The sequence below is a fragment of the Amaranthus tricolor genome, chromosome 11 (assembly GCF_026212465.1).
Source record: "Amaranthus tricolor cultivar Red isolate AtriRed21 chromosome 11, ASM2621246v1, whole genome shotgun sequence".
NCBI lineage: Eukaryota > Viridiplantae > Streptophyta > Magnoliopsida > Caryophyllales > Amaranthaceae > Amaranthus > Amaranthus tricolor.
In genome coordinates, this window is record NC_080057.1 from 25,710,636 (window position 1) to 25,851,646 (window position 141,011).

Consider the following 141,011-nt stretch of genomic DNA (forward strand, 5'->3'; position numbering starts at 1 on the left):
TCCTAAAGGTTAAAGGGTCTAATGACTATGTTCAGCCACACCTAGGGAAGAAAGTTCAAGAAGACAATGGAAGGTTACGAATACAAGTGCGAGTACCATCACAATTGGTTAGGGAATGTGTACGTTTCCTCAACCCAAGCACAAATCAGCAAGGCACACAAACAGTAAATGAAGATGCTGCACAACATAATCAACAAATACTTGAAGCATATGATGAAGCAGTGGAAGAATCTCAAAGATGATTATAAATTACATCCCCTCAGTTTATTTTTTATCATCATCAAAATTGTTTCTATAAAACTTAGGAGCAACTAATTATGAAATCAACATCAAAATGGAAATTTAAGGTCATGCATATGTATTTACGTCATTATATAATGATCAGTTCAGTTTTTTTGCCCCCTGATTCATCATTGAGGTGTTTGAACCTCTCAGCTTTTTAAAATTTCAACAAGAAATGACGCAAATTACTGTACATGAAAAAAAATATCATATGATGTGTCGACTGTACACAATTGCTACTCAACCAAGTAATTATAGATAATTTTTCAGATTTTAAGTCAAGTAATTGCATAAACACATCACAGGGGTTTAAAAAAAATTTCAAGAACAGACTTCCAGAAAAAATAAGACGAAATCAAAAAGGTTCAGAACAAATCCAACATCAAACATCACAAAATCAAACAAATCCAACAGCAAACATCACCAGCACTTATCATGAGTGTAGAATTAAAAGGAAATTCAAGAAAAAATTACATAATTCAGGTGCGTTTTTTAGGGTTTTTTTTACCCCTTGAAGCAATAACTTCCTCAGGAGTGTCAGGGACAACCAAATTAACTTCGTCTTCATGAATCTTAGATGGAGTTGAAGGATTAACATGAGATGGAGACTGCAAATAATACTCAAGAGCACTTTGTGGTAATTCTTCTTCAACATTAGGAGAAGGGGTAGAATCACGAAACATAGATGTAGCATCATCCTCCATCGCCTTTTGATATGCCTCAAGATCTTTTTTAGTCCATTTAAAAATTTCATTTGAATAAGAGTGTGACCTCCCATTAATGGAACAAGAACAAAATTCTCCACGGTCACACAAACCGTCATAAAGGTATGATGGTATGGTGGAATCACTCTTAGATTCGACAGTTGTCATGGACAAACAAAAGCTTCAAACAGTAACAATGGAAGTCGAAGAAGAAAGCAAAACAGAGGGCTTGAAAAAATCAAACTCAACCAAAATTCACAAAACGAACATCAAAATGAAGACCAAATTCCGATCTACATTTTAATGCAGTAAAAATGGAGTAAAAATGAGGAATGAACAGGGGATAAAAGCTAAGAAAGCCATGGAAGAAACTCAAGGAAGAGAGAGAAAGCAACGAATTCTTTTGGGGAGAGGAAGCAGAATAGATTGATGAGATTAAATGAATCACGCAGCTCCCAAGGGGAGTAATAGAATCCAATAATTAAAATAAAATTATTTAGGGTAAAAGAGGGTATTTGAGGGGTATAAATGGAAAAAAAACTTTCCAAAAATGGAAAGTATTCTAAAGTGGAAAAACTTATGGAACTACCCGTTTTAGTAATGTGGAAAAACAAAAAGGAACGGAGGGAGTACTTTATTCGTTTCAGTTTGTTGGTTACACTTTAACTGAAAAGCTTTTAAATTTGATCAAATTGTAACCAACAAACTGGAACAGATTGATATATATTAAATGTATCGAGATTGAAATTAAAAAAGCCAATTTTTTTGCTATGCGTTGACCCATAACATTTATCAAGCCAAATTGAAGGGGTTAGGTTTGGTAACATATATTTTTAAATAGCAATGTCTTTAAATATTATAAAAAGATATGGCTATGAAGATTTGGGTTGGCCCTTCTATGTAAGCAATGAGTTCAAATTTTTATTAATTAATAAAATGATTATATCAATGAGTGATTTGTCTTAAACATTTTTTGTTTGATATATGTGTTAGTTCATACATTTTTTTTTGTCAACGCAAAGCAATTTTAAAAGGTCAAATATTTTTGATTTATTTTTTATAAATCATACTATTTTTCATAATCAATTTGATGGTCCAAACATACATTGTCCACTAATACATTAGTCAACATTTTTTTCGTTAAAATTCCTTTAGTTTTTATTTCCATCTTTTAAAATTTATGATTATAAAATTGTCCATTTTATTATTACTAAAATACATTCATTTGTCAAAAAATACTTACTAAAATTATTTGCTTTGTTTGACAAACAAATTACATTTTTGTAAATAATTTTTGACAATTTTTTCATAAAAATATCCGTTATATTCCCCTATGATTTTGAGCTCATTTGATCTTATACAAATTCACAATAATACTTTTATATAATAGACTCCGTTCCTTGAAGGTATACTATGACTTAATTATGAGAGACAATTTTCATTATTTTCTGTGGTGATACCTTAGTTACAACCCGCTGCGTGGGACACCCTAATGATTTTTAATGATTTAATTTTATACTTGGTCCTTCTAAATTTTTTAATCATTTTATTTTTTTTAAATGTCAACAAAGCAACTCCACCAAAAATTTAAGTTAATAGTTAAAGTCTTTCAATATGTTATATTTTCTATTACACCCTGTTTACACATGTCATTTTCATACGTAATACTAAATATTCCACTTGAAATGATTAGAATTGATGAGATTTGAGCCACGAACTTTCATCACGTTAATTTTTAAGAAAATTTGATGAAAATAAGCATATTTGGGAAAAAAATTTCCCAAAATAAGAATTGGAAAAATTTATTTCTCAAAATAAGTACCTTCTAGTCCAATGCTAAGGTTTTGATGTGTTCGCTGTTGCTAACAACAACGGGCGATAATTAACTGAGTCAAAAAAAATCAGTCAAGTAATCGTCCGCTCTTACTAATAGGGGAGATGGTCGACTTTTATTGACTTTTTTGATTGTCGTTTACTTTAAATGTTAATGACCAGTTGTTAGTAACAACGGACAATTGTTTTCCTATATACCTTAATCTAAGCTTTTGTTCGTATATGACCCATTATAACTAACAGCAGACGACTCCTTGGTTGACTTTTGTTAACTACTTAAGTAATGACAGCTGTTAAAAGCAGCGAACACAATCAAACATTAGCATTGGACTAGAAGATGCTTATTTTAGGAAATATAACAATTAATATATATATATATATATATATATATATATATATATATATAATTTTTAGATTGACGTAAACTAAAATAATATAGATAAGTTCAATACAAAATTTGTACCGGCTTTAGTTATGTTGATGTAGTGGTATGTAATATGTATAGTTAGTGGTTGCGTGGGAGGTTCCATGAATCTCACTGGACAGTCACCACAGAGCTGCATGGACAGACTGTACGGATGCAACACCCCGAAATTTTGGGTGTTGCTATTTTTCGCCACCCCTTTTCATTTTTTCGCCACTTTCCTAAAATTACTTAATTGCCCCTGAATTTAAAAGAATTACAAAAATGCCATTGGAGTTAAAACATAATTAATAAATGTAAATCACGCTTAATAACACTATTAAGAATTTAATGCGGATGATTTGTCTATATATATCGAATTCTGAGATGCGTTTTAAGTACGAATTCAAACACGGTACTATCTCTCTAAAAACTGGTACTATCTCTCTAAAAAGTGTTAAAGAAGTTGTAAGGCGTAGTTGGTTGAATATGGCTAACGAAAGCGACTATGAGTCGGATGCGGTACGTAAAATTGCCGTTCGAAAAAAAAAAAAAAAAAAACAAGTCGCACAAATCTAGGCAACTGAACCATGGTTCAGTCGCACAAATCTGGGCGACTAACCCATGGTCCAGTCGCACAAATCTGGGCGACTGAACCATGGTCTAGTCGCCCAGTTTTATGCGACTGGACCATGGTTAAGTCGCCCAGATTTGTGCGACTGGTTTTTTTTTATTTTTATTTTTTTTAATTTTTTTTTTAATTTTTTTTATTTACGTATTAATGTTTTTTTAAATTATTATTATAATTATTGTTAGTATTATTATTGTTGTTGTCATTATTATAATTTTTATTGTTGATATTTTTATTTTTTAAATTTTTTAATATTTTAATTTACGTAATTTATTTATTTATTTAATTATTTATTTATTTATTATTGTTATAATTATTATTATTATTGTTGTATTTGTTGTCATTATTATTACTATTATTATTATTGTTATTATTTGTCTTGTCATTATTTATTTATTTTAAATGTTTTTAAATTTTTTTATTAACGTAATGTTTTTATTATTATTAAAATTATTATTGTTATTGTCATTATTAATTTGATTTATCGTTATCTATTTATTTATTAATATTATTATTATTATAATTATTATTATTATTATTATTATTATTGTTGTTGTTGTTGTTGTTGTTGTTATTATTAATCCAAATATTATTATTGTAGTCATTAATGTACTTAATTTATATCATTTCAAATGTGCAGGAGTTTGAAAATTTTGGAGACAACGTAGACTACTCCGGTCGCTTTGTTACGGATAGGGAATTTATCTCCATAGATGAGTTACATAGTTGGGCCGATGCGATAGCAATAACAATCGGTTTTCAATTTACACTTGCTTCTTATAAAAAGAAAGAAGGACGTTCCAGAGTTAGTTGTTATTTAAGATGTCACCGCTATGGTAAACTTAGGGGTGATGTAGATAATGTAGATAATGCTGCCCGACCTGGTTCTAAAAGTAGGAGTTGCGGGTGTAAATTTATGATTGTAGGAAGTAGTCGTAAACCAGGAGAAAGACCTTGGACGGTAAGGGTGTGTCCTGGTGAAAAGGGAAAACATAACCACCCGTTTTTGGTGTACAGAGATGGTCATGTAAGGGCGAGGATTAATGTAGATATTCGGGAGCACATACGACAGCTTAGTGCAACCGGAATGCAACCGGCCTTTATTATGAATTCTATTAGAGATAATTTTCCTGGTTTTTATGCTAGTATGAATCAGATATATAATATTAGGCAATCAATAAGGAGAGATGAAATGGAGGGCAGGACTCCCCTTCAACACTGTCTTCATATGGCCACAGAACATAATTATGTGGTCTGGACAGAGTTGGATAATGACGGGCACTTGAGCAGACTTTTAATTGCAAATCCTACTTCAATCCAAATGATACGTACGTGGCCGTATGTTGTGCTGATAGATACAACGTACAAAACGAACAAACCAAAGTGGCCACTATGTGAAGTGATCGGAATGACGCCAACAAATCACAACTTCTTGGTTGCGTTTTGTTTGATGCGAGATGAGGCGGCTGTGTCGTACTCGTGGGTGCTGCAGGGATTGAGAGATATTTTCGGCACTGCTCAGACTCCTAGCGTCATTGTAACCGATCGTGACGAAGGTTTATCTGCAGCTATTCGTGACGTCTTCCCAGGTAAAAACGCTTTGTGAGTTCATTATTGTGGTTATATCTATTGATAATGTCTTAATTACGTTCACTGTTTTGTTTAATGTAGATGTACGTCATTTGTTATGCACCTGGCATATTGGCAACGATGTTGAGAACATGGTGGACAAGTTGTGCGGCGGCAAGAAAAATCAACAAGGGCAGTTATTCAGGAAAAGTAGATGGAACCCCTTGGTTGAAAGTGCTACAATCCGGGAATATGAAAAGAGATGGGAAGGGATCGTCAGTACGTGGTCGGTTAGGAACCGAAGGGTCGTTCGGTATTTGACTGGAACATGGATTCCACTTAGAGAGAAATTTGTGCGTGCGTGGACGAATGATTGTTTACACTTGGGTAACCATACTACCAGCAGAGTGGAAAGCCAACACTCGTCTTTTAAGTATTACCTTGGTAGCGGTAATAGCTCATTCGATACCCTTTTCAAAAGGGTGCACGCACAGATTACAAATCAACAAGCTAAAATCCGACAATCGCTACAGGAATCCATGACTTCTGTACCAAGAACGCTACGACAGTATTTCTTTAGACCTCTATATCGCCACGTGTCTCTCTATGCCTTGGAGCAGATCCAGAATGAGTTTAACCGCATGTTAGAACTGGGTGATTTTGTATTGAACAAATGCGGTTGTGTACTTCAAAAAAACCCATGGATTGCCGTGTGCATGTTATTTACAAATGACCATTGGATCACATGGTGCTTTGTACTTGGATGACATTCATGAATTCTGGAGTACTTTGAGGTACACAGAGGTAGGAGACGAACCCAATGAAGAAGTACGAAACGCGAACGCCAATGACAAAGAGTACTTTGAATCTCTGGTCGATGAAGTCCTTAAATCTGATCCCGCTTTTGTTCACCGAATGGCTGAGGTACTTGAATATGAATTACACCCAGATGGTGCGGATATACCTGAGCCTTACGCTAGTCCACCGAGAAAGGGAAGACCAAGCACTAGTAAAAACATGAGAAGGAGAAAAAGTTCATTTGAATATAGCCGATCATCTTCTCGTGGTCGAGGGTCTAGATCTTCTTCCCGCGGGAGATCAAGTGGCAGATCTAGTGGCCGAGATACGCAATCTTCAGTAGGAATTAAGTTCAGTTTCAACTTATCCGGTAATTGACTTAATTTTTAGTTTTTTTCATTAATTATTTGTTATTTACGCATATTAACTTAATTTACATTTATTGTAGATGATCCAGGAGGTCGTGACTCACAGTTTCCATGGCCTGATTACATCCCATTCATGCTTCCTCCTTATTTGTTCGACTGGATTGATGTGTTAGGTGATGGTAACTGTGGATTTAGAGCAATTGCCGTCACAGAGCTGGGAGGCGAGGAAGCATGGCCTCTTTTAAGACGTGCTATGAGTATGGAAATGCAAATGAACAGAGCGCAATACCTAACTTTGTATCTATCTCAGGAGTCACTAGACGAGTCAATATTCAGAGTAGGTTCACACACCGATGGACCTGCTCCTTTCATGCACTGGTTCGATGCACCGATGGCTTTCTACTCTGCAGCAACGTTTCTTAACATTGCCATTGCTTTTTATGGTTCTGCTGACGGTGATTCGCAACACAGCTGTTTGATTCTTCCGTTAAGAAAAGCACAGGCCGCGAGAAGTGTAAATAAACTAATACATATACTTTGGGTTAATCGAAATCGTTTTGTTCAACTTTTTATGAACGACGATTCATCCCCTCTGCTGCCGATCCACCCACGTTGGAAACAAGCAGCTGACAATTTTGCGAAAGATCTTGACACAAATTTCACTACGAGGATTATGCTGTGGAATAATCTACGCGGGGCACACCCACCAACAAATAACACCGCTGACGATGCTGTAAATTTAGATACTCCATAGAATTTATACACGACATTCATTAAAAGTTGTATATAATCCATAATTATACTACAGTGTGTGGTGTTAACAATTTATTTATTTCTTTGATTAATAGGAGGAATTTATAATGCTGGTAGACAAATATACATGTATATGTGTGATGTGGGTTAGTGTGTATATTTATGTAAATTAAATGCAATCATTGACGAAAATAAATGCAATAAATAATGTAAAATAGTTTCAGTACAGACTATTCAGGGCCTTGCCCTTGATCAGTTTGCCATTCATCATATAAATCTCTACAATCATTAAGGTATATTTCTAACGCATGTCGTTGACGGGAGTTCAAATCCGCAATCCGTGTAGGTAGTCTTGCCACTGGAGAGAATCGACTGGCCCATTCTTTCGCGAACTGAAAACACAAAAGGACAATGTGCGTTATTAATTGATTAAAAAAAAAACTTGAAAAAAAATTGATAATAAAACTCACGTAATCAGATCTGCTCTGACCAGGACCAGGACCGGAAGCCAGCAATTCGTCTCGGGATATGTACGGGTGCGAGCACACTCTAAACCATTCAACGTAATTAGGTTCAGTCTCTGAAGGAACAGTAGCCCGTCGAAGTCCCTGCTCTACAAGGCGGGCACTGTAGGGGAACCTACTCCACGCCTCCACAAATGCAGCAGCAGAAGAAGGAAAGGTCACGGAGTAGGTTCCGTGTGCCGGTCGAAGAGCCTTGGCTGGTCTAATAGGAGCTGGAGGAATAGACCGCACGAACCCAATCTGTCGCAATGCCCGCTCCGGCAAATACACCTCCACAACATCAAAGCAGGTGATACCCCCGATGACTGTGGTGCGTGGGTGCTCATTCAGCAACGCAGCAGCAGAAAAATTGTAGGGAGTCCATTCAACCTGCATACAGGCCAAGTTAAAAAAAAATTTCCTACAAATAAAAAACAACATGCATGACAAAATGTAATGTAAAATACCTGAGTCTCTGTCATTGAGTCCAGAACCTTGCGGAACTCCATCAACCTGTCGAGCTCACGACCTACTTTCTTCGGCGTCCACATCTCCGCCCTAGTCATGTTTGGCACATCATTTCGGCGAGGATGAGGGCGGAAAGCAGGGAAGTACTCATAGATCCATGTCTGGAGCAATGTGAGGCATCCAGCAATGGTCTTGCAACCAGCCCTAGATGCCATTCCGAGCTGCCTGTACAAGAACGCCAAGGTCACCGCACCCCAGGCCACGTTCTGTTCATCGTCGTTGACGACAACTATCGGGTGAGGTCGCATGCCAGTCCTGGTCTTATCCGCCAACAAGGTAGAGCCAATGACAGCCATGTAGTACGCTGTGGTCTGGGTATCCAAGGCCTGCGACCTATGACACAGCCGCATCAGTTCAGCAACGCTTATGCATCCGCTGGTGAATGAACCTTTACGTCGAAGCTCAGACAGAGGCTCGCCGACCAGATTGGTGATACCAACCTCCCACTCCGCCTCCGAAGGCTCAGCCGGCAGAGAACCATCAATAGAAATGCCCAATATGCGTTGCACGTCGTGCAACATAATCGTCATCTCTCCCCAGGGCATGTGAAAGGTGTTCGTATCCGGCTGCCACCTCTCGACGAACGCCGATATCAAAGCAGAGTCGATGTGCTGGTGCATAATGACCGGTAGTCGACCGAGGGAAGTGGAAGGTAGAAAATCGACTAGCTCATCGGACATATCCCTCAGTCCGATGATGGACTCCACCGGTCTCTTCCTAATACGGCACTCCAGAATCGGAGGCGTACGCTCGGAGCCGTCATAAATAAGTTTAGCTATGTGCACGCCATAGCTAGGGATCAGTCGCGTATCTGTCGGCCCCCCGGGCTGGGGTGATGTCACTAACCAGTCCGTGTTAGTGGACTGTGAGGGCCTGCCCCGTGGCGGCTCATTATCGACAAAACTTCCTCCTGCACGCTCAGATGCGGCGAAAGAACTCGGGCCGCCACGGGCAAATCTGCCGTCGGGGCCACGAACTATAGTCCAGTCCAATGGGGCAGGCTCAGGAGCTTGGAACTGAACATCATCAGCATCATTATCATCATCACTATAAACCCCCCAACTACTTTGGAGGCTATCAGCCTGGTCATCAAAATGAGTACGCACTTGGTTCAGCGTACTCGACCTTTGGGCCATACTGTGTCTGGCCGCCTCTTCCTGCCTAGCCCTCCTAGCAGAACCTGTGACCCCCCTCTCATGCGGGTCCCCTCTGAGTAAGGTAGGCCTAGAACTATTACCTCTCAACAATTGCCTAAAAAAACCCTTTCCTTTTCCTTGATTACCAGCCATTTTCTACAATTTTTTACGGTTTCATTCAATATTATAAATAATAATATTTCTAAAAACATAATAATCATAAATAAAATATGGAAAAAAATAACATAAAAAACAAAATAATTAATTAATAATACAAACATAAACAATTATATAACAACAAAAAATCAAATTATTATTAACTATCACAATAACAGTAATAACATAAAAAAAAAATTATATTTATAATAATAATCACCTTTTTTTAAAAAAAAAAACAAAAAAATTATTAATAATAATCACCTTTTTTTTTTCCAAAATTAAGTACAATATTAACATTTTATTAAAAAAAATATATAAAATTATTAATAATAATCATGTTTTTTTTTTTATATTTCAAAATTTAAAATTATTATTCCTAAATAAACGAAAAAAAAAACAAATTTAAAATAAATAAATAAATAAATTATTTACAATATTAACATTTTATTAAAAAAAATATATAAATTTATTAATAAAAATCAGGTTTTTTTTTTTAAATTTCAAACTTTAAATATATTTTTCCTAAATATAAGGAAAATATATATATATATATATATATATATATATATATATATATATATATATATATATATATATATATATATATATATATAATAATCAGTTTTTTTTTTAAATTTCAATTTTTAAATTTATTACTCCAAAATATACAAAAAATTAAAAAAAAAAAAAAAAAAAAGAAAATGAGTCGCCCAGATCCGGGCGGCTGGACCCCGGTTCAGTTGCCTACGGATCTGGGCGACTCATTTTCTTTTTTTTTTTTTTCCGTGAAATATAAATAACATATATATACACTTACTAAAAAAAAAATAAATAAACATTACAACATACAAATTTAAACTAATAATTTATAAAACAAAACATAAACATATATTTAATAATAAATAAAAATAACAATAACAATAATAATAATAAAATTAATAATAACAACATTAACATATATTTAATAATACAAAATTAACAATCACAATAATAATAATAAAATTAATAATAATAACATTAACATATATTTAATATTAACAAAAATAACAATACAATAATAATAATAATTAAATTAATAATAATAAAATTAACAAAATACATACGGAAAAAATTAAAAAAAAAAAAAAAAAAAAAAAGGAGTCGCCCAGATCTGCGCGACTCCTATTTTTTTTTTTTTTTAAATTTAATTACAAATAACTTACCTCGATTGATAAATTCTGGATTGAACTTAATTTTTGCTCCCAAATTTTGCTTTTGTATGTTGGTTTTTTTGTTATGGTGAGAGTATTTTTAGTGTGAGTGTGGTTTATATAGAAAATTTTAGCTTTAATGGCATAATTGTAATTTTTTCAGAAACCAAGGGCAATATGGTAATTTACTAGGGGGTGGCGAAAAAATGAAAAGGGTGGCGAATTATAAGAATTGGGCGAAATTTTAGGGATCCTCCACAATATTTATCATTTGTTGACTCTTTATTATCCTACTTGAACCATTAATCATTATCATAAATTTTTTTTATATTTTATTATTTATATTTTTATATTTTATGAGGTAAAAGATATTATTAACAGGTATATAACAAGAGTAATGTTGTCGTACCTTCATTTGCAACACCTTACACATAACATTGACGACAAATAATATCGTTTTTCAAATAAATATACGAGCAAATAATTTTTTTTTTAAAAAAAACCCAGAGATTCTTAAATGAAGATCACCATCACCCATGTAGTTTTCTTCAAATAGACAAGAAAATGTTCTTTTAATTGACCAAAAATCCTTAAATGAAGATGAGCTGCTCACAGGATCGGAGCACACGACATTAACATTTGGCTTGCAAGTGAAATATTAGGGTATCAAATATACATAAAATAAGATGATTTATAAATCATTCTTGTCAAAAAGTACCAAAAAAATTGGTACAAAATGATGTCCATGGGCATTACTTGATGTGAAACTTCTAACAATAGTACTACATGCAATCGTATGTCCTTGGTCCTCATTTGTATGTATAATTATCATCATCATTGTACATCGTACCCAGTGTATCCCGCCCATAGAAAACCCTAATCAGGGTTTGGAGAGTGAAGGAAGACGACAACCTATACCCATAATATTTGTATATATGTATAGATTTGCTTATATGTAGGGACTCGGAGCGACCGACACCCACATCTTAATCCAAATACAGCTCTGAACGGCTTCGTCAGCTAACCAAATACCAAGCGAAGACTCTTATTTCCAAACTATTTGGAGATTTTGAGTTTCTATAAAATGTAGAATTACATATATTCAGCGTACATTTAAGTATAACTACGTGATTCTCTCTTTCACGACTGTCCTTTGGAGTCTCGTGCTGTTCCACTCGAGTACTAGAGTCTCGTTGTGCACTGGCCTTTTCTGAGCCTTTATGTACTGGAGGTCTAAGGTGCATTTCTGGAGCTTGCATCTTGAAATCTTCACACTGCTAAGTGAATACTTGTCCGTAAACTATATCAAACAGAAAGAGGGCGCATGAAATCCCAACTTCTCTAACATTTGATTCAAATGAAAGGAAATATAACAAAGCCAAAGCCTTAATCTGAACAATGCGGAGACGGTTTTATGAGCCAAAAAAGGAAAAAGGAGAGTCGAAACGAAGTTCAGGCATCACAATTCAGAACGAAAAAACTGCATTTTTTTGGCCAACAAAACAGTAGTTTTACTTGATCGAGTGAATTTGTACATGAGGCAGAAGTCGTGACACTAAAGAGAGCACAGAAAGGAATGTAAATTTTCGTATATAACACAGAAATAAAAGTACTACGTTACTTAGATTCTATGTATCAAGTCAGACACGAGTAGGAATCGGGGGATCTATGGGCATTAACATCCTGAAACTAAGTTTTGTAAGCTATTTCAGAGTGTCATCTTGGGTTGTATGGGAGGATTCGTAAGCTGTATTAGTGTCATGTTATGTCGTAATGGAGGATCCAAGAGTCTGACATGTGACACTTGAAGCGAGTAGGACTATCAGAGTTACACATCATACTAGACGGCTAGAACTTTTCTGGATCAAGGGAAGACAAGATCCAAAACTTTAGTGCTCATGACAATTGCCTAGAGCGGTACAACTCACAAAAAATCCTCCAAAATCAGATATCATACAAGCCTATTACTCAATCAAGACTCGAGAGGATGTTTCCGAATTAAAAGTCGAGCATTATTGAAATCCATGGAATTTCCTAAATACACAAGGGAGACCCATAGAAAGTACATACAGCAACACCATATTATAGAAGATTTAAACCAGGAACTATAGCCACGGTTAAAGAAAAATATAAAACAGCAAAATAAACTTACGCCTACATAACTATATAGAACAGTAAACAGGCCAGTCCAGTATATCAAAGAGGGGCAATTGATTCTGTTAAGTATTTAGCAGGAGGATTCTTGCTAAACTGATTGCTAACTAATTTGATCAGTCCTGCAGAGTACATATTCAGAATGGCTAACAGATACATTTTATGTTGTAATGTGGAAAACTTATGTAGTAGTTTAGTAAGTACAACTAGCCAATTAGGTAAGGGAGTCAAGTTTTCCGGTATTCAATTCATATTCCAAAACTTATCACGTCTAGCAGAACACTGTTTACACAAAAACAGAAAAACAGGGTTGGCCACTCACATTTGGTAAGTCAAAGTCACCTTCACTTGCGTCACACCAATCTAATGATATACTTCGAAGCATTGGCAGCTGTTTCAACCATAAATAATGATAATTATGACTCCCATATGAAAATAATTAATTCCTACAGGGAAATTTGAGAAACATTGCAGGGCTCAGTAAATAAATAAACTCACTCTTGAGGCAGCTTCGAGTATAAAGTTCTTCAGGATTGCAGGGCCCTGAACCAGTTCAAAGAACAAATATCTTTCAGCAGCATATATACTCCATGTAACTTCCACAAAGTCTCTCTTTTCCAAACATGTTTCTCAAATTGAGTATAGAAAATTCATCGCAACCCATGAAGAACATTCAAAACTAGATCATAACAGAATGTAAATTGAAAGAAACCTAACCTATGTAGGAAAGAAAATGTGAAGCAGACTTTCACACTAAAAAGGCAAATAAAAAATAACAGCAGTACCTATCTACAAAAACAAGGGGGGAGTTTAACTATCGTGGAATTAAGCTTATGAGCCACAAAATGGTTTTTTGCTAGGACAATCTACCATGAAAGCTATTCACCTAATGCAGCAACAAATGAACTACTGCATGGTAAAGAAAAAGAGAAAAGAAAAAGGATCAACACATAATATTTATTGATTTGGAAAGGACGTATGAGAAAGTACCAAAGGAAGTACTTTGGTGGTTTATGACAAAGAAAGGTATGTCACATAAGTATATCAGTGTAGTTCATGTATGAGGAACTACCAAGCAATGTTAGGACATAGATGAATGGCAGGAAAATTTCAAATCACAATTGGTCTATATCAAGATTGTGCTTTGAGCCCTTTTAAAAATTAAGGATAGGGCTGTAAAGTATACACTTTGTCGGCAACGATCTCTCACATTAATTTGTTTTGATTTATGTAGCCGACCTCATGTAATTAGGATTAAAAAAAAAGGTGCCTTATATCAAGGTAGTATGATAGCAAGTAGCAACTGAGTATGTCATAACCACAATATATAGGTAAAATGTGACATATTAATCATGATGGTCTAAGTCAACAGAACTCATCAAACTCAATTCTTGAACTTTTTAAATAAGCTATTTCCAAAATTACTAGAGAAATAAGTTTGTAAATTAATTTGCTTCAACGCTTATTTTTCAAATTATTTGCTCTTGAAGAAATAAGCTTTTTTTTTTTTTTCCAAAAAAGTTCTCAATTCTTCCTCCTTTATTGTAGTTAATAGATGGCATTTAGATCAAGCTTCTAATGAAACAGTCAAACAAATTCTATGTTAATTTGGGTTAGGCTCCTTACAAAAAACTCTCTTACGACACCCTAAGTATAAGTCCCGTCCCTGAACAAGTGTTTCTCAAAAAAAAATCTTATTCAGTCAATACCCCCTTATAAGTGGTAATTGGTGCTCCATAGATATTCATGGAATTTATTTAGGTAAAAGAAGAATTGGAGGTTGACATCAGACATGTATTACTATGTACATTTGCATGAGAATTTTCCTAGGAATACTATCAGCTATTTTTACCTGTTAAGACTTAAGACATGTATTACTATGTATTAGGAGATACTCATGATAGAGATTGAACGAAAATCTTACATTGTGGCGGAGCAGGAGGTCTTCCAAAGCCTTTAAGTTGAAAAGATGATTAGTCCCATCAGCTGTCACGGCTCCACAGTCCTAATTTATGTCAGACACAATGTCAGCCACTAAAATCACGAATTAAGGATAATCAGATTGACGTAGCCTCGGGCAGCAGTAATATATCAGATGGGAAGAATAAAATAATTTTTAAAAATGAAAATACGAAAGAAAAATATAAAAGAATTCCCCTGTAATTATAAGAACTGTAGCTTCAGCTCCTGACTACACAAGCAGTTAAGAGTTCATCTTTTAACTAGAACTACCACCAGATTATGGAAAAAAATAACAAAAATTTTCTTCAACAAAAAACCTCCAAGTTGGGGCACTATATCAATGGTGGTAGAGCTTCTATTCATATTCTCACTGTGACCCTCGCACAGGTAGTTAACATTAATTATAGTGAACATTAATTTGATAAAATTCCTACTCTAACAAAGGTTTTTTTCCAAAAAGTATCCTTAACAACATATAAAAATGTAATCAACGCAAATTAGTTCTCAACTCTTGATGTTTATTCAGCAGTGATCTACGCAAGATGGTGGCAAGAAGATGGAACAAGACTTGGAGAAGTTCAGTTTTAATTTGTTCACTTGGTAAGCTATATAGAATATTCCAATAGTATTCCCCACTTTTTGTAAGCAGAAAACAATTTAGAATGTTTCTAGTCTTTGTCAAGTTACTTTATATGACTTCCCTATGGTCAACTGATACAAAAGTTGAATCCATAAACCATTACATGAAATCCAGATTAGCATCACGACGTTGACAACCTAATTACAGGCACAGAATCCTTGGACGTGACTTTGGTAAGTTTGCCCGTCAAAATTGAAGTAAGTATGCATAGCAGCTATTGAGTAACAGCCTTCCTGATTCCAACCAATTGTGGCTTATCAAGATTGACGACGTCATATATATAACCACAGAGGGTGCCTTTTTTATGTCAATAACAGAATTGAAGATTCAGTGACAAATTTGGACTGGTGTATCCAAGCAAAGAGATAAAATAGTAACTCCCATGCCAATACCTCTAGATGAAGAGAAATCAAGCCCGGCCAACCAGATGAGATGATTTGTTGTGAACCTACAAGAGTGAATACAAGCCAGTTTAAAAATCAAAATTTAGGTTCCATTACTGTAGTACAAAAGGGCGATATGATGCCATGGGAAAACTAACAAAAAACAAATAAAAAGTAATAGGAGTATAATAAATTATACTTAAAACCCAAAAAATCAATTAGTTGCGGGAATTGGGCTATTCAGTAATGTAATAGTATAATCAAATATTGTTTTTATGCAGAACAAAGCAAAAATTTCAACCCCCAAGAAGCTGTAATCGTATCAATTAAAGTGCTTTTTGCTTCTTTGTCAAAAATGCATACTGACCTGCACCAAGATGCATGCAGCCAATCAATGACAGCTCAACCAAATTTGAAAAATTCTGCGTCAACAAAGCTAAGTCGTCATTGGTCATCCAAGGTGTTACCCTTTCTAGTTTTAATTTTCTTAAACTTGGAACACTGTGCTTCCAACTCAAAGGAGATACATCTCCAATACAATAGCAGAGAGACAATGCCTGTAGGTTTCTCAGTGTTCCCAAGAGATTCACGATGACAGTATCAGATATCACCTGCAAAAGGCAGACTCCCGATAGTTATATCTACAATCAAAGAAATCGATATAAGGCAAGGGAAAATACATTCATTACAAGCTTTGCCCTTCTCTCTTCAATGATAACTAAATAGAACTCATCACTTATCATTTTTGAAAGAGATGATTCACGGTAAAGAAAAACTAATACTTATCTTTATAAAAGCTCAAATCCACGGAATAGTCCTCAGCTTATTGATATAAAATAAAAGTCTAATACATAAGGATACAAACAACCTATTGATATTAGCAAAATGCCCAGAAATCAAGCTTAGCCTAGCTGAATCCACAGAATAGGCTATAGCAGGCACAGCTTTGCTCAACACTCCAAAACTTTAACAAGTCAAGCTCAACCTTCAGCCTCTTTCATTCTCTTGAACGTGTATCAGAAATTTCAGAACTTAACTTATGCTTCACTCCTCCCCCTTCAACCTCAATACCCTCTCTAGTTTTGACTTATTCATAAAAAAAAGTGATAGTAAATTGACTAAATATTAATCAATTATGTTGTAATTTACAATAGATAAAAAAAAGAGAACAAGTTCCAAATTCATTCTATGTAAGCCAAGGTTACTGAAATTGAGATTGTTAAGCAAATTTAATTATATAAATATCTGATAGATCAAAAGTTGATACATCATACCTGAAACAAAATGGTGACAGATTCCAGCAATGGACATGATGTACAAAGAAGAGTCAGCCCTTCTGGACCTAATGATCCACCTAAACCCACATTTATGGATTTTAATGACCTTAATGTAGGAACTAAATTATACAGAGAGAGAAAGGAAATTCCCCATCCAAGGGAAAGCTTTTCCAACTTGCACTCTTGTCCCAGAAAAAAATTATCACAAGGATGAAAAGATGAATCTTCTTCATGCTCCATTTGGTTTGAACAAACATTTTTGCATCCCCTTGCTTCTAAATATCTAAGGTTAGGATTTTTCAAAACTATATGCAACAAAGCATCTCTTGAGACCTACAAGAGCGCAAAAAAATCTATATAATGACTATTCACAACATAAATAATACTTTTTTCCAAAAAAATTAATACTTCTTTGTGTTGCGCAGACAAACAGACGGAAGCAAAATCAAATTTTGCACAATTGTGAACAAATTCAAATTTAGCATGTGTCAAGGCAGACCAGTGTCATACTTACACATTTGTCAATTCTTAAGATAAGCATGCGGTTATGCTTGTCTCTCAAACAAATGTACACACCTCTGTACCTAAAAAGAACTGACAAATGAGTTGGATGATATTTGCAAACTTCAAAACATTTGCTGGATAATATTTGCAAGCTTCAACTGTCAAATCACTTATAAAAGAAAGAAAAAAAATAGTCATGTATGATAATGTTACACTTATTTCAATGTAGACCTTCAAAATAACAGGTTTTCCACAGATTTTACAATCTTATTACATTTAAATTAATGTGAATGTTTAAAACATCAAATTCTCATAATATTTACAAATACTTCATTGAATGGCTTCAAAGGTTCAACTCATGGCTGTGAAGAAAAGAAGCTGCACTCTCTGGAGAACAGACGATGTGGTACCTTTTTTCACATTCCAACAAAAGAAAAACATAGTCCTCTACAGTCCTAAAAGTCTTTATTTACTCTCTTTAAGAAGGCTAAATGGTGAATGTTTTACCAGTCCTACTAGTGAAGAACAAACCATAATGGCCTTGTTTGGTTCACAATGTTTAAAGATGGTAATGGTAATGGTAATGGTAATGAAACTTCAGTGTATTTCGTTAGAAAAATTATATGTGAAGGTTTATGTTCATGATTGTCCGAATCCAAAGAATTCTTTTTCTTCACAAAATTCTCTTCCTTTTATTAACATTTGAATGAAAGGTATTTGGTAGTAGTGAAATTATGTTAAAAACAACACATGTTAGAGGATGAATTTTCATTCCCATAAGAACGACATGCTACTTTTCATGAAAATTTAAACTGCTATTTTGTATTTATGACTTGTTATCAAAGGGGCCATGCAAGTATTTATACTAGGATTCCTCTTTCAGAATTCAAGCTATTCTTCCGAAAGAATTAATTGCTAATTTTTCTGTGAAAAAATAGGTCAATAAAATGAAATTAAATTCTGCCTTCACGTCTCTGATTATAGGCCACTTTATGTCACAAGCTTTAGGTTAATATAAACCAAAAAAATTGGAACAGGCTCTCCTGTCCTGAAAAAACAATATCAACTTCAAGATTGCAGACTGACCAGAGTGTTTGAAACATCAAGAAACTCAAGCGAGGATCCAGGAAATCTGTACAGTGCTTGGTCAACAAGGGAAGTATCTCTCAAGCAAAGATTCTTGAGCATCTGTCCCCGAGACAAAATATCAGCAAGGGAATTTTCATTAAGACCTGAAATGTTGAGAATTAGGGACGTGAAGTACTTATTAAGCAATTGTCACTTTTATCTTTTTTGTAAGAGAATAGAAAAGAGCAGAAAAGCATAACATAAGCTTATGACAGTTCTTTAAAGAAGACACAGGGAAGTACTCATCAGTGGATGGCCTGCCTGATTTCGAAGCCACTTGGCAGGGTTTTCAGACTATCAACCACTTGTGAAGGTAGATCTTCCAGCGGGAGGGGGGAAGGGGCAATGTGACAAATTCAAACACTTATGAAGGCCCAGGCCAGATCCACAAGCCTTCCTTGCAATACTACCCCAGACGTGGCAAAGAAAGAGCAAAGGAAGTGTAAGACAGTTGAAGCAAGAATAGGGAATGTTTTGACGGTACAGATGGCATCTGCTGACCATGGCAGTACAAAAGGTGTGCTGGATAATCACAGGAATGGTACGGATGGTGAATGGAAATGTAAAGAAAAGGCCTAGCATTTTTGTATCTAACTATATATAAAGAAGGGATTGTATAGAGGAAAATCATTTAGACATCGAGTGTCTAATGTAATGGAGTGTTGAGCTCACTCGAATAGCTCTTGCTAATACAATCATTCTCCTTTCCTCTTCTATTGTCTTGCTTCATAATTCAGCTTCTTTTGATTTATTACTGTTACTGTGCATTTGCTATCTTCTGCTCTGATGCTTAACCATTACAACAACCACCCCACTTCCTCAATACATAGCTTCCACGACACTGCCACCCAGCCCACTTCCCACCAGCATGACAAGTTCCTCCAAAACCCTCAAGCTTGAGTCCCAAAAGGGCAGGGGGACTGTCTTCTCTTTCCTGCTCTACAACCTTAGTCCCAAAGGGGCAGGTCCACGGATAATAGACCACGAACACCACCCATGAAGTCATCATTCAAACCCCTATAACCCAGCTCCACGTTGTGTTCAACTTCATAATGCATCCCCATGAGTGTCAACCACCACATCCCGATAACTTTTATCTTCTACATTACTGAACTACCACCACCAACCAAGCAACCCAAGCCAGAATACCCACCACCGCCAAGACCAAAAACCTTTCCCAACTAACATCACCAACTTCAAATGTGAGGAAAGAAGGTGGAACTGAAAAAACTGAAAAAACCTTCAATAACTTTAAGGTAGTGACGCAATGTACACATTAAATTGTGCCCATTCTTTAGTATAGCATACTTTTTTCTCCAAGAACATCAAAATTCATTAAAATGGTTAAAACGGATTTCAACTAGATACAAACCTCTCTTGTTAATGAATTATAATAGAAAACATATTCAATTAGAATCCATTTATGTAAGAGTTCCACTCACCCTTACAGCTGCCTATATGCAGCACTTGTAAATAAATGATATCTGATAGCTTTGCATATTTATTATCTATCTCCATCTGCGGGTAGTCAATATCTACAACTCTGGAACAAAGAGCAGAAGCTGAATGTCTCCCGAATGAGGTTTCAGTAGCTATAATTGAGTGTAATTTCCTGCATCTAAGTATGAGATTTGCAATGCCATCATCTGTCACAGATATGCAACCTCTAATGTTCAAGTAGCCCAAGGAGAAGCAAAATTCTGCAATGTGATGGAGCTCCTCATCTGGTACCAATTTTAACATAAGTCAGTGTATGAAGCTAAATAACTAAAGGTCATCAATGGAAACCTCGAAAAAATAGACAAAACTCTTAAAGGTCATCTTAAATGGTGAAGCTTGCATAGAGTTGTGATGACTCTACACTAATACAGAATATAATGTATAAAATGCTATTGGACTTTGTTGCGCGAATATCAGATATTGTTTCAAATTTATAAGTTCAAAAAAAGCAGAACATAATCAGTTCTCTTCACTTGAAGCCACGGAGAGTGCAGATGTGCTTCCCTACCAGTACGCGACCTGCTTGGTGGATGACTGGATGACCATGAAGCCACTTTTATGTGAGTGATTTAATTGAAAAGCATGTTCAAATGGAGTTTGTCTTTCTTAAACATATGTGGCTAGTAACAACCCTTATAATTTGGAGATTTTTTTAACCATGGGTTTGTTTTGCTATCAAATTCTGTGTTTATTGGGTAGAATACAGATTTGTACATAGGACATTATGTGGCATTTTCCTATGGTGCTTACAATCAATGATTCTCTCTACTCCCCTCCATTTCTCTCACTCCCTTGCTCTACCATCTCCTCTAGCTTCTGCAACCCTTCTCTGATTGAGCTCCTATAAGTTTCAAAATATCTTAAAATGCAAACTGTATAATAGATAGAAGTACAACTCACCTGAAAAGTCACTACGTCCTTCCAACGTAAGTTTTGTTATATTTGATACATGTGGTCTTCTTTCACAACATGGAGACACATCAAAATAACTTTTTAGTGCAGGACTACTTACAGAATCAGAATATAAAACAGACACATTCGAAGATAGCAGTGGACTAACATCAACAGTCAAGTCAACTTCCAAGACCGAAGAGTAATTATCAATCAGCTGACATAAGCTTTTTGTTTCAAAATCTAAAAAGTACGCCATACGTAGAGTCCTTAAGAACGGAAATGACTTCTGAAAGCATTTTGTCACAGCACCAAGATGCAGCAGAGAACACTGCGAGATATCTATTTCCATCATTGCCTTGAAAGACATGGCAGGCAAGTGCAAAAGCCACTTTGGACACACACGATCAACGGATTTTTTTCCTATATCCTCCGAAAATAAGGAACCCACAGAAGTTTTAGGAAGCACGGAAACAAACAAATCTTTGGAGGTTATTTGAGGGCATCCAGAAAGATCAAGTTTCTACATAAACCAAAAAAATTATTATAGCCCGTCATTGAGAAGAACAAGAATTTCCTAGCAAAGCTTCATGCTTTTCTATAAGCAAAAAAGAAGGTACAAATCGTCCACATTTTTGAAGAACGGGTTAGCAATTCAAATCCAAAAGTAAATGAACAGATCTGAAAATAAGTGTATTCATCCAAAAGTAAATCAACAGATGTGGAAATAAGTTTGTTCATTCAAATCCAAAAGTAAATCAATAGATCTTTAAAACAAGTCCGTCAAGAAACTTGTTTGATTGTCCCGCTAAATTTTTATATTGCATGTCAGATCCTCCCATACTCAAACAGAAAGATCAATGCAAGCAGATTACCTTTGAATACTCTGTCAATCTAATCTTCCTATTTCTCTGGTCCCTGGCATCAACAATAGAATTTTGATCCTTTGACAATTTCGTCAACAGCTTCATTATTGCAGCAACACTTTGATTTGCGATTATGGAAAAATAGGAACACCTAAAATTCCCTGGAGACATTCAAATTAATTGTGCATAGTAATTTTACTAAAATACCAAGTATGATAAGCAAAGAGATAAGCAAATCATGGGCAGTTCAAACTGCCAAGAAAACCTCACATACCCATAATGAACCAAAGTGGTAAAAGGCTGACATGAACCTGTTAAAGAGAGGATATTAGATTCAAAACACAGAGACGTTACATAAATAAAGCTATTTAATAATTGAAGACTTGTAGATCCAGTGTAATGTTGGTCATGTATCAGTTAGCCAATAATAGCTGAGGAAGATCCAAGATAGTTGCCTCTAGAAAGAACAGAGAAAACATTCAAAACAATTCATCTTCTATTAATTTATATTATTCTGAGAGCGATCCAACAAAAAAGTATACATGCCCCCTAGGGGGAACAGTACGTTCGAAACAAAGGGATTGCACCTTTAGGCTTCCACAGTCTAAGCTACATTTGACTAAACAACATCGTGCCAAATATTGCCCGCATCACTGTACCATGACCATACCATATTGTAAAGGTTTTTAAAGCCACCGTGATCAAAATAAAAGCCAAAACAACCACGAAAACTATATTGCGATTTTGTGACCATCACAAACCGCATTTTTGCACTATGCTAAACAAATTCAGGCTGTGAATTTTTATTACAATGCAGTACTAGAGCTACTTGCATATAAGTAATAAAATTATAAGAAGCCGAGATCAAAAATAATTTTACCTTCAAGAACAACACATATTTTCAAATCTTTGAAATGTAATGGTTAAACTTACTCAAGAGTGAAGGTCGTCTGTTACTTTCAAATGGAGGATGTATAACACTATCACATAGTATTTCATAATGTTCAATGAACAAGAATAATGCTCGTCACTTCCTCAAAATACACGCAAAATACAAGCTAATAAAAAGATTTAGTCATACATCAAGAAAGGAACATGCACCATCAACAGTTAAAGCATCTATTATGAGCCTTGGACAACAATGAAGAGTTCTCAAAGCTATCTCTCTAGGATACTTGACAGCATGCGAGAGTTCCTACATAATGGATACTTTTGCGGCAACTTGCCAGCATCTACATAGTTCACATGCAGTTGACGTAGATGTGTGCCTTTCGCCATGCTTTTTTATGCTTATTACAGTCAGTCTCACTTCTCAATTAGACAATGACCACACCACCCTCCTGCTTCTCCTCCCTTACTTCCTCCACGTCCAAATTCTAGTCCTATCTATCTGTCTACCATAGTGCCTATCAGCACAAATTACAACAATTCTTTACATCCCTTTTGTTAGAAAGGACATAATCTATAGGAAAAAGATGTTATGTGGATATGAGAGGATGGTGAAAAAGAAACAACTTCCTGGAAAGTAAGATACCAATGAGTTGTTTGGTAGTAAAAAGGTAAAATTGCAACTTCACCCGAAATCACTTTCACTAAAAACAGGAGAAGGATGCTTTTCAAGACTCATATAACTGGAATTTCCCACCAAAAGTTCTACTTCCTAGAGTCATCAATCAATTAAACAGTTTTTTATAATCTCCATTTTCCAAGACACAGGCCCACAAAAGAAATGCAAGTTCCTGTGAAGTGCATGAAGAAATAACCTTAAAAAAAGGACTAACAAAACAAACTAAAGGAAAATGAAAAAAAAAACATTCAAAAGCAGACAAGCATATTAGTCTGGATGACTACCTCTTCAAGGATGCTCGTCCAGTCATGTGTTATGATTTTCATCTGCTCAGAGTCGTCACTCTCACCATCATAGGCCTTTCTTGTTTGTTCCAGTGATTTCATGTTTGCACGAAGCCAAGATAGTAATCCATCACAGAGATGCCTCTCACTGTCAATTATTAGGGGGGGTTTATATAAAAAAATTTAAGATATCAACATAATGGCCTCAATGACATATCTAACTAACCTGTCCACTGTCAAATGAGGATGCTTCACACATGAAACAAGGAATCTGTATGGAAGATCAACAAATGTGTGACAGGATAAAGCCCACATCTGCAATAGAAAATGTATCATATGTATTACTATACTAAATGAATGCAGAAGACTAAATGATAAGCATTAAATAATCAAGAAAAGATTATTTGAACGGTGCTTCCACAAACGTAGAAACACATAATGCTCTCTCTCAATATAAGATCTAAGAAAATTTTTTATAAGTAATGGACTGTGTGCCACATACGAGATTTTTCAAAACTAAATCAAACATGACACTCTTAGGACATCCTCACGGAGGACATATATTAGTATATTTGGAGCTTTAGTAACTGAGATAATATATCTTGACAATCTGATATCAAAAAGTACATTTAAAAGTAATAATTTAGTAAGGGACAAGAGCTACGCAAAGAAAATGTTCAAGGAATAGATGCATACAAAATTCCTGGCCACATGGTCAATACACAGCCCTGAGATCCAGTCGATTGCTGCAACATCAAATGACGTTCTCAAGATCAAAATCTAAACCCAAAGATGAAAATCAAAGCGAAGCTTTTAAAGAAAGAAAAAAGCAGCAGATCCTACCATGTTCCACACCAAATTCCCAAAAGTTAGTGAGATCATCCAATTTTAGTTGAGAGGAAAGCTCGTCGTTCATGATGTTATCAGAAAGCCAACTTTTACACTCTAAGGCAAGCCTTTCCAATCCAAAATACAGTGCAGCCTGAATATGAAAGAGAAGAAAACACATACTCATTGGAGAACCAAGACTATCCTTTACAAATTGATACCCATATTATGGTGTTTCACAGCAGAAAAAAAATCTTCAACCTTCTTTCTAGGAATAGAAGGTGGATAATGGTGAATTTCCTTTAATCATGAGTGGAATGGAGATAATTTTTAATCAAGTTGATAAAACAGAATCATGGGAAATAAGTTTTAGTGAGTAAGAAAATCATGGGTGGTGATGCTCTAACATCCTCAGAAAACAACAAACATAAAACTCAATATTTTATGACAATATAAAGGTTTTCGAACATATCACATAGAAATTAAGAGGGTAATGAATGAATGTACAAGGTTGGCTGGATTCTCTTCCAGACAACAGAAAAAAAATGTTTGCTTTACTCAATATTTGAGCTGAGCAATGTTAATCTTGGTTTACTATGTGGATCATGGATGAAAAATTTGGATTATTTACCAGGCAGTAGGAGTGGCTGCAGATATGTCTTCTCAGATTAGTGACAGATAGACAAAACATTAAGGGAGTGTTTGATAAATGGCTTTTTAGTTAATTTTTGGATCTTTTTTGGCTTTTGATTTATTGGTTGGTCAAAGAGCCAAACATAGTGTTAGGTAAATGGTTTTTAAGCCACCTGAAAAAACTAGCTTTTAAGTTAAATGAAAAAGCTAGTTTAGCTAGCTTTTATCATTGGCTTTTGGTTTGTTAATCCGCTTTTTCTCTAATAAATAACCAACAACCAATACCTAATTTCACCCAACCTCTCTTATCCAACTAGCTTTTAAGCCAATAAAAACATTCAACTAAAAAATCAACCAACGGTCATTGGCCAAACACCCCCTAAGATTTTTCCACCAAAAGAAAGAGAAGAATTGTATATGAGCAAATATAAAATATGCAATTATTTGATTTGGTTTATACTAGGGTTTGTCGAGCAAAATTTGCACACTATTTATGAACAATGAAACAGCGTTTTCCCCTCTAAAAAACAGAGAGAAAATAAACTTACTTGACAAAGAGGAATGAAACTACAAGATGTAACTTCCGTGTGGCATCCATGTATAAACCTCAAAATATGTAGAAATATCTCAAGGTCCCATTGAATGGAAACACAAAACATTGACGATTCACTACAAGACAAAGAAAATCACAAGGATAATAAACAAACTAATAAAGCAAATCAATTCATATTGAAAGTAAATTTAGAAAATGATAACTATTACACTTTCAAAAAAATCATATGTTATAGAACAGTCATCCAATGTGATTTATTCCTGTATAGTTGACCGCATATAGTCCTCGTCTTCTCAGGTTAACTAAAGAGATAACAGTCCACAAAACAATGGGGCAAATATTATATAACGAAGGGGATTAATAGTTTGGCTATAGGCTTGCAGAACATTAGACAATGTTTGTGGGTAACTTGAGGTGCCTTGAAGAGAAGATTCTAAAGAGCTTGCAAAAGACTGAGGTTTGAGCTTAACAACTGAAATGAAGGCTATGAAACTATAAGGCCTTATCTAATCTCTTAAATCAAGGACAAGAACTCAATAGCATCGAAACCTAGGTAGCCATATGCACCAGAATGGATATGACGAGTCCAGATTTTACGCGAGCAACTCAACCAACAAGATATTCAACCCAAGTTTTACTTGAAAAATTGGCAAGACATGGATTTTAGTTGTGTAAATTGTGAATCGCTCAACGATTCTCAAAGGTTAAAACAAGTCTAAGCAATGCGCTCGATCAGCTAAGCAGTGACGTTGCTATGCAAGTGAGCCAAATGCATTGCTTGGCAACTGAAACTACAAATTCGAATCTTAAGTGTTTGGCCACATGCTCAAATCAACATTGACCCATGTTTTCACACTGAGCAACTAGCTAAAACATACTTATAACTTATAAGTGAAAAATACCCAAAATAATTAACACCACTAAAAATTTCCAGCTATTGGAGGGTTTGAACTTCAGTAGAATCTGTAACTCTAATTCAGAATTTGCAATATTAACAAGCATTGTAAAAACCCAAAATCAAATAGGAGTACAATAAAGGACAAGCAAATGAACAGATTAAGCACAAATTATGTCAAAAAAAGTAGTAATTGCTTAAATTACCTAAAATTTCCACTGAGTAAGCTCCGGAAATAAGAAGACTGTTCAATTAACCTGAAATTAAAACCAACAAAAAAGATTAGACTGAATTAAAACGAATCATTCGTATTCAAAAACCCTAAAATTTTTGTAAATGGAGTAAATCACGGCTTGCCTGGTACGATTGATCTTGACTCTAACAACATGATGAGTGAGTATGGATTGTAAGTCCCAGGAAGAAATTGCGGTTGAAATCAATATGATTTGATTGGAAACATCTGGTAATTCTTCGTGGTCAAGAAGATTTGGGTCTTTGCATTCAATCACCACCCAACCATCTTCTCCTTCCATGCTCGTATTCGCATTTACGACTCATGAACATAGATAACTGACTCTGATCATCACTTTGTATTTATGCGTGGCTTTTAGGATTTTAATTTATTTTTTTCTATATTTATTGTTATTTGGTTTGTTTTTTTAATATTTTATAAATTACGGTAATTATTTAGGCATTTATATTTCTGCAATGGGTAGATAATTCTTTGATGATAACACATGTATCTACAACCAACAATGACTAATTTCCTCATCATATTTACACCAGATAACAATGACTAATTTCTTTGTCGTATCCTCCGTAAACAAAAATAACTAACTTTATCGTTATATCCAACTCTCTCGAAGGGATAGACATGATTATGAAATAGTTTTATTTTCCGTATATCCCTTTAAATTTGCTAAGCTATATCTAATAAACGTTCAATTTCAATTTACTTTATGTAATTCAGAGCAAACAAATAGCAATAACATATTTAAAATGTGAAAATTGAAATGTATTCAAACCATATAATAGTGTTGCCACTCATTTGCAAACACTATAATAAGATGGTTATAGTTCTCTAAAAAAAATGTTTTTAAAAGATTTCTCAAACTCTTGTGGAATGTTTTCTTTATCCTTGTTTGATTTTTAATTCAACTTTTTCGTTCAAACTCAAGAGACGCACATATACGTCTTGTATTGTATTGCGTATATTGTATGATCAATTTTTACGATTGTTCGAGTGCACCTGATATTTGTGTTGGAGGTTTGGGGCACAAAAGAAGTTCCAACATAGCATTGGCATATACTATTTGCAACATGGTATCCGTATTCCTTATACAACCAAATGGGTCGAAAGGGTGAGAAAGGAGCAACTATCACTTGTTTGAAGTCGTTATAACATGAGGTCTCAAATCTGAGACTTGGACGAGAATGGTTTGTAGATGGCTTCACGAACTCGCCGACTTAACAATTTTTATTCCCGACTTTTCAAGTAATTTGGGAGTTCTTAACACGGTCAAGACGATGACCCAGAACCACCACTTCCCGGTATAAATAAAGATTAACATGTGATAAAATTTACATTATGAGTAGACTTGGATACAAACATCATCGGGAAAGGATACCCGCTAAAACACCTCGAACTCTAAATGCTCGGCAGAATCAGAACCAGAACCAGAACCAGAACCAGAACTATAGTCGATATATTTGTTGTTCTTTTCAAGGGACGCTGGTTTTGGCATTTCATAGCTCCGATACTCGGGAAGCTCTGGAGGTAGAGCACATCGGATCAATGCCCAATTCAATCCCTCGAAGAACGGGTGTTGTTTTATCTCAGCAGCGCCTCGTTCAGTCCCCAAGCGATTATCCGGCTCTTTTACAAGAAGGGAGGATATCAAATCCCTCGCTTGAAGGCTAACCAGAGGACTGTCCGGGAATTTCAGGTTCTGTAATACTACATTAGCCAGGGTTTCCTCGTTCCCAGCTCCCTTAAACGGTGTTCTACCGTACAGCAGTTCATAAAGAAAAATACCGAACGTCCACCAATCAACGGCACTTCCATGACCCTCTCCTTTGATGATTTCCGGGGCTAAATATTCGTGGGTACCCACGAAAGAATTGGAACGTACTGTGGTGGGCTCGGCTACTAACTGCAGTAATGGTCTCATCTCAGCAGCAACATCAGATTTCATCTTCCTCAATTTCGAGGATTTGTTGGAAGAGGCTAAAAGTCTAGGAGTAAAGCATGTTACTTGGAAGGAAGGTTCAATGCAGAGAGGCTGTACACAACGTGTTTCTACGCATGGGCGAGAGACCTTTCGTGAGGTGGTCTCTGACATCGATGCTGAGACGAGAAGAGTCGGACTAACAGCACATCGGAGTGAGAGGTCAAAGTCAGAGAGCATGATATGCCCGTCTTCTCGTACTAGAATGTTTTCTGGCTTCAAGTCTCGATAGATAACTCCGAGCATGTGTAAGTACTCCAATACGAGGAGGACTTCAGCAACATAGAATCTGCACGACAAATGGAACGTTTAACGACATATAGTTGGTCCAAAGCTTAAATTTTTGATAAAAAAACGCCATCGTGGAATAATAAGTTGGTGCAAATGGAAAGAAACTGTTTTAAATTTTAATTATTCGGGAGAATAAATAAAGAGTAATCATACTAAGGGTGGAATTTCTATGATAATCCGATCATGGATCATTCTATAATAATCCCAACTTTGCAACTGTTTTATTGGGGTAAATTATGATGAGACAATGATTCGGACGTACGCATTGCCAATGCCAAGTGGCTCTTTCCTAGGAAAGTTTTTGGGGATCAACTGTGTGCAACCATCTTCACATATATAAGAGTTGCAAATAATTGAAGGAGTATTTTTAGTATAAACCATTATAATCTGAAAGACTGAAACTAAGAACTATAAAACTTTGGTTCCATCGAGTCGGGACAATGAGACATAATGTAAATGGCAACAAGAAAAGATACCAATGGCATTTCAAGGAATTGCCAAATCACGAATACATTCCAACCTATGTGACTTGGACTCGGGTACGGGCATCTGATATGGGTGCAGATCCTAGGATCCGGTACGACAATTTTGGAATTTTAAGATACGCAGATACGTTTTTCAGAGATGTATATGTTCAAGCATTTGCATCTTAAAAAACAAACGAGCCATACAAAAAACATGATAAGTTACCTTGCAGCTTGTTCGATAAAACACCGGCCAGGCTGTCTCTGCCGGAGAACATGTAAATCACCGCCAGGACAATACTCCATAACTAAACACGATAAGTTATCTGATGTAAACTGACAGTATAAAGTCGGGAGAAACGGATGATCGAGCATCCTCAATATCTCTTTCTCCGTTTGTGCCCTAGATATCTTATTCCTCCTAGCCAAGAATTCATTGTCCATTACTTTAATAGCAAATAGACAGTTTGTACCAATGAGCTCAGCGAGATATACGGTTCCGATGTCTCCACATCCAAGCTTCTTCAAAAGATTAAAATTTCTTAGTCCTATAGTTCCGTTCTGAAACTTCACACAACGAATCGCTTCCCATCTTACATCTTTAGACATGTGCGGCCGACCACAAAAACTGGGTCTGCTCAAATTAGTTTCTTCACTAATGCTTGTGCTACTGCTACATTCATCCGGGCTATCTTTTGAGCTCTGAGTGAAATCCCCCATGAACTTCAGCTTTAAATTGTGACTAAATTCGGGAACAACAAACTTGGATTTATTTGAGCTACCAGAACTTGGCCCGAGTGTGCTGACATCGGAAATAACATTGCAAGAACTGACTTCAGCACTGAGACTAACAAAAGGAGATACCGGTGAATCCTGAAACAACACAAGAGACTCGTGATGGGGCGGAGGAGATTCTTGATGGGAAAGTCGAGACTCTTGTTGGGATACCAGAGATTCCAAACAAGATACAGAAGATTCTTCATTGGCTTCTCTCCAGGCTTCTGTTTCAGTCACTACACACTGGCATCTCGGACACACTATTGGATTTTGTCCTGAATATAAGTCGTTATTAAATTCACATTGCACATTTTTCGAGCTATTATCGGCATTCGTCTTCTTTTTGTGTTTCCTCCTAACAAAATTCTTAGTCTTGATAAGAGGTTTCACCAAATGCTTTGCATTTCTAGAAGATTTGCTTGCTTTTTTCCCCTTTGGAGAGCCAGTTGAGGATATAATCTTCGAACTGATCTTTTTTTCGGTTCTTATGCCCAATTCTTTTGCTTCTACTTTTGCTAGCTTTTCAGCAGATTCTTTGCTTACCAACCTGTTGCTGTCACCCAAAGCTTTAACACCAACATCAGGACGACGTGGGGAACAAGTGGGTACATGCTCATCCTCACACATTGCATGTAACTTTCGATTCTCAGCTACAATCGAAACACTAGCCATTTCCTTTTCCTCCGCCATTTTCCTGGCAAATTCCCGTTCATTTTGCAACGATTCTGCCAAAGGGGTTCGACTACCAAGCTCTTTTGACGCAATGACTTTTCCATTTTCCGTCATGCTGCTTTCGGTATGCTCTTGATGTGATAAGAATTTATTCTCCACCTTATGCCCTCTATCGAACTTTTGGTTGCATACACCTTCTGAAATTGTAAATATCTCCTTAGGCGCAGAAAATTTTGGGGTATGCTCCGCAGAATTCTTCCCATAGCTAGAAGATGAACGCTTGGGTGATGACTTCTCTTTCTGCAATGATTTTTTCAAGGATTCATCACCAACTATATGATCAAAGGCCGAGAAATTTCTGGATGAAGCTAGCATAAACATCTGCTTTTGTTGTATTATATCGGTGACTGATGTTTGATCCTTCATTTCATTTGACGATGTGATAAGACCCATGTCAGGAATCCTATCATCGGCATGCGGATAAGACGGAGAGAATTTAGATGGAGGTTTGCTGGGATTTGATACTAGTTTTCCGCTGTCCTTTGACCCAAAACCCTTTTGATCAGACCTCGGAGAACAGCCAGCTACTCTTTTAGAAAAAGAACTTCGGTCTGAAAGCCATATATCTGACGACGGATACTTTTGAGATACATTACCAAAAGCGTCGAAAATCGTTTCCTCAGGAACAAGAGATATTTCAAGCATGCCTTCTCGATCATCATCTTGGGATTGATCAGATACACTCTTTTTAACGACATTTCGGTGCATTGTAATTACCCTCCCAGCTTCTGAAGAACCAGCTAGCTTTGATGAACGTTTCATCGCTGCCATTTCTGATGCCTGAGAAAGGCACAACCCCCTAAGCGCCTGCTTAAGATTAACACGCTCGGAAATTCCATGTCCAGGTGAATAGGACCCACTTGCCTTAACCGGCTTTTTCGAAGCATTCTTCCTTGATGTGCTGGCTTGGCTTCGACGAGAGTACTCGTGAGATGAAGCTCTGCGACTGAACATCTCAAAGAGCTGGTTCAGATCATCCTCTAAAGAGCTTATGTTCCCATTGTTTAAGGCAAGAGATCTCTGGTTCTTGTCCCCTCTTTTCGACTCCGATTCCATATAATTTTTACCTTTTGATTCCTCCTCTATTTCGACGATTTCACAATTACCAGGAAACATAGTCATGTGCGCCATACTGAATAAGAATTATGGTACGGGAAATGAGCACAAGACACAAGTAGGTGTCACATACCGATCTACTTTACAGGAAACATCAAAAAGCTTAAATCAGAAGCGATCTGCTCAAACCCGCTTGGGTATCCAAAATTCAAAAGAGTAGAATGGTGAAAAATCACCAACATACGTCTCACTGCAACATAATAATCCTGTTGGAAATGCACAACATCGATAAATAAGTGTCAAGTTCAACTAACTCATATCGAACTGCTGAAACATATTTATGCATTTGATGTTTTAGATGGGTGGAAAAAGTTCGAAACAATAAAATTAGGAAAATAATCCTATAAAACAATAGAAAAATCACTAAATTCATCAATTGTTCAACACTCCACTCATTGCCCAAGTTCAACTAAAGCATATCGATCTGCCGAGACATATCTATGTATTTGAAGCTTTGGATGAGAGTAAAAATTTCTAAACAATCAAGATTAGTCAAAGAGCTACTTTTATGAGAGACCGTCTCTCGGCGAGACGACCTCAAACAAGGAACCTATGTTCTCATAATGTGTATGAGATGGGTTATTTAACCCATGTATGAGGCACGTCTGTCGGTGAGACAATCTCATACAACAATTTGTGTTAGTCAAATAATACTTCAAAAATCAAAACAATAGAAAGATATCTAAATCCATCGGTTATAACCCAATCCATTCATTCTTAAGAATCGATTACACTGACCAAGAAAGATACATCAACAAAGATAAAACCATTTAAATTTCTCAAATTACTTCCCTGTCCATTACATTTCATTTGTGAATTTTGTTGGGATAATTTGTCCCACATAGATGAATTAAAGATGGTAAGCATACTTTATAAGTCATTGGAACACATCCTCCCATTGCCATATGGTTTTGGGATGGTATCTCATTTGCTTATAAAGTGAGTGCTCTGTGCAGCTTGTGTTTTTCGATTATATGCAGGCATTGACAATAAGTCCAACTAAACTTAACAAATTTTTCTATTTTCCTAGAGCCTCAAGGCAATGATAACATGTGGGGTGTTTTGAATTTCAACATTCATCCTTCCATTCAAAACACATCTTAAGATATAGTAAAAGTCCTCAATCCTCATATTTGAAGTAATTTACAAGAAAATGTCTTATCATGTAAATCAACTTTTGAGATATTTGAGTAAATTATGAGAAAATGTCAAGCTTAGGTAGGAAGCATATAGAGTCAACAGAAACTCCCCAACCACCAAGCATATCTAAATACACTGTAATGGCATTTCAATTCTCAACCAATCATAACTACAATTGCCAAACATAAAGAAACAAAGAAATCCAGCTCTAATTCCTACGCTTAAGATAATCAAACAAGCAATAAGAAAAATAAACAAAAAAATGCAAAAAAAATTACAAAATTTGTAGTCTTTTTTAAAAATAAAAAAAAATTCCATATAATGAGCTCAATTAGTAATTATACTTTGTTATAGACAAAAAGATACTAACTTTAGTGCAAAAGAATAGTATTTTACTCGATCCAAACTCAGGAAACTAGGTATAAAAATTTAAAAGCTCAAAAAAAAAGCTCCCAAAACAAAAATGCATCAAAATCACGGAAACCCATCTACAAATCTTAATACCCAATAAAATTTCCAAAAATCAATCCAATTTAATACAAATAAAACACCAAAATAGGGTAAAAAAATTAGCAACCCAGTTCAAGAAAATGCAATTGTCAGAATTTTATAACAAAAGATGAATACTATGTTGAAAAAATATACAAATAATAATATTCCATGCAGTAAAGCTGAGAACTTTCAACATTTTAAATTTAAACCCACCAAATATAAACAGAAATGGAAATTCAAAATGTAAGTACCTGAAAGAGTAAAAATCCAGCTTGATAATTAATGGGTGTATCATATATTCATATGTTGGCAGTAATGAATGAAGGATATCAACCAAAAAGAATGTAAAGTGTTTAAAACCCTAATCCCAAAAACAAAAATTAGATTTTCAGAGAGAGAGGATTTGAAGAAATGGAAAATGGTGAAATGAAGGAATGGGGGGATTTGGGATACACAAAATTTCAGTGAGTTTCCATACTAATTTGTAGAATGGGTCCCACACCACAATGATGTTTAGTGGGACTCACATAGTCACATATACTCCCTACCTCCCACAATATTATTTTTTTACAAAATAATTTTTATTTTACGTAGATGATTTTATATTTCTCTTAATATCGTTCACATTCAAATTTTAAACAAAGAGCTCTCAACAGGTCTTGAACCACCCGCGTTCTGCACTCACATGTACATTATGAAGACGCTCCAAACTCCAAATAAAATGTTCTCGTGCCTTTCATATTTAAATAAATCGAAGTTGCAATTTGGCCCATTACCTCACATTCACAAGGAGTCCAGGTTTTTTTTTCGTTAAAAAATTTTAAATAATTTTAATTTTTTATTTGTTTAAAATTATAGTTCAAATAAAATCGTCATCTCAGATGGCAGTTTGCTAAATAAAATAATACAAAATCGTCATTTGAGATAGCGATTTTATTAAAAAAATAAATAAATAAAATTTTATATACCATTCTACGCGGACGATACCATGGGAAATAAATTTTACATCAACTTAGGGTGAGAAATAAATTCCCAGATAACATTATTGAGGACAAAGATTCTCCAAAGTCCCACCCTTTTACAAATTAGTGTTATGAGAGACCGTCTCCCAATAAGACAACTTTAAAATAAAAAGCATATATTAATAATTATTTAGTTTGGTTATCCAATCCAAATATGAGAGCGTCTAATATTATTTTATTTTAATACTAACTTTAAAATATTATCGGGACAAGTTAATTTTTCTTTAAAATTATTATAAAAAATCATTTTAAAACAAAAATTTATCCTTTCTTGATGCTAATTCAAAAGATTATGACATTGGAAATTTAAATATATGATAAATATTGAAAACAACAAGTTGATGAGTTTTTCAAGTCCAACTTTTGCTTGCAAATAAAAATGTCATTTTTATTGGGGGTCTATTTTTGAGCTAGCTTACTATTGTTTTATTTTTCTTTTTTCTTAATTTATAAAATGCCCAAAAACTTATAGTGAAAAACACACTACAAACACTTTCACGATCTCTTCTTATTAGGAAGTGAAAAGGGTTGCAAGAGAAATAGGTTTCATATTTCAAGCTCGTGATTGATAGAGCATAAATATGTCATTTTTTTGTGCACTTTGTCTTTAGAATTTGTAAGAAGTTCAACTCTTAATGAGTTAATAATGCTAGGAGTGCTTAGTACCTACTTTTGATCCACTTTTTAATTGGTATATTTGGTTTTGTAATTAGTTTTTATTTTAGTAGAAAAGCAAATTTTTAAATTAAAGCAAAAAATTACAATGTTGGCCTATATTTTCTTTAATAAACAAATAAGAGCCAATATTTTTTTATCATACAAATTTATAAATAAATGACGTATAATTATATCTTAAAAGTAAATATAAAGTCAAAACTTTCAACTGATCAAACAAGTCAATTAAAATAGCTAACAATTATTTACGAAACAATTCCAATCTTTCATATGGAAATGGCTTACATAACATTTTGGATATAAGGTCTTTTAAAAGAAAAAGAAGTAGACAATTTGTATTTTATGTTTTGACTAAACAACCTAATTAGGAAATTAAACAATCTTTGTATAAAAAAAATAAAAAATGTATTGTTTTTTTTCCAACAAAATACAACCCTAATAAGGCTCTCTTAGTCTAATGTCAATGTCGCTTTGATAGATTAGCCATTGGAGGATAATTTGGCAAGATTAGGGGGAAAGAGAGAAGTACCTACCATCATCACAAATTTCATTTTTAATTTGTATATATTTTTCTCCGAGAAAATGATAATTAGTTAATCAACTCAATATATAAAAATATTCTCTAAATATAAGTAGTTGTTAGAAGATTATATACAAGTATAATCGAATTCAATATCATTTATACTTCCAATTTATATTATTTAAATATATTTTTATCTACTATTTTACCTAATTACTTTTAAAAGTCAATATTAACGAAAATGATTGCAAATTAAGACGAGCTAGAATGTTTCATATTATAAAAGTTTATGGCTTACTACTACTAATCATATGTGGGGAGCAAACTTAGTGCTATGACTTAATTATGGTTATCTCAATATTACTACATCATGAAAATTTAATAATAATAGATAGAAACAATTAAGAATCGGGTTTTTTTTTTTTGGTCGAATAAATACCATTTCTCACAAGCAAAGTCTTGGGTTGATTTTCGTCCAATTTTTTGTGTTAGAGTACATAATATATTATGGGGTTTTAACCATCTGCTTAAATTTTTAGTTGAGTTGGTTCTTTAACATGGTATTAAAAGTCAGCATGACAAGAATTCACGAGTTCGAATCTCATCCAACCACCATTCATTCAAAGTGGAATATTCAGTGTCAGATATGAAGAGAGTATGTGTTGTGCATCCACACTTCTAACCCAAATGACTCTCGTATGAGGGAGCGTATTAAATTATATAACATATCCTGATACCTCAACCATCAGATTAAGCTTTTAATTAAATTAATTTCTTGGCATTTTATTTCTATCAACCTATCCTAATACTCTCTGATAAAAAATATTAGAAATAATTGTTCTATTATTAAATACGTGCATAATGTTACGTAAAAATTGTTGGCACGACTAGCCCCAATCCCCATCATTAGAATAAGTTAATCTGTTCAATTTCCAGCAATCTTCATAATAATAATTGCATATCATTATTTCAAAAGAAAAAAATAAAGGAAACTGATAAATGCAAATGGGATCCTAGGTTCTAAAATATAATATAGAGTATTTTAATATATCTGAAATACATTAATTATTTATTAATAACCACTAAAATACAAACATTTTTTTTAATAGTTAAAAGAAGTATCCTAAAACGTATTACAATTATATGTACTAAAATAAATATTTATGTATATATTACATTTTATGTGTTTTTTAAGTTTGCTATTAAAAGTTATATTCAGTAATAACAAACTCAAAGAAAACGAAGGGTAATGTCGAGGAGATGGCAAATTCTTTACTATTGAATTCGCTTATGTACAAACATACAATCCAAGAAGCAAACATTAAATAAATACATACACGTAATAATAGTAAGTATTTTTAATTGTTGTACTTGATTGTACTTATCAAGTAAAAATATTTACTATTTTAATATTTTATAATATTAATGCACACTAAAATAATATAGATTATATTTATACAAAATTTTAAAATAATAATGATGAGATTGTTATCTAATTACCAAAATGGTGTCACAAATTCCATATTTATTGATGAGATTAGTACCAAACTATAAGTCTACAATTGCTATAAAAAGAAAACAAATGTGAGGATTGTGGATAGAAAAGGGAAAGATTACTGCCTAACATCCTAACAATAGTTTAGGCTAGCTGCTTGTACCTCCATTGCTAGCGGATCAAAAATATACTATAATGTTTAAGAAAGATCTTAGAGTGTATGAGTCATGACAGAATGTAGTGTTGGTCTATGGGGTAGGTCTATAACTTTTATGTATAGTGTTGCTGACTAAGACGAGATAATAGTGTCACAGATGGTTAGATTGCAAACGTGACTGATTTGAAAAGGATTTGTCGTTTAACTAGTGGGGGTTAAGTATTGGAGATGGATAAAGATTGATTGACTTGGGTGTAACAAGCACATTGCGATCCTAAGTGGGATTGGACGTATATTTTCGGTTGCGAAATCAAGAAAGTAAAAGATATATTTTGAAAAAAAAGGTATACTATTAATTAACGAGGTGTATCTTCTATTGAGGAAAATATGTTTACTAATAACAGTATAACACCATATTTAACTATGCTTGGTGTGGAATACTCTTATTATGAGAAGGTTCAAAAGATATTTGAACACACTTAGGAAGAAGGGGTAATTTATTACTCATAAAATGAATAATTTTGATACATAAAGTATTTATTAGTTATTGTTTGTGTCTATTTAAATTTAATATAATTTTATTTTAGACTGTTATTTTAATTTTGTAACATTTCTCTTTATAATTTGTAATTTCATTTTTTTATATCATCTAGAAACTCATTATTTCATTTCGTATAATCCATATATTTCTTTTATTTTCTTTTTTGTTTAACCCTCCAAAAAAAAGTTAATAATGTACCTCATACCACCAATGAAAGTCATAGAATAAGAGTAAAAAGAAAAGCCCTCAATATAAGAATAACTAATAATTCGTGAAAATCGATTATACTTTCTTCGTCTCTATTAATTCGCTTAATTTTATTTTGGGCTGTAATACTCACTTTAAATCATTTTTTTTTTGAAAATGTAAATTAGTCATCACTTTCTTTTAGTCTAATCTATACACAATATTTCATACAAAATTTATTAAATATTTATTTTTTCTTAAAAACACTTTTTTTCGGAAATAGTATTTAATTTGCACAAAATGGCACCCAAAAAACCTTTGAACCATCTAATTTGTTTAGTTTAAAAAAGTAAAATTATATCTTCGTCAAAGTCAGGATGGCCGAGTGGTCTAAGGCGCCAGACTCAAGTTCTGGTCCTCTAACGAGGGCGTGGGTTCAAATCCCACTTCTGACATCCTTTCCTTATCTTTTTTGCTAAAATCCTACTTATTACTCTCTCCGTTCCTTTTTGTTTGTCTACTTTACTTTTTTACATATTTCAACGTAAATTTGAGTTTCGATATCTCATACTAAGCATAATAAAAAAATTGTAAAAATTATATATTAAAATTTTTTACATCAAGACGAATCTAACAAGATCTCACATTAATATATTTTGTCTTAAATATATACTTCAAAAATCAAATTTAAATTTTTCTCATAAGTGGAAAAACTTAAAATGGATAATCGAAAAGAAAGAGAGTATCTTCAATAAAAATATTGTTTAGATTAAAAAACTGCACCCTATACTACATTACATTACATTTGTATCATTGTCTATTTGTCTAAATTAAACTTTTTCCATTATTTTCTATGATTATTGTATGATGCTCTACTTGTTAAGGAGAAAAGTTCTTAGTAAATTACTGAACTTAACAAATCACCCTTATTTGGTAGAATTTAATAGGATAAGAGTTTTGTTATTTTAATTTATCTTTTTTGGTTTTGTTTATTTTATTATTATTATTTTATCTTTTTAGGTTGATTTACAAATCACGGCTATTAATTGGGAATTTTTGGTTAAAGTATGTATAGATACAAAATAAAACGAATTTCAGTTACATTTTATAAGATCATGTTATTTATATTCAAATTATTTTCAAATTATTTTCGATTTATTGAATTTTGGAGGACTCAAAAGGAAAAAAGGTTTAATATTTTCTTTATATTACTAAATTGTTTTAAAATCATATAATCGATGTATAACTTTTATATTTTATAAACGAAATATTTTTCTTTTAATAAGGTGTTGTTTAAAGCCTAATTATCCTTAATTTATTTAAGTATTAATTATAATTTGTATATAATTTATTTAAATATACTAGATGTATATGTGGTTGGGCCACCTTTACAATGAAAATGTATTGTGATATGAAAAGAGTTGAACTAGTAGTTCATTCCATAGATCTCTTGTGAAGATGCAAAACACCCAAGCTACAAAAGACATGTTGAGTTAATAGAGTCTAGGAATTGTTATTTAAATTGAATCAATTAATCGAAACAGAATATATTTCAATCCCACATGAAATAATTTATACATAAAAATCAAAAATATATTGTCAAATTACTTATAGTATGGAATCGAATAAAACATAGTACAAATAATATATATTAAATCTGCCCGAACACCTAAATGAAAAATCTTTAAAATCTTCTACAACAATGTTAAATCTATTTTTTACGGGCCATCAAAGTCAGGAAGGAGAGTCAATTGAAGGATATGATAATCTCGAGCATTCAATCTATCCGAGCACTTATATGCAACAATGTAGGAGAAACACTTGTATATGATGACCATGATTCAATAGTTTCACCAACTTTATTAGGTTGACACAACATATACTAGCAGTGTTAGAAGTGAATATTAACAAATTTACATAACAAGGAGATTATTTTTTATTAGAACTTGATTATTACGCCATTCTATTTAGCCCACCCAACATCAAGCAAATTTATGAAGAAAAGAGGGGTCGATTTAGAACCCATCAATGATTGACAACATTCTAATAAGTAACAAAATGTATTGTAAACGAAGTAAACATTAAAAAAAAATAAATAAATAAAAACGTATTATTGGAGCTATAGGTGTTTATTTGGATCATCTAGTTAATTTCGGATAAGATATTTTGGTTCAAAATCGAGTCTTGTGCCCAATTGATTTTCATACTAATTTTTAATTTATTTTGAAGTTAGGTGAAATCAAATTAAGGTCCAAAATCGGATACATATAAATATCTAATTGGAGCTTAAAGGCATTGGTTTAATTGTCACCATACTAACATCAACTTCCTAGCTTATGAATCTCTAATGCACGTCTTAATAATATAAATATAAAACTTCAATCATTTTAGGTTAGCCGATCTAATCTTTTATGATGAAAGCTCAGACATTATTGTTGTTTTGTTGTTGAATCTTTTTAGGTCAGAAGGGATTAAAATTGCTGATATAGAAGTATGATAGGCATTCCATCACAGATGATTGACCAATTTCTTGTATCAGAAGAGTTGTAGAACGCCAGTAACATGCAGAAAGACATAAACTTACATTGCAGGATCCAAGTAGATAAATTCATCTTTCTGTAATTTAATAAGGTTAACCAAAACCTCCACTGTCTCGACTAATATCAAACTCTACCTACACCTCGGAATAAAGAGATAGAATTAACAGAAAAATTCTAAATACGTTTTAACTTATGGCACCGTAAAAGTAGCGAGCTTCCAGATCCCTTAGTCGTCAAAGAGACTGAAACCCATTTCCTGCACAAATATACAAAACTAGGTAAGCGCTAGAAAATAAGTATACAACTATAGAACGGGACACACAAACACGAAAAAATGAGACTTGATAGTTGTGCATTGTGCCGTATGAGAAGCTGTGGCCACCATGTATGGCTAAGTTGATACCCCAAGAGTTTGACATAGAAAACTAAGTATTGAACAAAGAAAGAGAACTCAATATAAATGAATTGAAAGGATAGAAATAAAACTTCATCTGATTCCTCTTGTTGTTCTACTTTCTCCTCTTTTTTAAATTCAGCTGCAGCTGGAGCAGCTCCGCCAGCACCACCAGTAGCAGCAACGGCAACAGCAACACCACCACCAGCAGGAACAGAGGCCAACTTTTCCCGTCCAGCAGCAATCAGCTCGGTAATGTCCTTGTCCTTTACTTGGGACATGAAAAGCTCAATCCTGTCATCGTCAGCTTCAATACCAACTGCACCATATTCAATAAGCCAAGTTGGCAAAGTCACACACACACAACCTCAAAGACATCAAATCAGATACATCCACATCCAACACAGTAAAAAGACATTTTATCCACAATGAACATATAAACAGACATGGGAACCAGAAACACTCAAACAGAAGCAAAGAATTATAGAAACTGGGAACCTCATTATCAATCGAACACAAACCATTAAGCTCATCCTAGCACCTCTATATCACCCATTACTTAAATTACATGATCTGATAAGAGTTTCTTTAAATTCAAATAATGCATACGCCGTAAACTAGCATGATAATCAAAATTCAAATGAACAACTTCATTCTCAGACCTCCACACAAATTGCTTCGTCATTCTTGTCAAATTTCTTTATCAAATTCTTGAAAATTCACATATACACCATTCACTAGTATGATGGATCAAAAATCAAATCAACAACTCCATCCTTGGTCCTTCACATAAATTGCTTCACCATTCTTGTACACCATATAATAAACTAATCAGTGTGCATTGGAAATAAGTGATGATTACTAAAGAGCTTGGGGAAAATTTAACATACTGAAGTTATATTTAGCCATAGATTTCAAAATAAGCTAGCTTCAACCTTTGCTGACATTGAAAATATATTGTACCACCAACACGCAGGGGAGGACCTACTAGAGGGAGAAGGCCAAATCAGTGAAGATGTAGTATGAATGGGGTTTTGGCATAACAACTATTTTAACACATACTGGTGTCGTTGTTAACATAATGGAAAAGCACAAATATCATATAATCTTGGAAATCTTCGATCAAGCTGAGTTAAATATCTTTTTTCTGATGTTAATATGAAAATTAAAAGTCCTTTCTACCTAAAGTCACAATTTTGCCTCAGTAAACCCTAGATTCAAACTTTGTCCCATCAAAAACCAATCAAGTGTATATGAATTTAATTATATCACATTGCTCATCTACGAAATCATAAAACGATAGCATCAAAAGAGATTACAACAAAATTGACAATAAAAAAATAAATTCAAGTACCAATTCCAGAAATACCCAAGAAAAACTAATTGATCGAATTTCAAACACTACGAATCATTGTCCTTAATCAAATCAACACACAATTTTCACACAATCGATCCAAATATGTATAGATTGAATACTCTACAAAACAGATAAGAGGATCATGCAAACCTGAATTGAAAATGGCTTTAACATCGCCCGAAGAGGCAATGGCATTGCCACCCAAACAAGCTAGTAAGTATGCAGCGATCACCTTCATTGGCTTCTTCAAGGAATTTGCGAAGAGAGAATAGAAAATTTGAAACTGCGAAATAGGGAGATTTATATAAACCCTAGATTGAATAGTAGGAGAGATCATTATATTGTAATTAGGGTTTTATAGTGTTGGGCTTGGGCTTCTTCAAATGCAGGCTTGCGGAGAAAATTTGAAATGAATAAGCAAGAAAAATTACGAAATAAGACGAAAATTAATTTATTCCAAAAAATAAGCGTTTAATTTTCAAACCTGAGATTTGATGTTGTTCGCAGTTAGTAACTGCGAATAAGTGCTAAAATTTTTAAAAGGTTGTTAGCAGTTAGTAACTGCGAACAAGTGCTTAATTTTTTAAAAAGTTGTTCGCAGTTAGGCCTGTTAACTACTAACACCATCGAGCATAATACCAGCTGCAGCTCTCTTCTTCCCTATTTTCCCCAAATTTAAAACCCTAAATTTGGAGAACTCGACATTCCGCTTTAAAAAACCACTCTTGGACTACCTTCAATCTATCAATTCTTACATTCTCTTTCAATTTGACACTTCAAATTTAGTCTGGGATGCTCTAGCTTGCGCAAAGGTAAACTTTTATGCGTTTTTTTTACTATATATATATCGTTTTTTAGGGTTTTAATGAAGTTTGGTTACTTACTCAAATGTAGGTCACTAGTTTTAAAATCTACACTCTTTTTATTCATCCATAATTGATCAAGGTAATGTTTAATTGTTTTAATAGCTTTATTTTGTTGTTTTTTGAAGTATTGTTGTTGATGAGCATATTGAATTAGTTGAATATTATGTACATTATATATTATTAGAAATTTTGATGTTGTTATTAGAAATATTATTTATGAACTTATTAATAGATTTATTAGTTGAATTTTACGTACATTATATATGTATAAACTTAGTTACATTATGTACTTTATTACTTTATATAGCAAAAAGATTATAATCAAATGAATATAATGTACTTGTATTGGCATAAAGTTGATGATGATGTTGATTTTGTTTGTATTCATGTAGAAATGGCATCATCTCATGTCACTATAATATGTTTTTGGAATGGTTCTATTCGAGAAAGTAGTGGCAAAGTTCATTATGTTGGGGGTAGACGTAGGTTGTTTGCATGCAACTCGAACATGGATTTGAATCACTTTAAACGTTTTATATGTTCTAAGATTGGATTGAACCCCACTAGAAGTACCGTAAATATAAGCTTTAAATATGACATGAGTGGAGAATTGCTAGCCTTTTTGGTTGAGGATGATGAGGCTATAGATGCTATGTAGGAGCATTCAAAGTCTATCCAAATACCCTCTTTGGAGTTATACGTAGAAGAAGTACCCTTAGGGAATGTAGGTGCTTCTAATCCTTCTCCTACGCCTATGCCCATATCAACTCAAGAAACTCAAAATCTCTTTGTTCCTTCCCTATCATATACTTTTTCCCGACCCCTTCTAAATCAAGTTTCAAGTGATGTAGTGGTTAACTTAGGAGAAAGTGATGAGATGGGACCTTGGGATGATGGTAATGAGAGTAATGAGCTCGTTGACGATTTTTCTGAGGATGATGTGGATGTCGATGAGGATGCCCTAGCAAATGATATGACCTTAGGCAACATTCCTACAATTCTTGCTCCTACACCCTATGCCCTATGTCCACCCCTAGACGAGTATGAGGAAGACAACTCCTGGAGGACTTGGGCTTCTGATACCACTTACACCGAAGAAGGAAAGTTGGAGAAGGGTATGATGTTTGATAGTAAGGAAGCTTTGTTGGAAGATATAAGAATGGATCATATTCGCAGAAATGTGGAGTATGGAACGGAGACTTCAAACCAAATCGTCCTTACCTTGAAGAGTAAGCGGGGTTGTTCGTGGAGACTTAGGGCTACGTTCAATTCATATTCATCTTCATCGCGTATTGTTACGTACAAGACTTAAGAGCTGTCTTGTTTGCTGATAAAACAAGCAACCAAGTTTAGCTCCTATATTTGACATTACTTAACAACCCCTGGGAGCGCATCGCCAAGTATAGCTGGGGCTCCGCAGCCCTAGGATACTTGTACAGGAGGCTCTATGGTGCTGCCAAGAAGAATGTCAAGGAGATTGCAAGACCATTATCCATATTACAGGTAATAACAATAACATTTAATTCTAATTTATACTTGGTAAATGACATGCTAATTACATTTACAATTGTCAGTTGTGGGCGTGGGAGCATATTCTAATCAGCCAACCTTACAGAAGTGTTGGTCGTGGTGAAGCTGCTCCTCCGCAACAACCTCCACCCGATGTTGGATATGGATCACGATGGAATTTTGCGCGCCGAATGCGCAAACACACAGGGACCGGTCTAGGATTCTACCGGGATCAGTTAGACCTGCTACGACCCAACCAGGTAGATATTTCAGTACTCATTAACATTACTGCAATTTAATTAACACGTCATTTACATTTTCATAACATATATTATAGTTTTCGTGGGACCTGTACCCTGCCGAAGCCTACGCAGTTGTACCCGAGCACTCGGGATTCAGTCAAGTGCGTGGAGGGCTTCTGTGCCACTCATATGCTTCGACATTGTTGAAGTACATCTATCGGAGCGCGTACTGCACCAATTTGGGTTGGTACAGGGCATTCCACCACCTTGCGATACTGAATCCGAGTTGCACCTGATTTTGCGCAAGAATTAGGGTACGGCGAATTGGACGGAGATCAACGGGCGCCACATCGCTCGTTGGGATCATAGACTGGAGTTGCTAGCCTAAGGTGCACCAATCGATGTTGTTGGCGCACGTACTACACGTGACTACATGGCGTGGTATCTCTCCATCACTCGCCGATGGATGACACCACGTGGCATTATTGCAGCGGCCCATTATGCTCCTGCAGCGCCTACGATGACCCAATTTATAAGTTTTTATTCGCATTTAAACGATTAAGTTGCCGATTACATAATATATTATTACAAAAACTAACTATTAATTGCAGGCATAAGGTGCGGCAGCCGTGATCTGGTTTAGCCACGAGGAGCCCGTGAAGAAGATTGCGCAAGGCATGCTCCTCGGCACACAGTTCCAGTACTTCGTACCGGAAGTCACTGCGGAGTCATCACCGGCTACCGCCAATGTGCACGTCTTATCTCCTCCTTATGAAGTTCATTTGGAAGAGATGGACTTGTCATACCCCGGTGACGTTGTGGGGACCTCGCAGGCTTGGCCATCCCAACCATCAAAGTACCAGTCCCCTCCCCTACCAGAGCGACACACGAACGCCTCTTATTACCGTAGGAGGCGTAGGAAACCAACTCAGTTGGATAGGGTAGATGAGGGTGATGATCGTTAGCGTTAGGTTTGTGTGTATTTTGATTGACTATGTATATATATGTTTATTTAGTTGTATATTTCAAACATTTGTATATATTTAGTTGTATATATATATATATATATATATATATATATATGTGTGTGTGTATGTGTGTGTGTGTGTGTGTTTATTTAGTTTATCATAATCTCCAAGCTTTGACTTACGAATGCTTGGACTTTTGGCGATGATTCATCCCGTCTGGAACATACATTGTTTTATAAAAACTTATGATGATGTTTTTATTGCAAATACATCAAACAAAAACGACTCAATAATTAGGGAGAATGATGCCAAAAATTTAACATAAATTCATTAACAACGATTACAAATACATAGTTGGTCCAAGCGTGGTTTTTGAAAGGGGATGTCGAGTTTTAATAAGCTAGGGTTTTAAATTTGAGGAAAATGGGGAAGAAGAGACCTGTAGCTGTTGATGGTAACTGCGAACAGCGTCAAATAATTCAACATGTCTGTTCGCTTGTTTGCGTTTTTTAAAAATTAAGCACCTGCTCGTAACAACACTAAACCTCAGCTTTGGAAATTAGACGCTTATTTTTTAAAATAAGTTGATTATTGTTTTATTTTGTGCTTTTTTTTATAAATTATCTTATCTTTTTCATTGTTTCGCTTGCGGAGGTGACTTCAACTTCACCCAGTTCTTTTTGTGTTTTCCCTCTAAATATTGCAGGCTTTCGTGTTTTCCCTCGAATTGAGGGACTCTTTGGTCGTGTTCTCCTTTTTGGGTATGAGTTATCGCCGTCTTTTCCTCCCTAGACCCTGCTTATGGTTTCTTTGGGCGGGATACATTGAATATGATGATGATGATGGGCTTGAGCTTCTTCCCTTTTTGTAAATGGGTTTATATTTTTGTTTTCATTGCTTTGTCTTGTTATGAGCAGAATGCACTGAGTAATATATATAATGACGATAATTATGAAGATGATGATGATTGGCTTTACCTGTTTCCCGCTTCTTTGTTCATTCAACAAGTCTTGTATGAAATTGTTCCACCATGAGACGGATTTATATAATTAGTTATTTTAAGACTTCATTTTAAGGTTATAATTAGTTATTTTAGGATTATATGTGGTCACTTTAAATTATAAATGATCACTTTGAGAATGTAAATGTACATTGGTTCATCCCAATAGAGATGGTCTCATCGTGTCTCAATTAAGAAATTTTCGTGTTTGTTTTCCTTTCTTAGCAGCTACTCTTATGACTTATGAAAGATCGTCTCTCAATAAGATGCCAGTAAACAAGAAATCATTCTCATAACTTGTATTAGTAGGGTTACTTAAACCATATGTGAAGCACATTTCACTTGGAGATGTTTGGTAAAATAGCTTATGGGTAATTTTAGTATATTCCGACACAAATAGATAGTAAAGTTGTCAAACCATCAGATACTAATGATTCAGTAAATTAGTTGGTTGAAAAACCTTAATGTTAATGAATTAATTAATTTACAAATTACAAATTGCTCTCACCATGGTTCAAAATCAGCTGATATAATGAAAAGTAATCAATGTACCAAATAAGAAAATACACCAAAAAATGTAATAAATATTTTAATCTTAATACTTTAGGACAATTTTTTGTAAGCAATGGAATGGGTTATTGTTTATAAATTATTATGTAAATTGTTAAACTTTAAATGTAATGAATTAGTGTCCCAAATCTAGACACATACAACACTACATATCAATAATTTGTGAAGCAATGGTTCTATCAGCAGAACAAACGTCTACCGGTTTCATTAATTAAATTTAAGACCGAATTCCGAATTAGCTTAACTAAGCATTCCAAATCTGTAAGTAGATTACAGAAACTTTTGTATTGAAACATAAAATAACAATTGGGTTCTATACTTCTATTCTATGAAGAAGCAAAAAAACGGCAGCACGCCTTTTCAAATTAGTCGCCAAAGTTACCCATTTCGTTAAAGGCTTGCAAAGTTACATTCCAATGGCAATTAACAATCGAGGACGTAACACAGCCGCAAGGTCTGGTGAGCTAATAGACCAGACGACAATGTTCAGTTAAGTTTCAATGATGCGAAGTCCATTGCCAATTTTAAGGCCTCCTCGACGTGTGATGCATCGGTACCCTAAAGGGTGCAAGACATTTCCGTAAATTTCAGTAAGAGCGAAAAATAAGCACATGGTCTTCGAGAGAATTTACGCTAACCTGGCCTTGAGCGAGACCGCCTTTTCCCTTACCGCATCTTCCCTTAAGAGGGCCCAAAGCGACTGTCAACCACTCGGACACTTCTAAGCCTTTCCATATATTTCCCTTGTCGGGTACTCCAGCATAAACAATAGCCTTATTGGCAGTTTCATCCACGCTGAAAACCATGACCGATATTTTCTGATCACGAAGAAAAGCTTAGTTTAGAGAACACTCATTTGAAGTACAAAAGTTCGAAAAAAAATAGTCATCATCATCATTATACCCAGTACATCCTGCCCACAGAAATACTATGGTTAGAGTTTGGTGAGGGAAGGAATGCGGCAACCCATACCCATAAAGGAGGATGCGGCCAAAGAGTCCCCCGGCTCGAGAATAATCCTCAGAATGATAGGTCCCTGCAACGGCAAAAAAAAACAGTCATCGACAAAAACCTTTTGCAGTATCACTTTTTGTACAGCTTCCCTGACGGCAGCAGCATCTAAACCAACATCTAAACGACAGATGCAAAATGTCTTTCCTTCGGAAACAGCAGCCTCTGCCTTCTCATTGGCGGCATTTACGGCTTTTTTCAGGTTCTCTTCGGCCAATTTTTTCTGGGCCTTCCGCACTTGATCCTGTGGATTTTATCGAACAAGTAGATACATAATGATTTCCTAGGTGGGTATTAATGAGCTATATATAAGCAAGGGAAACAGACACAATACCTGGAGCGAAGAAATCTTCAACCTAATGTCATGTTTCTTGGTTGCCGGGATTGGTGCTGCGTCAACACGGCTTCTTAGAGAAGCTACTTTCTAAACCGAAAGAACACATATTTAGGTTAGTAGTAAGTATTAACGTAGAGTCCCGTGTAGCATGAGGCTATGACATGACAGCTACATACATGTTGTATGATACAACACTTACACACCTATGTTACTTGGCCTCGGGTACTGATGTTGAATACTAGTATGTTCCCAGTGTCAGATACGTCTAAATATTCAATTCTACACCTAAAAAGAAGTGTCTAAGTACCATACCAATGTCCGAGCATCAAGAATCGGACATGGGTACGTGAAACAAAATGAAAAGTCCGAGTAACATAGATTCACACCCTAAAGGCCAGTGTTACAAACAGAACCAAGAAAGAAGGCAAGAATGAAATTCCCAAATAACCTTTTCTAGCAAGCTTGTTTTAATGTTTGATGCATCGATCACTTCTTGCTCGAGGGAGCATGCCAATTGCTCAGCCTCCAATGCGCAGTCAGATGTAACAGCCGTCACTCGCCGAATACCTTTGGCAATTCCCTCCTCAGATAGAAGAGCAAATAATTTAGCTTCTCTTGTATTAGCTATATGGGTTCCTGCAAGCTTACAAAGCAAGTCTCGGTACAAATTTACGCAACTAAACTTGAAAATAAGCACTTGGGAAAATCAAGGAGACACAAACCTCCACAAAGCTCAGCGGAGTATTGCGACCATTCTTCTTTGTCTGGATATGCCAAAAGATCTTCCACCTTTTTACCGATTGACACTATTCTTACGGGATCGGGATATATCTGAAGCAACGAAAAATTTCTCACTAGTGAACGACAATGAAAGAGCATGATGTAACGTCTACCCGAAGAACCTAGAAGCTTACCTCCCCAAACACAGCCCTCAGACCATTTACACGTTTGGCATCAGCAAGTGTTGCCTCTTTTGAATATACATTGAGTTCAGCTTTGATTTGTTCATTAACAATACTTTCGATTTTTCTCAACTCTTCGCTTTGAACAGGCTTGCCTGAGAAAAGAATTGCTTTCGGTCAAAAAAACATTCGGCGAAATGGTAAACATTTAAGAACTTTGGTTGAAATATATACCATGAGAAAAATCAAATCTTAGTTTCTCGGGAAGGACAATGGATCCCTTTTGATCAACATGAGTTCCGAGAACTTCCTGTAAACCAAAACCACACAATATTCAGCAACAATACGAAGCCACGGATATATAAAAAGAATTGACCTTTTGCCTGGGTTGGTGCCTACCCTGAGGGCGAAATTCAACATGTGTGTACAAGTGTGGTTGGGAGCAATAAGTTGACGCCGGTTGTAGTCCACCTAAAATTAAAACAAGTGAGAAAGATTAAACATGAGAAAGATTAAACAAAAGCGTCGAGAATATACTTCCTAATCAAAATTCAAACATTAAAGTGCAAAACACAACCTTACAAGTGACTTTGTCACCAACAGAAAATCTGCCGGTTCCACTCGAAAAGCGACCAATATGTAGAACAAAACCACCAAAGACTTGGACATTACAAACTTCGAAAGTTCCATTTGAGCCTTCAAGTGATCCAGTGTCAAATATCTGAAACAATAAAAGTCATTCAGAACCTGAACATTAGATTCAATGTTCAGAAGACCCAATTATTTACCCGACCTTAGAACCGAACCAACTTAACCCGACTTCAAAATGAATTTATAATAATTTAAAATCAATGTGGACACAACCCAATTTTGAACCAACCCGAAACATATCACCAAAAATTGACCCGATGACCGGAATGAATTAAAACTGAAAATAACAATCAGACCAGAAAATAGCAAGGATAATAAGAATTAAAACTGAAAAGTATACAAAAAATTCAGATAACATAGCATAAGAAGTCATTGTACCCAAACAGATTGAACTTTCTAATAGGAAAACTACTATTGTAATCAAAAGCAGTACAGGACGCATATTCATACCTTCAAGGTTCTTGATGATCTATATTAGTTCCTTGGCGAAGTACTTTCATTGTCAGAAAAGCAAAAGGTCTCTAACTATACCCAAAACAAAGTTTACAGCCACATAGTTTTTTTTTTCAAAAACGAAAGAGGGTTAACAAACAACATAATTAATCGGTGTAAGATCATGCAATGCAAGATTGAAATGATTCAGACATCAAACTGTAAAGACCAAAAACTCAATGCCCAATTCACAAGCAGAGTAACGGTAAAGATTATAGTACCTGACCACCTTGTTCAGCATAGAAACTTGTAGACTCAAGAACAACACCAATTTCCTGGCCCGCTTCCGCGGTATCCAAGAAATCAGATCCGGTATATATAGCTCTAATAATGCTATCGTGATCCTGAAATATATCAAGTAAGACAAGACATAAAAATCCAGCATTCTGGCTAAAATAAAATCTACTCGTCTACTTAAATAAATACAAGTACACATACCTGGTTCCAGATATACTTACTGGACTCGTCAGTGGTAAGAACTTTTTTATTGTGTAACAGGGCTGTAGCATTAGCATCCATTGTAATTGCACCGCCAACTTGCTACAAAATTAAGCAAAAATTTACCAATATATATCCAAAAATTAGAGATAAGAATGATAATTATTGCAGCGTAATTATCGCTCAACTGAACACACTGTTAAAAAATAACTCAATTTGATCCCACATCGAAGAAATAGAGGAAGCTTGACTAACATATAAGCTTGATGGGCTACGCCTCCTATTACCAATTGGTTTTAGGATGAACCTTATCGGGCTTATGTACAACCAATTCTCCCTTCTTATGTGGGTTTTGTTGTGTACAAGCCCAAGCCCAAGACCAAATTTAACCCACACCTTGTTCAGAGCAATTAAAAAAGGCCTCGTGGATGTTATAGCTCTAGCTAGAATTTGCAAAATACCTTGTTCTGAGCACTTCTAGATCTTTCCCTTGCCTCTTCCATAGCGTCGGCGAATCCTTTTGTATCAACCGTTAGACCTCTTTCCTCTGCCATTAACTATCCACACACAAAGATCAGAAATCAAAGAATACAAGAAGATAAGCTTACATATGTTTTTAAGTTTTAAAGTCACATCGAATACCTGAGTCAAATCTAATGGGAAGCCATATGTGTCCCACAATACAAAAGCATCCTACAATGAACAAATTAGCTGTAATTAGGAAGGTATTGATAAAGACATGAACTTTTGAGGGTGTAAGCCATGACCTCATGGCATAAAGGACACTGAAAGTGTTAAATAATAGCATGAATACAAGACACTCGCTGTATTCTCATTGATTAGAGTCTGCAAGAGTTTCAGTTTCCAACAAAACTCAGAAGTTTCAGTACCACAAACGGTACGGATCAAATTACAAAAGGAAAGCAATCTACCTGACCACTCAATGTCTTCCCTTCAACATCCTGAGCAGCCTTCTTAAATTTCTCGATTCCCTGTTTACAAATTAAACATTGAATGTGTGAGTCAAAGCACTGTCAAATTTAAGTGCACGCAACTTACAAAAGAATTCAATTAAACCTAATTGATTAGGAAATTAATATGTTCTATTTAATCTTGCAATTTCCTAATTCCTCAAAAGTCTCTTAAAAGTTCTTCAATATGCCACCACTAGGTGGTTCACTATATTATTTACTTAGTTCCCACAGCAATAAAAACCAAACAACACAGCTAGCCTGGCTTGACAAAAGTAGGCCTACTAGAATAGCAAGGAGTTGTGACCCATTCATCTTGTTGAATATATGTTCAAAGATTTTAAAACACAATTCGGATTTTTTCTCTTGGTTCCGAAAAATGATATCGGAGCTAATTTGCTACATTCTGATTTGATCTGATCATCTGAAGCTCTTTGGTCTAACCAATGTTACACAATTTGCTGGCTAATTCGCGTTTTGAATTAGCGATTCGCTCAAAATGACCAAAAAATAGCCTAAAACCGACCAAAATTCACTTTTTCTATTCGCAATTCACAATTCACAAGGAAATCAACGAATCATCTAACAACTGTTTGGTCCAATATGTTTCTAAAATGTGTCTAATATGTGTATAGTCTCACCTGATGTGTATGAATCAAATAGAAGTAATAAGTTGAACAGAAAAATCCCTTAGTCATTCAAAGAAAAAGGAAACCACAGATAAACAATCCAAAGGCAAGTATATATAGACATCACACATCACATAGCTTTGCCAATAGGCACAAACACATGAAATTGTCGAAAGCAAAATGCCTCGCCTTGAGTAGTGTTTTCCCAAAACTGATCTCCTCAGATGCAATAATATCTTTGATATGTTTCTCGTGTTGCTTTAGCTCTGGGAAAACATTACCCATCAAATTCACAAGGGTGGGTGTCAATCTACAAAAACCATGCAATTTAATATGTAATCAGCACAAGACAGATAATACATAAACAAATCATTAAATTAATGAGCAAAGAGTGATCGGGATTATAATTACTCACCCACTAAAAAACCCTTCCTTGGCATTTAGTACTTCACTTCCATAACGAACAGCTCGACGAAGAATGCGCCTCAGAACATATTCACGACCTTCGTTACCTGCGCTAAAAGAAAAGTTAAAAATTACCTATATCAATGTGAGAGGTACTCATAATAACAAAGCAATGAGCATTATTTATTCAAACTATACCGGGACAAGCACCATCAGCAATTGCAAAAGAGAGAGTTCTTATATGATCAGCAACAACTCTATAGGCCATATCAACATTGTCTACATCTTCAGCTCCAACTTTTCCAGAGTAAGGACGAGCTCCAGTTGCCTACATGAACATTTAACAACATAATTTAGAGCCTTAACTTTAATGATCTAGATTCTAGAATATAACCTCAACTTTATCCCATTATCGTTAAGTCGGGAGTTTTTCATGATATACAAAGAAAACCGGAGCAGAAGAATCATCAAAGTATTTCAACCGATAAACTTCAGGAATCAAAAAAAATTGAATCCATCTAGAGGAGTGGTACATCAAATTTAAATCTTAGAATCCTAATATAAAGAAAAAGTAAAATAGAAAAGCAATTGTGGCATCTGATTACCTTTTGAATAGCATCAAACAAGGGCAAGAAGACATCTGTATCATAATTACTCATCTTATTCTGAAGAATAGATGTCAACCTTTCAAAACCCATTCCTGTATCAACATGTTTGGCAGGAAGGGTTCTTAAAGAACCATCACTTTCCCGGTTAAACTGCAAAAGAAAAAAGATCATGTATTAGCAGCAACAAAAAACTAGAAAATTGAGCAAACCAAATATAATTTCCGGTGTGCTAAGGCATATATTCCCTCCCCTCCCCCCCCCCCCCCCCCCCCCCCCCCCCCCCCACCCCCCCTCCAAAAAAAATCATTTTCCCACTACTTAGAAGGGAAACATGCACCAGTTCAACCCAATATATTCGACAAAAGCATACCTGAATAAAGACAAGATTCCAAATCTCAATACAAGTAGGGTCATCATTATTAACAAGTGATGCGGCATCACGATTACCAATCCTATCAAAATGAATCTCAGTGCAAGGCCCACAAGGACCAGTATCACCCATCTCCCAAAAGTTATCCTATTACAAGAAAACAATGAGCTACAAATTAAATTTAAACCGCATAAGTATGCAATAATAATCAACAAAATAACCCATCTCAAATGCAAGGCATCTAGTAAGCAGTTGAACAAAAATGATGAATTTGTCATCGGACTTGTACACAACAAGATCCGCACAAAAGAGACTGTACACAAGGCCGATGAGATTTCATCGTAAAACTAAGAGTAGTCCATCAAGCTTATATGTTGGTCAACCTCTCTATAATTCTTTGATGTGGGATAACATGTGGGTTATTTTTCCAACAAAAAATGCTTTAAACTCAAAACTCCCTCCTTCCGAATTTTAGTGACAAAATTTTCATTTAGAAACATCTTCAGCTCTATGCAAAACGTAACATCACTTTAAGGTAAAAATTCTCATAACTCCGCTATTCCGAAAGCGCATTATTACAAATGAACATATACATAAACTCCCTCTAATTTGTTTTTTTCTTTGTGCGCTGACATGCACATCTTTCGAGGAAAAAAACAAAATGGGTATTGAAAAGGTATACCCTATGTGCGTAATATGTAATAATGAGGCACATACTAGGCATTATAAAAGGTATATAATGAAGAACTCCCACAAACAAAAGTTGTCAACCTTAGAGTGGCTTAGACTATATATTAATAGCATAAATCTTAATAGCACCAGGTGTATATATCCTGGTATGACACTGTGAACCAAGTCAAAGGAGTAGCTTAACTAATGAAATGTTTTATACTGCTATCATAACTCTGAAAGCTAAATATATGTTTGACACATTATAATGTCATGTTCAATAAGAAAGAAAAAAGAGGAGCGAAAAGAAACCTTGCAACCAAAAGGTAATACACGCTCAGGAGGCAAGAAGTTGAGCCAAATATCCTTGGCCTCCGTATCAGCAGCAAGTCCAACTTTCTCGTCACCACCAAAGTAGGTAGCATATATTCGATCAGCAGGTAGCTTGTAAACCTGTCAACGAGAGAATAATGCAAATCAATTCCAAAACCCATACCCAAAAGTCTACACAAACACCCACGAAATGGTGAATTTTTAATCTCGAAAAACCATTATGGACCAAAACATTTCCTCAGTAAGTTGAAAATTAGAAATTATAAAAAACATTTAGACTGACTGCAAGTCAAATGATCCACTTGCCTTAGTCAAGAGTTCCCAAGCCCATTCAATGGCCTCTTTCTTAAAATAATTTCCAAAAGACCAATTTCCAAGCATTTCAAAGAATGTATGATGGTAAGTATCTTTCCCAACATCATCAAGATCATTGTGCTTCCCACCAGCTCGAATACACTTTTGGGTGTTGCAGGCACGCTTCAATCCACTCAAAGGATTGTTAGGATCGACATTCCCAAGGAAAATTGGTTTAAACTGATTCATACCTGCTCAATCAGTCAATCATGAAGTTTCTTATAAGTAACATGCTCATTATCAGAAACATAATCTGTCCCTCGAGGATTCATCACATTCATAGCATAATCTAACCAAGAGATGTCACAACCCAAATGAAGATCAACCAATGGAAATTACAAGAGTTAAAGCTATTAACTTCAGCAACATAAAACCACATAGCAATCTTAAAATAATTTCAATATGTAAAAACAAAACCCATTTCATAAGCATATTACAAACAAAGCTTCCAAATTCAGATCAATTAAAATTCAAAAAAAAATTAAAAAATAACAAAAAATCACAAGACATATAAGCGGAACTCCATAAATATGACATAATACCAAACAAAATCAAAACCCAACTTTCGAACACTAGAATCCAATTATGACCATAGTGCAAAAACAAGGCAGCATCATATCCTATCAGATATTACCCACATAGTAAATGTGTAAAAAAGTCGATTTTGGGGTTAGGATAACCGCATCACTCCTGTAACCGTATTACATGTGTCCGTTGCACTGTATTCAATGGTTCAGGACTGTATTCATACAATTCCTTCCATTTTAATACAGGAAACCCAATTGCAATAAAATTCTTATAATAATTTATGTAAGAAAAATTTAAAAAAAACCATTATAAACTAACAAAAAAAACAAGGAAAGACCAGACCACTAAGTCACTAACCAGCATTAGCAAAAAGCAAAGTGGGATCATTAACAGGAACAACAGGGCTAGATTCCCAAAAGGTATGATCTTTTCCTTGAAAAAACTTGACAAAAGTATCTCTAACTTTTGTTGCTGACCACTCCAATCCATTATCATTTAACCCATCAATAGATTCCGATTGAGGCCCCATAACTGAATCAGATGATGAATAGATTCTGATTTTGTTTGAGACTAAGAATCTGGGATTGGGAGAAGAGAAGAGAAATGGGGATGAGAAAGAAAACAGGGAGGTGGCTGTAATTGATTGTTGGGTAAAGGAAGAGGAGAAGAACAAGCTAAACCCTCTTGCATAAGCCCTCATCCATTTGATATTTTTTTAGGTTTTTTTGTACCCAATCCTTCAAGTTCGCCACCCCTTTTCATTTTTTCGCCACCCCCTCCCCCTAAAATTACGTATTTACCCTTGTAATTTAAAAAATTACAAAAATGTCACTCCTTACAAATTTCTTATTTATAATAATAATAATAATAATAATAATAATAACAACAATAATAAAATTAAATAATAATAATAACAGTAATAATAATAATAATAATAATAATAATAATAATAATAATAAAAACAACAATAATAAAATTAAATAATAATAATTATTATTCAAAAAAAAAAAAAAAAAAAGTTGAGTCGCCCAAAATTGGGCGACTGAACCATGGTCGAGTCGCCCAGATCTGGGCGACTGGACCATGTGGAGTCGCCTAAAATTGGGCGACTGAACCATGGTCCAGTCGCCCAATTTTGTGCGACTCAATTTTTTTTTTTTTTTCTTTTTGGAAAATAATAATAATAATAATAATAATAATAATAATAATAATAATAATAATTTATAGATTAATGTGGTCTATTAGCTCAGTTGGTTAGAGCGTTGTACTAATAATGTGAAGGTCACAGGTTCGAGACCTGAACAAGCTATTATTTAATAATTATTAATTTTTTATTATAAATATGATAAAAAATTAATAATTATTAAATAATGGCTTGTGCAAGTCTCGAACCTGTGACCTTCACGTTAATAGTACAACGCTCTAACCAACTGAGCTAATAGACCACATTAATCTATAAATTATTATTATTAGTATTGATATTATTATTATTATTATTATTTTCCAAAAATAAAAAAAAAATTGAGTCGCCCAAAATTGGGCGACTGAACCATGGTCGAGTCGCCCAGATCTGGGCGACTCGACCATGGTTCAGTCGCCCAATTTTGGGCGACTCAATTTTTTTTTTTTTTATTGAATAATAATTATTATTATTTAATTTTATTATTGTTTTTATTATTATTATTATTATTATTATTATTATTATAAATAAAAAATTTGAAATGAGTGGCAAAATTGTAATTTTTAAAAAATCAGGGGCAAATTCGTAATTTCATTTGGAGGGGGTGGCGAAAAAATGAAAAGGGTGGCGAAAAAATGAAAAGGGTGGCGAAGTTTAGCAACCCCAACTATGAACAACTACTTAAAAATTGTGTGTGTTGTATTTTTTGTACTTCTATGTTCAACCTCAATGTGTTGATGAAGTGCCAATTGGTAGGAATCATCATCATTACCCTCGATTCGAGATTGTGGTTCAAATACACATTAATAATAATCAGGTATGCTCATTGATTGGATGCAGTTAAAATTTGATTAGACTTATATTCATACGTATAGGTTGTAAATATATTAGACTCAAATTCTAAAATTAGAGTAGTGTCTGAGACGAATATAAAGCAGATCTAATAAAATCATGAATTTATGACAACTTCTAATATCTATATATTTCTTTAACTGAATTAGAATTATTTTAAAGTTTATTTCAAATTAATATGATAGTATAATATTACTCAATATATTTGAAATAATTATATGAAGTTGATACACCACAAACTTATTAGATTGAAAAATATATGTTAGGAATAATATCAAACTGCTATTGAAAGCTTAGATCAATTAGGGATAAGAAGTATTAATTTAAATTGGATTAAATAGTCCAGTTAAATTATTTAAAACAACTAATTTCATATTTAAATTACTTAATTTTCAAATTTAGCCCTTTATATAAACATATCTCACCATGTTAAGAATACTACTTATATCAATGAACATGTTACATAATTTCCGTTTTTACCCTTAGTTTTTCTTGTCAAGTATTACATATATCCCCTTTCATTGTTTTTTGACACAGTTGTATGGTACTGGGTTTCTTTGATTACAATTGAAATATATAGCTCTCTTTGGTTTTCTTCCTTTCTAACATGGTATCAGACGGAACGATCTTCATTTTCGCTCTAGTTTCTTTCTTGCTTTGATGTTTCCTTCTCCCACCTCCTATTTCACCACTGCCGCTTCCATCATCTCTGTCCATTTCACCAATGTTGCTGTAATTTCTTCTTTTCGCTTTGATTCCTCTTCATCAGGAAAGTTTCTGTTTTAATCCCTTCGAAGTTCTCTCTTTCGTTTTTTATGTTCTTGGTTTTCTTTTTTATAAATCTTGTTCATTCTTCACCTTGTTTATGTTCTTCAGCTTGATTTTGATTCCAGTATCTTCTCTTTCATCTTTTTGATTGTTTGCATGTCAATTTTGTTTCCCTTCGCATTCGTTTTTTCCTTGATTTTTCATCAACCCTAATTTTTTTTTGTTTCCGCTTTTCCCCTTTCTTCCTCACTATGTCTGCTGATACTATCAACGATTTCACATCCAACAATTTTAATTCTCGAACCCTTGATCTTACCACTGATCCTAGCACCGTTTTTTACATCCATCCCTCTGACACAACTGCACAATCCTTCGTCTCTGACAAATTTGAAGGGCAAAATTTCATCACCTGGAAATCTTCTATGATTATTGGTCTTTCTACAAAAAATAAAATGTGTTTTGTTGATGGCTCCTCCCACAAACCATCACCCACTGCTCCTACATATCAAGCATGGATTCGATGTAATGATATGATCAGAGGATGGATTCTCAAATCTTTAAGTCCTATTATTGCCAAAAGTGTCTTCTTTTTCAAAACTGCTTAAGAAATGTGGCAAAATCTTGAAGAACGATATGGACATACTAGTTCAACACAACTTTTTGCCATTCAAGAAGAAATAGCCACTATACAGCAAGATAATGATGATGTAGCTGTTTTTTATGCAAAAATCAAAGTTCTTTGGGATGAATTAGATGAGGTCAGTCCTTTGCCAACTTGTGAATGCCTCCGCTGTACTTGCAACCTAACATCAAAATTTCTTAAGGTTCTCCAAGAACAACGTCTTATGCAATTCCTGATGAAATTAAAGGATGAATACAGACAAATTCGAAGTAATATAATCATGATGAATCCTTTGCCCAACATCACAGAAGCATACAAGATGGTCCTACAAGAGCAACACCATACAACTATCACCCAGAATAAACCTAATCCTGAACCCCTTGCCTTTGCTGCTGACAAACTTCTTCCACAACATATTCCCTCCTATAGATCATATCACAACAAAGGTAGAAACATCCCAAATAAAGGAGTTCTGACTCAATACAAAGGAGTAGCTACAAGGAATTCTATCCTACATTGTGATCATTGCCACTATACTGGACATACTATTGATAGATGCTATAAGCTTCATGGATATCCTAAGGACTATAGGTCTCCAACTCAGAAGAAGTTTGCACATCATTCCCAACTTAACATACAAGATGAGGTCTCTACTCCTTCAAGATCTAATGATATGGTACATACAAGTTTTACCAAAGAACAATACTCACAGCTTCTCACTCTCATTGACAAACAACATTCTGAAGCTCATTCAACACCACATAAAACTTCTGATCAAAATCAACACACTGCCTTCCTAGCAGGTACCATTTGTCTCTTATCTCATACTGATAATGCTTGGATCATTGATAGTGGAGCCACTGATCATTTTTGTTCTAACCTCCAAATGTTTCACACATACAAAAATATTGAGAATCAACAAACCTTCATTACCATTCCTAATGGAAAAAAGATACAAGTCACACACATTGGCACTATTTCTTTAAATAACAATCTGCAACTAAAAGATGTTTTATATGTTCCAGATTTTCAATTCAACCTCAATTCTGTTCACAAACTTTGCCACAATCTGAATTGTAAAATTACTTTTAATAATCAAAATTGTTTATTACAGGGTCTCAAATGATACCCATCTCAACTAAAATTTTATTAATTTTTATTTTTTATAATTTTTAATTATACACAATTAAAATTATTTAAAATATTAAATTAATGTATTGACAAATGTAAAAAAAACAAATAGGATATTTAAAATAAAATAAAAAGACTAACGGAGTACAAATCTAATCCGGAAAACCTTATATTTCTTTGAAAGCGTTGATGTTGATTCATTCCATTTTTTATACATACTTTTATTAGGAGTTGGTGATATAATTAGGTTGATGATATGTCAACATGAATTCCGTTTTAAGCAGTAATCCCCCAATATTGACCGAGTGTCTTGAATTCCAAGTCAATAATATTCCATAAAATTCCAACTACTTCATTCCTTTAAGTTAGTACCAAAAAAATGTTCATTTATAAGAAAAATGTAAATATTTGATAATAAATAAAGATTTAGAGTAAATTGTGAGAAAGAAATTAAAAAGTTAAAATGTAAAGATGAGCTAAAAGAAAAATGGTGGGTAATTATTCAAAAATTAAAATGATGAAAAATGAGAAAAAAGAATTAAAATAAATGTTAAAGTATATAATATATTATGGTGCATAAACCATCAATTTAAGCTTTTGGTGAGTTGATTTCTTGACATGTATCAAAGCCAATGTGAGAAGAGGTCACAAGTTGATATCTCAACCACCCCTCATTCAGAGTGGAATATTTAAGGTAAGTATGAGGAGGATTTGTGTTGCATCCACACATTTAACTCAAAGAATTTTCATATGAAAAAATGTATTAAAATATATAATATATCATAGGTCTTAACTATCAATTTAAGCTTTATATGACAACAACAAATAATTTAAATGGGTGGCATAAAGAAAGTAACGTAATAATTGCTTTAAAGAAAAAATATGAATAAAATAGGACCAAATAAACAATTCCACATAACAACAAAATACCAAGTCAACTTGAAAAATACAATTGAGTGATGAGTCAACCTCACCTTAACCCAACTGCTAGAAATAAATAAATATATATATATATATATATATATATATATATATATATTGTTTTTTTTTTTTTTGGTCTTTGATACCAAGTTGCAGTACCAAAGGTCCAAAGGTACAATAGGGATTTCAAAAAGATATATATATATATATATATCATTTTAATCATTATTGGCGATTCTAAGCAGATTTTGTATGTTTAATCGCTTAGGATTTCAAATATTAAATTAATCTTTTAATTAAGAAAATAGAAATAGCTTATTTAATTGATATCTTCCTTTTAAACGTGATGTCTAATTTTAAAACTTATTAGACGCTTATTAAAATAATTAAAGGGTTTAAATGAAAAGATAGTTGTGTTCTATTAATTCACCAACAAATTTGACATTATCTTCTACTTTTGATTCTCGCTGCACTCAAAGATCTTACAAGTCATATTGGTTGTCTAATTTTAGTTCATTCTTCTTTAATTTTTTTCTCATTTTCCAAAGTTTATTTATTTTTTCAATTTTGAAGCCAAAAGTGAACTTTGCCACATAGATTCAATTGGTTCAAATAAGAGTATTAAATTTTAAGATGTCTTATACCCGTATGTGTCATAAATTTACTCATTTCTTTTTAAAGGATTAAAATAATCAATTTTGATTTATTTTGTTCTTCGAGTATCGCAATATCTAAATCAAATATATAAATACCAAATATTCTTTTTGTTATAAGTAATTACTTTAAAACAATAAAACCAATTTAAATATTATTTTATTATAAGGCTGTCTCAATTGACAATTTTTTAAATTTTTTTTGTATTTAATAATATAAAAGTCAAAAAAAAAAAAACTCATAAATCATTTACAATAATATACACCAATTATTGGAATGGGGTAATACTATAAATATTTTCTCATTTCACTTCACCAAGTACCAACCATAAAATTTGTGTAAAAGTTAAAAGCCATCCATAATTCCATATCGAGATGGAACGAGCATGAGTACGGATACTTTTTTGCTAAGGTTTTGGGTACATTTTTTATCTTAGTCTCTCGCATAGTCATTTACGGCATTTTTTTTAGCAATAAACTATTATATATATATTTTTAGTCTTTATCTGTTTTATTATATTTGTTAAATTTGATTTTTAATATAAATCAATACCATATTTTGATTTTTATATATCGAATTACGCATAATTAAAAACTATAGAAATTAATATTATAAAAGTATTTGATTGGGTGATTCTAATAATAATCATTAGACTATATTTTTTTCTAACAACAATCATTAGACTATATTTTTTTCTAACAATAATCATTAGACTATATTTTTTCTTACACATAAACCATAATATATAAAATAAATTTTTAATGAACAATACCGACAATTGAAATATAATGAGTATTTCAGAACAAAATGAGTAATAATTACTTGAATTTTGCAAACAAATAAATATATATCAAAAAAATCATCTCAACCAAAAACTTTTAATAATGGTTATGGTCCCAAAATATCTTATATACAATAATAATATACAATGACCTACCCATCATTTTCTCCATAAGAAATGAAAATAAATTATTTTTTCACTAAAATAAAATATCCAGCTAACTCTTCCCGGGAAAAGTACTCACTAAATTCTCTCTCTTCCATTTCTCCATACATTCTGATCATCTTCTTCATCTCCCATCAACTGAAAACTAAAACCCTAATTTTAATGGAGATTGACACTCTTTCATCTTCAAATACACCTCCATTTTCGTTTCCAGACCTCTTACAATGCAATGGTCAAGCTTCGACCGACTCACCGACTACTCAGTGCAGTTTTAACTCAGTAATTGAAGGCTCGCTCATGAGTCCGGGTGCTGTTGCTGCGCTTAGAGTCCAGAAAGTGTACAGAAGTTACCGCACTCGGCGTAAATTAGCAGATACCGCCGTCGTTGTCGAAGAACTCTGGTATAATGGTGTTCTTTTTCATTTGTGTCATGAATTTTTTGAAATAGTTAGTGAAATATAAGTGTTAATGGCGGATGGTGTGGTCTGTGGTAGGTGGCAAGCGATCGATTATGCTAGGTTGAGTCGCAGCACTATCTCCTTTTTCAATTTACCTGAAACGGTGGCGTCTCGTTGGAATAGAGTCAGCTTAATTGCTTCGAAGGTATATACACGTATAAACGTTAATTATGTTAAATTAACATTACTTGTGAGTTTATCATAAAATTATGTGTCAATGTAGAATATATATAGTATTAGCTTCCTTATATTTTGTTCTTTAATTTGGAATATCGTGAATTTTAGATCAAAACTCGATTATGTGTTTTTTTTTAAATATTAACTTTTTATAATTTTTAGAAATTCAAAATTAAAGTTAGTTGAGTTTTAAATTTGTATTAGAATCTTTAGAAAAAAGTAAATGGTTTGTATTTCTATTTTTATCTAGGCATGAATATCATTTTCATGTTTTCCCTATGTGATAGAAGTTGTTCCAAACTGTTGGAATTTGGAAATGAATCTATGATAAATATTATTGGTACAGGTGGGTAAAGGTCTTTCTCAAGATTCGAAAGCGCAGAAGTTAGCTTTTCAGCATTGGATTGAGGCTGTACTGTTCTCTTTTTCTGGTTCCCTTTTCACTTTTGGTTGTTGGGTTTGATTTGATTGTTTTATTATGAATTTTTTAGTTTTTATAGTAGTTTTGAGCTAATTGGTGAATTTTGATACTGGTTAACAGATTGATCCTCGACATCGTTATGGTCATAACTTGCAAATTTATTATGATGAATGGTGTCAAACAAGTTCTGGCCAACCCTTTTTCTACTGGTAAGTCTTTGAGTTTGTATTTCAGTGTTACTTGTCATTGTCTGACCAATGTTTTGGGCTCTGTATTTGGGATATGATGTTTTGGTATTACCTTAATGTGCGTGGTTTTTTTTTATAGTAAGTAAATAAGTAATCAGTTCAAGTCTCAACCAAAGATTAAGCATAAGCTTATGCTTAAAATCCATGATATAATATTCTATCGCGTCCTTTAGGCTAAAAGTGTGGATGTAGCAGACACTTCGATGCTAAATATTCCATTTGAATTCATACCTTTTTGTTACCATGTCAAAGAATCATCTAAGCCAAACCCAAAGTTTCTTTTGATTAAGATAATTCCTTGACAACTAAATGGCATGGGATCTGAGGAACTCAAGTCAGAGATTGTCTTGTGAAGGGCTCATTAATTGAGGTTGGAAAATTTTTCTCAGTAGGAGCAGAGCCAACCATTGATCAATCATGAGTGACCTTAAAGTTGTGATCAATCATGAGTGACCTTATTACTACCTATAGAAAAGTTGTGATCAATCACCAGCGACCTTATTACTATCTACAGAAAGTTAGGGATACACTTTATTTCAGTGAGCTTTTGTCTTATTGAATACTTTAATAAAATGAGCCTTTATGTATGTTAACTTTCAGATGTGTGGGGCATTGTGTTTTTGTAGGCTGGATGTTGGAGATGGCAAAGATTTAGATCTCAAAGTATGCCCAAGACTGAAGTTACGCGAGCAATGCATCAAGTATCTTGGACCTGTATAAATTTCTACTTATAAAGTCTACCAGTGAAACCGTATCTATAATTTTTCTTCAGGGGCATTGTTTTATGTCAATAAAGTACCCTTGATGTTTGCAGCAAGAGAGAGAGCATTACGAGTACATTGTTTCAGAGGGAAAAATTATCCACAAGCTAACTGGGGATTTACTCAATACTAAGAAAGCATCAGGAGTGGTCAAATGGATATTTGTCATGAGCACTTGCAAGAAACTCTATGCTGGTGAGGTAAGACTTTCAGGAGAATGAGATAGCAAGGGTATTCTTATTCGATCTTATTCCTTCAATTGTTTGTGGTAGCCATTTTCATAAAACTGATCCCTTCCAATTTTAATGCAGAAAAAGAAAGGAAAATTTCATCATTCAAGCTTCTTAGCTGGAGGAGCTACCTTAGCTGCTGGAAGACTTGATGTAGACCATGGTACTTTGAAGGTAAGGTTGAGTTTTAATGCTGCCTCTAATATTTTCTTATCTTATCACTGCTTGTAGTTCATGTTGCAACAAATAGATGAAGTTTCGAGTCTTAAGTTTCTTGTTTTCTTGGATTTTATTAGTTCAAATGGATATTCAAGAAATTTTCAACATACTTCTGAGGAATAGTTACTTGTTTTGTATGCTTAAACAACACCCTGCATCCCACACCAATCTAAAGAAAGTAAAAATGTGGATAGTTACACTTGGTCATGAATAGTTTGGAGAAATTTACCATCATGTTTTTTTATATAGAAAAAAATCCAGAAATCAATCCCATAAAACTGATGAAGTTCTTAATGCTTGTTGCCTTGTGTTGGATTGTTTTTCAACTTGACCTTGTCATTGCAATCTTTTACTGGCGTTATTCATTTGTTTTTTGGTTAATATGAATATGAAAACAGTATTGATCAATAAATAGAATCTAAGAATGACGACATAATTGGTATTCCCATGTCACCCCAATAGAGTCTTCTACTTAACCCCTTGAGCTATCCACAACTGCAACACATCCAGCAAAGTTGAAATTTTCTGAGTAAATAACCTTTATCCTTGTTGAATGTTCAGTGTTGGAGAGTATAGTCGGTAATGGTTCTACGCAGAGTTGGTTATTTGGTTTTTAAAGGAAGCATCAATTGAAGAATCTGCTAGACTGCTACTAAGCTTGTACCAAATTCATGTTGGGATTAACTCTTTGGCATTGCATAAAATCAATTTACGTTACAGAAACGTTGTCTGAATTTGTGAATTCATTTTCTCATTTGCTTCAAACTTGGGACTTGTGTTGAGCACAAGGAGGAGTCCTCCGAGTTGTGAAGCCAAACGTAAGATAGTTCCCATTAGTGAGGCTGAGAAACCATATTACTGTTCAGATTCAAGCTTTACAGAATCACAATGTTCTTGTGGAGAATCTAAATCTAATTTAAGTTCAATGGTTTTCTGTATTCTTACAAAATGCTGAACTGGTAGCTTACATTCCATGTCAGCATTGTTGTATTTCTTTGCAGTGGTTTCGCAAATATTCTTTTGGCGCCTGATTTTCTGTCAATTTTATTTTGCAGTCCATCTCTGCATATAGTGGACATTATCGTCCAACGGATGACCGTCTAGATGCCTTTGTTTCCTTCCTAAAGGAGAATGGTGTAGACCTTGACCAAGTTGAGGTAAGTCGGTAGTTCTTTTGTATGGATAACTAGCTCATGTTCTGTGTAGAGAGCTAGCTTACGCCTCACATCTTGGCTTGAAGCCTTGAATTAAGTAAAATCATATGATATTCTTGAAATTCCTTACATTTGCATACTTTTACTTCCAGATCCACCGACCAAATGAAGGCTATTCTACCTGCGAGGACACCCTATCTAGTATTGTGACCATAACTGAAGCGTCCAACTGTTATAAATCCCTCGAAGCCAAAGAAGAAAGCGAGGCAGAACAACTTCTTTCTGAGCAAGCTGAATCCCGAAGTGAGTACAAGAGAACTTTGTCTGGTGGTCTACAAAGTCCAAGACCCGAGGTACCCAAAGAAGCAATCCTTCAAAGAATCAATTCGAAAAAGGCGGATTCATATGAACTGGGACATCAACTCGCAAGGACATGGTCGACTGGTGCTGGCCCTAGAATTGGATGTGTTGCTGACTACCCTTTAGAACTCAGGTTTCAAGCATTAGAGTTCACCGAACTTTCTCCCAGAAATCTAGCTTCACCATCACCATTCAAACATATTGCTGATTCTGTTTCACCATCCCCTGCTTGTCCTGCTCCTCCGTCCCCTGCTCGTCCTGTTCCTCCTATACTGTCATTAACATCTAAGAAATTCTTCAACTCATGAATATAAGTATCGCTCGAGTACATTTCTGTTACTAGTCTATCGCACCTATTTTTATGCTGTAATGTATGCTTTGAATCATTAGCAAACTTTTTACCTTCATATTTTAAAATGATCAGCGTAGGGGAATTTAGGCCCAGGCTTTCCTAGGCCACGACCCAAATCATTTAATTAAAAACAATTTGAGCTGGTTCAGCATATATGTAGAGGTAAATGTTCCATGTATCCTATATTGTTGCTCTTGAATTGGCATTACAACACTTAATGACGGGTCAATTACTAAGCTATCTCAATCTTTGAAGATGATGCATTAATGCATATGAAAGCAGAATTGCATCACGAAATTTTATGTATTTCAAATCAGTATTCCTTGGCCTGATCTTGTGTTTCAAATCAATATGCCTCTTTTTCCTCCCATCATTTTGTGTTTCAATCATAATATTCCTATTTTGAGATCCTAAAAGTTAAAAGTTGGATATCAGTCTCTTTAATTGAATCAAATTAAAATGTATGTCACTTTTTTATACCTCTACAACTCGACTTTATCAACTTAACTAGTTGAATAAATTGTTTACTAGTTCTTGAACCTTGTAATTTCGGAAAGTTTTATGTCAGCAAGACTAGGATTTAGTCGCGGACCTCTGATGGTAAGTGTTGCGACCTCTGGCGTTGCAAGTGTGAGTACCTCCGGGAGTGATGCGAATGTTGTATAGTCTCATAGTAATAGATCATATTTGTAACAAAGGAAGTATGAAACGGTTGTAATAAGAATCCACCTCCGGTGTAAGAGCACCGTGATCTCACAACACCCCAAGAATCCCAAACAAAAATACTGTACTTAAACACACTTGCTCTGCTAAGGTTTAACAACCCCAAAACAAACGTGTTTTAACATCTTTCACATGCTGTCCTTCTAATCCCAAAACCCTCTCTTTATGGGCTAAATGGATCCATAAAAGCCAACAAAACAATCCTTAAAAGAATTCATGCATACAAAAGTGAAAACGAGATTTGAGCTGACATGTTCGATCAAGCCAACTACAATTGAGCATACTTGCCTCCCTGTTGCTCTTTACTTTTGTTGGGTCGAGCCAATATTTGCTTGGTCGAGCCACATCTCTTTCAACCCATTTTTGCTCGACTCTTCCATCAAACTCTTTGCAGGAGTCCCCTTGCTTCCTCAACATTGTTCTCTTGATGTAAGAAAATCTAATTCATAACATGCATATATGTCCACAATCCACATGCATTAGTTGAATGCAAAATTACCTCACAAATTGTTATATAAGACAATTTTACTTAAAAACAATATCTTATGTATGAGTTAAATAGCTCATATAATATATATTAAATAAAAAAAAAAAAAACCCAACCTATAAATAGAAATAGTGTAAGTTAGTGAAGCAAGGAGAACCCCATACCGCCAAAAGTGACGGAACTGTCACTTTCACTACCGATTGGTATATAAATCTCACTATGATTCATCCAAAAACCCCCAAACTAATAAACCCTAAATTGAGTTCACTTGTCTTCTTCCTCTAATTTCAATGGAGAATTCTGCAATTCCACCTTCCATTACCTCATCAAAACCTTCTACTGCACCACTTTCTACTCAAAATTCACAATACCAATCACAACAACCGCAAACAATTTCACGTTCTTCCCCAATTTCAATCCCAAACCCTAATTTCAATACCACAAATTTTCCTCAACGACCAACTCAAAGTGTAAAAAACATTAGTCGGTCTCCTTTTAATACACAATGGACTCAACCCACTTCCCAATTCTCTAATTACCCTTCTCAATTTCACTCTTCTTCTTTTGCTGCTCTTTCTGCTGCTGCATCCTCTTCCTCCCGTTCTTCGGTTACTTTCTTCTAATGATTTAGGTTTTTAGTGAATATCGTATTGTTTTGTGATTTTGTGACTTGGGTCCGTTTTGAATTGACTGGTTGATGTTGATTTTTTCAATTAATTTCCATAGTGATTTCGGTTTAAACCCTCATAATTCTTGAAAAAAAATGGTTATATTTCAGTATTAGATTAGTGTATCTATTTGTTATTTGAATGATGCTGACTTTAGTTTGAAAAATAAATTGGATTACAAGAAAATTAGGGGTATTAAGTAAATCTCAATTATGCTTTCCTTAGTTTTAATCTTGCAGCCCACCAGTTATCATATAGTCGACTCCAATCATCATATAAGACATTGACATCTTTGTTGTTGTTGTTGCTTTTAGTTCTAATCATGTGTTTGTGGCATGTAGGCAGGTCCTGCAATACATGGGATGCCGAACATGCGACGTACTGGGGTTTCTTCTTCTGCTCCTCATCAGACACAACCATTTCAGGCAACATCTGGGGTTAGAGTTCTGTCTATCTGCTACAGTTTACCTTTTTCACCATGTTAATATCTAGTGTATTTGAATCTTAAATTACATTGGAAATTTAATTTGCCATTGTAGATGTAAGAGACAGTTAGATTTTCGTACGCATTTGAATTTTGAGTTTGTGGAGTGTTGTGTAATTCTTATCTTCATCAAATTAGCTAGGATAAGACATTGGAATGTAAGTTTTGAATTGAAGCTGTTTATGATATAACAAGGTGCAGTGTAGAGGGAAGAAGAAAATTATTACCTTTGAATGGTTGTACATACGTGCGGTATGACTTTATAGAAGTATTTTGAGTTATCTATTTGTTTCATTTGTGCTATACATAAGTGAAGGATTTGTGTTAAGTGTTACCTTTACAATTTAGTATCCTCTTTAAACATGGAGAGCCTTAAAACGGAAGTTTGATACAATAGTATATGTATTTCAATTATGTCCATAAAAGATGTTCTAGTAAGTAGTAGGTGTTATGATAACCATTCCTCTATGGAAATAGGTGTTGGAATGAATTATTTATGATAAATTTATCTTTTGAAAAACAATGAAATGATTTTAGGTTGTGTTTGGGAACATATATTTCATTTCAAATTCTTAATGTCAATTATGGAATCATAAATAAAAATAAGGAATTTGAGAATGACAAGGTTTAGCAAGTCATTTTCAAATTCTTAACTTTAAATACTTTGAAAACAAAGACAAAATTGACTCAATGTTAATAATCCATTGTTCAATTTTCTAGGGATAAAAACAGCAACATTAAGACAAGTAAGATTTATTTTTATCCTAATACCGCAGAATTTTCAAAGACATGACATGTTGAGAGCTTCCACTGCTACTCCCTCAAGTTTGTCAACAACCAGTACATCACAAAGCCTACTGCCTCCATCTCACCCATGGTTATCTTCTGAACAGAGGCGTCCATCTCAATCCGCCAAGCCCCTGCTAAATCCCCAATCATTGCAGCAACGATCTTATATCCCTCAGAAATCAGTCCAGCAGTTGCAAGCTGCTGCACCGCCACCACAGAAATCTTTGCCTCTTCCACAACAACAGCAACGTTTCCCAGTATCAAATCAGTCCCAAGATAAACAGCTGCGTCCATCATCTAGAGCGTCACAAACTTCAGCAAACCAACATGTCAGGGTTCAGGGATCAGCAAATCAGGGGTCTCCACGCCCTGCAATTGGGCAAGCAAGCATTGCCCGTTCGGAAGCACTTGACAGTTCAAATGCGGCTGATATATCTAAAGCTTGTAGCACAGTCCTCGGCAAGAGAAACATCAAGGAAATCTTGAACCAGGTGAATGATTTCTATCTTGTTTTTGTCCCTTGATCCCCGAATGCTCTTCTATTCTTCTTTTCAAAAACACAAATTTAGTCTTGGCTTGTCATCAGATTGATCCATCGGAGAAACTACATCCTGAAGCTGAAGATGCTTTGATCGATATTGCTGAAGATTTTATTGACTCAGTGAGTTTGAACTTCCTCTTGCATTTTTAGTAATCGCTGAAATCTGAATACACATCATCCCCCAAAATTTTCAAATTTTCCGTAGTCATCTCTTGATGCTGTAATACTACCTTGATTGCACTTAGAAGGTAAATATAATTATGGTAAAGTACAGTGTACGATGCTATAAGTCATGTCATAAGGTCTCAAGTAGTTACTAGTTAGATAAAAATGGTGACTTTCATTGATTGGATATTTGACATTGCTCTGTTTGATACATCATTGGCTTTGCTGTATATTTGACTGAAAGCCTTTATGCTATCCCAGTGTAACATAATTTGCTAGTTGATTTGCTTTTTGAATTTGCAATTTGCTCAAATTTGCCCAAGAATAGCCCAAAACCGATCATAATTTGCTTTTTACGATTCGCGAGGAGATTAGCAAATCATGCGACACTGTGCTAGCCTTGTTGCTATTGTGTCCATATCTCTCAATACGGAAATAATTGTCTTGTGTCCCAACCCCTTGTAATTGAGTATATAACACAATTTTGCATTGAGGTAACTATAGGTGTTCCTTTTTCTTCCTCCCGCCACTTCAACTAGATTTTTTAGGAAGTCTCTAAGAATAAGTTGATATTTTTCTTTATCTATTGAACTTCCTAAAATAGTATCTGTGAGTCTAACTATCGACAGATGGAGGAACGATTCTACTGACTACCTTGGATGTAGGAGTGATTATTCTTGCATTGCTTACTCTTATTAGTTTTTGGGGTGGCTAGAGTTTGTGTGGAATGTGTAACCGGTTTTTGAGCAATCAATCTTTAATAATCGTCTGTTTTTTTTCTTGGTAAACGCTGTTAGTTGTAATGATTTTGACATACGCCCTCCAAAGCATTTTTACGCTCGTTCTTTGAAGCATGGAGCCTTTTTTGCTAAAGCATATAGAAGTATGAAGCATGTTTGCTGCTGCTTTATTTGATTTTGTTGCGTCAATCTAATAAGTTTCCTGTGATCTGTCAATTTCTCGAGCAGATTACATCATTTGCTTGTTCGTTGGCGAAGCATAGGAAGTCGAATATGCTAGAAGCAAAAGACATACTGTTGCATATAGGTTAGTGATTGGCAGTGATGATTGATATTGCATGATCCAGCGTTTCAAATGGTGAACAAGATCGATATGCCCTTTTGCTGATTTCGTAATGTGTTCATGTTCATATACAGATCGAGATTGGAACATGACGCTTCCTGGATTTGGTGGAGATGAAGTCAGGACTTGTAAAAAACCAGTAAGTATCAGAGATATACTGAAGAATGAGATATATAACTTGTCGTTGTCTCATTCGATGTCGAGATCATAATGGTTATTTGCTTTGTTCAATACAGGTTGCTAATGACATTCACAGTGCTCGCCTAGCTCTGGTATTCGACTATTTTTCTTAGTGCATACGTATTTCCCGATGTTTTTCCTTTTAGACACACCTTTACGGCCTATTTAGTTGATATTAAAATGGCAAGAATGAAAGTTTTCTGTTCCGTTAATTAAAAAACTTGAAGTAAAACACACATTTGAGGTCTTGAGGATGAAACCTTTATTTCTACGGAAATGACAATGCATTTATGAAAATTAATGCCAAAACTCATTTTAATTACCACAATTTAAAACCAACAACCAAACTGGAGGTGAATTGTTTTCTAATGTTTTTGTTCCGTTACTTGACAAGGTTTATGATCATGCTTGTCTTACTGTAGTTATTTTTTCGTCATATACTTCTTTTCCGTCCTTCGTCTCTTAGAATGGTGTTCTAAGGGGTTGATTAAATAACTTGAAGTTAAACACACATTCGAGGTCTTGAGGATGAGACCTTTATTATTACGAAAATGACAACGCATTTATGAAAATCAATGCTAAAACTCATTCTAATTACCACAATTTAAAACCAACGACGAAACTGGCTGTGAATTGTTTTCTAATGTTTTAGTTCCGTAACTTTTTTGTGCCTTCTGGTAGACAAATAAATCTTTTGCCGGAGAAAAGACTGGAATCAAAATCTCTACTGGACCAACTACAGAAAATGTGAAAGGGCATTTGGTTAAAGCAACTACCGATGTTGTGGTATCTTGATGAGTTTTCAACTTCAGGTGATATACCGGAGGTGCATCAACGTATATTCTACTTTTCTAAACACGCAGTTTTTGGAGGATTCGAGTTTTATTGACAAGCACCAAAACTTCTATACGATTTTTCTCTTGTAATTACATGGTCTACATTGCTACATTTATAGATTATGGTTTCGGAACTTTCGTATTATGGCAACTTTATCTGTTAGCATGGAACGGAGGAAATGTAAAGGGAAACAAGCCTAATTAACAAAAGCAAGCAAGATTTTGGTTACATTCTAGATTAGTCAATGGTAAAGTGATGATTATTTGGTGATGTATCTTTGTCACGATACTCTGGCCTCTGTCTATAGCCTATTCTATTGGGTATGATGATGATTTTTTTTTGTAACTCGTGAGGAATTGGATTTAGCTTGGGGTGATCATAAACTTTTTTTTTAAAAATTTTTATTACTCAAATAATTTAAAGTACTTAAAGAGTAGTAAATGAATTGCTCTTTGCATGCAAGTAACTTCTCTTTTGGTATTTGGATAGAGTGCAAATGACCACTAGTGTTAAGGGGTTATGTTAGTGTTTTTTAAGTACTTTTGTGTTTGACTTTTAGTTTTTCTTCATATTAAATAATCAAAAATTTAATTTTGCAAATGGTTCTTAAGTCAAAACAAAAATATGTTTCTGAAATGACTCTTTGTTGGTTTGTTGGTTTATGTTTTTTTTCCTAAAGACAATCTTAATGTATATAATTAGTATAGTCATTATTATTTCTCTCTCTTGAAAGCCACATTACAGTTAAAATTAACTTTATCTCAAATTATACTCCTATAATATAACAAATTTAAAAAGATAAAAAATTAATTCTTTTATAGTGATTTTTATAAAGTATTTAGCTATATCTTACCAGTCACAATTTGAGGTATGCAATAGATTCAAATTGAGTACCTTAAAAATTATTTGAATAATAGAAAAAAAAAAAAAACTTAATTTGAAAGATAGTGAAATTCACATTAAACATAAAATTAACCCAATTCAAAATGAATAGTATGAGATTTAATCTCATGATCTAAACCATTAGTTTTAAAATATACATGAGCAATGGCTAAATCAAAATAAACTATGACAGCCAAATAAAACATCACGCTATAGCACAATCCACAAATACACGATCAACTTTGATACGACTCAAATAATACAAATTTTATATCTACAAAATACAATATATTACTAAAATTCAATAAATTTTACCCGCCTATCATTTCAAAATTACATACCTACAACCACACTCTTCCAAAGATACATAAAATTGTGTGCAAATAAGAGTTGCGTTTACCTCAACCAAACAAACACCCTTTTATTTAAATGAGAAAATAAAATAAATGATATTAAAAAAAACTCTTAAGCTATTTAATAGACAGCTGTGCTGAACCCTGTCCCCATATAATACCTGGTTTTGACACGTGTATTTCTATAGCCCTTCATGCAAAAAAAAAATAAAATTAAATTTTTTTTGGAGAAAAGCCTTGTAAGCTGTATTATTTCTTACACCAACTTCCTCTTCTACACTATTACAACAAAAACATCGAGTCTTCAAAAGAAAAAAAAAAAAGAGAAACTTTTTTCTTTCTTTTGGGATATTTGATTTTGATATCTTCACTCTCAGGTTAGCTTCTTTCCATTACTCATGTTGCAAATTTCGTATGTGTGCTGAATCAATTCGTTTATATTCTATATATCTTATGATTAGGGCTGAGATGAATCTAGATATTAATATATGGTGAGTCGAACACTTATTAAGTTTAGCTGGATTTATTCAATATCTAACATATAATTAAAAAGCACGAGATGCACTCACTTTAAACATAAGTCTGAGGGTTTCAATGACTTGTAAAGTGTGCATATTATTTTTAATTAATTGACGTGAGATAAATCATCTAAACAAACTTAGTTATATTATTATATTCAATATTGGATAGGTTTGAGTCTAGATTTTTGTTATGATCATACTCAAAATGATGTATTTTTTTTGTTGGAATTTGATGAACTTAAATTTGGTTGTTAATTCATAGTGATATAAATAAGGTTAATGTGTAGAATAATATAATTATCATGAAAATCCGCGTTCATTGTGATTTGTTACATGGTTTTGTATGTGTAAGTGGGAGTGAGAATATAGCTTAGTTATTATGTGGATTAGTGAAATTATGATCTGTGCCAAAATTATGCATTTATGCACTTCTATATATGGTGATCAAGTAATAATTTATGTTTTGAATATGAAAATATATAACACTAAATGATTGAAATGAAACTTTTTTCCACCAAATTTGAGGTACTTTTTCCCAAAATGGTGCGTCACATTGCACACTTACGTATCAAGGTGTTTATTCACGTCATGGGGTTGATGTTTGGGTTAAATGTTTTGGACCGGTGCAAAATCAGGTCTTGTGTTGATATTGGGTTTTACATAATTATAAATCCAGTTTTTAAGTTAGGTCAGTATTCGACTATAAGACTATAAGGTGAGGTGAATATTAGGTGATCGGGTCTGTTTTGAATACCTCTGCTAGGATGTATTCGCTCCTCATCTGTCCCCTAAGTTTGCTACAAAGGGCTTAAGATTAAGAAATAGAACGGTCAAAAGTAAAAAATGTAGCAAATTTAAAAAACGGAAGGGAGTATTCACTAAGTTAGTAATACAAATTTTAGTTGATAGCGAATTCTAACGATGTGAGATTTTTTAGTGTATGTGCAGCAATATATGTAATTAATATTGTTCTTGATAAATTTATTGAGATTAAATTAGTTTTTGTTCAGTTAGCCGGCTGTCGGATCGTAAAGTAAAGCCATTATATTGATCTGAAGAAGAGAGACGCAATACAAACGAAGATAAGTAAAAGTTTTCTCGTTTTTGAAGCTAGAATTTGCCAATACTTGGTTATAACAAGAAACAACACCTAATACTCTTTTTGCCTAAGGTAGCTTGGGTTTCTCTCTATAGCTAGACTTATTAGTTATACTATACATACATAGTTTTCATTTCGATTTGCTATAATCATTTTTAGTTTTCGTTTCGATTTGCTATAATCATTTTCTATTTTGTTAAATACCCGTAAATACCAATATAATATTGGAGTACTTTTCTAATAAACATATACTACTTGTATACTTAAGTGTAGTTTATTTTTCAAATAGACATAATATTCTTGAAAGGGATTCAAAAAATTGGTATATTCTTATGGGTGTAAAGAAATTGCTATAATCTTTATTCGTGAGAGCTTTCAAATATGACATTGAAGGATGTTATGTCATGACCCAGATTAAAAATCTATTAATGTTGACTATTATAACATATAATATAAAAGAATGTATATCAATCGAGTTGGTTCAGCATAAATACATAGATTGGACGTGTGGTTAGCCCATTTTATATTAATATTCTAGATTCGCCAATAAAATTATTTAACTTAAATAAATTGAGATATGGACAAAAGTTTGGCAAAAATATCAAAAGGGCAACTATTTGTTGTTTATCTATAATGGGTTTTTAGAGTTAGCAATATAGACAAAACGGAAAGAATTTTCTTTTTTTTTAGTCTTTTCTTTCCCTATTTTGTCCTTTTACTCAAGTTGGAACTTATGCCAACATTGCTGTGCTTTACTCTACTGCGTCATCATACCCCAAAATCTGGTTTACAATTCCAAAACCATCAAACCAAATTCAAGGGCGGACCTGGGGGTGGACCCAGGTTCCCTGCGCTCGCACTTGAGGGCACAAAATGCAAAAAATAAAATACTCAGTCCCATTTGACTTTTTACATATTTTAAGGAGAGTCAAAAGTGGGACCCTAAGGGTAGAAAAAAAAGTGGTATTATGGGTTTTTAATGTAAGAGAGGAAAATTAGTATGGTAATGGAGGATATAATTGAAAATAAGATAAAGCTACTAAGGGCATAAAAGTCAAAAACCCATACCAAAAATAAAAATGGGACAATTAAGATGACTTGACTATAAAAGAAAATAGGACATATAAGCTGAATAGGAGGGAGTATATTTTTTGTTAAATTTATATGATAATTTTGTATATGCTCTCACTAACTTTTTTCCGGGTATGCCACTTTATTCAGCTATCAGGATTGCAATTTGCAAATGGTGGCGGCCGAATCAGATATGATGGCTCAATCGGAAGTTAATTCACCCGCGATGACGAGCAACTTAGATCCTCATAACAATACCAAAACCAATCAGACTACACAAGAACATAATCAAAATCACAATGACGGAAATAGCAATTATGTGTTCCCGAATTTGGGGCGACAGTCTTCGATATATTCCCTTACGTTGGACGAGTTTCAGCACACTCTTAGCGAGAACGGAAAGAATTTCGGGTCGATGAATATGGATGAGTTTCTGAACAGTATTTGGACCGCAGAGGAAAATCAAGCACATCATCATCATCATGATAATACGAATGGAATTCATGTGCAGCCAAATCAAGCTCATAATAATGTCGGTGTGGACCGTGTGATAACCTCTTCAGTTAGTAGAGGGACAATATCTAAGCAGCCGAGTTTGCCTAGGCAAGGTTCGCTTACGTTACCGGCTCCGCTATGCAGCAAGACTGTCGATGAAGTTTGGACCGAGATTCAGAGGAGTCATCGGCCTGATGAGGATGAGCAGCAGCCGAATCAGCAGCAACCGCCGGTAGGGACTTCTACGTCGACTCAACGACAACCAACATTCGGAGAGATGACTCTAGAGGATTTTTTGATTAAGGCCGGTGTGGTACGAGAACAATGTGGGTCCGGGACAGCGATGCCATTGGCATCGATTACCCCTGCGCCATCCGCTCAGCACGCGCCTCCTCATCAGTACGGGTTTAGTACTCCACAGATTGGTCCTGCATTTGTCACCCGGCCCATGATGGGGATTGCTCCAGGAGGGCCCTACCAAACTATACCGCCGACTGCAGGAGAGGGATCCGGGTATACAACGAATGGGAAGAGAAATAATGGGTATCCAGCTCCGGTGGTGGGGCCCTCAGTGGCATGTTATGGCGGTAGGATGACTAATGGAGGGGCTTCTGGAGGAGGATTTGCCCCTGGGCCTGGGTTGTCCCCGGTTAGTCCGGTTTTGCCCGAAGGTATGTGTGGACCTGGCCAGGTGGATAATTCGGGTTGTCAGTTTGGGCTCGACATGTCGACGTTGCGTGGGCGGAAGAGGATTATTGATGGACCGGTTGAGAAGGTCGTAGAACGAAGGCAAAGGAGGATGATCAAGAATCGGGAGTCCGCCGCAAGGTCTAGAGCAAGGAAACAGGTATCATTTTATCATCCTAGTGATCATACAACTCATCGAATTAATTTATTATCGGAGTTGTCTTGCACCGATTCTAGCGATTTATAGTATTTACATATTCGTCTGTCCCAATTAGATTGCTACTAATGGAACATAATTCGCTAGTTAGTTTGCCTTTTGGATTCGTGATTCGCTCAAAATGGTTCAAAAGTAGCCTAAAATCGATCATAATTCGCTTTTTTTTTATTCGCGATTCGTAAGGCAATTAGCGAACCATGTAACACTGATTGCTACAGTCTTCTAAACAAAATCACGTTCTTGATCCACAGGCGTATACGGTAGAATTGGAAGCAGAACTAAACCAATTAAGAGAGGAAAATGCACAATTAAAGCAGGCCTTGGTAATTTTATACTATACTCGTTTGTTCTTTCGAGAACATATATACTCCCCAGGTCCTTTTTAATTTGCTACAAAACATCAAAAAGCTCTCATTTCGATTTGTTGATTTGTATAATGTAGCAAATTCAAAAGATCGAGGAGTATTGTTATGTTTTAGAAGCACCCAAGTATGAATTAGGCCTCACAATTAGCACTCATCATTGCAGGCAGAAATCGAGGCACAAAGGAAGCAGCAGGTATATATATATATATATATATATATATATATATATATATATATATATATATATATATATATATAAATCCTTTTCTCTTGACCAGAGGTGTTCAACGGGTCGGGTGGGGGCTGGTCGGGTCAAATTTAAACGGAGCGGGTTGGGGTGGGTCATGTCAAATGTAAACGGGCCAAGGCGGTTAAAATCCGTTTAAATCCGACCCACTTTGACTCAGTTTTTAAAATTCATGTAATAGTTATTTATTCTACTTTATGGCTAGTTGGGTCTACCCGCCCCATTAAACACCTCTACTCTCAACTCTAAGAAAACTCGATTACCTTAGCGAGTTATGATCAGTTCAATTGTTGTTTTCCGTCATTGTGCTTATTTGCTATTAATCTGCAGTGTAACGAGGAGCAGAACGTACAGATAGCACTTAGCAGGGCGCAACGAGCTCAAGGAAAATTGAGAGCGATGAGAAGGAGCGGGAGCTGCAATCTTTAGGTTAGTACACGAGAAACCCGAGTCCGGATAAGTGACTAGTATTTCAATGTATGCTTATCTTTGGAGATTAATAACTAGTTATCGTTTCGTTTAGATTACATTATACACAGCAAAACGACATACTTCATTCCGAGCACTGCTCTTCGGTTGTTATATTTGATCTTTGAGACGATGTAAATATTTCTTTCTGCCAATAATCGTAAAAATTTGTGTACGATGTTCGTTGCTAGTCCTTGTTATAAAGGTCTTAATGTGAACTATGCAATGTAACTATTTGACAGGAATAAGATGAAGATGCAAGTCAAGTTATAAAGTGATTGCTACTGTTTTTATCATTTTGTGTTGAATGCACAAGTTAATCTATTCAAATTAGTATTATGGCCGAGAAGTTTGAAGCAATAACAAGTTTGATAATTGGTTTCGTTTGTTAGGAAGAATCTATGTTCGGCCTTTTTAGGTCATAATTTTGGTCATTTGTTCAAATATCTTATCGATATATATTGAGTGCACTTGTGGTGGATAAGTGTTCGGTTCGAACACTCTATACTAGTATTTTCAATTTACGTTTGTTTGTCGTGATGTACAACTTTTTTGTTCAACGACGGGTGGTTGCTTCGTATAGAAGCTCGTATAGAAGCTGGGGGAATTGTTGAATATGCTTGGTCTATTATATAGAAAAACACAAGCCTAATGAGGTTATATCTTAAAATCAATTGATAATAAAAGAATCAACCCATTAAATTTATATGTCAGTTAGCTTCTACTCTAATTTTTCCACACTACATTCACATGTGAGCTTTTTTAATCGGAGGAAACGTTATTTTTTTCGAATTCACATCGATAGACCAAGATATTTTTTGAAAATTTTCGGCTCACATACCATGATAAATTTTTTCATTGGTTTAACAACAAAGACGTGCACAAGTGGAGAGTTGACAGTACACAAGATTGAGATTTTTAAGTTTTTAATGGAATCGGATTTTGTCTTAATTGAAAAATAATTACTATTTTTTAGAAATGTTAATGTATTTGATTCTTAATCTAATTATTTTCATATTCAAAGTAATAGTTAAAATGAAAGCGTAGGTATATGACGAGTATAGCAGAAAATCAATTGGTTCACGTCGCACCAAAAGGTGTTGCAAGAAGACTTCAAAATAAGATTCACGTCTCCTAATCTTGACAACTTCTACATGCAATTCGCGTGGACTTTGGTAGCCAAAACCTACTCCTGGTCCGATTTTATAGTTTCCCTCCTTTGACTCAATTTTTTTTATTTTATTAATGTAAAACCTACAATTACTAGAGTCAATTTATGATGACTTTCTTAAAATTGTTTTTTAAAATTATGTTATATACAAGAGTTTTTTGTTATATATATTCATATTCAGATTGAAATAATAGTAAATGATAACAAAAATTAAGAAAATGATTACCGAGAATATTAATGTTTTGTGGAAAAAATTAAAAAAAAGATAAAAAAAAATATGAACAGAAAAAAATGCCGCAAAAATTACTCAAAATAAAAAAATTATAAAATAAAAAAAATATCTAAATAGAAATATGGAATAATTCATAAAGACATATAATATAGTTAGTTTTAAAAAGGTATCCTTTCCAAATGTAGTGCTCTCATATAATTTTTCCAAACAATCATAATGACAAGAGTATCCACATCCAACTTATTTTTAATTTTTGACCCAAGTACTACTATTGAATTATTTTCTTAAAACCTTACTCTAGAATAGAGTTGTAGTTTGTGCTCTCCATTTTACTATAAAGTTATATTCAAAATTGTTTCTTTTGGTTTTCACATAAATACTCCAAATTTAAAATTGGACATTCAAAATTTGAAATTTCATTTGTACATAAAGAAACATATTAGAAGATTATCCAAGTATAAAATTATACATATATTAATTTGTAATTATCCAAAGTATAAAGAACAAAACAAATGATAATCACCTTGTTTTTACTTGCAATATTTTTGCTTTTTCACGCAATTTAATTCTTAATATCTTCAATTATGTTTAATAAAAAAATTATAAAAATTTGATATTAATAATCTTTGCAATAAGACGAATCAAACAAAATATCACTTGACTATATTTTAACTTATAGATTAAAAATTAATCACAAATCAAGAGTGATGAATGAATAGTATTATTTTTCCTAATATTGCAACTAATATGAAACAGAGAAAGTATTTCATTAACCCTTTTCACTGCTTATTAAAATAATTAATTTTTTTATGGATTTTATAAACAATTTATACTTAATTAACAAATTTCATGCGTTTATATGGTAAGAATTAAATCTTAATACAAGATTAAAAAGTAAAAGAAAAAGACCTCAACAACTTGAAAAAAGTGAGATAGAGATGATGGCGTATAGGACCCAACCCTAACAAAGAAAGCATAGAATGATTAAATAAAGACAAGAGGGAAGTGCGTCTACACTTGGGTCATATTAATTCATTTTTACATAAAATAATACCTTTGAATAATTTTCATTTTTTATTATTCACATTTTGATTATTTCTTCTAGCGTTTCTAAATTTTGATAAAGAAAAGCAATATATATAGAGAGTCACCTCTAAAGATTTCAAAGTATTTTACAACCAACACATCTCAAGGATCCTCCTTCTTCTAATAGATTATTCATAGCTTTACTATTTTAATGGGGCAAATTCAAAACCTCTTATTCACCTTCTTCTTTGTATGCTCCTTCATTTTTCTTCTCATAGGTATGTATTATATCAACTATTTATCTATATATTTTTTAAGTGTTATTAAGTAGGTTTAATCTGAGAATTAAGTATTGTCTTAGTTGAAGAGTAAATATCATCTTTTAAAAAAATTTCAGAGTTTGATTCTTATAAAGCCCTTTTCACAGCCTACCCGCGAATTAAAAAATAGGAGTAACCTTATTAATCTTAATTTAAAATTATTTCTAAATCATAAAGTTTAAACTGATAGTTTCCATGAGTTTATCAAATATCTTTTCCAAGAATTCTACTAATTTACAAAGAGTTGTGCCATTGAAAGTTGAAACATCTTAGATTGTAGAAAACTATCAAAAATTACGAATTAAGGGTTGGCCTGATTGATTATCATCAATCTGTTAAGTAATCAACTCAACCAAAATTTTAAGCTTATGGTTGAAGTTTCAGAATATGTTATATACTCTAACACACCCCTCACACGAGAACCTTTTCTAGAAGTGAGCATGCAATACAGGCCCTCCTCAAACCTAGCGCTGAATATTCCACTTTAATGATGAGGGGTGGTTGAGACTCGAACTCGTGACTCTTGTTTCACTGACTTCTGATTCCATGTCAAGGAATCAACTCAACTAAAAGTTTAAGCTTATGGTTGAAGTCTCAGAATATGTTATATACTCTAACACAATTCAATATCCCGCTCGAAAATAGAGTGTAGGTAAGGAAAGGTAATGAACAATTTATACCTGCACTCCTTCAAATAAAGGACTAAAGAAATGTGGTAAGGGTTGGCCTGATTGTAGTAAGTAATAAGAGTTTAATCTGTCATGCCCCTAATTCCCTTTTCTTTTGGGGATTCTCCGGGTTACTCCCAATTAAAAAATGTTAAAAAACCGACTCAAACAAATTAATCATAATTATCATATAGTTGTAACTGCAGAATATATATATATATATTATACTCCTGTACTTTATAAAAACAAATTAAATTTGTTGGTTGATCATGCAAATTAAACAAAATTCTAAAATAGCTAATTATTAATTTATTTTTTTTAAATTTCTAGGGACAAAAGTAGTAGAATGTGGAGCACATCAGCATGATGATCATGATCAAACGGTGAAAAAGCTGTTTGTATTTGGAGATTCATATGCGGACACAGGGAATACAAGAATAGCAATTGGACAAGCATGGAAAGAGCCTTATGGTATCACTTTTCCCGGGAAACCCTCTGGCCGTTTTTCTGATGGTCGTGTTTTAACTGATTTCTTAGGTATGTTTTTCCTTTTATTATTTTTCGATTCCCTCCATTTCAATTTGATGTTTTCATTTGCTTTTTGCATAGTCTTTAAATTATTACAAATTGTTGTGAGAGACGATTTCTTCGAGAGACGCATTAAATATATGGGCTAAATAGTCCAATTCATAAAAATCAAAGAGAAAATAAGAATATAGACTTCTTAATTTGAATTTGAGAGACAATTACACATTAGTTATTAGCGTTTTAAATTTTTTTTTAAAGATAGTATATAATAAGATTTTATATGTGGAGACGCCAGATGAATATCTTTTAACTTTGGAGTTATCCATAAAAAATAACATACATGTTCCTCTTTGTTTAAATAGTAGAATTTTTCTTGTATAAATATCAAATAAGTTATAGATATATATCTATGAAAATACGTTTCTGTTTCTTTAAATAGTAGGATTTTCCTTGGAAGCATATAATGAAAGGAAGGAAGTGTTTTTATACTTCCCATGCTTGTTTAATTGTACCATCTACATTTGCATACAAATTAAGATATATAAAAATTGATGAAAATTTTCAATATTGTCTTTGATTTAAAATGGAGCAAAACGGAATAATTTAAAGGTTATTACATATGTAAGTGTAAGAATTGAGATTAAATGTAAGAATTGATTGTCTTGCCGATTCTCATTAGATGAATATTGTTTAAATAAAGATAGGAAATTAAATAATTACATGATATTCTCCATAATAGTATTAATTACACAATATTCGAAATATATTTTTCTATCAAAAATATATAATTCTATCAGTAAGGTATCATTAGTTTTGTTTTATCGAGAGTGAAGAAAATATCAATATGATCCTTGTTTAATAATTTAATAGTTGATTTTTATAAAAACAAGATAGACTATGCAAGTCAATAGTAAAAGAAATTTATTGAAAAATAATGCTAAGTGAAAAAATTATAAGTTATTTTCTTCGTTCTTTTTTATTAACTATAAATAAAAAATTTATAAAAAATAATTTCTATATATCTAGACTTAATTTAGGTAGGATACTCTTTAGCATGTCCATTTTACTTCTATCAAATATGTCATATGATTTAATCTCTTTAAGGCTGCAAAATATGGCATTATTGGCGGCCTTTTAATTTGTATACTTTAGGAGTACATCTTTACAGGTGGTATACGTATACTCACTTTAGTACTTTTTCTCCACTTATAGATAATTTTTTATAATAAATATATTTATTTTATCAATAAAATTTAATATATTTATTTTTTTATTAATTTTTTTATATACGGAAAAAAGAAGAGGGCCGACCTGTACGGTCAATCACCTCCCACATCCTCAAAAGACCCAGTTCAATAAAAGTCTTGGGCTAAATTTAAAAAAAAAAAATCTTAGGTCAATTTGGAGGGCTATTGGTTATCAACTCTCACAAAATATAAATTTTTTAATCAGAATATTAATATTCAGTCATAATCAATATTGAGAGTTGGTATTAATTTCCGCCATTATTAATGCACTAGTGACCTTGTCAATTTCTTACATCCGATCGGTATAATAGTTGTAAAATGTCATTGTGTATATGCATAAGATAATAATGTTTGGTAAGTTAATAAGATATGATAATATATGTTTTTATACAGTCACTTTTACCAAAAATTTTCTTTTGAGATAAATAGGTTAATAACACATTAATAACATGATTGATTAAAATTTTTACAAATTTAACTTAATAGTAAAGGTCTAGTAAATGTCTCAATTAAAATATATATTATTTTTTTAGGAAGAATCTGATTTTAATTTTCACTACCCGTAATTTAATTAAATTAAAAAATACTTTAAAAGAAGATCCCTTTGAAAAAGAGAGTTCATATTATGATCTCTTTCACTCCATAATGGTTATTGGTCTATCTATTCCCTTATAGGTGTCCGTGTTCCTATGTAAAGTTTTTATTTCTTTTAAGTTCATCTACTTTGAGTTTTTCGCACTTTAAAAAAAAGAAAATTTTTGATTGTAGTGGGTATTATTTTAATTAAATAGTAGTGTGAAGTAATGATTGTATTAAAAGTATGAGAGATAAAATAATTATAAATAAAAGAAAAGGGGGGTTTTACGGGGTAAAAGTGGGATAAAAACTTTCCAAAAATAGAAAGTATTCTAAAGTGAAAAACTTATAAAACTACCCGTTATAGTAAGGTGGAAGAAATTAAAAGAAGCGAGCGAGTATTTTGGTGTGGTATGAATATGATATGTTTCATGATAAGCTAGCTAGGTTTCAATCTCATGCAAAAGTTAAAGCAAAAGAAATATTCGAATTCCCTATTAATTTATTCTTTCAATGCACTTTTTTATGAGGTTATTTCTATAATGAGCTCTAAAGTATTTGTCGTTTTTCTTTGTTTGCAAGAAAAGTTAGTGAGGTTTGTTAAAGTTATAGTAAATTCAACTAACTAATATCGACTAAATAAAGCCAGTTTATTAAGCTGTGTTATCAATGTCATGATTTGAATTTAGTTATTATAAGTTCAATATCTTCAACTCGATCAGGGGTGAATTTAAAAGTAGTCAAACTAACAACATTCAACTTATGTTTAAAATTATATAACTATAATACTAATATATGTGTTGGTTAAGTTGGTAAAAAATTTGCTACGTGAATGCATTGAGCTCCTTAAACATATTTATTTTAAATATTATTGACATTATATGATTTTTTTTCTATTTAGTTTAACTCTATTTAGTTTGAATAAGTTTGAAAGAATGAATATGCACTAAATTAATTTTGATTAATAATGTTTGTGATTAGATTTTTATTGTACATGGTATGCATGCAGCTAGATCTTTGGGAACAAGAACACCATTAGTATACAAATTTAGAAAATTTGCAAGACAAAATTTAAAATATGGAATGAACTTTGCATATGGAGGGACAGGAGTGTTTGATACAAAAGCACCATACCCAAACATCACTACACAAATTGATCTCTTCCAAACCCTTCTCCATCAAAATGCTTTTGATCTTCATAACTCCATTGCTCATTTCAGTCTTGTAGGCAATGACTACTCATTTTACCTTGCTAAGGGTGGTTCTGCGCAGGTACTTAACTCAAATTATCGCTAATATATTTCCCTTTTCTTATTACTTTTATATATATATATATATATATATATATATATATATATATATATATATATAACGCATATCATAGCTCCAACTATCATGTATCTTGTCGTTGAGTTGATTTAGTAATTTGGTATCAGAGCTAATGCTTTCTAATAAAAACTTTGTTAATTAAAAAGTTTTTCATTAGTCAATATTTACAATGCAGTCTCAACAAGCTTGATTGAAACTTAAGTCATATATTAACACAATATTTTACCCTAAAAGGATTAAAGAATATTTCGAATATTTTGACTTATCATTAATCATTTCGAGATAAAAACTTACTTTTCTTAATATAGATTCTCAAAATAGAAAACTTGGTCCTATTTGATTTTTAATTCGTTGTAATTTGGAATAGATTCTCAAAATAAGGTGACCAAATAAAATTTGAAAAAAGAACTTTTTTATTAAGTTTATTAAATTACTATTTAGAAAAGGAAATATTACCTAGAATAATCCAATCTTTTCATATTCTCTTATAATAATCTCACTTATTGATTAACCATGAATAACCCCAATTTTGGAGGGTAATTTCCTAAAGAAACCTGGTAACCAAATGACTTGTAATAGCAAGTTTTTTTAAAAAATAAAATAAATTAAAATAAAATGTCAAAAAATTGTGAAAAAAATGTTTAAAAAAATTTCTGACTTTTTAAATTATTTTTTATGTAAATTTTTAAAATTTTTCTCTAATTTTACATTAATTTTCATTTTATTTTTTGATGAATTACCTATTATAGTAGGCCATCGAACTACCTAAGTTTACTTTAAACAAATACCCCTAAAGTTGAAATTATACATACTTGTGACAAGAACTCAATTCACACCACTTAAAAAAAATAATTTCTCATTCCTTATACGAATTTTGCGGTCTTATCACAACCTTATTAAAAACAAAGTTTATTATATTGTGTATATGTTGAAGTAACCAATGCTCTTTAAAATTGAAATTAGGGTTTGCAAACATTTATCCCAAAAGTGGTAAATGAGCTTGTGGTGGATATCGTACGTGTATATAATTTAGGAGTGAAGAAAATATCAGTAACATCCTTACAACCATTGGGATGCGTACCAAGCATTGTACATTTTCCATTCCAACAATGCAATGACACTTACAACCAAGCTGTTGCTTTCCATAATCTCTTATTACAACAAGCAATTTCAAACTTCAACAATCAAACTGCCTCTTCAATTCTTCTTATTGATTTATATAACTCCTTTTTCTCTGTCTTTCGTGACAAAGGTTCTCAATCAGGTGAGTCAATCATGTTTTTTTTTTTTTTTTTTAAATATATTTTATATAATATAATTATGTATAATATAATGTATTTCAATTGTTAATACCGTATTTGACATATGATTTTTTTAGTTGGCATTTGTGATTTGTTGTTGTTAGTGAAACAAAAAAAAAAACATGCTTATTAGTAAGCAATTTTAAAGCTACCTGAAAAATTATTTTGTTAGTCGAAACCAAAGACTTTACCGCTAGATAATTTGTCGGTATTTCCGGCTAGTCAATCAACCAACAATGCCGGTCAACAACCATTTGTCAAATAAATTTACTATCTAAATTCATAAAATGCAGAAAATTATGTCTTATTCTAGATGGATTGGAGTATATACCGTTATTCCCAAGAGCAACGCTAACATTTTTCCTTTCTCAGCCTACATACAACCCAAACTACATTTTAATGTAGATAGAGTGTTCGGAGGTTGTAAAATTTGACATGTAAGCCTAATTCTGATAAAAAAAAACCGACCTAAATAAACCATAAAGATCTGGTATAAACAAGTGTAAAAATGGTATGTTATGTATAAAAACGAAAGAAGGTCATACATAACACGTATGATACGTATCGGTTGTTGTTGAAGTTGTTATATATATAATACGTATCGACTGTTATTAAAGTTGACATATTGATGAAGTTTTTTTATTGTTTAATTAATTTCCTTGTTTGTTATTAATGTAGGAAATATAAAATTTGAGAATCCATTGGAGCCATGTTGCACAGGTATAAACCAAACATACCATTGTGGAAGTGTAGATGAAATGGGTAACAAAATGTATAAAGTATGCCAAGATCCCAACTCTTATTTCTTTTGGGATGAAGTACACCCTACTCAAGCTGGTTGGAAAGCTGTTATCTCTAATTTAAAAAATAACCTTCAACAACTTCAATTTAATTAGTTAATATTGGTTGATTTGGAATTATAATTAAAAAGATCAATATTTTTTTAAGAATAAAATTGTTTAGTTAAGCTATTGTTTGTTCTTTGATTTTTGTATTTACATTTATTACATTGTTGTACTGGGTCAAAAACAGAATATACTACTTCAGTAGTTCAAATCTGAAATATTTGCTACAGAAGAAGTTTTGTTATTATCTATCAATCGAGCTTATTTTATGAATTATACTGTTACTTTCTTTCAATTGAACTTATTAGAGTGAGAATGGAGTTAAAAAAAAAATTTGGTCTTCATCATTTTATAATAATATATCTTAAAATTTTTATGACTAAGTAATTTAAAATAAAATTTTAGCCTCCTTAATTAAAAAGGTTTTGTATAATGGTTTCGCTATAAAGATATAATAATTTAAAATTGACGAGATTATCGTAATTTTTTGTTGGTGTACGGAAACATTACAAAATCTCAAATATTATTATTCAAGAAAATTTTAAAATATACAAATCTAAATACACAAATTGACCACAATCATATACTATGGCTAAAAAATTTGCAATTACGTAATTGAATGATAGACAAGTTTCCTAACTGAATGATCCCTAAAAATGACATTAGATTGAGAGAACTAAAACTGCACTACAGAAGAATTTCCTTCTACAAATATTTCACTTACCAGGGTTAGTCCTACGCCCCGGGCCTATCCCAAAAAACTAGAACAAGTTTAACCCAAATTCATATTTGTCTAATCTTGATACTCTTACTCTTTCACTTCTATATAATAATTAAAGGCCTGCGATTGTTATCTTGCCTTGGGCCTCTCAAAATTCAGGGCCAACCCTGACACCTACCAAGTTAAACAAAGTTTTCCTTTTTCTTCGCTTGTTGAAGTTAATCAGCACATTATATAGAAAACAAGTTATGTACACGACAACTTGAAGTCGAGACTTCTTTTCCCGTCCCAGCTTGTTGCTTCAACCTTTTCGTAGCAATCATAACTGTGGCCTAACACGCTTCATTCTCCTACGCTCATGCTATTAATGTGCCATCTCTCGGTATTGAGTTATCTTCACCTAGGGCTTTATACGGTATGCCTGCGTGCTCATCCACAACAGTTGGCACTGGTGCGGGTTTTGTCTCGCTATGAAACAAAACACAAGTAACATTGTACTTCATTAGGGTTATGTGCTTCGATGTATGTAAGGATAAATATGATCTTTTACGTGCATTGAGATCCATGGGGGTGTTTGGATCATCGGATTGCAGATTCGTAAGGACTGAAACTGAAAAAAATGATTCAAGAGAGGTCAGAGCATACTTTTTGAATATATGACAAGTCCCGCAACCACAATTGCAAAGGAAACATAGTATAACCGTCAAGCTGTACAACACAATTGCGTCCCAACCATCACCTCGACAAAGCAAATGAAAGAACAGAAGTTTTATCCATACATAAAGTGTGGAAACGATACCTTGTGATGATAGAATAGTACGCGAGCGAGAACAGCCCACATATCAAACGTGAGAAGCGATAGATTAAGCAATGCGGCTCCACTTAGCTACACCCAAAAGTGTGTCAGTTTTGGGTTATTTATGGGTCATTTTGAGCGACTCGCGAATTGTAAATTATGTTACACCAGAGTTTAAAAAACAAACACCTAGAGATAGGTTACTCCCGATACCTTTACGAGAAAAGGAACGAGGGTGTAGAGTAAACAAGCTGCCACGGCATATCCAACGAATCCTAGTATCTGAAAATAATACACAGAGTCGATCACACATGATCAAATAGAACAAACTGAAGACAGACAGACCCGAATAAATAAACCAAGCTGCATTATCAGCAGTCTCAACCTGCTTGTATAGGACATGGATTTGAGCCATTACATCGACATCTGAATAAACTTTACGAGTTGTGTAAAAAAGTTATACTCACAACATCAGAAGACCACTCAATTGCCTCCAGGTTGTGTCGTTCTAGCAGAGCACTGATATAAAGTTACGGAATAGATCAATATCAAAGACTATTGGTATGTAACTAGATGTTTGAAAGGCATCATATAGTCATCGAATGGAATAGTACTATCAACTAGTAAAAGGATACATCTCACATAGGGTCATCATTAATCCGAAAACACCTATCATCGAGATAAATTCAACGAGATCCTTTTGTTTGACACAGAACTCCTGAATGCAAACTCAACAATATTGGTATGAATCAGGAAACTCAGCTCCAACCACAGATTCACCACTTTGCACCATGCATAGCTAAATTTAGTAATCACCTATTGTTGGACTAATGGACTATGATGACTTGGGAATGACAAATGAACTCATATCTGACATGGGTCCGAATGTCCGTATAAATTATGAAAACTACAACATTTTAGTTCCAAAATAAAGTGTCCAAGTGTCATATCCATGTCTAAGTGTCGAAGATCCTGATAAATCTGTTATTGGGATTTGGGTTTATACACAGCAAGACCAGCATAGAGGAGAATTGACTGCACACATACCCGATAAGCTTCCATGCTAAAACCAAATTGGTTTTAGGATGGAACCTGATCAGGTTTATGTGCGGCCAACTCTCCTCTTATGCGGGTTTTGTTGAGATCCAAGAGCATAGTTAGTAACTTACTTCACCAACGTTTGTTACGGCATAGAACATAGTTCCAACAATTACAAGAAAATCGCCGAGAAGAGGTCTAGATCCACCTGAAATATAGTAAGTGAGACTATATTTGTATGCCTTGTACAAAAATGAGATCATATAGCTAAAAGTGAATAATGAATTCTTGTTGTTCAGCATAGAGGCCAAAGAAACTCTAACCTCCTCCACTATCAATCCCAGCATCAGAGAGGAGGACCAAGCCAAGGCCAAATATACATATGGTAGCGCCAATATACTGCCGTACGGTTTATCTTGTGCCTATGAAGAACCACGTCAAAACAATCACCCATGGTGTACTCCAGCAGTCTAATAGGGTCACACTCGTGATGGATGTAAATTGAAAAGCCTTAGTAACTGCATAGAATGATATACATTGTCAAAACTCGCAAGAATCGTGAAAAACAAAACTAGAACCTCAACGGTAATCAGTGTCTCGTCTGCACAAGCTTACGTTATACTATAGGATATAACCAAGAAAGTACATAAGAACTGTATTGAAGAAACAACTCGTCTTATATCAGACCGTTTCATTGTGGGACGAAATAATATAATTAGCCGTTTTCTTTAATTGATGACTTTAACACAATAAATGCACATGGGTCAGGTCAATAGAGATGTTGCTACCCTCTGCCAATGATATCTATAAAAACAATTGGAATATACTAGTTTACAATCCATCATGTTTTCAGATCCTTTATAACCTAACGTATGCAACATCAAGAACCCAAAACCACAAAAGACTACAATTTTAAGGAATCCAAGTTAAGACATGCCAACAAGAATCAATCAACCCAAGTATAGTAATCACTCAAAACTAAAAAAAAAAAAATAAATGTCTTTTTGAAGGTTATACTAAAATCCAAAACTATAGTACATTCATGATTTGATAATCTCCTTGCAATCGCCAAACGGAAGAGCAAAGTATTGTCATAGGGAGCAAAACGAGAATTCAAAGGGCGAATTAGAAATTCGCCCCATTGAGTAAAACTCCCCAAGGTAACTCCCTTGTAGATCAACAAAGGCTAGAACAGGATAATAATACCAAGGAACCTACAAATTATGAATATTATCCACATTAATCAATCATCCAAAAAATTGTTAATCCAATAACAAAACCCAAAAAATAAAAAACACCAGCAATTTCCTACGCCTAAACAGCATTATAGTCCCATAAATCGAAGCTAACCCAAAATAACTGAAAAAAGACTGTGCTATTGGGGCATTTACACCTGCCACAAATCAAAACCGATAAAGAAAACCCAGATTGAAGTAACTGTTGATTAATGTTTAAGATGATAATTGAAGAAAAGGGCAGAAAATTAGGGATTAGATTGATTACCACGACCGGCCAAATAAGAAGATGAAAAGCTGGTAATTGACAAGATGAATGAAACAAGTTGACCCAGAAACAACATGATGAAAACTCGATACAAAGATCTATGGCTTTTGAACCAATTACAGATACCTTTGCCTTCCATAACCATTTCAGAGGTTGGAATCTGTAAAGTTCAACTGTTAAAATTGTTTCTGTTGACTGAGTAAGGAAGGTTTTGACTTCTTCATCAGTTCAAATCATGTTCCTTCTACTGCAAGAACAACGCTATAGTGGCCGTGGGTCGACATCGGTTAGAGTAGATTTGGGTTAGGAAGGGAAGGCACTGGATCATTGGATGGGAAATGGTCAAATGGGTCGGAACTACTCGTACAAATTTCTAACCGTCCCTTTGATTTGCATCATTGTGCGTTGGAATTGCCAAATAGGCCGACAATATGGATATTCCATCCTCCATAATTAGACACTAACGCCCTATCTGATAGGGGTAATACGGTATCAATGAGAATGAAAAATTAGTATAAATTTAGTTGAAAAATATCTTGGCTACCTTAATAATCATACTCATCCAACTTCAATATTTCATTTTCAACATAAAATTTAATCCAATGCATTACCATCAGTAGAGATACACAGATAGTATTAGGTGGTAATGAAAATTTGTAAACAAAAAAACTTTTTTGTGATCAAAGGTTCATTACCATGGGAATGATATGTATCTTTTGATGAAATTTACAATATAAATCATTCTCATTACCATAATTTAATATCACTAACTAAACGGGCCGTTAAAGTCATAACACACATAAAATTGTACGGCGCGGAGCAAAGATTATAGAAATTCTTTTTTTTTTTTTTAATTTATTTCGGAATGGGCCCTTATATAATTTACGGATGATTAAAAAAATTGCATAAATTGTAAATATAATTAAACCAAAATGTATAACTACATTCTATAATGAAATAATTGATTCATATTTGCTCATAAACAACAATAACATAAACAATTCATCTCATAATCAAACAAATTTATTAAAAGCAAAAAATTAAGTATCAATTGCAAAACTTGATACAAAAAAATGCATCTTAAACCTATTTTGAGGCCTCTAATTTTTGGGGGCCCTGAGCGGTTTGACACCCTAAATATGCCTAGAACCACCCATAAAATTTAAGATCCAACTACCTTTGCCTAAATTTATCAAAGTTTTACACCAATAACTACTCACCTATGTACGTATTAAACTCATTCCCACCATTATAGTCAATTAGATATATTCATCACAATTATAAGCTTTCTGCAATGAGTTCATGTTTAGATTGGATTTGAGCTGTGTGGGCTTAATTTTGGGTGGCCAAGCATGCCATGATACGACAATACATTGTTTACAGATTATATAATGTAACATATTCATAAAATATACGAAATGTTTACTTAAAGATAATCAATTTCTTTGGGCACGTGAACTTGTTTATTTTTTTAAGTGAATGAAACTGCTCCTCTGAATTCATATTTAAGATTTGAAAAGTTTTTTAAAAGTTAAATTAAAAACTCTAAAAATAGTGAAAATATATTTATGTAAATCCAAAATTCATGTCACAATCTATTATATGGCAATTGTTTTTCTCAAATGAGTTTTTTTTAATTGTTTGATAGTTGATTGATTTTGGTACTTATGTATTGATTTTTGTTTCAAAAAAAAATATTTTTTGGGTGAATAATCACAGTTGATTATAATTTTGTTTTTATTTTGGTTCTTTTTCATATTAGTTTAAATTTTATATTGATTTATAAAAGGTGTTTATAAGTGGTGTTTATGGAATGTGTTTCTTGGTACTCGATCGTAAAATTGCTATTAAATTTGGGGTTTTTCATAGGCGTGCTTTATGATGATTGATTAAGTTCCTAAAAAAGGATTTTTTTTTTTTTTGTTTTACAAATTTAATTTTTCCCACTAATTTGCTAAATATGCTTTGTGTTATTAAAGTATAAATTTTATAAGTTTTCATTGTTGTTGTTTACATCGGGTATAATAATGATGAATTTTTGTTGTTTACAATTTACAACCAAAAGGCGATAATATAGTTTCATCATAAAGTAGTTTTTGAGTCCTTTTTTTATTTAATTTGCTTGTATGTATCATTATCTCTTATAAGTGTCACTGTCTAATTTTTATGCTTATGAGTGTAATTTTTACCCAATTAACTTTCGGATCACCATTTTAGCATCACTCAATCACTCTTGTGAGTAATTAAAAAAGGTGGCCGATGTGAATTTTAGTTTAAATGAATTCATGATGATCACTATAACATCTTACCACCTAACCCCAAAAAAGTTGATGGGCATATTTAGACCACTTGTAAGTTGTAAGTTGTAAGTAAGTTGTAGGTTTTAATTCTAATTTCTAAAGTACCCTTATATATATATATATATATATATATATATATATATATATATATATATATATATATATATATAATTTTTGTTTATTATTTCCTCTGTTCTTTTTTGATCTTCCACTTTGAGTTTTTCACACATATTAAAAAAGATAGAATTTTTGAGTTGTAGTGGGTATTATTTTAATGAAATAGTAGTGTGAAGTAATGATTGTATTGGAAGTATGAGGTTGTGGTGGGTATTAATGTATTATTTAATTAAATAGTAGTGTGAAGTAATGATTGTATTGAAAGTATGAGAGAGAAAATAATTATAAATAAAAGAAAAGGGGTACATTAAAAGAAAAGGGGGTGTTTTAAGGGGTAAAAGTGGGATAAAAACTTTCTAAAAATAGAAAGTTTTCTAAAGTGGAAGAACTTTTGAAACTACCCGTTATAGTAATGTGGAAAATCAAAAAAGAACGGAGGGAGTAGAATTTTCGGGTTGATTTCAAATTAGATATTACGATATGTATAAATTCAGTATTGAGTTTAGGTTGGATTTTACATAATTTTAAATTCATTTTAACTGTTGTGTGAATTAAATTCTATTAAAAAGTCAGATAAATATCAGATTGTTGAACTATTTTAAACACATTAGTTCCACGTCAAACCACAATAATAATACCGCGTGTCCCCAAACATAATCCTCTTCGTCGGCTATAATCACCCAATCCAATCCAAACACATTCCCCCTTTTTTAATGTTTCTTTCCATTTGCTTTCTTTTCCCATTTCCAGCCTGTTTTTTCTTTTTTACCCACAAATATTCATTAGAAATACAAATCCATAATAGTACTATTTCATTTAATCTACTAATTTTTTTCCTGCTTTTTAATTTGCATAATTTTTTTATTTTAAGTTGAATTATTTATTTTGCTTTACTTCCCTAATTGGAAATAGATTCTTTATTTTTTAAGTCATTCATATTTTTTAAGTCTTTTTTAATATCTTCTCCATAATTTAAGCTATGTCTTTATTTATCACCAAATATCTACTTTTTTCTTAAAATCAATTCATTTTCTTTCAAATAGTACAAGTATACAACAAAAAAATTAATCTTACGCCTAAAAAATTACTTTCTCCGTTGCATTATACTTGCTATTGATAATACATCTATCTAATAAAAATGTCACTATCAATTACAAGGATTTCAGAACTGATACTTCTCCTATTCTAGAAGACTTAATTATGACTTGTTTTATGGGTAAATGTCGCTATCAATAACAAATATTTTATAAGGAGTTGTATTAATATGAAGTATTTCATGAGGTGTTCAGGAATAGAGTAATAATTACAATTTAATTTACTAAATATATATTTTTACATTATTTAGCTTTTCATTTATTTTAAAATTCATTTTTCTTTTATTCATTGATTAATTCAATCCCATCATCAATTTCTCTCTCCCATTTCCTCGTTGTTTCTCCATTTTCTATCTCTTTATCTTCCCCACCACCTTCTTTCTCTATTATTTCTTCCATTTTTCTTCTCTCTCTATTAATCTCCCCTTCTCTGACACATCTCTTCTCCAGATTTATTCTTCCTCAACCCCCTTTTTACAATTCAGGTATACTTTTTTTTTTTCTATAATAATAATTTTTTCATATTGTTTTGATTAATTCTTACATAATATCAAAAACCCATTTCAATTTTATTTTCTAATCTGTTTGTAAACTTGTAGATCTGTTGAAAATTTGTAATTAAATCAAAAAAATGGCTGAAGAACATGAATTTCAAGCCCAAGATCAAGGTCACAGATTATGTGCAAATAATTGTGGATTTTTTGGAAGCCCAGCAACTTTAAATTTATGCTCAAAATGTTTCAGAGATTTACGTTTGAAAGAAGAACAAGGAGCTCTTGCGAAAGCCGCTTTAGATAACACCAAAATCCCCGTTTACCCGAGCCCGGGTTCATCTACCCAGTTAAAGATACCCGTATCGGTGGAAGTGGGTTTGATCTCAACCGTTGAGGGTTCAATCATTGAAGCCCAAGTTGCTACACCCTCAACCCGACCCAATAGGTGTTTAACATGTAACAAACGGGTCGGGTTGACGGGCTTTAAGTGTCGGTGCGGGTTGATGTTTTGTGGGTCCCATAGATACCCAGAACATCATGGGTGTACGTTTGATTACAAATCGGCTGGTAAAGAAGCAATTGCAAAGGCTAATCCAGTGATTAAGGCAGAGAAATTGGAGAAAATTTAATGGGTTTTATTTTTAGAATTGTATTATGAATTTGTACTCCTTTTATAAAAATTGTCATTTTAATGAATGTATTTTAATGAATATTTGTGGGTTATGAAAGGATTTGTGATGGTGGTTAATTATCAAATCAAAAAAAAAAAAATTGGGAACGTATTTTTTTCTTCCCTTTTTAGCATTAATTATTGTTAATAATTACATACTTCTACTTTTCATCCTTTAGAGGTTCTCTTATAAGATGAACTCAACCAAAAAGTTTTAATTTCGTATCAAATAGACTATTTAATTTATATATAAATAATGTTTTATTTATGAATTAATTTGAAGGTTTTGAGTTTGATTTTCATTTTTAATGATTGAAAAGAAAAAAAAGTTTTTATATTATAGTAAAAATATTTGAAGTTCTAATAATTTATATTCCTTTTGCTTATGTATAAAGAAAATTTTTATTTTATAATTACATGGAGATAAAGAATTGATTCTAGCTTAAGTATAAAGAAATTAGATGTTAATTTAATGGTTGATTAGAAAACACGAATGTTTATCATCTTTAGCGTGTTGACGTTAGTTAATTTTATTTAATTAAAGTGTATTTTTGTCAGGCTAAAAATCAACTGCTCATTAGTTTTAGAAAGAATTAAAAAGAAAAAAGAGTTCCGTAAGTACATGCGTATGCGAAAGTGCCAAGACAAGTTGATTTGGATTAGCTGACGGAATTGAAATACTAGATGTTGACTTTTGGGATTGCTATAATTAAGGGTGTCAAACAGGTCGGGTTGGGTCGTTTTCAGGTTCGGGTCATATATAAATGGGTCAATAGACCCTTGACCTGAACCTGACCCATTTAATTAAATGGGTCAAAAATTAAAACCCCGACCTGATCTATTGCAGGTCGGGTCAACCTGCTAATGACCCATTTAACTTGCTTTTTTTTTTTCAGGTCATTGAACCCATATATTTCAGGTCATTTGACCCATTTGACCCAAAAATTACAATATTACAAAATTACAATATAAAAACTAATTTATGGCTAACACTGTAAAACATTACAAGCTTCATCCATTAATGGAACACAGTATAACATACTTTCATCCATTAATGGAGTTGAAAATCGAACACAGTACAAGCTTGAATTGAAGATCAGGAAGATTGAACTGCAAAATCTGAAAAATCAGAAAAATCGAACACAATCCAAATCAGAAAAAATCGATCAAAAAAAAAATCAGAAAAATGGGAAACAAAGAAATAAATCAATAATTCTTACCTAGGTGCCGCCACAGAGAAGAGGAAGGAGAAGGCACACTCTGAAGTCGCACAGAGAAGCAGCAAGCAGGAGTAAAAATGAAGCAGGATTAAACACAATCTTGCAAAACATAAAGAAAAATGGAGTAAACATAACACAAACTGAAAAATCGAAAAAATCAAAAAAATCGATAAAAATGAAACAGAAAAATGAAATAAAAAACAAGATGCAAATTACCAATTTAGTAAAAATGAAACCCCAACAAATTCGAAAAAATCGAACCGTAAATAACACAAACACGAACCAAATTATTATGAAGAATTAAAGAGAGAAGGGAGAAGAGCAGCCTCCACAGCAGAAAAGGGAGAAGAGCAGGCTGGGGTCGTGGCTGCAGCAGACGCGAGCAGAGGCAGCCTAGATGTTGGTCGTTGCTGTTTGGGGAAGGTGACGCAGCCCCCTGCTGCTGCTTGTGAGGGCGGCTGCTGGTCGGGGAAAATGGGAAGGAGGCGCACGGGAAGAGAGAGGAAGAAGGAGAGAAAGAAGAGGGAGAAGACGGCTTGGTCTTTGAGCGTTTAGGGTTTCGTGGGTCTTTTATACCGTTTTTTTTTTAATTATTATTATTATTATTACTATTATTATTATGCTTATTTTATTTATTTTTAAATGGGTTAAATATGGGTCGACCTGACCTGATTGACCCATTTAATAAATGGGTTAAACAGGTTTTTTCGGGTTCAAATATTCAACCTGAACCTAACCCATTAAATAAACAGATCAGGTCGGGTTGACCCATTTAATTAATTGGGTCAAAAATCTAAACCCAAACCCGCTAATTTCGGATCGGTTTCAGATCAGGTTAGCAGGTCGGGTCAACTTTTGCCAACCCTAGCTATAATACATTTATTAAAATTTAATCTCACTCAAAAACTGATATATGATTAATTGGTTAGGAAAATTTTGACTAATAATTTGAAAATGATATGATATAAAATATATCGAAAAAATAAGGTGAAATCAGACTGAAAATTTGAATCTGACCCTTTTGAGTTTTTACTCATTTTTGGTTTTTTGTCGTCATTTTTAATCACATGTCATCATTTTCAATTTCACGTCAATATTTAGTCGCGATCCGTTATATTTCTAATAACTTTTTATATTTTAAGTTAAAATTATTTTTTTATCTTAAAAATAGGTATATTGATTATTTTTATAAAAAACATGCCGTCAAAAAAATATATTTCTTGAACAAAAATAGATAAAATATATATAATTTAAAATTCCTGACTTGTTGGGTTGACCAAAACCCGGCAAGATTTGACCTAGAAGTGCCTATATGCATCCACCTCTTATTTAGTTGAAATATTTAAAGTCAGTTATAAGAGGATCTAAGCTGCACCTACACTTCTAACATAATTGATTATCGTGTGAAGGGCCATACACCACTAGGCTTGTAGATTCAGCTTCACTCATCCTCTCTCATTGCAGGTATGTGCAACTTTCTCGAGTTGAACGTTTCTTGGCCACATTTTCTTTTATGAATATGTGTTGTCTTCCCCCTATCTATACAATTTGATTATAGTTTCTATATTGAATACCATGAAATATATGATCTTGTATAGATTTAATTCAACCATTAATTCTAGACCCTTGATTTACTTTACCTCTTGACAAAGAGTGCATTACCAATTTGGAATGTTTTTTTCATCATATATATATATATATATATATATATATATATATATATATATATATATTTAATTATTGATTCATTGCATTTCACAACTATTCGTGTTTGGCACACTAGAATAATAATCATATCTAGAGGTTTTTATATTTTTTTGTCAAGAAAACGATGGATGAACTTATTATATGTTGAAAATGATAGCTTAATTAGCTAAATAAAACGCATAAAATTAAAACTTGAAAGTATTTGGAAGTTAATTATCATATACTTTACTTAGCGTTTACTTCTCTTTTTGGTTGTTTAATTGGTTGGTATGATAAATTATTTATTTAATTAATTTAGCTATTTTAGTCATAAAAATACACCTAATTAATTATATTTGTCCATTTGATAACAATAGCCACGCCTTTTGAAATACTAACCAAAAAGTCTTTCAATACATTTTCAACCAATTATACTAATATTATGAATAAAAGATACCCAAAAAAACCACAACTTGCTGGGGTATGCCCAAAAACAATATAAATTGCTCTTCCATCCAGGGATCGCCATGAGATTTATGAGGTACAAGATAAAATATTAATTATAGATTTATAATAACTAAATTTATTATTATAGATCTTTAATTATTTTCGTTTTTTCTAATATTTTTGGATGGGGCTGACATGCTTATCCCTTTTGTCCCCTTACAGAGTCGGCCCTGTTTCCATCCCTTTTAATTTGTATCACTTTTCATTTTATTTTGTCTCACTGATTTTCTTTTTTTTTTTTGGATTGGTTTTACTCTCCTTTTAATTTCATTTACAAACATATACAATTATATCATTTCTTCATCTTAACCATTTATTTCTATCATCTAATAATTTTAAATCTCATTTATCAACTCAATTTTTATTTTCATTAAATTTCACTTATTTTTAACTTGTGCAAATTGAGAAGAATAAAGAGAATATAAAATTATAAATTTAATATAATTTGAATAATAATAAAAGTTGGAATAAGTCTCTTTCTTAAAATGAATGACATAAAATGATTATATAATCTTTTGTTCTTGTTTTATATTTTTGCTGAAATGCCATGACCTTGTTACGCATGATTTACGTTCAGCTCGGCTCTGCCGTTCGAGTTATATGATTAAATATTCTATGATTTGTATATTGTGTAACATATAATATATTCCCTCCGTTCTCTTTTATCTTTCACTTTGGGTTTTTCACACATATTAAGGAAGATAGAATCTTTGGGTTGTAGTGGGTATTATTTTAATTAAATAGTAGTGTGAAGTAATGATTGTATTGGAAGTATGAGGTTGTAGTGGGTATTATTTTAATTAAATAGTAGTGTGAAATAATGATTGTATTGAAAGTATGAGAGAGAAAATAATTATAAATAAAAGAAAATTGGTACATTAAAAGAAAATGGGGGGTTTAAGGGGTAAAAGTGGGATAAAAACTTTCTAAAAATAGAAAGTATTCTAAAGTGGAAGAACTTTTGAAACTACCCGTTATAGTGTTAAAATAATCTAGAAAAATCTAGGATTTTAATTAAATATAAAAATATCTAAACTAAAGAATTAAAAAATAATAATATCTAAGATAATATAACGGAAGATCCTAGAAAAGTAATTAAAAAAATAAAAATATCTAAGATATTTTAGTAAACTTGCACTATAAATACCCATTGATGTAATCAATTTTTTGTGCAATGAAGAACAATATTCATTCTACATATTCACTCATCTTCCTTTCCAAATAAATCCATTCACTATTTTACCATCTAAATTTTTCCTACATTTGGTATTAAGAGCTAATTAAAACCAAGACCTCCAAACAACCTAAACACATTAACCAACATACCCCACAATAAAATAAACCTCTAACCACAAAATAAAAAATGACCTCAACCACTAATTACCCCCAAGTTAATTGGGTTCCCACATTTAAGGGAGAAAAATATGAACAATGGGCTATGCAAATGAGGTCAATATTTATCTCCCAAGATTTATGGGAATTAGTACAAGAAGGTTACGAGCAACCACCCAAAGATGACACTAAAGAGTCATCTTGGGATGAAACAAAAATAAAACAATATAAACAAAATAGGATAAGGGATAACTATGCCCTATCTCTATTATATCGTGGAGTCGACGAGGCAATACTTACAACGATCATGTCTGCAAAAACAGCTACGGAGGCTTGGAGGATCCTGGAGACAAAATACAGAGGTTCCGAAGAGGTAATTCTTTTTAAACTCCAATCACTATGGAGAGAATTTGATAATCTATTAATGGCAGAAAATGAAACAATACATTCATTTTTTGACCGAGCCACTAATATAGTTTATCAAATAAGATCAAATGGTGGTAAAATAGAAGATGAAAATGTGATTCGAAAAATATTAAGGAGTCTTTCACAAAAATATAACATTATTGCCACAACAATAGAAGAAGTTAACAAGAAAAATTTATCTCAATTAAGTATGCCCGAATTAATGGGATCACTACTTGCACATGAAGATAGATTAAAAAGATTTAACGAAGAACCACTAGAACAAGCATTTCAAGCTAAATTAAAATTTTCTAATGGTGAAAATAAAAATAGTCATTGTAAAAATTATGAAAAAGGACAAACATCAACTAATTGTAGCAAGGGGAGAGGAAATTTTAAAAATCAAAGGAGTCGATTAAATAATCAAACTGACCTTTATTGTAAATTATGTAAGAAAACTAACCACAATACTAATGATTGTCGGTACAAATGTAAGAGGTGTAAAAAACACTCTCACCTCGAAAAAGATTGTTGGTATCGACAAAAAGAAGCAAACTATTCCGAAAATAATAATTCCGGAGAACAAATATTTTACACTGGATTAAATGCACAAGAAAAAGTAAGTGACATATGGTATATTGATAGTGGTTGTTCAAACCACATGACCGACAATAAAAATTATTTTGTCACTCTTGACGAAAATGTTAAAACACACATCACACTTGGCGAGGGTAAAAAAGAAGATGTCGCCAGAAAAGGAACAATTGCCGTTAAAACAAAAAATGGATCATCAAAATTAATTCATGAAGTTTTTTATGTTCCCGGACTTGCACAAAATTTATTAAGTGTAGGCCAATTAATTAAAAAAGGATATATGGTTAAATTTGAGAATAACAAATGTCAAATCTATGATAAAAATAAGGGTCAGATAATAACAACTGTTGAAATGGCTCCTAACAAAATATTCCCATTAAAATTGCCATTTGAAGAAAAATTGGCTTTAAGCTCAATAAATGATGAATCCACCTTATGGCATTTGAGATTCGGGCATCTAAATTTTAACAGTCTAAAACTATTAAAACAAAAAGAAATGGTAATTGGACTACCATCAATAAAAAATGAAAGAAAAATTTGTGAAGGCTGTATATATGGCAAGATGCACAGATTGCCATTTCCTACTGCACCTTGGAGGGCCAAGGCTCCTCTAGAGCTTGTTCATGCAGATATCTGGGGTCCTACCAAGAATCCGTCTCTTGGCGGAAAACGATATTTTCTTCTGTTCGTAGATGACTACTCCCGCATAATGTGGGTATATTTCCTGGAGAAAAAATCAGAAGCTTTTTCCCACTTCATGGAATTCAAAGCCCTCACAGAAAATCAAAGTGGGCATTCTCTTAAGATTCTTAGAACAGATCGTGGCGGAGAATTTACAAGCAACGAATTAAACAACTTCTGTAAGAAGCATGAGATTAAAAGAGAACTTACAGCAAGGCGTACACCACAACAAAATGGTGTCGCGGAAAGGAAAAACCGCACTATAGCAGAGATGGCCCGCAGCATGATGCAGGGTAAACATCTACCCAAAGGATACTGGGCCGAAGCTGTTCACACGGCAGTATATATCCTCAATAGATCTCCCACAAAAGCAGTTAGGGATTTAACGTCATATGAAGCCTAGCACAAGAGAAAGCCAAGAGTAGAATACCTCAAAGTGTTCGGATGCGTAGCTTATGCCCACATCCCAAAGGAGAATCGGGAAAAGCTCGACGAGAAGGGAGAAAAATGCATATTCATTGGATACAGTCACGAAACAAAAGGATATCGCCTTTACAAGCCTGAATCTAAACAATTAATCATCTCTAGAGACGTAATTTTCGACGAAGCAGCCGAATGGACGTGGAAAGAAAAAGAAACTGAAGCTCGCGAAGGAGATACTCTCCTAAGAGATCCAAGTGAAGAAGACGGAGCAGACCAACCAACAAACCCATCATCTCCGAGTCCAAGTACACCTGAAAGTACAAGATCATTCCCAAGCTCAAGAAGCCAAACATCACGTTCAACTCCTCAACCTCAAGAAGCCCGAAGATCAACACGAGATCGGCAACCGCCATCATGGTTACAAGATTACCATTGTGACCAAGCAATGATGGCTCTCTTCTCTAGTGAGCCACAAACATTTCAAGAAGCAGCACAAGAAGAAACCTGGATTGAGGCTATGAACAAAGAAATGAAAATGATCGAGAAGAATCACACATGGAAACTTGTAGACAAACCACAAGACAAGGAAGTCATCGGACTCAAGTGGGTCTACAAGGTGAAACATAATGATGATGGCTCCATCAACAAGTACAAAGCAAGGCTCGTAGCAAAGGGATATGCGCAACAACCAGGAATCGACTTCAACGAAACATATGCACCAGTTGTCCGCATGGAGACAATCAGAACAGTCCTGGCATTAGCAGCACAGCATCAGCTACCAGTCTTTCAACTCGATGTCAAATCAGCATTTCTAAATGGAGAACTTGAAGAAGAAGTGTACGTCGAGCAACCGCAGGGATACGTCATCAAAGGCCAAGAAGACAAAGTATACCGCCTTCGAAAAGCTCTGTACGGACTCAAACAAGCACCCCGAGCGTGGAACAGCAACATCGACAATTATCTTCTCCAGCATGGTTTCATCAAGAGTCCAAGTGAACCTTCACTATACATCAAGACACAAGGTAACAACTTTCTCATTTTATGCTTGTATGTGGATGATCTAATCTTTACAGGCACACACCCAACGATGATCGAAGAATTTAAAAAGGCTATGATGAAGGAGTACGAGATAACAGACCTTAGTACAATGAAATACTTCCTTGGCATACAAATCAAACAAAGCCCAGGAAGAATATTTCTATCACAAGAGAAATATGCAGAAGACCTTCTCAAGAAAATCAACATGGGTGAATGTAAACCGCTGGCTACACCAATGGCAATCAACGAGAAGTTATCAAAGTACGATGGCAAACCAAAAGTCGACGGAGCAATGTATCGAAGCTTGGTCGGCTCTCTTATTTATCTCACACATACAAGACCAGATATAGTCAACGCTGTCAGCATCGTATCCAGGTTCATGAGTGAACCGAGCAAGGATCATCTAACAGCAGCAAAGAGGATTCTCAGATACATTAAGGGAACAAAAAGCTATGGGATCATGTACGAAACTGAAAAAGATTTCAAGCTCACAGGATACACCGATAGCGACTGGGCTGGAAGCGTGGATGATAGAAAAAGTACAAGCGGGTACGTATTTCAGCTTGGAAACAAGGTGGTCTCATGGTCATCAAAAAAACAGGCGACAGTAGCTTTATCATCAGCAGAAGCAGAGTACATTGCAGCAATAAGTGCAGCACGTGAAGCAGTCTGGCTGAGAAGGATATTAATCGATCTACAACATAAGCAAGAGACACCAACAACAATGTTCTGCGACAACATGTCAACAATAGCAATGACGAAGAATCCAGTGTTTCATAGTAGATCAAAACACATCGAGATACGACATCACTACATTCGTGAGTTAGTAGACAAGAAAGAGATCGAACTACAATTCTGCAAGACGGGGGAGCAGCTCGCAGACATTTTCACAAAACCCATATCAACTGATAAATTTATCGAGTTCAGACCACAATTTAGAATTCAAGATTTTTCAGATTAGGGGGAGTGTTAAAATAATCTAGAAAAATCTAGGATTTTAATTAAATATAAAAATATCTAAACTAAAGAATTAAAAAATAAAAATATCTAAGATAATATAATGGAAGATCCTAGAAAAGTAATTAAAAAAATAAAAATATTTAAGATATTTTAGTAAACTTGCACTATAAATACCCACTGATGTAATCAATTTTTTGTGCAATGAAGAACAATATTCATTCTACATATTCACTCATTTTCCTCTCCAAATAAATCCATTCACTATTTTACCATCTAAATTTTTCCTACATATAGTAATGTGGAAGATCAAAAAAGAACGGAGGGAGTAAAAAAAAAATAGTTGAGTTGCATCACTTCATTTGTAGAGATGAGTGGTTATTTCATGTTATGCTAATATTCTAAATTCACTCTTAATTAATTCATTCGAGAAAATGAAATTATTTTATATGAATATGGAATTTTAGATGGAGGTTATCAGAACATGGTAATATAAGCTTGTTTTTTTAAAGCATCTTTTCATTTAGGTCAGATAGAATTTAAAATTGAGAGGTTCTCAAAATAGAAATGAAGTTTCTATTTAGAATCTTATGAAAAGCTTACATTAACTTAAAGCTCATTGATTTTTGCTATCTATACAATCTCTCAATATATCTATAAATGTCTATTTTATTTGGTAAAACACTTTATTTGATACGCAATTTCTGTTCTTAATAGCTCTAATTGATTATAAATTAAAAATTGTAAAAAGTTAATATTAATAAAAAAAATTACATGAAAACAATTTATATTTAATCGCATCCAACTATATTTCATTGATTAAGATTAAATACAGTTAAAGATCAATAAATAAATAAATAATGACAAAATTATAATGTAACAAATTGAAAATTAAGGGGAGTTTTAATTAGTGATACCATGTTAACTGTTAAGTATATTTAACTCTATATGCCAAATTTACTTAAATTTATAGGTCCAAAATTCAAGAGAACTTATAGATAAAGGTGAGATATTAACATCTTAGGGTTTGAAGCTGAAATTTGTAAAAATATTTTCCTAATTTTTTTGTTAATTATTTTTTGTTCTCAAAATGGGTGTGTTAATTCGATACTCCCTCCTTATCGACACTAAATTTCGTTTACATTCTATTCAATATAATTCAATAATTTTTTGATTGTAGGTTAGACTGATGAAAGGAAAAGACTAGATAAAAATAAAATTTATGATTTTTGCGCAGAATCTTATGTGAGAAAAGCGGTACTTACTACAATGAGACAACTCAATTTTCAATAATTTTACCTTCAATAAATATCCGTTCCCATTATGCATATTTAAAAATTATATTGATAAATTTTATATTGAGATGAATAAAACATAATTTTATTTAATTATTTTTTAGCTTATAAATTATAAATAAAAAATAATATAAGATTGATCAATAAATATTATAAAAAAATAAAAATAAATGAGCTCTTTTTTAGTGGTGAAAGGGAGGGGTACCTTTCTTTGGGCCTTACCCTCACCCCTAAGTGAACATGGTAGCAGTATTGGGATCCCGATATGCAAATATTCCTCTATTGGGCCATAAGAGGTTACTTCACCCTTATATGTAAATTTTGTACGAGATCGTGTCATTGTGTGATTAGATGTGGTAGTTGGCCACAATTGAACAATTTTTTCCCAAAATAAGCTCCGTAAAAATTTAATTTTTAAAATAAGCGTCCGTACATCCAAGCTTAGCCTGGGGATCATTCGTTGTTACTAACAACGACTTTAAAAAAAAAAAAAAATTTTTTTTTAAGTCGCTGTTAGTAACAATGACTTAATGCGTTTTAAGTTTTCAGTTCTCAGTTACTTCCTTATTCCAGCTGACGAGGTGAAGGAGTTACCAGTTAACCTTAAAGTCGCTGTTAGTTCCTCTTTCGCTGTTACTAACAGCGACTCTTGCCAAACCTAGGTTTGGATGTACGGACGCTTATTTTGGAAAATAAATTTTCACGGAGCTTATTTTGGGAAATAAGTTTTCACGGAGCTTATTTTAGAAAATAAGTTTTCACGGAGCTTATTTTGGAAAATAAGTTGTTTAATTGTCTTATTTTTTTTCAAATTTTCAAATTTTTTGCAGGTGCGGGGTGGGCCACGGGTCAAATATTTTTAAAGCGGATTGTTATGAAATTATTTATTATAATTATTATTTTACCTAGTTAATTGATGTTATAACATTATTATACTACTATTTTAATATTATTATACCTTGTTAATCGAGTCCGGAGGATAATCTTACCTTATCCATTGATGACAATATATAAAATAAAATACAAGCTTTGTGTCTATTACACAAAATCAATCATACAACATAGGCATATATAGCTCTCTCTCCATGTGTTTGATAACTTATTAAGGAACATAAGTCCTAGAATCTCCGATTCTCCATCAAAAAAGATGGTTGGAAGGGTTAAAAATTTGAGATAACTAAGACTCCCACAAAACATCTCAAAGATTCATATCTCACATTCTACAATTCACTTCAAATTAGTTAAAGTTCATTATGGTGAGCTTTTCTTGAGAATTTTTTGCAAGTGCAAAGCTCCATACATGTCTCCGATAACATTAAACTTGTAATCCAAACTTCGTCACTAGGGTTTCCATAATCAGAGTCATCTTCGGTCCTATACCATGCAAAATGAGCCTTTTTGTCGTCATATATTCTCAAACGTCCGTGTCCAAATGATAGTTCTCTATGCAATGAGGTTGAAAGAGCGTTTTGCTCAAACCTGTAAATCACAATGTTATGTGATTAATAAATGTCGGTAACAAATTCTTTGTTAGTGTTATAAACTAACAAAGATATATGAGGTTGTGCACATCAGACTTTCAAACTACATCTGGGTTATATTAATATATTTTGAAATTTTTACTTACTCGAAGGTGGGTTTGAAGCCTGCATCCCCTAGAGTTATGTAGATTGGTGCACAAGGGTCAGGGTTATTGTCATATGTCCTTGCCTGTTGCCACAAAAAACTAATAATGTCATCTCAACAATTACATTAATAAAATATGCGCTTATCCATCAAATGATGCTTTCTCAAACGAACAAAGAGAGAATAACTTACGAATCGTTCATAAGCACCAACACGAGAGGCAAAAACAACATCAACTCTAGCCATATATAGAAGCTTTTCCATGGCTTTCCTCATAGATTCACCTTCACCTTTGTAAGCAACATTAGAAGTATACCAAGGAGTATTAACCACGACGATAACCCAAGGGGTCTTAACCCTATCGATGCTAGCCAAATCGGCCTTAAGCCACTCGTATTGATCAGAGCTACAATCGAAGTCAGCATACGAGCCTAAACTTATAAAATGTGCACCCGCGACATCATACGAGTAGTAAAGGTTAGATATTGAGCCACTTTCATGATAAGGCATGAGCCATCTAGCATTAAAAGCCTTAAAAGGTTGAGGTCCTTTAGGAAGTGTACAAACACCCTCAATTTCATATTTCCCAGCAGTGACCATCCATGGTCTTTTGCTAGCATATGGCTCGATTAGTCGCCCAAATGAGTCCCACAATGATTGGTGGCCGTCTGCGTATGATAGCCCTCCAACTACTATTAGTGTGTCATAGCATTTTTCATTGATGCGAGCTAGTGTTGCTTTGGTCCATTGTGTTTGTCCAAGTCCACCTGTTTAAGATTAGATCATTAGAATTGTTACAAGGATAGATGCATAATGTAATAACGGTAGTTTAGCAAAATAGCTTATTAGAATATTCTAGCTTTATTTAGATATAGATAGAAGGTTAAGTGGTCAAACTATCTAATATTAGTGTTTGGTAAATTAGCCGGTTAAAACAATTTATTGTTATGAATTAGTTGTTTTTGAATAAGTTGCTTAAAGCAGCGGGTTTAAAATCAGCTGGTCAAACCAATCAATAAAATCAGCTAGTCAAATTAATTATTTTAATCAACTAAAAACTGTTAGCTATTTGCCAAACACAGGAGAATATTTAGTCACTCAAAATTCATCTAATGCGAGTAGTTTTGACTTTTTGCCCTTAAATAAGCCCAAAAAATAAAGAGATAAAAGGGTTGGCTAACAATAGTCATTATTCTTGGCTCATTTCACAAAATTTTTCCGTGTTTGATATGACTTTTTGGCTAATTTATTGATTTATTTTTAGCTTGTAATTTTTGGCGTATTATCAGTCAAACAAACAAATAAATGATTTTTAGCTAATAGAATTATTATTTGTATTTTAAGTCCTGAAAATAAACACAACCTTTCTTTTGAGAGACCGTCTATTTGAGAGACGTTTTGTCAAGCTTAGCCCATTAAAGCTATATTAAATTTACCAAATTAGTGATGTCTCTCAAAGAAACCGTCTCTCACAAGAATGTGTGAAATAAAAATTTATTATGGGCAACTAGTTACATTGATTTTAGGCTTGTTATTAAACAACTTTTCTCTAATAAATATTTATTACTAATGACTAATTTTTCCACACATCTCAATTATCTATTGACATATACATCTAGCATACAACATTCGCAACTTTATTAGCTGATCAAATAAGCTAACTGAACTAGCTAACAATAAACAACTAATTGTAAAAACCCACAAAAGACGGAGAATAATAATAATAAAGTATATAAATATCAGCTAGTTAAGTAGGTAAAGTCGGGATATATGTAATGTAAGTATAAAAACTTACCAACAAAGACAAATTCAGCAGAGAAGGAAGCAGGAGGAGTACGAAAAGAGAATTCTTGAGAAGCACCACCAACGCGATAGTAATAAGTAGTACTAGGTGTTAATGGACCCACCGTAACATAATGGATTTTACCAGAAATATATGAATAGTAATGGTAGCTAAAATTATCACCAAGTACATATTCATTGTAGCTTCCTGATTTTGTTCCATACTCCACTACTGATGTTGCCATTTTGTATGTTGTTATCCATGATATTCTCATGTACCCATCTCCAGCTAATGATATATGTACCTGCACACACATATTTATGGTCATATTATTGGACTTGTACATAACAATATAATACCGACACATATTATAGAAGAGTTGATTGCACACAAATCTAACAAGGTCACTTCCCGAAACCAATTGGTAATAGGAGTAAACCATCAAACTTATATATTAGTCGATCTCATACTCAATTCAAGTGAAATATTTTGTATCAGGTCGTCATCATCATCATACCCAGTGTATCCCGTTCATAGAAAACTATAGTCAGGGTCTGGGGAGGGAAGACAGACGGCAGCTCATAACCATAGAGGAGAGTGCGGTCTAAGAATCCCTCGGCTCGAGAAAGGTCTTTAAAGAGAGAGAAACCTGCAACTTACAAATAGATTAAGTAGAATACATAGAAATAACTAAAAATAAAAATAAAGTAAAGAAGGAGGTAAAGAGCGATAATTAAAGGCAATGAACAAAAACAAACGATGGGTAAAAGAGGCGGGTTTAGTAATTTAAAACATGGAAAAGGCGTCGCCAACTGCCCCTATCCCTGGTCAGGTCCTTGGAGAAGTGAAGTTCATACATGTCATTTTTAATATGTTCCTCCCACTTTTAGCATAATAAGTTTTCATGTAAATAGGGCAGGCCCGAAGATTTTAGAGGCCCGGATAATTTAGCCCTTCGAACTTATACTCGTATAAACCCTTAATTTCTAAAAGCGTTGCTTTTCTAACTTTTTGAATTGGGTCAGGGCACAGGCCCCTCTTACCTCTTATAGGGTCGGCCCTGCATGTGATAAAATGTGTTAAAAGTATTATTATATACTCCATAAGTCCATATATCTATGTATAAATAACCATCACTTTAAATTTTTATTGAGTTTCTCTCTTGATACTTAATTAACTTGGTATTCTTGACTCTTGAGCAAGGACAAATTACAATAAACCTATTCTTATTTGATTCTACTTAAGGTAATTCAAAGTCATCATCTATTACTATTTTTAACCTTAAATATATTACTATATACTCTATTTAAATATAATTATCAATTAGTAACAAAGTTTGTTTAGAAAATTTTTGTGGGTTACCAATTTAATATAAAATTAAATAATTTTAAAAATAAGAGCATGAGTAAGAATTATAAATTATAAATAATACAAAAATATCTAAATTTCTTTTAATTTGAATTCTTTGGCTTTTCTTTTTGTCTATTCTCGACATTATCCTACTTTGCCGATTTTGAGCCATCATTCATGAGTCATGTTCCGGATGGCTAAGGGCAAAAAGATACTTCTATATTAACTGCCAAGTTGAGCCTAACCAATATGCTATGAAAACTTCCTTTTATGGGAATAGTTGTACTTCTTGTAGTCCCATGTGAAGAGTTTAAAGATCATTATCATACAAATATCATACAAATATCATTAGGTGGAAGTATTAGATGATAAGTCGGCAGTCACTAAATTAATTGGTAAAAATTATTAGAAAAATTAAGCGTCAATAAGTCAAAATTCAACGAAAAAATTATCATTTGTATCCTTTTAATTTTGGCTAAAAGATTGGCTAGCTAAAACTCCAAAAGCTAAATACTAGTCAACCAAAAAGCCAAGAAAAAAATAATTTGTCAAACACTCTTAATCCTAACAATATAAATAGACTATATTACCAAAAATAACCTGTCATTTAAAATAATCGTTAATAGTGTCAAAACCTCAATCTTAACCTTTTCTCTTGATCCTTAATAACCATAAACCAAATAAGTCACTATTTTACACATGATATATTTTTCCGTCCATTTTTAACTAGGGCTATTAATAATCTATAATGAAGCTAATTGGTAGGATAAATATATTCTATATTATTAATTATGTTAGCTAATGTGAAACAAAAATTACTACTAAAAGATAAATATCAAAAAAAATATATCAAATAGATTATTAAATTAATTAGAAGAAAAAGAGAACGAAAATCAAAATTATATTCATACAAAAAAATAATATATATTTCAACGATTCACTTCAATTTAAATGCTTAGATAGTTAGATTTAGAGTTTGGTATTGGCTTGATGACAAAAAGGACAATGCATAAACCCTTTTTTATTGGCAGTGGGCCCATGGGCCTTATACAGTCTTGACCAGCTGGCAATTATTTGACCTTTTAGTGGTAGTCTTCATTACCATTAGTACTATTACAGAGATTCCATCTCCCTCATTAATTTATTTTTTAAAAAAAGGCCCTTTCACATGTTTAAGGTTTTCATAAAACAATTTTTTTTTCCTCGACCTATCCTATAATCTAAAACATTTTTTCTCGAACTCAAATAGTTTTGATTAGTATCTAATATATTTTAATTGACTTTTTATTTTGAGATACAGTAGAAATTTCTAATAGTAAAGGCAAAATAGAATTAATCTTCTATGTAGATGGTGAGAATTAAACCTTTATTATAAAGAAAAAAAAAATACTTTAACTACTAAACTAACATATAATTTGTGAATATAATTGTATGTAATTTAGCAAAAGCTTTTCTATTATAACGTGGGTCCAACACTTATTTATGTAAGTATAATAAATCAATGGTTGCTAATTTATTGTTTTATGCTATGCTACACAATTCAATGTTATTAGAATTATATCAATTGACAAATTTATACAAATAATAATCTTAAGGCTATAAAAATAATTTTTCTAAATTATAAAATTATCTTTTGATTATAAATTAAGATCTTTTTGATATTTGAGATTCTTAAATTAGCCTAATAATTAAAAGTTTTTCTTTTAATTTTATAATAAAAATTCAATTTTCATCACCTATATAAACTATAAATTTGATTTTCCTCAGCTTGGTTATAGAAATTTTCTAGCCTAATTAACGCAATTTTTTTTTTGATAATTTATATGAATAATTAGTCAATGACCAAAAGTCCATTTCAAATGGCATTAATGATTTCAAGTTCATACCTTTAAATAAAGTATATTTTATTGCACTAATGCTACTTGATGAACTAATTGTTTAATGCTTATAGTTTTAGTCCATCATACTTACAATCTAGTGGTACTTTTCATTATTGTCCACTATTTATAGTAGGCAAAAGATCGGTGCCTTTTTTAACTTTTTACAAAAATTATTATCAATACACAAATTGAAATATTTCATTACTTTTTGAAATAAAATGAAATTTTGAATATATAATTTTAAGGAGCTTATTTGGAGGCATTAGCTGTATTGCGTTATGTTTAGATTTATCCAACAAACAAACTATTACTTCCTTCCCATATTTGTCGTCACACATATTATTTACTTAGATTGATTGACATTCATTTGTTTTGCTACATCAATAATTAATGATAAACCAATTTTAATTTTTTGACATTAAAAATCTAAAATTGTTATTGTTTTTAAACTATAGATGATGAATTGACGTGTTTGCTAATATGACTGTTTAAAATACATTATTATTTACCTGTAATTAATCTATTATCAAATAATCTGTTTCTATGATATTTAAAGAGTTGAACATATGAGCCTTATCCTTGTCATAATGATCTTGTTCCCCAAGATCCACAAGAAAAAAATAAAAAATAAAAAATTTCATATTTAAAAAATAATGTAACATAAAAACAATGACAAAAGTAATGGCGACCACGATCAAACTACATTATTGCACAAAAAAATCAATAAGATCATTCAATCTTTCTAAAACAAAATAAAAAAAGACATCATGATATGTCGAAATGATATATTCATAAAATTAATTTTAGTGTATACACTATATAAGTTTTTGGAGCCTTTCTATTTTAGAGTATATCTCATTGGTCTTATAAAGTATGTGCAAATAACTTTATGTAGTGTTTGGGAATAAGTATTTCATTTTAAATTATGGATTTCAATTATGAAATCATAAATGAAGAATTTAAGAATGACAAGGTTTGGATAGTTATTTTCAAATTCTCAACTTTAACTACTTTAAAAATAATGGTAGAATTTGATTCAAATTCAAATTTGAAAATTTTTAATTTACCAAACAATAAATTTGAGACATTCCAAATTTCTAAATAAAATCATAGTTCCCAAACATGACATTAATTAATTCATTGATATGAGACAAATCATCCGATCCCAGCATAACAATTCAGAATTCAAATACTATGTATTGATTAGGAGTATATAATTGATCACCTTGAGTTGATATTAGCAGTAATAACAATAAATACCATGCATACATTTCAAATCAACAATGTTATTTCAATCTTAAAAATCTAAGATTTACATCATCATATCTCACTCACATTTTATGGGAAGTGTTTTTCTAAAAATGGTTCTTATTTAAAATAAAAAAATATTTTATTAATTAACAATGTATGATTAAACATAGAAGAATTTAGGATGTTAATATAAAGTGAATCGAATACTTATCTACATGTGTATTGAATAACTTCGACTGTCATTTTTTATATGTTGCGCAATTTAATATAGATATATTAATAGACTTGTAAATCAATTAATTGGGATTTCGGGATTATTGCCTAAGCAGACTCAAATCTAAATCCTCTGCTATGATAGAAAAAAAGAGAGGAGGAGAAAGATGAAAACCTGTTGGGGAAGAGAATCACAGGTGGACTGTTTAGGATGAGAAAGACTTCCATTAGATGCAATTACTTGCTGTAGTAATAACAGCAATTGTGGGAGAACTAACAAAACAACAAAACAACCAGATTTACTCATTTTTTTTTTATGATGGGAAGTGTTTTTTTGTTTAGCCAAGTGTTTCATCTCATGTATTATATATAGTGTATAGATCATGAGATATTATGGCTAACAAATCATGGCTGTACAGTTTTCTGTCCTACTTATTTTACATCATTTAAATAAAAAAACTTGCATATTATAATCACTCGGTTTTCTGAGAGATCGTCTTTTTTAGAAACGTCTTTCATACCCAACCCATTAAAGCTTAATTAAACTAAAAAGTGATAATGAGTTCACTATATTAAGGATGGTCTCTCAAAGAGACCGTCTCTTTACAAAAATTTGTGTATTATAATTGGTAATGATACAAACTGAGTAAGTTTGAGCGCCATATATATTATTACTATTTACATGTGTTTGTTCTTTTAATTTGATTAATTTTAATAATTTTTTTATTATAATTTATAGGTTTTTCACTATATACAAAGTTAACTTATTTTTCTCAAATTGAACTAAATTTTTATAAGTACTATAATCACATTATACAAAAGTGGATCTACTTATACTACGCATTCCTTTTTATTTAATAACTACAATTTGACCCTATATTTTCAAATTATTTTGAATTTTGTTAGTTAAATACGTAAGAAAAATATAGTCATGTAAATCTTGTTAAATTCATTATAAAATGTATTTATATTATAATTTTTACACATAAATAGTTCAAGGAAATTAATGATTTAAATTGTGCATTGGCTGGTGTAACTGTGTAAGTGTGTAAAACGGAGGATAATAGATTTATTTGGACAATGTTGAATAATAAAATTATGAATTTTGTTATTTTAAGAGATGATTATAAATTTTAAATGACGCATATATATAGTCTTATTCAACGAAATTAAGCCTTCAAGTTTCTCCATATCTTGTCACATTATTGCATGTGTGGACAAATGTCATTCATATGCACTAAATATTTTTTTTGATTGGGTGGTTAATTATTAATTAGTGGAATAATAATAGTATGTGGAGTATAGATCATGTATACCTTTTTCCAAATGAAATTTGTCCAATTTTTTGTTTTTAGCTCATCCTAATAAATTTAACACTTTTTTATTTTTTTTTTTGCCATGAACCACGGTCTTTCTTTAATGTTTATCAACATAATTAACTTATATTTTTATCATATTTACAGATTATATTCACTTTCCGTAAAAATATAAGAGTATCTTTTTAGTTTTTACACTACTTTCTTCAATTGGTTTGCTCACTAAATATACATAGAGAAAATTTGATGGAACACAAGAGTATATATACTTTTTAATTGCTAAAAATTCACTATAAACAAAAAGAAAAAGAAGATTAATTTTTTTGTAAGCGGTCAAAATCAAAATCAAAATCATGTAACAAAAGTTCTCATGATTATCCATGTATATGTATTTAATGTTTTATTAATTTGAAATGTATATGTATTTAATTGTAATATTTTATATAGTAGATTATAATATTTTTAAAAAAAGTTATAGAAATATATATTTTATTAAGTGCTAATTACCAGCTCCAAATTGTCATTTTCTGTTCAGACTTTTATTCTTATTCTCTAATTTCAGATTAGATATAATTAATGAGGTATTGAATCAGTGGTCTTATTAATTAATTTCATGTTTGTACCATACTGTCATCTAATTAACAAATACTTTTTTTATTTGATATTTTCATTTTTCATTTTAGACAATTTTATTTGTTGTCCACCAGAAAAATTGTTTGTTTTATATTATATTTTTTTAACATAATTAGCCTTAGTCACCTTAATTTTAATATTTTTAATACTTATGTTTTCCATGTATTTTCTACTAATTTTTATTTTAACATTTTTATAATTCTTATTGTCCTATGTTACTTTTAAATGTTTGTAATCCTTATATGTGTACCACTAACTTTATTTTATATATTTTTTAGTTCTTATAGTCTTCGTTTTTTCTCTGTTAAATTTATTATTCAATAAAATAATATTTTTGTCATTTAAAGAATTAAACTTTTCTTGTTTTTCATTTCTAGTGAAAACATCAAATAGAAATGAAGGAAAGTAACGAATTGTAATTGTCTTCGTCAATCAATGTTGTACTCCTACAAGTTGAAAATATATCTACATATAATAATTCATATATATTGAATGAAAACACTAAACAAAAAGAAAGTTGGTATATTTGGCTCTTCGAACATTTTTATGGGTTGTCAACGTAATATTAATTCGATTAAATATTATTGAACAAATTCAAGGTATTCCGCTTTGTAACTTAAAACATTAAATTATATTTTGATGGCCAAAAGTATATTTTAATGTTGCATCTACAAAAATATATCTCAAATTCAAATCTATATGATAATCAAACATTATTTTAAATTTAATTAATAAATATATAATTCTGCTAGCTATATCCTCTATTTTTGTGTATTGAATTATTTAATGCGTTAGTTTGATTATTTATATATTTAATTATTTTTAATTATAAATATAATAAATTTATATTTATAAAAAATATATAATTAAATGATTCAATTAAAAACCTATTTAATTATATATTTTCTTACATACTATCTATAATATATAAAATAAATTTAAATAATAAATTATATTGATAATTATAATGTAACTAGTGTTTCAAAATGAGTAAATGTCGACTAATGAATCCGAAGATTATGCAGAAATTGATGTAGGATTCCTGACCAAAGGAAATAAGAATTAATATGTCCACAGTCCACTGTCTCGTCACTATTGTCTACTAATACTAGTGGAATTTATTTACTTCTATTTATGTAATTATGCTAGACAAAGTTAGAAGTATTTATATATATATATATATATATATATATATATATATAGACAATAGTATTTTAAAAAAAAGTTATATAGACAATAGATTGAATTATTTCGCTTTTTTTAGGATAAGTATTATATTAATGAATATTTTTTTATTTAAAAATATATTTTTTTGGGCTATTTTTATATTTTAAAAGTTAAAAATAATTTAAATATGATTGGACCCAAAAATACAAATATTAACATTTTCTAAAGTTAAAATATTAAGTTTTCTATATTTTTCCGCAATTTGTAAATAGTTGATTTTGAATGGTAGTTTTTTTTAAATTAAAACAAATTCATCGATAAAAAAGTAATCCAACCTCTATATCAAAATTAACATGTAAATGCATAAAATTTTAATCAAATAACAATCTATACGAACGTTGTAGATAATATTTGACATTTTTATATCCTCTTTTACATTATTATTTGATATATTTTTAATTTACGAGGGAATCTTTCGATATATCAATTTTTAAGATTTAAATTTGATACGGCAAAAGTCTTCATCAATAAAATAACTTTGAGCATCAAATTAAAGTCATTATCATGATTCTTGACCAAAAGATTTTACATAGAGAGACTTAAATATCTAATAAATAGATCGAAATAACTTATTAAATGAGTAAATCGTTTAACTAAATGAGACATTTAATTAAATATAAATAGTGTTTTCTTCATGTCAATCTCTAATTTATTCCAACAATACGCTTGAAACATGTTGATTTTGATTGGTTGTTATAAACGTTATTAGTACTCTCTCTATCTTTAAATGTTCTTATTTATTTTTTTTCACAAATCTCAATGTAAATTTTAAAATCAAATAGATTTTATTGTAAGTTTTAAAATTTTTAAAAAGTTGATATTTAAAAAGTATATGTTGAGATGAATCAAATAAAATCCCATATGAATACGTTTTTTCTATAATTGATGAGAAATTATAGTCAAAGTTTGACACTAAAATTCGTAAATTCTATTTGAGAAGAACATATGAAAACGAATAGGAGTGTATCAGCATAATTTGATATTTCAGCATGCCCACTTGTAAATTGACAAAGTCCTGGGATGAAACTTATTAGAAATATATATTTTCTTCATCTTTTAGCTTAAAATTATATAATGTAAAAATCTCGATCAATTGATCTAAACAAAAAGACAATTTATGAGAGACGGTCTCTTTGAATGACTATTTTTAATTGGGTTAACTTATTTATATATTTTTTTAAAATTTTATAAGTAGGCATTAAGAACGATGTAAGTAGATATTTAAGATATTGAAAGTAGGCATTAAGTATACGGTAAGTAAGCATTAAGGGTAATGTAAATAGCCATTAAGAACATGGTAAATAGGTATAAATCTTTAATGGGTTGAGCATGAGTTACTTCTTTCAAAGAGACGGTCTCTCAAAAAACTAGCCGAAAAGCTTATGTATTAAAACTTAGACAAATGGTTGAGCTCTTAATATATATATATATATATATATATATATATATATATATATATATATATATATATATATATATATATATATATATATATGTTATAGATAATAACTCTTATCATTCTACATTACACGAGTGAGATAGACGAGATAGAAGTTCGTTACCATGACTTTTAGTTGAGGCCCAAATATATTTTATATATATAATTATCTCTTATTATTATATTTTTATTGAGCTGACTTATGTATATTTAGTCTATTAAAATAATTAGTTATAATTTTAAAGTAATTAATTAGAAAAATGAGTTAATTATATGAATTTGTCTTATAATACGACAGTTTCATACAAAGACGAGTTATTAATCTCTTATACAATATAATTTTTAAAAGTTCACAGCGTTTTTTTATATATCTTTTTATGTTGATACCTTCCATTGTTATTGCCTCTTGACTCTTGAGAGGGCTTTCTATCTATGCATCTTAGCTTTTCAAAACAACATGATGTTCTCCTAACTTTCTTGGATCATTCTCAATTTTGCTTGCTAGCTGTTACATATGCTCTTTTTAAAAATATTGTAATTTATGACCATTCTATATCCTGAAGTTTCTCTCAAGGAAGATGGAAATGTTGGCTAATGATGTTACCCTAGGTTCTTTTTTGTTTGTATATTTTAATTTTGTTTATTTTAAGAAAGAGAAATTTAATTTATACTTTTGAAGTATGTATTGAAAATAAAATATATTCATGTAAGATCTTGTTAGATTTGTCTTGATGTTAAATTTTTTAATATATAATTTTTATAATTTTTTGTGATGCGTACTTAAAAATATTGAGGCTTAAAATTTACTAAAAAATGTATGCAAAAGGTAAAATTGACAAAGAAAAAAGAACGGAGGGAGTAGATAATGTCGATTAAAGAATAAAGATGATGATAATTATTATTAAAACTTAATTAATTAAATTATGATAGTATATGATGGATTAGAAGGGCCCAATAAAGATAGTACTTGGGATTGACCATTTGTGAAATATCTCATGATTTGGAATAGTACACACATTTAAATTTAGTGCCAAACATGTATGAATAAATGGATGGAACACTCCTTGAGTAAGTGAAATTCGTATTTCATTATGTTGGAGCAAGTGCTAACTTGCTTGTTCGAGCATATAAAATGCTTGAACGAGCAGGCTGCACTTTTTGATATTCGTCTGTTTCTAACATTGTTGTTGTGCTTTCTGATTGTGTTCCAACTTTACCTATATATTCTATGCACTCTAACAATTGTAGAGTAAGTGAAGTTCGTTATTAAATATGTTGGAGTACGTGTTATGTTAAATTACTTATGCTCGGAGGTAATGTTGATCACCAAATGACTCAAGCCAAGACACACCATGTTGTGAGCAATGATAGGGTGGAATGTGAGAAAACAATATAGTAAGACCATTTTTATTCTATGCGACCGTATCACCAAGAAATGGGCTCATATAATTAGCTTATTTTTCTGATTGATCACTTTAAGATTGTAAGTGATCATGTTAAATTTATAAGTGATCACTCTAAGTTTATAAAAGGTTATCACTTTAAAACTATAATTATAACTGATCACTTTAAGACCATAAGTGTATATTCAAGCCAGTCTAATAAAGAATAAAAATGGTCTTACTATATTGATAGACAATACTATATTTCTTTATGAACTAGATAAACAATATTAAATATCATTTGGTATTTTCTTAGTATTTCAAATATATTTGGTTATATAGCATTTCCCGATACATATGTGTTAAAAAAATCACGGAGTATAGTTCTACGGAAATCAAAACTTCATTTCCTCAATTCCTCCTATAAATCTAAAGTATTGTTCATAAATTTTCTAAATACATGAGAAGCTAAGGGAAGAAAAAAGCTATGCGAGAATATAATTAAATTTAATATCTTATCTTGAGACAGCAGTCTTTACTCCGACCAAGAGTCCAAGACAAGACATTAATTCTAGTTATTCTTACAATTAGCTACGTACATATTTGATGTTACATACAAACAATTTTCAAAATTCATCGTGGGAAAATTTTGAGCCGTTTGATGAACATGAGGAGGTCGTACTTAAGTTTTCTAGCCATACTTCATCGGCAAATGTTGTGGCATTTGAGTCTTTGTTACGGTGCCATGACCAATGAGCTTTTTTACCATCAACCAATCTCAACCGTCCATGTCCAAAACTCGGCTCTCTATACATTGAAATCGATGGAGCTGGATCTTCGAACCTTCAATCAAATTAGTGAATATATTTTATTTAGGATAGTAGATAAAAAATAAATGAAGAAGAACGGAAAATAATTGCTCCTCACAAAATAAAGTCATTTATTTCTTCATGTATTCTACAACAAGAATGATCTCTCGTATTAATGTATTTTGATTCATATAGCTGAACCTATATTCTTCAGATTAAGAATTTGACTTTTTTATCAAGTAAGCGAGGAAGATTTTATCCACTTATATTAAAATATCTTTAGAAAATAAAAATTAAATTTGAATCAATTCGGATATATTATTTTTATTTAGCAATATTTTTAATCAATTACAATTATGAATTAAATTGAGAAAAGACATTGTTAATTAACATACATATTAGTGAACATAATTAAGAAAATAAACAAGATAAATGCATGCATAAGAATACTTACATCAAAGCAAGACCTTCTCTATTCCCTCCATCACCAATGGTAATGTAAAGAGGTCCACATGGATCAACTTGATTATTATAAACTCTTGTCTGGCATTTAAAAAAAAAAAAAAAAAGTTATAGCTAAGTTTCATGAGATTTATGGATATGTATTAAATGAAAAATTATTCAAAAATAAATCAACATTTACTTTATCCACTAAAAATAAACTTACATATATTGTTTATATTAAAAAAACTCACGTATTGTTTGTAATTATTTTCAAAGTTTCATTATTGTAAGTCTATAAATTAAGAGTAAACCAAAGTTTGGTATATATTTTCTGCAATTATACCGAATAATTGAGTTTATCTAAAAAAAATAATTTTGAGTTTATTTTCAACCAATCAAGTAAAAGTTGCTTTATATATAAGTGAACTTACAAATCGCTCATATGCATGAACATGACCAGCAAATACCACATCAACTCTAGCGTTATACAACATATCTTCCATTGCGCGTCTCATACTTTCCCCTTCGCCCTTGTGAGCAGTATTCGAGTTATACCATGGTGCATGTAACAACACTATGATCCAAGGAGTCTTTGACCTATCGATTTTTGCCAAATCATTTTGAAGCCATGTATACTGAGCTGAATCAACATCATGGTCAGTGTAGGACCCAAGCATTATGATGTGGGCCCCATACACATCAAATGAGTAATAGAGGTTTGAAGTTGACCCACTTTCCTCATAGGGCATGCCCCATCTTGCATTGTATGCCCTAAAAGAGTCACTAACAAAGGGAAGGAACTCAACCTCATGGTTACCTTGTGTAACCATCCATGGTCTTCGGCTTGCATATGGCTCAACTAAACGACCAAAACTATCCCAAAGTGGTTGTTGGGTATCCGCATAAGAAAGGTCTCCGGGTAGTAGGAATACATCATAATTTCTTTGTCCAACATGCTCTAAGGTTGATTTAGTCCATTCTGTTTGGCCTAAATCCCCTATTTACATTAAAAAAAAGTTTAAATTTCAATTAAAAATTGGTATAATTTTATAAATAGATACTTTGACAATCTAAAATCACAAAAAAGTTCATCACAATGATAATTTATCGATTTTTTATAGGCCATATCGACGAAATTTAGATTTTAGTCTTCCTTTGTAATCATTTTTACAAACAACTCATCAATCTACATCATTAGCGATAGATTGATTCAACATAAATATTTTAGAAAAAGTTTACAATTAAAAGGAAATGACTTTTGGTTAACTTTTAGCTTTTAAATTTTTAATTAGTCATTTCAGTCAAAAAAGTGAGGGTAAATGATATTTTAAGTCTAACATATGAGTAACAGTTTCATTAGTCGTTGATTTATTTTCTCTAATAAATAACACACAATGAACAACTAGTTTTTATCAAACATTTTAATAACAAACTTAAATGCTGGCAAAATAGCCAATATTACATACCAGTCAAACAAGCTAATTGAACCAATTATCAATTAATAACCAAAATCTAATTGCCAAATACTATTTCTTATTAGTCATTTTGGTTTCAAATTGTTCATATTGGGTTAGCTGTTTAGATATGTTTTAGCTAATAATCTAGTAGAAAGTTTCATATACTGTTATATGAGACAATCTTACAGCGAGACTACCATATACATGAGCTAAATAACCCAACTTATATAGATTATTAAAATATAAATTTTTTTTAGATCATCTTATTATGATACAGTGTGTGAGAAAGTTTTGGTGATAAACAAAGAAAGCCTACAATTTTCATAGTGGGCCGATACGTTCACAATTGGTCGGGCCTCAAGAGAATAGACAACAACTTTTGGGCTTTTACTACTTAACTTCATCTTAAAGACAATAATAACACGTAAAAGTATTTATTGTTGTCCCAAGCTTACCAAATACAAAAGCTAAGCTTTAACGAATTTGCTAACGTACATACGAAATACGAATCATTAACGTATGAACTTCACCAAAGACCTACGTCTATACACGCGCTGGATAATCTTCCTACGGTCGGACCACCCTAGATTTTTTGGGTTATTTTATACTTCATCCTATTCATTTTAAGTGTCTCATTTCTTATTTGGTTAACAGGTTAAATCATCTTAAATGTCTTATTTTAATTTTAATTATGTTAATTTTATTAATTTACCCTTACTAAATCTAACTTTTTCACACTTTTACACATACTACACTTTATCCTATTAAAATTTAAAAACACTATAATTTTTTCTTTCATATGTGGTTTCATTTGACCTCCTAAAAAATAGAAAAATTCAAATGCGACACATTGTGTGAATATGAGTGAGTAATATTTAAATATTTTCTAACTGCTTCAGTAAAAATATGTGATTCAGTAGTTAAGCGTAATAACAAAAGAGGTTAAAAAGTCTATATCTTAGCCCACCTAATTTTAAGAATAATTTGCGAATTTTAACCATAAAGTTTACGACTTTTACGAATTACAACCTCAATATTTATTTTTTGTGAATTACAGCAATCAAAGTATAAGAGTCTAGAACATACAGATCACATCATAGAATTACAACTACTTAATCTAAAATGCGACCGCTAAAATGGACGGAATCATAAAATTGGTTTAATCGCTGTAGACTTTAATACTTTAATAGTTGTAATTTGCAAAACATAAATATTAAATCTAATAATCGCAAAATTTCTTAACTTTTAAGACTATAATTTATTTTCTATTTGAATAAAAATTTTAACTATATCTTAAGATCCAAACTCTAATAACCTAACATTCTTCAAAAGCTTTTTTTGACATGAAAATAAACACGTAACGTGCCGTCTCCACAACTAAATTCATTTTAATTTTTATGGAGTAGACGAAATCAAAAATTTATTATGCTTTAAGCTTTAACTCCAAATTGGTGGTTCAGCTTGTATTCTAAGTAACGACCCTAATACATAAAATAACAATAACAAAAAAATTTGGATTAGATCACGTGGTTTAAAAGGTCCCTTACTTTTTAATTTTTATTTAGTATATCTTGGCCAAGATTCAAATCATATGATTAAAATCTTATATTATATAACACGTAAAAATTGTGGTTGAATCAATTTAATATACATATAGAAATAAGTATTCGACCCATCTTACTCCATTACATAAGATGCACATACATTTTTCTCTATCGATAACTCCTCTTATTCTGGTAGCACATTAAGATTGGTGCATACTATTTTATTATGCACTTAACAAGAGTTAGATCTCCTAGATGAAAACGGCAGAAGTAATGATGTTAAAGAATGTGTTGAAAAATAACCCACATGTAATCTCACATCGAAAAATTAGAGAGATGTTGACTAACATATAAACTTGACTACTACTCTTATTACTAATTGGTTTTAGGATGAAACCTCGTCAAATTTATTTGCAGCCAATTTTACATTTATGCAGATTTTATTATGTATAAGTTCAATAATAAATTTACCAGTAAAGTGTGAAATTTAAAAAGTAAAAGCAAAAAATTAATAAATGACTTACCAACAATGGCAAATTCAATTGGAAAAGAAGGAGGAGGTGTTCTCAAGGAAAATTGAGGGCCTTTGTTGCTACATCGATAATAATACGTAGTGTTTGGCTTCAAAGGTCCTATCACAACATTATGTATTCGTCCCGAACTATACATAAAATAATGGTACGTCTTGTGATCACCTTTTGCAAATGTATCATACTCTCCTGAATTTGTCCCATACTCTACTATTGAGGGTGCCATTCCTTGGGTAATCCATGTTATTCTCATTTGATCCTTTCCCACTAAGGATACATGTACCTATATTATAACCAATGTAATCATGCATCTTAAATAAGAAATGGGTAATAAATGATCATTTTAAGTTGGGTCAAGTCACATCATCATTGATTGTAGAGTATATAGTTCAATCTCGGCTCAATCAAAAGTTTAACCATAATATGTTTGAAGTGACTATAGATTATATTATATATACTGTATCATGACACCTCTTCACGCATGTGAGCTGAAATTGTAAATGTAACACATACGCTCTTTACATTTGTTACAAAATTTCACTAACTCAAAGGAGGTGGATTAGGTTTGAATCTGTGATATTATGTTACTTTGACTTCTAATTTCATGATGCCAAAAAACCAACTACTACAAATTGAAAATTTTGGGCATCAAAAAATATGAGTTTTGAGCAACACTAAAAACATACAGATTTATCATATATGTCCGTCTTTTTTCTCTTCTCTCCTCCCCTTTCCTCTCCTTCTTGCTCGTCACTAAATTTGGCGAAAATTTTAGATTTTTATTTTTGTCGTCTATACTATTAACTATATTTGTAGGGTAAATATATACCAAACTAAAATTGAAGTACGTAATTAAATATAGCCTTTAAATATTTAAATGCTCTATCAAAATTAATATATGTTTGAGGCTCTAAGCCGCTAACTATGACTCCGACTATATTAGACTTGCATTAAGTTTTATAATCGCTAAGTAATAAGTTTAAATTTTTAATTTATTTTAAAAATTTAAATTTATTATTAGAACCATACAATATATTTTATATACCAACTTATTATCTATATAGGATCAAGCTATTTATGATCAACACTCTTATTCAAACAAGAAAAGGGTGTGATACCTGTTGAGGATCAGAAGCGGAACGGTTGTGCGGCGTGACAATGACACTCCGAGCCGGTGGCCGGACAAAATCGACGGAGGATGAAGCACGTGATTGAGAAGGAAATGTAGTGAAAATCAAAGAGTTGATGAGGAATATCATGAGTAAATTTGCACAAGTCTTGGGTTTTGCCATTTTTTCTATCAAACTAAAATAACAAGAGAAATATAACATTAGATGAGCAAATATATGTATATATGTTAGTTGATTGATTCTTGTAACTTTGAAGGAATGTGTTTGTTTATATAAATATTTACTACTTTTAATATATTTGTGGTGGGATTTTATTGGCGTGAAGCAAGTCTAAGTATGTGTATATGAAAATGATGTTGTGCATGCTTTTCATCATATGAACATGTATATGAATGGCGAATTTAGAATATTGGTATAAGATAGACCAAACACCCATCTGATCGATTAGCATGATTATCGCATCAGTTTGATTGTTATTTTGATGTGTTATAATTTTTTAGTCGACTAATCCAGATTCAAGGCCATTCCTGACCATACGCAAGGTAGGCATTTGTCTAGGGCCTAGAGTTAAAAGGGCCCTAAAATTAGAAAATGCTAGTTCATGGAAATACACACTTAAAAATTTGCAATTTATGAGTAGTTTTTTTTATCATTTAAGAATTACATGATACGTCTACATTTTTAATGCTAATTATAATATATAGGATCCATTTTTATTATTTTTTCAAACACCCGTTTAAGTTCAAAATCGACTATTCATAAAAAGGGCCCACTTCTTTCAGTTTGCTTATGGCCCATACATTGTTAGAAACGACACTTTCCAGATCATGGCATAGAAAGACCCCAATTTAAATTCTTCCATGATAATAACTAGAAATTGGCTTTTTAATGTGTTTGATCATTTTGTATAAGCTTTTTAAAGATGTGTATTTCAACATCAAGCAAAAGAAGACTAAACTTAAAGATAATGATAAGCATTGTATATTGTATAGTATACATCAAATAAAGTGTTCAATACATGGAGAATATAGTACTTTTAATTTGTTGCTTGGTTTAATCTCAACAATTATATAATTTTGAATGAAGAAAACTATAAAGATTGTATATATTCCTCTACATATGAGTTTTCAAAAATAAAAATTATGTAAGAATTGTTCATGAGCTAAAATTTTACATGGACTGAAAGTTCAAACATGAGTTAACTAAAATCTCAAAGATAAGCTATTGGATGTCATATCATTATATTTTATTAACTTATTGTCATTACATATACATTTTTCATCTGGACTCCCAGCAAAACAAAATTTAATGCATATATATAACTTTATCAGTTAAAATTAAATAATTTATTTTCAATGCACTTAATCTTGCTACAAATATAAAAAAAAAGGAGATGTTAAAAATATTTAGATTTTTTATTGAAAATTCTATCATCAATTTTATATATTTAATATTATTATTAAAAAAACAATAAAAGCATATTCTCATTTAAATACTACTAAGAAAATGGAATATTCCTCATGTACTTGGGGCAAATTTTGGTTTATCCTATCAAACTTTCCATGTTACTTTTAATACTCAAAGATAGATTGCTTAACAAACCAAATTGCCTCTGAATAATTGGTTGTACTATTATGAATATTTACTCTAATTAAATTCAACTATTATCTATTTAATGTTTGTTAATTCATTTAAATTTGTTACATTCTATATTATGGACCTAAAAACCTACTCTTTCAAATCATTATCCACAAACTCATGGGCAAATCTGGCCAATTTACTAGATTTGTATATATATTGAATCATTTTTGCTGTTATTTTCTATGTTATATTTCTATGTTGTATATATATATATATAATATTTAATCAAATGACTGATAAACTCAAATCAAAATTATCTTATGCATAAAAAATGTGTTCATACGTAAAAATGTACCAAATTAAGTAAAACATACCTTTTATAGGATGGCATAAGAAATATGTTGCCAAATGTGGAAAGCCAATGGCAGCTAAAATACTGCCATCTACAATGTTGGTAACCAAAATACTGACTATATGAATGATATTCCTCAGAGACTACTCCTAGTATTTTAACCAAAGACCGATTCCGACCGATCCAAAAACCAAGCCACTTCACCTAAACACGGCTCCAAACCGGACCACTCAACAGATTTACGTATTAATTTCCAAGAACAAACTAGGCTTCCTTGTAATCTATATGAGCTGGTGGCTGTTTTGTGGCTAGATAGTGTAAATGGGCTGCCCAATTTTGGTATAGTATTGGAATTTGTAGCCTTCATTTTTGTTTATTTATTGATTTTTTGGATTATAAATATGCCGAGGGAATGAAAGAGCTAGATAAAATTAAACCTGAAATATTATCAAAATAAAATATAATTTTACTCTATTTGAGATAAGACTTGATAATCTCATTGTTGTAGTAGTCTTTGTTACCATTTTGCTCCTCTTTAAACTCTTGCTTTGCTCGTTATGTATCAATTTGTTCGTTATGAATTCAAGATACAAAATATCATACACTTTCCTTGATATTTTTGGTCTTTTAGATATTATCTTTGTTTCATTTATTTCTGTTACATTTTACTTGTAACCTCACACATAAAAGATACTAAAAATAGTGATTCAAATGATAAGAATCAACCGAAAATAGAGAGTTATAATTTAAACAAAAATATAGTATAATTCCAAAAAATATAATAAATTCTAGAAAAATGGGTTGAATCAGTAATTAGTCGGTTTTCAAGATTATAAGAGCAATTTGACAAGAAAATGTCATTAATTTTATTTTTTTTCAAGATGATAGATGTTATTATATTTAGTTTTTGAAACGATGATAAGAAAATGTTATAATCTTATTCTTAAGTTGGAAATCTTGAATATCATTAAATATATATGTAAAGTCAAACATATTGGCATTTTTAGGGTAAATATTTAAATAGTTTAAAATGATGTTAAAATTTAACGTGGTGTCAAATATCAAATCCATAAGATTTGTAAATTAAATATAATTTTCTTTTAAAAAATTGTAAGGACATTTAGTCAATTTTGCAAAATCAAATCATCTCAAAATACACATGATAGTTTAAAACCCCTTTGACATTAGGGCTACATATGAGAAAAGTTTTTTTCATATTGCATCTATATTCGAAATTTAAGAGTTTTTGTGTAAAAGAGCAATGAGTGAATGAGATAAAAGAGCAAATTCAAAATAAAATTTATATTAAATTAAATAAAAAAATCACTTAAATATGTTTTTATTTAAAATTAATTATAAATAATATTAAAAATATAAATATGTAATTAGAATAAAATAAATATTATTAATAAATTTTTTAATCAAATAACCTGAGACTTAACCTTAAATTCTAGAATTTAAGATGTGACACATGCAAACACCACCGTAGATTGCTGCGTAAAGAAGTTGCCAAACATGTAGCAAACTGAAAAACTATAATAGTCTGTCTCCGTCCATAACAAATTAACAACCATTTATTACATTTGCATCATACACATTCCATACATTGTACCCAAATTCCTTCTCTCAAAAAACATTGTTATTGTAATATTTCTATGTTTTTTTATTATTATCATTTCAAATATTTGTATTCATACGTATAATACTATATACAGTTTTATTTACTTCTATATACATATATACATATATATTATACACATTAATTTCCCATATCTTATTAATCAACCAAATAAAATCGGAGCACATTTTGTTGATATATATATTATAAATATAATGATGCATTATAGTAGAAAAATAGTATCTTTATTTATGATGGTGAATTCTAGTCTTGTGTTACTTATATTGGCTGTTATTTGGGCGGCATTTCCTGCAAAAATGGCGTTGCACCACCGTGCACCACCACTAGGATCAACCGTTCCTCAGCAGGTAACTACTAATTCTAGCTTTTCATTTTCATATTAGGAGTAGTATAAATAATTTATTTTTGTTTTAATTCTTGGAATCGAAAGAGTAGAAGAAAATTAATTAAATAATAAAAATTTTATGTAATTTTTATCAAACTATAAAATTGAGAAATAAGAAAAAGATATATAAAAAAACATTTTCTCCAAAACAAAAAATGCCAAAATGCACCCAAAAGTTGTTTAATATATATACTTCGAAATACTTGTACAATTATGGAGAATTACTAACCTCTAATGCCCTAGAAAAATTTCAAACATGATAAATCTTAAAATTAGTAATAGTACTTTAAAATAAACAAATCATAAATAATTAATTTGATAAATTTATTTTAATTAATCGCAAAAAATTATTTTTTTATAATAAATTAATTCACTCAAAATAAGTGGTTTTTTTAGTACAAGTTAGGTTGAGAGGAGAGGATGGACTGACAGCGAAAATAGAACTCAGATCGTTCATAAGAAAAGTAATAAATGTTCCAATAGAGATAAAATTCGATTCTCTAAACTTAATGATTCGAAAGTTGAAATATTTATAAATGAAGTTAATTTTAGAATGCTAAATTCTTTTTAAAATTATCATACATTCTATTAATTTTACTGTATAATAGCAAAAAAGAAGTTTGATTGTGAACATGTAATTTGTCTTTTTTTCATTGGATAGTATTAATGGAATTTGACTGATTTGTATTTTTTTACACTTGCCATATTTACAAATGTATATTTTCAGTAAAACTCACACATTAATGGATGTCATAAATCACAATTATTCCAATTACAAGTTGTATAAAAATGCACTGTTTATTATAATGGAAATATATAATATACTATGTTGAACATTATATATTGTCTGATAAAATTCTAAAAAACTACACTGTGTAGAAATTATACTATAGAATAAATTACATTTATTCCAATGTAATTGAAATTACACTATTTAGAAATTTATACTACAAAATTACACTTTGCATAAAATTATACAGCAATTTAGGAAATTACTTGAAGTACATAATAGCTCTGTTTCCATCAATTGCTATTTAAAACTAAAATGACATAAAATTCAATTAATTGATCATTAAAATCAGTCATTTACATTGTTACACTACCATAATTATAATTTTGAATTTTAAAAAAAATATAAAGTATGATTTGCAATCTAAAATTTCATTAAAATATTAATGTATTGAAAAATCCGTGCGTTGTAAGGATTTCTATCTTAGTAAAATAATATTTTTAGTTGAGCGTAGGAACATGAAATAGAAAAAATCCCTATTTTGGAATTAAGCTTATGAATAAATTAATAACAGGCTCAAAATATTAAACCTAGGAGAATATGGGAGAATCATTTCTAAGCATATGCTTTGTAGCTCACATGAGGCTTTTTGTTTAATTTAATTTAGTGCTACATTGAATTTAATTCCTTGAAGTTAATGCCAAATGCGTATTTTTCGCCATTTGCATGTTGTAATTTGTATTATTCTTTGTCACGTAATAGTTCTTCTGTCTCACAATTTTTGCTCAATTTTTTTAGTTTGTTCTATACGTTTTGCTCCATTGTCTTTTTCATTTTAATCATATATTTTTCATATATTTTTTTCAGTTAGTGTCATGAGAGACCGTCTTTTTGAAAGACGTCTCTCAGGTCTAATCTATTAAATCTTAATATCCGCATACTGTATTCTTAATGTCTACTTACATTATTCTTAATAACTACTTATATTATACTTAATGTCCTTCGAAAAAGTACTTAAAATGGCTATTTACAATATTCTTAATGCCCACTGAAAAACTTTAATGCCTACTTACAATATCCTTAATGCCAACTTATAATATCTTTAATACCTACTTACAATATTCTTAATGCTAACTTACAATTTCTTTAATGTCTACTTACAACATACTTAATGTCCACCGGTTAAATACTTAACTACTTACAATAATGTAAATGTATACTTACAATATACTTAATACATACCGAGAAACTTATTCTATAATTTTCATTTTGGACCAATCCAATTAAAAATAGTCTCTCTAAGAGATCGTTTCTTACAAAAAATTTTAATTTTTTTTAAAATTCTTTATAAATGAATCTTTTACAGGCAGTTTTATTATTTTTGATTTGCCAAATTTTATCTGTTTTTTGATTTGTGAAATTTTATCTGTATAGTAAATGCTAAAAGATAGAGGGGATTATTGGATATGCCAAGACATGTTCATATATAAGTATATGACATTAATTTGGCAAATTCTATTTGGAATCTTTATTGCTTATTTGAAATAAAAGATTAATTTATATTAAGTATATTACCATGATAAGGACTAATAAAGAACAACACCAAGTGGTTTTGATGGTGTAGTTTGTACGCAAGAATCAACCATGTCATTTGCTAAAAACTCTAACATTTATGTCATGGTGTGTGTTTGTTCAACAGATGTATTTAAGACATGGAATACATCTATAATATAATAAAAAAGAAAATCAATATTGTATTTGACTTCTAATCTTGTATAGCTAATTTAAAAGCCAATAAAAATTATTAATACTTTCACCCGAACATATAAATCAACTAAAAAAGTCAAATAGTTAATTATATAACTAGTTTAATCGGTAGTTAATGAAGTATGTTTATATATTGGTTTACTTTTCTTTATATACGGAAATATAGTTTAACTTATACTACTTACGTATAGAAATGCTAGCACTATTTTGACTTATGGTATTATTCACACACAAGTAATTTTGATCTTATATATGAATCTGTAAACCAAAATATTGACAAGTGTTCATCTTAGGCGAGTGTTCATCTTAGGGAGTACTCCGTAAATGAATTTATAGGTTGATTTTTTAGCTTTTAGCTTATTTGCTGTTCAACAATCAAAAATAATTTATTCAGTAAATAACTTTTCAGTTAGCTAAAAATGGTTTTAGAGTTTAAATGAGAAAGCTACTCAAATTAGATTTTTTTTTTATTGCCTTTTGGCTTGATGGCCCTATTTTCTATAGTAAACGACCACTAGTCAAAATTTAGTTTTACCAAACATCTCCGCAACAACTTATTTATCCAACTAACTTAAACGACAAGAAAAACAATCAACATTTTCAGACAACAACAAACATCAAAACACCTCTCCCTTAAGTTACTTTTTTCAGAAACACAACGACATATAGAGGTGTTTAAAATAAACCTTTCAATTCGACATTTATCCAATCGACTTTATTATGAACTTATAATTATGTAAAAATCAATAAGGAGACAAATCATTTTTAAACCAACCCAAAACAAATCCGAAATACCCAATGACCCAAATAAACACCTGTATCTACGTGTTAACTTTGTATTCTTTATGAAATAATAGGTGCATATTTCAATGGTGGGAAATGATCGAATGAGAATATCATGGATCACTCAAGATCCAGCTCCTTCTATAATAGAGTATGGTTTGTCATCAACAACATATGATACTACAAATAATGGAAGTTCTACAACTTATAAGTATGTCTTGTACAAATCGGGCCAAATTCATGAGGTAGTCATTGGGCCTCTTAAGCCCAATACTATTTATTACTACCGTTGTGGTGGAGATACTTCTCGTGAGTTCACTTTCAAGACTACACCATCTCAATTGCCCATTAAATTTGCTGTCATAGGTAACACTTTTTATTGAATAATTTGCAAATTACGGTCTTAAAATTTAGGATTTTTGTAAATTACAACTGTAGTATATTATTTTTATAAATTACAGTTACCAAAGTATTAAAGTCTACAGCGTTCAGACTAGATTAAAGTTTAAGACTTTTATGATTTGGCCCGAATGTTGTAAACTTTGATACTTTAATGGTTGTAATTCAAAAACAAAAAAATCATTTAGACTATAATTCACAAAAATCCTAAAATTATTTTGTCTATAAGTATGAAGGTTAATAAAATTAGTGAGGAATATAGGTGATTTAGGTCAAACAAATTGGACGAATTCAACACTCGAACATATCCCACAAGCCAACTATGACATGTTGTTACTACCAGGAGACTTGTCCTATGCGGATTATTGGCAGCCGAGTTGGGACTCATTTGGTCGCCTTGTAGAACCCTTGGCTAGCCGAAGGCCTTGGATGGTGACTCAAGGGAACCATGAGGTTGAAAAGATACCGATCGTTCATAATACACCGTTTACTTCTTACAATGCTCGATGGCACATGCCTTTCGAGGAGAGTGGTTCTCAATCTAACCTATATTACTCCTTCGATGTGGCTAGTCAAGTTCACGTCATTATGCTTGGTTCCTACACCGACTTTAGCCTAGGCTCAAGCCAGTATAGTTGGCTCGAGCGTGATCTAAAGAAGATTGATAGGGCGAAGACTCCATGGGTTGTGGTCGTATTCCATGCACCTTGGTACAATTCTAACATAGCTCATGTAGGCGAGTTTGAATCCATCGGTATGAAACAATCCATGGAGAAATTATTGTTTGACGCAAAAGTTGATGTGATTTTTACTGGCCATGTCCATGCTTATGAACGTTTCGTAAGTCAATATTCATCATTTTATTAATTAAAATTCATACGACATATTGATTATTGATCTAATACAAATACAAAATTCAATTTGAATTACTGAACAGACTCGAGTATATGATGGAAAACCTAACAAGTGTGGCGCTGTACATATCACCATTGGGGACGGAGGCAATCGTGAAGGCCTAGCTACAAGGTATACCTTTTTATGATTTTTCAAACAAAATAGAACAAACAAAAGAAAACTGATTAGTCATTTACTTCCCATTTTTTCAAGATCTTGGGTTAACTCATATAGTAATTCGAAATGATTTTTCGATCCAGTTTTGTCGATCCAAAACCAGAGATCTCTATATTTAGAGAAGCAAGTTTTGGGCATGGACAATTTGAAGTTGTAAACTCAACTCATGCTCAATGGACATGGCACAAGAATGTAGATGATATATCTGTAGCAGGGGATTCAGTTTGGTTAACTACCCTTATTTCTGATCCAGATTGTAAGCCACAATACTTGGACTAGGCCAAGCATTCTGGACAATTATGTTAGTACACATTTGATTATTGTAAATATATTACCATTTGATGGAAAATTTAATTTGTGTACTTGTTGGTAGAGTTGTTTAAATGTGATTTGGTTAATGGAAATCGAGAATCATTCCATCTGATTCGAAATTAACTTATATAAAAAGCAAAAATTAGATTCTCTATATATTTTTATAACTGAAATCGAAATGACCTGCGATATCATATTCGAAACCCTCCGAACATTCAAATAGACATCTCTTGTTAATATTTTTGAAACAAAGAAAGACATATCATTGTTTAAATCTTTTCTCCAAGATTTAGTTCTCTTGAATCATCTTTGAAGTTGTAATATTTAGATGCCAAAATTTTGATGAGAGTTAAAAGAAATTAATTACAGAGTAGGAGTTGTAGTCAAAATTAGAAATAGAATAAATTTGACGAAACATATTAAAAAGGAAAGTGATTAGACAAATTTTATGGGGCGGAGTGAATAGTATTAAGGAACGAACACAACCTAAAGCTTTAGCTGATAGTTAAGACCCTAAAATATGTTATACACTCTAACACGTTATAGTACATGAGAGTCCTTCCAATCCTCATCCTTGGCACGAAACAATCTATTTTGAAATATGATGTGGATGAAATTCGAACATGCAACCTTACATTATATTAACATTTGATACTATATCAAAAAAACAAACTCTAATTAAAAATTTAAATTAATAATTGAGACATTAGAATTTATTATATAATCTAATTAGATACCAAAATATGAAAGCAAATGGGTAACAAAAGGTCACAAAATGGGGCACTAATGGATGGAAATGGCATTGGATTGTTGAAGTATAACACGGTGCTCCGTAAAGTAAAACTCCATAAAATCTACTTTGATGGTTTATCAATCATGAATCGGGAAGCCTACATTCACGTGTATAGGTCTTAATTACTATACTACTAACATCATTAGCCATGCAATCCACACATTGGAAATTATTTTTATTTTTTTATTATTATTTTTATTTTTTTGAAATCATTGTACTATTTGACAAAATAGAATTCATTTGAAAATAAAAAATTTAATTTCGATATTTAAATTTAAAAATTGTAAATGACACCAATATATTTGAAATTTAGAAATTTTAATATTGGACCCAATTATATGGAATTTTATGAAATTCACCCAATTCCACATTTTCAAATTCAAGATTTGTCAAATATAGTATTTAAACCAATTTAACATTGAAAATAAATTTTAAATTGGCAACTATGGCAAGCATATCATTAAAGTATTTCTCATAATTTCTTCCACGATAGTAATATCAAACATTACTAAAGTGCAAAAAGTAAATACTTTTCTTTGTTAAAAGTTAATTATACTCTCTCTGTTTTATAATTTTTATTATATTTATTTTTTAAATATTTTTAAATATATTTATATACAGTCTTAATATCTATAAATACATTTTACGTCAAATAAATATAATAATAAAAGTTAAAGAGTTTTTCAATACGAGAAAAAAAAAATTTTACAACGAACAGGATTGAGTAAAACTAAAGTGATGTTTTCTCCTTGTTCCTTAGGAAAAGATTAAGATTATTGCGTACTAGAATAATATTTGGTATTGCACTATTGTTGTTCTAGACCCAATCATAAATCATTAGACATACACCAATAAATAAATTCAAAGACATGCCAACTCACATGTCTCATAAAGGAATGGCCAAGTAAAAAGGTTGTGTAAACTTGGTCATTATCAAATTAAGAATATTTAAGATGTTAACTTAGTAACATTAGTAAGGGATTGATAAGGTTTTTTTTTTTTTTTTCCTTTTGGGTAAATTTACACGAAATTTTTTAAAATAATATATAGTAAGTTTAAAGGAAAAAAGTGATAAGTGAATAAGATGAAAATTTTTTACACCTTAACTAACAAGATATAACATTGTCATCAGCCACAGTTGTTTTTTAACTTGACCAGATATCATAGTGTTGTTGTGTTGATCGCGTGCGTCTATAGAAGCTTCTTTTAAGGTTGTTCCTAAGAGCGGCCTTAAAGATAAAGGTTCTTAAACTGCATACTAGTATACATAATGTAATAAGACATGAAATTAGACTGGATAAACTTTACTTACGATTCTAATCTCGTGATAATATTATTTTACTTGATGGAGTTTTACGCTACAACTCATATATGCTATAAATGTGTAAAATCTTATCCGTCATTTTATTGTTTCATTTTGTGTCATTTTTAAATTATGCAGCGTTATGAGTTCAACCCACTAATGTCCGAGTTTCACCCACTGATCTTAATTTTCGAATTTATAATCTAATAATTTCCGATCAAATTTCTAGTCAATTTTAGATGGGACTAAAATTAAAATCGAGAGGTCAAATTATATGTATACCCCAACAAGTGAAGGAATGATGACCTTTTCCATGTTCTTTATGGTGGCTATTTAAATTGGTAGAGGAAAATGAGTGGCTACATTATATTAGCCAGTTTGCTGAGGTATAAACATAATGGTCATCAGTGGGTAAATGCAAGATGATCATGAATCATGATGATGATGATGAAGGGGTACTCAATTGAGTTGAATTAATGTTCTTCCTGTCCCTATATAATCAATTTAATCCTTCTACATTATTTTAATTTCTTGACTATTCTCAACTACATTTATGATTTGTGTAAAAAAGGCACCTTTCCCAACTAATTTAATCATGAAAAACCTTCTATCTAATTTATTAGTTATTTATTTATATATTTATTAGAGGGTCAGCATGTAGTAAATTGTCACAAACTATATATATATATATATATAAATTTTTTCATCTAATTTTTTGATGTTTTTTATTATAAGATATACTGGAGAAAGGAAAGGACTAGTTGAGAATCAAACTTAAAACCTTGTATGAGGAAGGTGATACTTTCCACAACAAAGATAAAGTCTTTTTGTTGTAAATTATGGAATAAATGATGATTTATGTACTTGCTCAGTTCCTTAGAATTTGACCTATTTAATTAAAAAAGCACTCAACTTTGAGAAAAAGTTTGGAGTATAAGATCTAAGATGGATTTTGTGTATGACAATCAAGTCTAGAAGCAAGTCAACTTGCTTAAAGGTTCTCAAATAATTTAGTGGAAACAAATCCTAAGATCAAAGCTGACATTTATAT

The 141,011-nt window shown here is 32.2% G+C and overlaps 13 protein-coding genes, 1 non-coding gene and 1 pseudogene across 18 annotated transcripts; 8 read left to right on the top strand and 7 right to left on the bottom strand.

Moving 5' to 3' along the window:
- Window positions 1-11,242: 11,242 nt before the first annotated feature.
- LOC130827730 (BTB/POZ domain-containing protein FBL11) lies at window positions 11,243-27,530 on the bottom strand. Its single transcript, XM_057693569.1, has 19 exons — window positions 27,280-27,530; window positions 27,129-27,179; window positions 26,023-26,143; window positions 24,857-24,995; window positions 24,710-24,759; window positions 24,240-24,328; window positions 24,014-24,161; window positions 22,437-22,473; window positions 22,172-22,323; window positions 21,306-21,819; window positions 20,348-20,629; window positions 18,864-19,009; window positions 17,271-17,606; window positions 16,364-16,607; window positions 16,006-16,061; window positions 14,936-15,016; window positions 13,510-13,554; window positions 13,334-13,402; window positions 11,243-12,157 (listed from the first exon to the last, which is right to left on the bottom strand). The coding sequence occupies exons 1-19, from the start codon at window positions 27,453-27,455 to the stop codon at window positions 11,981-11,983; spliced, it is 2,913 nt and encodes a 970-aa protein (XP_057549552.1). The 5' UTR covers window positions 27,456-27,530; the 3' UTR covers window positions 11,243-11,980.
- Window positions 27,531-28,131: 601 nt separating this feature from the next.
- Window positions 28,132-34,613, bottom strand: LOC130827729 (serine/threonine-protein kinase KIPK1-like). The gene is made up of 3 exons (XM_057693567.1): window positions 34,414-34,613; window positions 30,132-32,736; window positions 28,132-29,439 (listed from the first exon to the last, which is right to left on the bottom strand). The coding sequence occupies exons 2-3, from the start codon at window positions 32,543-32,545 to the stop codon at window positions 28,554-28,556; spliced, it is 3,300 nt and encodes a 1,099-aa protein (XP_057549550.1). The 5' UTR covers window positions 32,546-32,736; window positions 34,414-34,613; the 3' UTR covers window positions 28,132-28,553.
- A 4,516-nt stretch (window positions 34,614-39,129) lies between these two features.
- On the top strand, window positions 39,130-39,213 carry TRNAL-CAA (transfer RNA leucine (anticodon CAA)). The gene has a single exon. It is a non-coding gene; the product is annotated as a tRNA-Leu (tRNA).
- Window positions 39,214-41,276: 2,063 nt separating this feature from the next.
- Window positions 41,277-43,423, bottom strand: LOC130827731 (60S acidic ribosomal protein P2-like). The gene is made up of 3 exons (XM_057693570.1): window positions 43,200-43,423; window positions 41,785-42,011; window positions 41,277-41,554 (listed from the first exon to the last, which is right to left on the bottom strand). The coding sequence occupies exons 1-3, from the start codon at window positions 43,384-43,386 to the stop codon at window positions 41,525-41,527; spliced, it is 444 nt and encodes a 147-aa protein (XP_057549553.1). The 5' UTR covers window positions 43,387-43,423; the 3' UTR covers window positions 41,277-41,524.
- Window positions 43,424-48,378: 4,955 nt separating this feature from the next.
- Window positions 48,379-57,628, bottom strand: LOC130827732 (alanine--tRNA ligase-like). Of its 2 annotated transcripts, XM_057693571.1 has the most exons (23): window positions 57,260-57,628; window positions 56,327-56,565; window positions 56,000-56,140; window positions 55,019-55,165; window positions 54,646-54,798; window positions 54,239-54,368; window positions 54,051-54,147; window positions 53,825-53,945; window positions 52,968-53,027; window positions 52,678-52,728; window positions 52,497-52,592; window positions 52,036-52,137; window positions 51,819-51,941; window positions 51,032-51,175; window positions 50,854-50,925; window positions 50,689-50,764; window positions 50,467-50,609; window positions 50,275-50,383; window positions 50,001-50,188; window positions 49,550-49,639; window positions 49,277-49,459; window positions 48,843-49,022; window positions 48,379-48,762 (listed from the first exon to the last, which is right to left on the bottom strand). In XM_057693571.1, exons 1-23 carry the CDS (start codon window positions 57,600-57,602, stop codon window positions 48,691-48,693), a joined length of 3,060 nt encoding a protein of 1,019 aa, XP_057549554.1. In that variant the 5' UTR covers window positions 57,603-57,628; the 3' UTR covers window positions 48,379-48,690. The 2 variants fall into 2 exon arrangements, with proteins under 2 accessions (XP_057549554.1, XP_057549555.1); XM_057693572.1 differs by lacking the exon at window positions 48,379-48,762 and having other exon boundaries at window positions 48,858-49,022; window positions 49,177-49,459; window positions 57,260-57,608.
- A 2,325-nt stretch (window positions 57,629-59,953) lies between these two features.
- On the top strand, window positions 59,954-60,307 carry LOC130826704 (uncharacterized). The gene has a single exon (XM_057692272.1). It carries the CDS (start codon window positions 59,954-59,956, stop codon window positions 60,305-60,307), a length of 354 nt encoding a protein of 117 aa, XP_057548255.1.
- Window positions 60,308-64,012: 3,705 nt separating this feature from the next.
- On the top strand, window positions 64,013-68,585 carry LOC130827733 (IQ domain-containing protein IQM3-like). Its single transcript, XM_057693573.1, has 9 exons — window positions 64,013-64,377; window positions 64,471-64,579; window positions 64,958-65,023; window positions 65,153-65,241; window positions 65,907-65,994; window positions 66,095-66,241; window positions 66,353-66,445; window positions 67,546-67,647; window positions 67,797-68,585. Exons 1-9 carry the CDS (start codon window positions 64,139-64,141, stop codon window positions 68,310-68,312), a joined length of 1,449 nt encoding a protein of 482 aa, XP_057549556.1. The 5' UTR covers window positions 64,013-64,138; the 3' UTR covers window positions 68,313-68,585.
- Window positions 68,586-69,728: 1,143 nt separating this feature from the next.
- LOC130827734 (transcription initiation factor TFIID subunit 12-like) lies at window positions 69,729-74,807 on the top strand. 4 transcript variants are annotated; one of them, XM_057693574.1, is made up of 8 exons: window positions 69,729-70,174; window positions 70,576-70,671; window positions 71,495-71,998; window positions 72,094-72,168; window positions 73,182-73,260; window positions 73,371-73,435; window positions 73,533-73,568; window positions 74,158-74,807. In XM_057693574.1, exons 1-8 carry the CDS (start codon window positions 69,857-69,859, stop codon window positions 74,269-74,271), a joined length of 1,287 nt encoding a protein of 428 aa, XP_057549557.1. In that variant the 5' UTR covers window positions 69,729-69,856; the 3' UTR covers window positions 74,272-74,807. The 4 variants fall into 4 exon arrangements, with proteins under 4 accessions (XP_057549557.1, XP_057549558.1, XP_057549560.1 ...); XM_057693575.1 differs by having other exon boundaries at window positions 71,612-71,998; window positions 74,158-74,762; XM_057693577.1 differs by adding an exon at window positions 71,439-71,464 and having other exon boundaries at window positions 70,033-70,671; window positions 71,612-71,998; window positions 74,158-74,769.
- A 1,031-nt stretch (window positions 74,808-75,838) lies between these two features.
- LOC130827736 (protein ABSCISIC ACID-INSENSITIVE 5-like) lies at window positions 75,839-80,867 on the top strand. The gene is made up of 6 exons (XM_057693578.1): window positions 75,839-75,925; window positions 77,080-77,240; window positions 78,390-79,581; window positions 79,890-79,961; window positions 80,167-80,196; window positions 80,581-80,867. Exons 3-6 carry the CDS (start codon window positions 78,412-78,414, stop codon window positions 80,677-80,679), a joined length of 1,371 nt encoding a protein of 456 aa, XP_057549561.1. The 5' UTR covers window positions 75,839-75,925; window positions 77,080-77,240; window positions 78,390-78,411; the 3' UTR covers window positions 80,680-80,867.
- Window positions 80,868-83,195: 2,328 nt separating this feature from the next.
- Window positions 83,196-90,231, top strand: LOC130827737 (GDSL esterase/lipase At5g03610-like). Its single transcript, XM_057693579.1, has 5 exons — window positions 83,196-83,425; window positions 84,466-84,672; window positions 87,496-87,758; window positions 88,779-89,079; window positions 89,795-90,231. The coding sequence occupies exons 1-5, from the start codon at window positions 83,359-83,361 to the stop codon at window positions 90,010-90,012; spliced, it is 1,056 nt and encodes a 351-aa protein (XP_057549562.1). The 5' UTR covers window positions 83,196-83,358; the 3' UTR covers window positions 90,013-90,231.
- A 130-nt stretch (window positions 90,232-90,361) lies between these two features.
- On the bottom strand, window positions 90,362-94,453 carry LOC130827738 (uncharacterized; annotated as a pseudogene).
- Window positions 94,454-97,772: 3,319 nt separating this feature from the next.
- On the top strand, window positions 97,773-98,800 carry LOC130827739 (zinc finger A20 and AN1 domain-containing stress-associated protein 4-like). Its single transcript, XM_057693581.1, has 2 exons — window positions 97,773-98,015; window positions 98,130-98,800. The coding sequence occupies exon 2, from the start codon at window positions 98,162-98,164 to the stop codon at window positions 98,651-98,653; it is 492 nt and encodes a 163-aa protein (XP_057549564.1). The 5' UTR covers window positions 97,773-98,015; window positions 98,130-98,161; the 3' UTR covers window positions 98,654-98,800.
- An 11,003-nt stretch (window positions 98,801-109,803) lies between these two features.
- On the bottom strand, window positions 109,804-117,323 carry LOC130827740 (purple acid phosphatase 22-like). Its single transcript, XM_057693582.1, has 5 exons — window positions 117,111-117,323; window positions 112,254-112,545; window positions 110,651-111,225; window positions 110,460-110,542; window positions 109,804-110,311 (listed from the first exon to the last, which is right to left on the bottom strand). Exons 1-5 carry the CDS (start codon window positions 117,318-117,320, stop codon window positions 110,074-110,076), a joined length of 1,398 nt encoding a protein of 465 aa, XP_057549565.1. The 5' UTR covers window positions 117,321-117,323; the 3' UTR covers window positions 109,804-110,073.
- Window positions 117,324-123,281: 5,958 nt separating this feature from the next.
- Window positions 123,282-129,058, bottom strand: LOC130827741 (purple acid phosphatase 22-like). The gene is made up of 5 exons (XM_057693583.1): window positions 128,834-129,058; window positions 127,710-127,998; window positions 124,616-125,181; window positions 124,195-124,283; window positions 123,282-123,774 (listed from the first exon to the last, which is right to left on the bottom strand). Exons 1-5 carry the CDS (start codon window positions 129,044-129,046, stop codon window positions 123,558-123,560), a joined length of 1,374 nt encoding a protein of 457 aa, XP_057549566.1. The 5' UTR covers window positions 129,047-129,058; the 3' UTR covers window positions 123,282-123,557.
- A 3,507-nt stretch (window positions 129,059-132,565) lies between these two features.
- On the top strand, window positions 132,566-137,857 carry LOC130827742 (probable purple acid phosphatase 20). The gene is made up of 5 exons (XM_057693584.1): window positions 132,566-132,764; window positions 136,157-136,448; window positions 136,744-137,321; window positions 137,419-137,507; window positions 137,636-137,857. Exons 1-5 carry the CDS (start codon window positions 132,612-132,614, stop codon window positions 137,829-137,831), a joined length of 1,308 nt encoding a protein of 435 aa, XP_057549567.1. The 5' UTR covers window positions 132,566-132,611; the 3' UTR covers window positions 137,832-137,857.
- Window positions 137,858-141,011: the final 3,154 nt, after the last annotated feature.

Coding starts and splice junctions, on each gene's coding strand:
- LOC130827730 (XM_057693569.1), bottom strand. CDS start 27,455: ATGGAAGGAGAAGATGGTTGGGTGGTGATTGAATGCAAAGACCCAAAT. Junction 21,820..22,171: donor GATTGACAGAGTATTCAAAG/GTAATCTGCTTG, acceptor TGGTTTATGTAG/AAACTTGATCTTTCTGGATG. Junction 13,555..14,935: donor ACCTCCTGCTCCGCCACAAT/GTAAGATTTTCG, acceptor GAACTGGTTCAG/GGCCCTGCAATCCTGAAGAA.
- LOC130827729 (XM_057693567.1), bottom strand. CDS start 32,545: ATGGCGCACATGACTATGTTTCCTGGTAATTGTGAAATCGTCGAAATA. Junction 29,440..30,131: donor TTTATCGAACAAGCTGCAAG/GTAACTTATCAT, acceptor TTTGTCGTGCAG/ATTCTATGTTGCTGAAGTCC.
- LOC130827731 (XM_057693570.1), bottom strand. CDS start 43,386: ATGATCTCTCCTACTATTCAATCTAGGGTTTATATAAATCTCCCTATT. Junction 42,012..43,199: donor TAAAGCCATTTTCAATTCAG/GTTTGCATGATC, acceptor AATATGGTGCAG/TTGGTATTGAAGCTGACGAT. Junction 41,555..41,784: donor AACAAGAGGAATCAGATGAA/GTTTTATTTCTA, acceptor ATATTTGTGCAG/GAAATGGGTTTCAGTCTCTT.
- LOC130827732 (XM_057693571.1), bottom strand. CDS start 57,602: ATGAGGGCTTATGCAAGAGGGTTTAGCTTGTTCTTCTCCTCTTCCTTT. Junction 52,593..52,677: donor TCCCATTAGATTTGACTCAG/GTATTCGATGTG, acceptor GTGTGTGGATAG/TTAATGGCAGAGGAAAGAGG. Junction 51,176..51,818: donor ATGCTGAACAAGGTGGTCAG/GTACTATAATCT, acceptor TTATTGTTTCAG/ATATTTGACACTGGATCACT.
- LOC130826704 (XM_057692272.1), top strand. CDS start 59,954: ATGTCTGCTGATACTATCAACGATTTCACATCCAACAATTTTAATTCT.
- LOC130827733 (XM_057693573.1), top strand. CDS start 64,139: ATGGAGATTGACACTCTTTCATCTTCAAATACACCTCCATTTTCGTTT. Junction 65,995..66,094: donor GCATCAAGTATCTTGGACCT/GTATAAATTTCT, acceptor TGATGTTTGCAG/CAAGAGAGAGAGCATTACGA. Junction 66,242..66,352: donor AGAAACTCTATGCTGGTGAG/GTAAGACTTTCA, acceptor ATTTTAATGCAG/AAAAAGAAAGGAAAATTTCA.
- LOC130827734 (XM_057693574.1), top strand. CDS start 69,857: ATGGAGAATTCTGCAATTCCACCTTCCATTACCTCATCAAAACCTTCT. Junction 72,169..73,181: donor CTGAAGATTTTATTGACTCA/GTGAGTTTGAAC, acceptor TTTCTCGAGCAG/ATTACATCATTTGCTTGTTC. Junction 73,261..73,370: donor AGACATACTGTTGCATATAG/GTTAGTGATTGG, acceptor GTTCATATACAG/ATCGAGATTGGAACATGACG.
- LOC130827736 (XM_057693578.1), top strand. CDS start 78,412: ATGGTGGCGGCCGAATCAGATATGATGGCTCAATCGGAAGTTAATTCA. Junction 79,582..79,889: donor GGTCTAGAGCAAGGAAACAG/GTATCATTTTAT, acceptor CTTGATCCACAG/GCGTATACGGTAGAATTGGA. Junction 79,962..80,166: donor CACAATTAAAGCAGGCCTTG/GTAATTTTATAC, acceptor TCATCATTGCAG/GCAGAAATCGAGGCACAAAG.
- LOC130827737 (XM_057693579.1), top strand. CDS start 83,359: ATGGGGCAAATTCAAAACCTCTTATTCACCTTCTTCTTTGTATGCTCC. Junction 87,759..88,778: donor CTAAGGGTGGTTCTGCGCAG/GTACTTAACTCA, acceptor AATTGAAATTAG/GGTTTGCAAACATTTATCCC. Junction 89,080..89,794: donor TGACAAAGGTTCTCAATCAG/GTGAGTCAATCA, acceptor TTATTAATGTAG/GAAATATAAAATTTGAGAAT.
- LOC130827739 (XM_057693581.1), top strand. CDS start 98,162: ATGGCTGAAGAACATGAATTTCAAGCCCAAGATCAAGGTCACAGATTA.
- LOC130827740 (XM_057693582.1), bottom strand. CDS start 117,320: ATGATCTATACACTATATATAATACATGAGATGAAACACTTGGCTAAA. Junction 112,546..117,110: donor GTGATTCTCTTCCCCAACAG/GTTTTCATCTTT, acceptor ATGTGTGTGCAG/GTACATATATCATTAGCTGG. Junction 111,226..112,253: donor TGCTGAATTTGTCTTTGTTG/GTAAGTTTTTAT, acceptor AATCTTAAACAG/GTGGACTTGGACAAACACAA.
- LOC130827741 (XM_057693583.1), bottom strand. CDS start 129,046: ATGTTATATTTCTCTTGTTATTTTAGTTTGATAGAAAAAATGGCAAAA. Junction 127,999..128,833: donor CCGCTTCTGATCCTCAACAG/GTATCACACCCT, acceptor GTTATAATATAG/GTACATGTATCCTTAGTGGG. Junction 125,182..127,709: donor AATTGAATTTGCCATTGTTG/GTAAGTCATTTA, acceptor TAATGTAAATAG/GGGATTTAGGCCAAACAGAA.
- LOC130827742 (XM_057693584.1), top strand. CDS start 132,612: ATGATGCATTATAGTAGAAAAATAGTATCTTTATTTATGATGGTGAAT. Junction 132,765..136,156: donor GATCAACCGTTCCTCAGCAG/GTAACTACTAAT, acceptor ATGAAATAATAG/GTGCATATTTCAATGGTGGG. Junction 136,449..136,743: donor CATTAAATTTGCTGTCATAG/GTAACACTTTTT, acceptor TGAGGAATATAG/GTGATTTAGGTCAAACAAAT.